Genomic DNA, 121,896 nt, shown 5'->3' on the forward strand with positions numbered 1-121,896 from the left:
AGAGGTTCAGGTCCAAATATAGTGCTGGCTCCAAAATTTCCACCACCTTCTGGGATATCTTTAACAGTCACAACTCCCAACGTATTAAGCTGCTTGAGAGAAGGATCGAGTTCTATGCTGCTCACATGGGCTAAAGGTTTTGTGCTATATATAAATGCTCCATAAAGACAGTCCTTGGGAGAGGGAATGTCATCCACAAATACAGCCTCACCTATATATATTGGTTTTGTGTCAGCACTCAGGACTGTGGTTTTACTTTCCAAAAGAACATATGATGAAAGATTGACAATGATTAAATAAGCCACAATGTCTGGAGGGAGTGATTATTCATAGTACTGCAAAGTCCATACCAGAGGCTTGGAGTTCTGCTCCAACTTTCTTGGCTGGTATGCCAACTGGGAGGTAGTCTTTATTGATTTCAATGATCTGATTTGAATATTCAAGTATGCGATCATTGCTACATGAACCCGATTTCATATTATTTGTCTTCAGGGAAGCATCGACATGCGCATTAGGTCCACAATTTGGATTTCCATTGGTGCCAGAAGGTACAGAGCCGTTAAGATGAACTGCCTTTACAGGCTTCAAGGTGTCTTTGGTTACTGGGTAAAGAAAACTAAACATAAATGCAACTGCCAAACTTGATCTATATGCAGCATGTCTTGTGCCTTCATTAGGAACAATTGTTTTCTTGAGAAGTGTACACGCTTCAAGCAGTACCGATGCAGTAATGGGTTTACCCACTAACAGTTTCTCAACATTGCTAGCCCTGGTGGCATGCTGGGTTCCATATGCACCAAAAGCCAGGCATAGCTCTCTCAATATTAAGCTGTTTGAAGTTCCATCTGGAGCAACTCGAGCCAAGAAAGCAGCATTAAGATATGCAACTGCATTGCCAAGAGGGCGTGGAGAAGCTCGGTATGTCTCAAATAGCACAGAGGTTCCTCTTGTACTTACTGCCTTATCCATGGTTCTATAATCAGATAAAGCACCAGTGGGAGTCCCATGAGGAATGTAAATGCTCAATAGCAGTGTCTTGTAATCACAAGGTGGCATCTGCAGGAATTCCTCCAAGGTGACAGTCAGCCTTTTCGATGATACCTGGATGCATACTGAAGAACCGACAGCAAGAAGGATTGTTGCGATGTCAGAGGCAAACTGGTCCCTCTGTGCCATTATCAGATTTCCACCCAAGCTCGCTGTGTTCCGGACAAACGTAGAAGCCACCTTTTCCATGTGATCAGCAATCTTACAAAAGATCACATCATTGCAGCCCCCAGCTTCTCTTAAAACCTCAATTGCTCTGGAAATCGATACAGCAGCTCCAATTTCAACACCCTTGGCTTCCTTACTAACTGAATTCAGTTCCGGGATGCATCTCAGGTCAATGTACCTATCATACACCTCTGCCTCTCTGTAAACGCCTGAAGCAGTGTTGCCCACAACCACCCTTGTTCTACTTTTGCCAAACAACTCAGAACCTACCAGATTATAGTACTCCTCCACACTCCGAGGCCGGTGCCAAGTGCTGCCACTCCCAACCAATGCCGGCGGCGTGCACCCTTCAATCCCAGAAGAAGCTCTGATCTCAGTCTTCAGGAACTCCGGGAAGACACCGATGGCCCCCTCATCGTACCGCGGCAGCTTGGAAGCATGGGCGCCCCCCTTCCTCCAGAAGGTGTTGAGGCCCAGGTCCTCCAAATCCACGTCGGCCGCGAAGCTCTTGCAGGCGTCGGCGATGGGGCGGTACCCCGTGCAGCGGCAGAGGTTGCCCGCCACCGCACTCTCCGCCTCGGCCGCCGTGAGCCTGGTGGCCCCCTCGGGCGGAGGCGGCCTCCGTCCCTCGCCCTTGGCCTCGGCGCCCGCGAGCGCGGCGGCGATGGCCATGCACACCCCGGGCGTGCAGAAGCCGCACTGCGTGGCGTGGAACCCCGCGAGGCGCTCGTGCACGGCGTGGCCGCGGCCGAGCCCCTCGGTGGTGGTGACCGCGCGGTGGTGGAGCCCGTGCACCAGCGTCAGGCAGGAGCTCGCCGCGGCGTGCGACACCGCGCCCGACGCCGCGTCGTAGGTGGAGAGCAGCACCACGCACGCGCCGCACCCGCCTGCGGAACGGGCCCGAGCTCGTCAAGCTCAAAAAATCCCTGAACAGAAATAGAAGAGGTGGTGGGGGAAGGAGGAGGAGGTGGTGGCGTGCCTTCGCCGCAGCCGAGCTTGGGGCCGGTGAAGCGGGTGCGCGTGCGGAGGAACTCGAGGAGGGTGGCGCCGGGGTCCACGTCCCCGTCGCGGAGCTCCACGCGCTCGCCGTTGACCGCGAAGACCACCGCCGCGGAGGACGGAGCGGGCGAAGCAGCAGCAGCAGCCATCGCGCTCGCGCGGCGCGGGGAGAGAGATGCGCGGCGGGGGCGTTCGTCCGCGCGTGCGGGCCGGAACCGGATTCCCATCTGGGCGGCGCCCCGCAGCTTGCTTATCTACTACTCCTACTCTACTCTACTGCCACCGCCACCTCCCTCGCTCGCTCGCAGCTTCGCAGGCGTGGTCGCTGTCGCCGCGAAATTCCAAGCGGGCGGAGGCGACCGACGCTGACGCGGAGGGCCGGCGTGTCGCGCGCGGCGCGCTCGCCGAGCGCCACGAGGGTGACGCGGCGGGGCTGCGCGAAGGCGACGGCTAAAAGCCCCTGCCGCCGACGGGAGGGGCCCGCGGGTGCATGGCGCGGGGTTAACGGGTAGTTTACGCGAGTGGCTTTCGGGGTTGGCTGATGGAGCCGGTGGTGACGGCGTCGTGGTGTGCGTGCGTGGGCTGATCGGCACGTGAGGGACGGCCGGGTGACGCGGCGGCGGCGAAGGTCCTGGACGCGGCGCGGGCCGGCCATGCTCCGGCCACGTGCCGCCGCTGCAAGCTGAAGATATTTTGACGGCCGACCGCCCCACGCGATGGGACAGCGCCACAGCGGTTCTTTGCTGGTTTTCTTCGAGCCGTGTTTAGATGTTTTGTAAAAAAAAATTTATGATAAAATTTTATTAATTTGAAGTACTAAATAAAGTCTAATTTGTGAGGGACGGCCGGGTGACGCGGCGGCGGCGAAGGTTCTGGACGCGGCACGGGCCGGCCGTGCTCCGGCCACGTGCCGCCGCTGCAAGCTGAAGATATTTTGACGGCCGACCGCCCCACGCGATGGGACAGCGCCACAGCGGTTCTTTACTGGTTTTTTTCGGGCTGTGTTTAGATGTTTTGAAAAAAAATGTGTGATGGAATCTTACTAATTTGAAGTATTAAATAAAATCTATTTATAAAATTTTTTGCACAGATGGGTTATAAATCACGAGACGAATCTAATGATGCTAATAATCCATGATTAATCAATAATTAGCGGTTTGTTACTGTAGCATCACTGTTGCAAATCGTGGATTAAGTAGGCTCATTAGATCCGTCTCGCGATTTACAGTTCATCTATGCAAAAAGTTTTGTAAATAGACTTCATTTAGTACTCCATGCAATATATATGTCGAAATATTCGATGTGACGTTTTTTTGTTTACGGAGTGGGTACTAAACAGAGCCTCAGCCATGTGCCCTGCTGGAGTGGCAGTGCTGTTTTTTTCTTGAAGGATGTGGCAGTGCTGGTTTTGCTCGAAGCTAAACAAGACATCGACCTGATTATTTGTTTTTTGTTATAATATGTTTATACAACTTTAACATTAATATTGTTGCGAGATAATTATAGACCCATGAATTATCAAACTAAGTGAGCATCAGGTTGATCTCAGTTCTTTTTTTTTGAAAGAAAATTGATCCCAATTGTCGAGTGAGGATCAAGGTTCATAGTTGAAGCAAAAGTCAATTTAGAGTATAAATAATCATTCTGTTCTTTCGGCAACTAGTAACAGTATTTTCTTCTCACATCAACCACCAGGTAGTCAACTGTACTTTTCTCTCAAGCAGATTAGCACCAGCCACTAGCCACAGCCAGCCGAAGAGTGAATATTTTTGATAATTTACGGATCTATGTGTGAATTTTAAAAAAAGTTGGACACCGGATTTCAAAATATCCAAACCCAACCGCATTGTATATAAGAGATCGGTGGGCATCCGAATTGTAAAGCACCTGGCAAAAGTTATAATATCTTAACTCTCAGTGGAAAATTTTGACAAAATGTTTCGTTACGCACCTGCTTAGTTGCTTTATCAAAGAAAATGACTTTTCCGCACCAAAAAATCCAAGAATAAGAATGTAACTAGTATATATAGCAGTACTGCTCCTATAGAATCTAACAACATGCATAATTACCATATACTGCCAGAGTTAATTTAGAGACTGTTTCCAAGTGAAGTCAAAATGTTCCGAAGGTCCTATGTCTATTTGACAAGCAGAGGGACTTACTGAAGTGCATGTTTTGTCCGAAAATGTATCAGTCCCCTTCATTGCTGCTGCCTCCGTCTTAATGAAGAAAGAAGTGAAAAAGGTTCAGACAAGAAGGGATAAACTAAAAACAACTCCCAAAGTAACATGTCCTAAGCAAGTCAAACCTAGCGATATCAGAAGTAATGGACCCTTTGTATAATTTTATTCCTCTCAGAAGTAATGGTCCCTTTCTCTGATTCTTTTATAATTATAGTATCTGATACAGAATTGGACATATGAGAATCGAAGCTTTCCATTTGCAAATTTTAACAAAACAGAAATTCAGAAGATTACGATGATCCACAATAAAAGTCAACTTCTTTACTAACTGATTCTTGTGATTCACCAATGTTGACAGAAATTCTTCAGTTACGGGTTTTACATAATTTGCAACTTACTACAGATACTCAATACCCTGCTTCTGTGACTTGGATCGACCTTCATACTCCAATTTCACTACCATGCTTGCAGTAATAATCCCAACCTTCAGCCTTATCTTCCCCATGATTTCCTGAATTTCACATTTATACAATGCTGATTGCTCACCACCTACAGATCCTCAAAACTCTGTTTCAGTGACTTTGATCGACTTGCATGCTCCAACTTCACACCCAAGCTTGCGGTAGTAATTCTGAACTTTAGCCTTATCTTCTCCATGATTTCCTGAATTTGCTCATTCTCTGGATCTTCCATAGGGTAGCTACTCAGCAGTGCAGCCATCTGCTCAAGATTCTTCTTCATGCGATCCGAGAATGCATTATGGTTGATGTGAGCTGCTGCAATCCAGACGTCTAAGCAGCTCCGGTAGAAGCCCAGTTCTCCCCCTACCTGAAAACCCATGTTCAGACCAAGCGTCCTCCCCTCTTCCTTCCCTAATACCAAGCCAGCGGCGTAGCCAATCCTGAAACCCTCTTGGTATTGTGTCTCATCTAGAAGCAATGATGGTTCAAGGAAATCATCGAATTTCGCATCCATGGTACAACCTACAATCCCCTGGGAGGATTAATTCCAAGAAGCCTGTTTCGTAAAAATGCGTGGAAGCAAACAGTGAGTTCTCAGACACAGTTCTTGCGCCGACCTATTCCCAATTCATTTCAGGAAAGAAAAAAAAAAACTACGACGCTGTTCCCATCTCATTCTCCGCACCGGAACCCCTGATCCAGGAGCAGTCACGGCGTCGCCCAAAGGCGGAACCTGAGAGCGAGAGAAGAGCGATGAGGCCCCAGGAATTCAAAGAAACCATGAGACTTACAGCTGTAGCGCCGATGAAGATCAACAAGGCAAGGGTGGCGACCGAAACCCAAGTCGCCTTTCTCCGCTTCCCCTTCTCCCTCCTCCAAGGCCCTCTCCTCTCGCTGAGCCTTCGTCCTCTTCCGGCGACAACGAAGCGACGGCGGCGGCAGTTCGTTAACCTGGGCCGTTTCCCAGTAATTGGGCTTCCGAAAACAAAGAGTGACACGGCCCAAATAAGGCTCATTTCAGCCCAACCCATTAAGACTAATCGGAACCACTAGCATTTGCCCAGGCACAGAACCACCCCAATCCAGGCAAATCCTCGCAATGGCGTCGCTGCTGCGCCTCCCCTCTCTCCTCTCGCCGTCCAAGCCCCTGCTCCGGCGCCGGCTGCCGGCGGCGAGGCTCGCGGCCGCCGCCGCGTACAGGGGCCAGGCCTCGGAGGCCGTGGGCGCGGCGGCGCCGGCGGCCGCGGAGACCCGCGGCGGGGACAGGGAGGGGCAGGTGACGCCGCGGTCCGTGGACTTCAACGCCTGGTACACGGACGTGATCGCCGCCGCCGAGCTCGCGGACTACGGGCCCGTCAGGGGCACCATGGTCATCCGCCCCTACGGATACGCCATCTGGGAGGCCATCCAGGTCAGTGCTCTTGTGCCCCTCCTTCCCCAAGCGCCATCCTGCCGTGCGTTACTCTTGTGTTTGCACGCGTTGATGCCTCTGGTCGTGTGTTGGATGCTAACATTGCTGATGGTTAAAAGAAGAAAGATTGACTACAGGTGCTGCGGCCTGTGTAGTAAAGACCGAATCGATTCGTAGCTCTACTCACTGCTGTTGATCTATATTTGTGTAGTTTGAGAAGTAAAGCGCGGTTGTAATTATAGAGTGTATGCACTGCTGGCAACTTAAATTACCCATTCATCAAAATGGCCCACTTTTAGCATCTTATTGTTACCTACTGTTTTTTGTCGAATGGTATTTGGGAATTTGATGTGAAGAACCGAGAACGTGGGCATTTTGTGCTGTTGGTGTGAAGCTTATACATTTCTGTACAGTGGGTTCTTGCAAATTGCAAACATGCATTGCAGTAAGGGGAGCTAAGCTACGCATAACTTCACAAGTTTTGACATACTATTTAGCTTGAAATTTGAAAGCTCCTCTTATTCGACAATGCTTTTCAATGTTTTTTTTGTTGTTCGTTTATTGCAGGATTATCTGAATGTGAAATTCAAAGAAACAGGGCACAGCAACATGTACTTCCCTCAGGTTCGCACACCATGGTCCATCTGTTTCTGATATTCTTCTTCTGGGCAGGACTGAGTGCTAAAGAAAATGTTTGTATTGATCAAATAGTAAAATTGCTTCTGCTGCTCTTGTTGCAATGTTAGATTATTTTTAGGATATACCACTTGTTAATGCAAAAAATTCCATCTTGCATTGCTACTAGAATCTGGAAAGGCTTGTGCATAACTGCCCAAATGAAGTTTGATAAAGTGTATTTCTGCCTTTGACGGGTGACATATACTTTACTCTTGAAGTGTCGAATGCTAATGTTAGCCGCTGTTGGATGCAAAAAATGGCAAAAATATTAATTTGAAAAGGAACAAAATGGCAAATCAAAGCTGACTTTTTACAATGTCATGATGAAATTTTGTTCTGTTGACTCTTGGCTGGAATTCAGGATAGTAATGGAAGCATGCTCCATACAATATAGCATACGCCTATGCAAATGAACTCTAGGAAAGTCAGATATATTTTCTTGTATCCAGAGGAAGTATTTACATGGGTTGGTATTTGATGCTTTAGATCCATCTTTGGTCTTTGTTTTCCTTTTAAGTTTTAAGTTTTAACTAGGTCCCTTCGTCATACATTTGCCTTGTTTCATGTTACTTTTCTTTTTATTAAGTGATAGCCTAATTCTTTATCTGCATTAGAATCCCTAGTTTCCACTTCCTTATTTATGGTTTCTTATACTTGCCCATTGTATTGTATCAGTTCATTCCGTACTCATTTATAGAGAAGGAAGCTAGTCATGTTGAAGGGTTTAGTCCGGAGCTTGCACTGGTCACCATTGGAGGAGGAAAAGAACTAGAGGAAAAGCTTGTGGTAATACTTTTCTCTAGTCTCTACTCTTATGATGTAAATTAGTATAGACTACATCTTTGTTGGAACAATGAGCTATGAATATTGATGGTGAATGGTATGCCTACTTGACTAGATTGCCTCTGTAGCTGAACTTTTGAACTTCTGTTCTTGAGGGCTTTGTAGGTAAGACCAACAAGTGAGACCATTGTAAACCACATGTTCACCAAATGGATTCAGAGCTACCGTGATCTTCCTCTCATGATTAACCAGGTAACTTTTGTTGGCAAACTTAGATTAGTAGAGTCCAATTATGATTCATGGTAGTAAATAGTTTTATTGACCTAGTGGGCTAATGTGACAAGATGGGAAATGAGGACAAAACCATTTATCCGAACTCTTGAATTTTTGTGGCAAGAAGGTCATACAGCCCATGCTACCCTTGAGGAGGCAGAGAAGGAGGTCTGTCTTCTCATTTTCCAAGTTGTCGTTGCTTATGTCATTGAATTTTCAAAGCCACATGCAATGGCAAGGGGAAAGGTTCTAATGTACTACCTCACCTGTTCCAATTTGTTTGCTCTGCAGGCAATGCAAATGATTGATGTATATACCAAATTTGCCTATGAGCAAGCTGCAATACCAGTCATTCCAGGTAGGAAATCAAGGGTAGAGACATTTGCTGGTGCTAATCGGACTTACACTATAGAAGCTATGATGGGTGACAAGAAGGCCTTACAAGCTGGGACTAGTCACAACCTCGGCCAGAACTTTTCGCGAGCTTTTGGAACACAGGTTGCTTTTTACTAACCATCTTCATGTTTTGGTACGTCATGTGCTGGTTCCATTTTATACACATATATCTGTATGTTATGGCTGCTATAATCAACTTCAAATTTCCAATTTCCAATTTCCAATTTCAGAAGGAATCATTCACAAGGATTGGATTTGGTTCATTTCAATTGTTTCTTGTTTTCCAGATGTTGCTTTAGCACTTGATGACAATTTGATTCCCCCCCCCCCCATCATCTGCAGTTTATGGATGAAAATGGTCAAATCGAACACGTCTGGCAGACCTCTTGGGCTATTAGTACCCGGTTCGTTGGTGGGATTATCATGACCCATGGTGATGATGCTGGTCTAATGCTTCCTCCAAGGATTGCACCCATTCAGGTCTCTCTCTCTTTTCTCTTCTGTTGATCATTTACTTCTATATGCACAAAACCCTTCTATCTGATTAACCTTGTCTTCCTTTCTCTGTTTCTTGTGCTACTATTAATCTTTTGAAAAAAGATTTAAGCGGTGCAATCTAAGAATGTTCTTGTTTGATTCAGGTCATAGTAGTACCTATATGGAAAAAGGGTGATGAGAAGGCTACTGTTCTGGAAGCTGTAGATTCAGTCCTAAAAATACTGAAAGAAGCAGGAATTAGAGTCAAAGTGGATGACTCAGAACTGCGGACACCAGGATGGAAGTTCAACCATTATGAGATGAAAGTAATAGCTTCTGCTTTTATAGTGGAAATGCCATTTTTTTGTGCTCATTCTGGTTATGACATATTGATATCTTTATGCTTCCATCGTGAAAATTCATAACCATATTAATTTTACGATTAATCAGCCTGTGTTGGATGGCTATGGCTGATGTACATCAAAATCTTCTTGAGACCGTTACTCTATTTTGGCAGCACATATTTGCTTCATTCATTTACGAAAAAAATGATGTATTTGCTTATGCCGATTATATTGGATTAGGCGCAATGCAATGAAATTAAGATGCAACAGTTAACTTTCTGTATGTAGTCCTATTTTGTTTATGGAATTTGCGATTTGTTATAAGTCAATCAATCTGGATGCAGTTTGTTTCTCTACACATTCATTTATGTGAACTTTTTTCTCACATTTCCTTGTATTGCTTTTCACAGGGGATTCCTATAAGAATAGAAATTGGTCCTCGTGATGTCACAAATAAGAGTGTTGTGGTTTCTAGGCGTGATGTCCCCGGAAAGCAAGGAAAGGAGTTTGGAGTTTCCATGGACCCTTCAATACTGGTGAACCATATAAAGGGGCGTCTAGAGGATATACAAGCATCCCTTTTACACAAAGCCATCACATTCCGTGATAGGTATTTGTTTTCGATTCAAGTATATCTTAAATACAGTTTTTCAATCTTATGTCCATTGTTTGTTGATTGCCATCTGCAAATCAACCTTATCCATGGGCACAAGTGTATCAGTGCCACAGTATCTTGCTGGTTTATATGTTAGAGAAGGTTCCTTTGTATAACTGCCTTTACACTCACCCATTTCAAACAATACTCCAATCTGAGCCAATGAAATTCCTTTGTGCTTTTGCAGTAACATAATTGATGTAAGCTCATATGGAGAGCTGAAGGAAGCCATTGCTGAAGGGAAGTGGGCTAGAGGCCCTTGGTCAGCTAGGTAGGTTAACATTGGTTAACCATGTCTATTATCATGTTTTTCTCAAATGCTGTCTGCATTTTCATCCTGTATAACATGCATTTGTGATTATACGTTGAGTGTTGGCAATATGATTGATCTATGGTAAACTTCAGCGATGCTGACGAACTGAAGGTGAAAGAAGAGACCAGCGCCACCATCAGGTGCTACCCGTTCGAGCAGCTGGAGGGCACCAAGAAATGCTTCATGACCGGTAACCCTGCAGAGGAAGTGGCGATTTTTGCAAAGTCATACTAGGTCATCTCTGTGTCTATCTACTCCCAGAGATTAAAACTGTCTTTTCTTCTCTCTTTTAGGATTGGATACCTTGTCTGCCTGTGTTTCTATAAGATCTGCATTAACCACGGTTCATGTCCTAGCAGTAAAATCCTTGTACTGCTGATATTTTTCTTGTAGATTCTATAAACAATAGGTCAATTATGTGCAACTATTGCAAATTGCAATCCAATCTAAGCAATGAAGTTTGTTTGCAAGTTTTTCTGTACTTGGTCCATCATTTGTTTCCAGCAAATTTCAGTGATTTCTTAATAATGTATCAATTACACTGAATCGAATTAAACGTTCCTACTGCCAACAAAGCGTTAAAAAACCAAGAAATATACATTGAAAGAAAATTGCTTTATTCTGTTCAAGCATGGAAATTAGAAGAGAAACATTAACATGTTGCTGCCAAAGTACAACTGGTACTGCATATTACCGCATTACTTCATATTACCCCATTACTTCCTATGTGATCTCTCGGCTCTCCAGAAATCAGTGGCCTCCTGTCCTGATGCCACGTCGCTCCTGCTTGCTTGCTCCTACATGATTCGTTCAGACATGGAAGGCAGCCGCCGGAAGAAGTTGATCAGCGGCGCCGGCATCCTGTCCCGGAACATCGGGTGCCGGAGGTAGTAGAACCCGGCGACCACGGCCACCATCTTGATCGGCACCATGTACAGCACCATGGCCACGAGGACGCACAGCGCGACGAACATCCCCGTGGCGCGCGGGTCGCGCCACGACACGAGCGCCTGCAGCCTCTCCGCCTGCGTCGCGACGTCGCCGACCATCTGCTGCAGCCGCGCGCCCACCATCCTGGCGCGGTCGTACCGCGCCCGCACCACCTCCGGCGGCCTCGCGCTCGGGATCGTGTCGAACTCCTCGTCCAGCTCCTCCCTGTCGGGCGCCTCCGCCATGGACGCGCGCACGCACGGGTGCGGCGCCGGCGCGCGTGGCCTGCGCCTGTACTTCCACACGCCCACGGCGGCGACGTGGAGCGTGACCGTCGGCACCACGAGGTCCGGGTGCCACGCGAGGAGGACCAGCACGGCGTGCGCCATGGCGGTCGCCGTCGGGTTGCGCCACGACCGGGTGTCCTCCACCCAGCGAGCCGCGTCGGCGACCCAGGAGAGCGCGGTGGCGGCGCGGTTCCAGTTGGCGCGCAGCTTGCGCATGCTGAACCCGCGCGGCTCCGCGGCGTCCAGCATCCACGTCGCCACCTCGCGCCGCAGCGGCGGCTCCGACCGCGCCAGGTGCACCGCTGAGATGCGCGCCGCCGCCAGCCGCAGCGCCTCGCGGTGAGCCGCCGGGACGGGCCGCAGGTGGTGCATCGCCGGCAGCGCCGGCCGGCCGTACGCGTGCAGCACGTCGAGCGTCGACGCGGACGTGGCGAAGCGGATGGCCAGCTCGACGTCGCCCATCCGCTTCGCGCCGGTGGGCAGCATCATGATGAGCGGGTACAGGCCGCGGTACACGCGGCCGCGCTCCAGAGTGGACAGCCGTATCCTCACCTTCCCCATCGGCCGCGAGCACGCGGCGGCGTCCTTCCCGCCACCGTCCGCTGGCTGCGCCGGCGGCGGGTCGTCGAACACGCCGACGGTGAGCACGGTGCAGGGGTCGTACACCGGCCACGTGTACTGCTCGTTCCAGGCCGGGTCGAAGCTGTCGGCGATGGTGCGCGTGCGCGCCCACTTGGGGCCGTACTTGGCCACGGCATACGCGTCCGTGCAGCCCTTGCCGTCGGCGGCGCGCATCGGCAGGAGGCCCTTACACCGGATGATGCCTAGCTCCACGACGCCAAGCGGTGGGTGCCAGAGCTGCCGCGCCGACGGCCGGAAGTCGCTGCACGCGTACGACGGCTCGTCGGCGACGTTGTAGCCGCCGTCGAGGCAGACGCGCACGTGCAGCCTCCCTCCGTGCATGTGCATCGCCGCCTTCTTGCCGACTCTCTTGGTGGCCTCGTCGGACGGAAGGAGGTCGAGCCATTTGGACGCCACCTTCCTGTCGTCGACGCGCCGCTCGATGGTGGCGAGCGAGATGCTGGCCGAGCCGACAGGGAAGGCCTCCTTGCCGTGGCGCACCTCGAGGGAGATGACGAGGCAGTCGTCTTCGGTGAACGGCTCGGCGGCGACGAAGAGCAGGTCCTCATTCCACGCGGGCCCTCCGTTGCGCGCCACCGGCGTGGTGCGCGTCTTGAGCGCCTGGAAGCCCAGCGTGGCGCGCACCGCGACGCCGGCGTCGCGGGGAGGCGGCGCCGTGAGCGTGTCCTGCGCCTCGATGACGGTGAGGCGGAGGAGCCAGAGCTTCGGCGAGACGTAGACCTTGGCGCGCGACGTGGCGGCGACCGCGGCGGAGGCCGCCGCCGCCGGGGAATCCGCCTTCCACGCGTCGGCGAAGGCCTCGTCGGTCTGCGTGCCCGCCCACGTGGCGACCATGAGGTCGGCGCCGCCGAGGCGGCGTCCGCCCTCGAGCCTGTACCACTGCGTCGCGAGTGGCCCGTCCGGCGGGTCCCGCGCGTGCACGTCGGCGGTGTCGAAGCAGAGGCCGCCGAGGAAGTGGCGGTCGTCGGCGACGGACACGTCGGCGTCGGGCGGGAGGTCCCAGACGGAGACCTCCAGCGTGGGCCCCGGCGAGTCGGTGTCCGGGTCGCGCACGAACGCGAAGGTCTGGTCCCACTCGAAGAAGGCGCCGCGGCGGGCCTCCCGCGTGGACGCGTGGACGCCGCCGGCGGCCACGCGGACGTGCGGGTGCGCACCGGCGGGCAGCCCCCGCGCGCGCACCACCCGGACGAACAGGTACGCCATCTTGTCCACCAGATCGTGCTTGCTCCGCTCCATCGGCTCCTCCGGTGAAGGCGGCGGCGGCTGCGGCCGCCGCACCGGCATGGATACCTGCCGCGGCATCGGTGTCGGCGTCGGCTGCGGTGGCGGGCTCAGCACCGGCTCCTCTTCCGGTGGCTTCTCCTCCGGTGCTGCCACCACCGCCTCTGCCGTCATTTCGGGTGCAGCTTCTGGTTCCGGGGTCGCGGCTGCGGGGTCGGCCTCAGGTGGCTTCTCCATGGTGGATCCGTCGCTGGATGCTGCCTCTGCCGCCGGCTCCGGCTGTGGCGCCGGAGCTGCGTCCGCCGGCTCCTCCGCCTTCGGCGGCTCATCCGCAGAAGCCTCCTTAGGCGCATCGGCCGGCGGCGGCGGCCCTTCTGCTTCCGCCACCGCGGCATCAAGTGCGGCGGCGTCAGCGGCTGGTGGCTCCGGCGGCGCGAGCTGCACGTCGACGTAGTAGACCTTGAGGCCGATCTCGCCGCGGACCCAGTTGAAGAGGCTCTTCTTCTGGAGCGGGAAGTAGATGAGCGCCTCCTCGCCCTTGCATACGAACTGGCGCGCGTCGAGGCGGACGCGGCCGAGGAAGTTGTTCCGCCGGCTGGGCCCGACGCGGACGTCGTGCAGGACGGCGACCTCGAGCGGCTCCCCCGCGACGGGGTCGGCGCCGGCGGCGGGGAAGTCGAACTCGAGCGCCTCGTTCCACGCCGGGTTGAGGTCCCTCGTCACCGTGCGCGTCTTGCGTCGCTGCCCGTCGAAGTCGGCGCGCGCGTAGGGGCTCGACGTGCCGGTCCCGTCCTTGGGCAGCAGGTCCCGCGCCTCCACCACCTCCACGATCAGCTTCCTCGCCGTCGCCGCCATCACGATCGCCCGGTGATCTACTGCTCCGGCCGGTTCAACCACGCCGCGAGGCACCTCCGAGCTTCAGCTGCATGGAGCTATCGCCAGATGATGTGTCAGTGTGTTGAGAGGTCTGTGTGGTTGAGGACTTAAAAAGTGAGGCACTCTAAATGGAGAGAATGTTTGCTGGAGAGGGGAATTCCATGGCACGCGGCATAGAAATGATTAAGAGGAATAGTTGCTGATGCTAATTCCTTGCCTAATCTTTGCGTGAAGAATGAGTTAAAGCAGCCTAGAGTGTAGGGCGCTGAGTAAAAGGTGCTTATCTTCATGTTCAAGCAGCTAGCTAGCTGACTTTTGTATTGCAAAATAATGCAATTTGTGCTACAATAAAGAGTAGTACATCTGTGTAATTATCCAATCCCTTTCAGGAAAATATATTTAGTGTGCCAAATCAACACTAGCATGCTAAATTTCACTTACTAATTCTTGTCTACTATAGTATAGGTCTATGTTTAATTTCACTGAAACTAAAAGGTCTATTTTTTGTAAAAATGCACAGACAGAGACTCCCTATTTTGAGACCCATCTCTCTTTCCATATCTCCTCTGACATCTCTCAATAAAATGGTGGATCCAAATCCAATGCATGTTTCCACTAAATTTGAAGAGTTTTCAAATTCAGGTCGAGTAGCATTCCAACCTGGATGTGGATGTTGGATGTGCACACCTACATACACCAACCATTGTTTGCTTGTTCACTTAATCACCATTGAACTCCCCATTTCCCATAACGTGTGAATTGAACACAAGTCACAACTAAAGTTCCTGTAACACATCGGGTGTTAATTACCTTTCATTTAGACTAATTATGGTCATTAAGGTCTAAATCGACGGGACAAATCACCAAGAAAATTTTCTAACAATCTTTGGCTGGCTCAGCCCGGACCGGTCCGACCGGTCGGAGCGACCGGTCAGACCGGTTGAAATGAGGCTAAGTGGCCCCACATCATTTAAACTACACTCTCTCCACTCTCACTTACTCTCACTCTTTCCCGTCGCCCCAGCTCTCTCTCTCACCCCAAACCCTAGAGACCCAAAACCCTCCCTCTACCCTTGATCCAAGGCCCAAGGGAGCTTCAATTGGGTGGTGAATCATCTATCCCGCGTGCCCCTTCTCTGAGCGGCTTGGGTTCAAGCTCTTGGTGCAAGGAAGAGCTCACCCCAAGGTAAATAAGCTAGGGTTTGGCAAGCCCCTTGTTCTAGGGGGTTTAAATCGATTTCCTCCTGTCAATCATCTTTATTTACATTTCTAAGCTAGAGCCTAGATAGGTTTGTGCAGTGGGTTCAAGTTCTTGTGGGGGAAAAACTCATTCTAGGTGTTTTAGCTTGTGTTTACTCGATCTCTTGTTCTAGATGGCTTTAAGCGATTCCCTTTGGTCAAACACATCCATTTGCATCCCAAAATTAGAGCCTAGATGGGTTTTGGAATTGGTGGGCGATTTTCGCCGCGCCAAGGATTCCAGCTTTTGGTCTGGGTTGGACCGGTCTGACCGGTCGGAGGGACCGGTCTGACCGGTAGGGGTCCGGACAGTCCAGCCATGGGTTCGGATACTCCGGGTTTGTGGTAGTCTGGACATTCCGGGTTTAGGTCCGGATTCTCCGGACTTGGGAGTCCGGATACTCCGAGAATACGTCCGGATACTCCGGATTTTTGGTCTCGAGTCGCACACATGCCAGACCGGTTTGGTATACCGGTCTGACCGGTACTAGCAGGGCTGAGAGGGTTCAATTAGGGTTAGTTGGCACAATTGGATAAAAATTAATTTGGTTGTTGATTACTTGTAATTTTTGCAAGTCATGCATGCACTCTCTCATATCATATGCATATGCATACGTGTAGCAGCCGCAGCGGAGGAGGCGATATACGAGGTGGTTGCGGAGCCATTAGAGCAGGCCCAGCCGGAGGAGAGGCGTGAGAACCAGGGCCAGGGCCCAGTGGACCCCGGTGTTGAGCAGCAGACGCAAGGCAAGCCCCGGTGCATGTCTTATTATTTTAACTTATGATTCACTATATATGTGTGTGTGTGTGTGTGTGTTTACTTATTATTTGTGCATTATATTTTAGGAGTTATTTGGAACCCTAGTTGCATGATCCTTAGGATTCCTTGAGTTTATACTAGTATGTATAGGTCGATAGCGATGTCATGCTTAATAGGTCTCGGTAGAAGATGGGTGATTTCTTGGCACTCGCGAGATACATGATATTTAGAAGTCGAGTAATTGCCGGTTACTCGCGAGATAAATATACAATTATCATTATACTTCAGTATTTGAGTTATGGAATGAAATGTGGAAGTGATGGAAACTTGAGACCGGGCGGGGAATAATGATGATATGTAGGTATGGCAGCAGGACAGGGTTCCTGGTTGTCTTAGCCCCATCTGTGTCGATTAAGGACCGGTCGTTGTCGGCAGTGCTGATCGGGGATTGAACTGTACTAACCGCATGCCGGGAGTAGGAGGTAGTCGAAACCGGTAAGCCTAGTACTGCCTCACTTCGAAAGTACAATACCCTATCTCACCTCCTGGGGTAGTCGAGTAGTCGCGGAGAAATGTGATGCATGTATTTACTTTTGGTGGTCTCACGTTGAGCTCGGCTGACCATATGATGGTGGGGCGGTCTTGTAGTTCGAGGCGGGGAGGGAAATGGTTGGTGCATGTGGTCCGACGGGACTTATGCGTGCCGTGTTGGTTAGGTCCACTTTGCAAGGTTAAATCGGATCGATTCGCCGTATCTCGCGGATATGAGGGCCTTGATCTCTTTGTCGCCTCGTAGAAAAATGAGTTAGAATATTAGTGATATATGATGGATACTACTTTGAATCATTATTGAATGCTCCAATATGGTTGCTTTAGATATGCAAACATTAGTGGATAGTCTTCCTATATAAAATATAGGACTAAAATATTGAAAATAAGGATCCATCTATACATGCATTTTTGCAAAATAAATCACCAGATAGAAAGCTTTGCATGTCTAGATATGTGGGCTAAGTATACCCAATAGTCGGGTAAGTCTTGCTGAGTATTAGTATATTCATGGTTTGTTGCCACAATCATTTCAGGCCATCCGGATGTTGACTTATGCCCCTGCTGTGTCAAGTTCATCCGCCGAGATGCAGAAGGGTGGGAAATGGTGGAGCGAGACCCCTAGGCTAGGGAGTTGTCGGGTTGCACCCTTGAGGGCTGTGTGTGCAACCCCTCTGTTTTGCGAGGACCGGTCTTACCGGTCAGTGTGACCGGTCTGACCGGTGGTGTGGATCAGGTAGTGGCAACCGGACTGACCGGTTGTAGGAACCGGTCTGACCGGTTGGGTGCAGGCTGGGTAGGGTGGAGTAAAGTTTAGGTGTGAAATTGTTCCTTTGAACATTGGCTACCCTTGTAATGTTTTGTAAAATTATTTTGTTTATGTAACCTTTATGTATATTTGGAACTCGGCTTGTAAAATAAGTGTTTCATATTGTTTTCATTCCTGTATTTTCAAGTATTATATCGTGTTTGTACCATCTGCGCCCACCTTCGCGTGGGACTACCAGTGTTGTTTCGATCGGGCCGTGGGTTGAGAAAGGATCGCCAAATTAAGTCATTAAGCTAATGCGCCCGATGTGTTCAAATGATGGCCGTTACGCTTAATTAGAGTTTTAATTTGGCGGTTCCGTCACAGCTGGTATCAGAGCCGAAACACACTAGGGGTGGTACGAGCATGACTGATTTTCAGTTAAGACAAATTAAAAATAAATTTCTAATTTAGGATAAAAGTGGTTTAGTGATGTAGGTGGGAATATACGTAGTAAGCTCTATATATATAGTTTATGTTAAAGTAAGTAGATGTCCAGTTTGGGTCGAGAGATTAACGCAGGACGTTCATGGATCATGTTCGTTATTTATTTTTATTTCATTTGAGGGCATTGCATAGGAGTTTCTGCACCATGGCATGGATCATGGCATACATTAATTTCAATTGTATGTATGGGATTGGTTTAAGGGTTGTCACCCAAGTTTTACAGTGAAGTTTAGTTTCAGGGTGGCGACCGGTCTGACCGGTTGGTCCACGTTGAGCCACACAGCACTATGCAGACCAGTCTGACCGGTCCGTTGCACCGGTCTGACCGGTTGAGCGCAGACAGAGGCCTCTCAGTTGTGTTCAAATGATTTGTTTCCTGCGATTTCTTCCATGATTCGGATATTAGTTGCGGTCATGATTATTTTTATGTAATAAAAAAAATGTAACTAATCCAATCATGGTTGAATGCAGAATGACAGCACCCCCGAACCCTCCTGATTTGGCCCAGACCATTGTGGCCATGCTCACCGAACGAGACGAGCAGACGGCACTCCTTCAGGAGATTGTGGAGCAGGGCAGAGCACAGCGGCATGAACATCACCAACATCCCGCTGTCCCTGGAAATGAGCAGTTTCTGAGCACTCAACCGCAACTGTTCCACAAAGCAGATGAGCCACTGGAAGCATATAGCTGGCTCCGGACCATTGAGTCCAAGTTCACTCTGCACCCTTACAATGATGGGGACAAGGTAGGATTTGCAGCCTAGCAGCTCAGGGGTCCCGCACGTACCTGGTGGGACAATCACGTGGCCATGTTCCCTGAAGGTACCCGGTTCACCTTTGCATAATTTAGAGAAGCATTCAAGGCGCATCACATCCCTGCAGGGGTGATCAGAAGGAAACTCACGGAGTTCTTAGCCCTGAAGCAGGGTAATAACAGTGTGATGCAGTATGCCCAGACCTTCAACACACTGTCTCAGTACGCCGGTTATCACGTGGATACTGATGAAAAGAAACAGGCGTGTTTCCGGTAGGGGCTTAGCAGCAAGCTCCAAGATCGCCTGGCCATGATCAAGTTTGACACTTTTAGTGAGCTAGTCAATGGGGCTATCATTCAGGAGGATGCCCATCTAACTCACAAGGCGGAGAAGAAGAGAAAGGCACCGGCATGGGGATCTTCTAGCAGTGCTCCTCAGAGGTTCCGTCTGGTGCAGTCGGGCCCACAACGAGCCCTTTTTCAGCACCAGCCACAGCAGCAGTGGAGCTATTGGGCACCTCAGTACACACAGGCATAGGGGACTGTCAGACCTCCTGTTCCTCAGCAGATTGAGCAGAAAGTCTAGGTGCCGCAGTAGGGGGCGCGTCCCAATTTGTATCCATGCTACAACTGTGTGCAGATCAGTCACTTTGCACGTGACTGTCAGAAGCCGCTCAAGCAAGGCCAGCAGTCAAGTCAACAGAACCAGAAGGGCATGGTAGCTCACTTTAAGCCAGGGTAGGTGCACTACACTACCCTGGAGGGTATCCCAGAGGGAGCTCCAGTGATGGCGGGTACGTTCTCAGTTAACGATCACCCGGTTACAGTATTATTTGACTCTGGGGCATCTCATACATTCATTAGTAAGGAGTGTGCCATTAGGCTGGGATTGAAAATAGAAAACATGACGAGTCCATATAATATCCATTCGCCTGGGGGACAATTGATTACCAACCAAATTGTCAGGTGAGTGCCTCTCCAGATACAAGGAAAAGGATTTATCGCGCATCTTATAGTACTCCCAACTCAAAAAGTGGATATTATACTTGGCATGAACTGGATGAAGGAACAAGGAGTTCTTTTAGACACTAATGCACATTCTGTGCACATAAAACCATCTGTTCATGATTCTATGACCTTAACTCTGAGGGACCATGTGCCCTCGACACTTACTCTGAACCAAGTTGAGGTCAAGAGCCTGACTGACATACAAGTAGTATGTGAGTACCCGGATGTATTCCCGGATGATTTACCCGGTATGCCCCAGATCGTAATGTTGAATTCGTCATTGAGTTACAACCGGGCACCGCACCGATTTCTAGAAGACCCTATCGGATGCCACCCAATGAGCTGGCGGAATTAAAGAAACAGTTGCAAGAATTGCTCGATAAAGGCTATATCCGTCCTAGCACATCGCCTTGGGGCTGTCCTGCACTCTTCGTTAAGAAGAAAGATCAAAGCCTCAGGTTGTGTGTGGACTATAGACTTTTAAATGTCGTCACCATCAAGAATAAATACCCGCATCCCCGGATTGACATCCTTTTTGATCAGTTATTCGGGGGCCCGGGTATTTTCAAAAATTGATCTCCGCTCTAGTTATTATCAGATAAATGTGACACCCTAGGTGTCTGAATAGTAGAACAGCATTATTTTCTGTTTCATGTGTGAAATTGCTTGAGTAAGGGTCTATTTTAAAAATATCAGGCCCATTTGTGTAAATATGAATTGATGTAGGGTCATTCTTATAGTTTTATTTGAATAGGATGTGTGATTATTGTTTTGGTGGAGGGTTTATTTGCAAAATTCGGTGCAATCATTACATGGCAGAAAATTTTACTTTTTAGTCTGAATTTGAGGTGAATTTGCATTGGAAAAGACAAAAGTCCATTAAATTCAAAATTATTCTTATGTTTTCAAAATATCTCTTTAACCTTTGGTCAAATCAATTTTTGCACAACACCAAAGTTGTAGATCTTGAAAAGTTGAACAACTTTCATGTTAGACATTTTTTCATTTGAGCCCTATTTTTGGAGATATTTTAGTTTTACAGTGGGACCCCTGATCTTTTTGGAATTTACAAAGAAGTCCAGCTTCTTCCTCCTCCTCCCTCCCTTCCTGCTTCCTCTGTCCATCGACGCAGCGCCGCACGCCGCTCAGGGCCTGCCCCGGCCACCTCCTGCTCTCCGTGGCACCCACGCGTCGCGCCCCAGCCCTTCACCGCTCTTTTGCCCTCGCGCTGGAGCTCTCCTCCTCGTGCCACGCACCCTCGACGCCTCCCTGCCCGACACGCCGACGCCGTGTGCCGCTCGCCGTTGTGCCTTTGCTGTCGCCCCTGCCCACCATTCCCCAGCCCAAGTACTCCTCCCCTAGACGCAGCGCAAGCCTTAGCACCCTCCCCTCACCCCTCTCACCGCTAGGAGCCGTGCCCCAGCTTCTCCCTGCGCCAGAGGCGCCGCTGCCTCCGCCATGGCCGCCGCCCCCCTAGCAGCTCGTCGTGGAGCTCCCCTCTGTGGTCCCCTTCTTCCCAAACCGAGCACACCACCACCTCCTCCGGCTGTCGCCGGTGCACTCCGACCCGAACCCACCCTTCTTTCCCCACCGGAGCGCCGCCGCCACGGCACAGGCCCGCCGCCGGCCGCCGGAGCACGCGGAGCCGCCACCACAGGCCACCCTGAGCCGCGCCGAAGCCACCCCGAGGTCGATCCCGAACTCCTCTAGCTCCTCCACCCTAGGCCCCTCGCCGCCGGCGACCGGAGTCGCCCCGTGCCGCATTTCCCCTGTTTTGAAGACCGGCCAAGGGCCTTTTTGTGAAGTTTTAATTCTTTCAGGGCTCCCAGTGCAAATACCAGGGACCCATCTGCAATATTAGTTCTGTTTTTAAATTTTTGCAGTAAACTTGGAAATTCAATTACAAATTGTAGAAAAATCCTAAAATAGCAAATAAATACTTTTTGGAATCCTTATCAAAATCTCTACAATATAGAATCATAATATTACATGTTTTAGTTAGAAATTTTTTGCTGCTAAAATAGATTTATGTTTAATAGTGCATAAAGGCTTAATTAAATCTTGATTTATGTCTAAGAGAAAGATTAGAATAATTAGCATATAATGTTTCTAGGAGTCCACACATGAGCTAAGGATGGATGGTAGCCTTACAGCACTTAGTAGAGTCTCACATAAAATTTTCATGACCAGAAACCCATTGTAACTATATGTTTCTCTAGCTCTTGTTTTAATATTGGTTTAAATTACCTATTTTAGTTCTTGATGCTATACTTAGTTTCTCTGGATGAAACTTTTCTAGTTTACTTGAAATGCTACAAGAATGGTAGGATAAAAGTTTAAAACCCTTACAACTGTTTAGCTACGGTTTTGATTTTAATCCATGTTGATAGCACAAAATCAAGATAAATAGTTCTAGTACTTGGAAAATTTTAAAAAGGTATACAAGTTAGCTTGATGTGCTCATCCCTATGAGATGCTTGAGTGATGATTGAACTAAATAGCTTTAGGTGTTTATGTTAGTATGTTGTGCCTTATAAATGCTTTGTATTTTGCACTTCCATGCATTCATACATATGCATTGTTGCATTTCATTTAGGTACGATAGATGCACCATGTGAAGGATGTGATGTTGGAGCCGAGCCAGAAGACGGTGAATGGTGGACACGTCTAGAAGATGGATAGATGGATCCAGATGTGCACGACTGAAGGAAGATGCTCGCCGAGCGAATATTCTCTAACTAACACTGACCTAGTGTTAATTCTAGGCAAGCCCCGGACATAACCCATATTTCAAATTATTACAATTTATTGTTATTACTTACTTGTGCATTTACAGTTCTTAGGATTTGAATTGAAACCCTAGATGCATGATCCTAGGAAACTATGTACTGAACACTAGACCTGAGTTCGAATAATTGCTAAGCTTATAGGACCGGTAAAAGTCGAGTGATTGCCTGTCACTCGCGAGCTCTATAGGAATTGCTTGTTTACTTTCTGCTATCAATATAAGGACGACGGACGGGGTCATGTTCGATATCATGACCTTGTGTGAGACCCCGTCTGTGTTGATGAACTTACTAAGGTCACGGTGTATGGTAGTGGTGGTTAAGTTTTTGAACGTACTAGCCACATGCCGTAAATATGGTACGCGGTAAGCCTAGTAGCCGATCGGACCGGTGAGTGGATATACCTTTCACTCTCTCTTAGAGATAGGTTTTTATTTATGTTTATGTTGCGCAACACCGCGGCTACAGGGAGGAAGATGGTGCCCTTTAGTCGGGGAGAGTGACCCTATCCACAGGTCGGAATGAAAGGTAAACAATTGTTTGGGAACGACCCGACGGTGTTTCAAATGTGTGTGTTAGGTCTGCCTGGCCAGGTTAACAAATTCGATTCGAATCGTCCGCTTCTCACGGTTTGGGACTGCTTGATCCCTTTGCCACACAGAGTAATAAGAGCAACATTATTATGATCAATCTTGATGTTTGACTAAAGTTCTACCATGGTTGGATATGATTAGTTGCTTACATAGAATGGTTAATCAACTGGAATATGGAAAGCTAAAATGTGAAGTAAGGACCTACTCTTTATTGCTTTTCAGCAAAAAGGAAACCAGAGCCTTACAAAACCCTGCATAGTCTAGCTAGGTGGGCTAAGTATACCCGTTGACGGTTAAGTCTTGCTGAGTATTAGAATACTCAGCCTTGCTGTTGAAACCTTTTTCAGGTACGCTAGTCTGTCTTGGCCCTGCTCTTTGCCTCCTGGCTGGTCCGTAGAGTGGGATCCGTCTTCGACCGGTAATGACCCCGATGAGTGATACCTTGCTTGGGCTAGCTTGGTATACTTTTGCGACGTGTTGTAGCCGTCGAGTTTTCTTTCCGCTGCTTAAACTCTGAACGTTAAACTTATGGCTTGTATAACTGTTTTACTAAGTTTGGACCTGTAATATTACTTTGAACTTGTGTAATAACTACTATGCATGTGTTGTAAAATATGTATGGTTGTAATATCTCTGGATTCGCCTTCGTGCGGGGTATGCTTGTTCGATCCGAGAACCGGTGGTTGTATCGGGACGTTACCTGACAGACCAAGAATTGTTCCGTTTGAAGTGCGTTGGTGTCGGTGTTGCCCTTATGGTGATGGCCAGCGCACTTGAGCCGGGATAATTCAGGTGGTTTTGCCACAATAAAGAATAGAGCTGAGGATATTCCCAAGACGGCCTTCTCCACCAGATACGGGCTTTATGAAAATCTGGTCATGTCCTTCGGGCTAACAAATGCCCCTGCTCATTTCATGTATCTCATGAACTCAGTGTTCATGCCTGAGCTAGATAAGTTTGTCATGATTTTTATTAACGACATTCTTATATATTCCAAGAATGATGAAGAGCATGCAGAGCATCTCCGCATTGTGCTTCAGCGCCTGCGGGAACACAAGTTGTATGCCAAATTCAGCAAATGTGATTTCTGGCTCAAGAAAGTCCAGTTCTTGGGCCACATCATCTCAGACAAGGGGATTTCTGTTGATCCTAGCAAGATTCAAGATGTCCTGAATTGGAAGGCTCCCACCTCTGCTCCCGAGGTTCGGAGTTTCCTTGGGCTAGCAGGTTACTATCGCTGGTTTGTACCAGACTTCTCAAAAATTGCTAAGCCCATGATTGAATTGCTCAAGAAAGGGGTGAGGTTTATATGGGACGACAAATGCGAGCGGGCCTTTCAGACCCTGAGAAAGCTATTTGTCGTGGTGTGGCAAATCACAGCTGGGTGGCGGAAGTCACCCGCCTAAGCCCAGAGGGTGAGTACTCGGGGGTTAGCTAGTGACTAGTTCAATCTCGCTCAAGAACACGATGAACACAACAGGATTTAGAGTGGTTCGGGCCGCCGGAGCGTAATACCCTATGTCCACTGTGTTTTGTATTGCCTTGCCTCGAGAGAGTCCGCGAGAGCTTGTGTTCTTGTGTGTACAGCAAGCGCTTCCCTTTTATATCTCAAGGGGACGCGTACATGGCTGTTGGGACTCCGACAGGTGGGCCCAACGATGTAGTACAAGATAACGCACTGTCCATAATTATGGCATCGCAGGCGAAGGAGATTTCTCTCCTGGATTCCATTGTCTGCTCCTGGAGTTCCCCGTTCAGCGTGTCCAGGCGCTGTCTTGTTGGAACGGCGCCAGGCATAGCTAGCGGCGTTGCCTGCCACGTAGCTAAACGGGCCGCGTAGCTTGCGGCGTAGGTGGCATGATGGAAAAGTGCCGTGCCGTCGTATCCAATTAATGCGGCAGACAGGCTCTGCGCGGGTGCGGCACAAGCGGCTGCACTGTGTACCTTGGTAATACGTGGTGCACAGTGAGGCCTGACAAAGGCTGTCCCGCGTGCTGAGGCGACAGAGCACGCCTCAACCATCCACATTAAATGCGGTGGGTGGGTCAGTCTTCCAGCGGAAGGCTCTCGCACGAGCCCGCGCCCGTGCCTCCGGGACACGTGGCGTCTCCGGACCCATCCCCAGGCGGGGAACGGGTCCGGGGCCATTGGCCTGGTGAGGAAAGAGCCTGACCCGTGGGGCCTGGCTACTCCGTCCTTCCTGCACAGTTACGGATAACTACGCGGGTCCTGCCTTGCCGCAATAACAATGGGTATCCCTGCTACAGGGTACCGACGGTGGCCCCCTGGCCCACCTTGGGGGAGGTACTAACCCGCAGGTGGGGCCACTACTGCGATTTGGCTCTGCATAGCTTGAAGCTTCTTACTGCTGGGGTCTTGACCGGCTTTGACCATCCATCGCGTTGTTTGCTGCCTCATCACATCGCAACGGCTTACTGACTCATGGCCCCCACGCACAGTGGTTAAGCTAGTCACGCGCGCGACGCTCGGCATTATTGCGGCCGGAGTAAATGGAACATTTACCACCGGCGGAGTTCCCGAAAAGCTCGGCCACGCCAGCGCTTAATACGCGCACGTCAGCTCAGCTTCCGCCTCGCTTCGCGCATGGGCGACGGTTCAGGTCCTGCCTTTTCACACCTTTGTTGGTTACCCGCACTCCCTGACAGATGGGCCTGGGCACCCTTGTCATGGACCTGCGGTTAACACCAGGTGCGGGCGTCGCTTGGGTTCCAGCGACGGTTCCGGGGCACACCGGTTGAGTCAGGCTTTATAATGGGGCGAACCGCATACCGTGATTACTTTCCCGCATTCGTCTTCTTCCTTCCAACCTTTGCGCCCCTTTGCTTTCGAGCTTTCCTTGCCCCTTGCTCCCCCACGCAGATTGTTCTTCACCTCCACAGAGAGATGGCATCCCTTGTTCATCCCCGCCGGTTCCAGACCGAGGAAGAGTTGAACACGGTGCGCCGCTTGCTAGGGTGGAGCCCACAGGAGACTGGCTGGGGGATCCGAGCAGGCTTGGTTCCCCTCGGCAACCTCCACGCCGGGGAATTCGTGCTATTCACCTCGCACATCTCCTATGGCGTGGGGCTGCCGATCTCTTCGTTCTTGCTGCTGCTGCTGGAAGACTTCGGCCTCCAGCTTCAGCACCTCACGCCTCACTCCCTCCTCCTCACATCCATCTTCATCCATTTGTGCGAGATGTTCGTGGGAGTACGGCCCTGCGTCATCCTCTTCCGCCATTTCTTCATACTGGTGAAGTCCGGGAGTGCGAAGGATGAGGTGGGGGCGTATTACTTCCAGACAAGGAGTGACCTGCCGATGCCTTACATTCCCGGCCTCACTGGCGGGAGGTGGGAGGAGTGGCGCAGGGATTGGGTGATCGCCACCACCGAAGCTAACGAGCGCCTCGCCCTGCCGACCGAGGGACCCGCCACCGACCGTGCATCCTGGAGGGCCAAGCCGATCCTGCAGCCGGATTTCGACTCCTTGCTGGGCAAGATCAGGTCGCTTGCGGAGAGCGGCCTCACCTCACTGCACGTGCTCGGAGATTTCTTGAAGCGCCGGAGCGCCCCCCTGAAGCAGAGGCCGCGCCCCGCTTGGAGCTTCACCGGCCTCAACGACTGCAGCAGAACCCACCGCGGAGAGGGGAGCGACCTGACCCAGGAAGCACTGGAGGTCCTGGTGCGGGCGGTGACGGGAGAAATCTTCGTCCCGGAGAACCTGATCCTTCCCCAGGGCGTCGTCCCCCTCTGCGAGGACTCTGCGAGGACGGTGGTGCTGGCTACCCTGCCAACTCTTGACGATGGTGGGCTGGCCCCACGCCAGACCGGAGGCGACCCGAACCGTGGGCTCCGGATCCCTGGCGCGTCCGGGGACCAAGCTATTCCGAGCGCCGCGGGGTCTGGCCCCACCATGAAGGGGAAGCAGGCCGTGCCCGACAGCGCCGCCACAAGCGGCCCCAGCCAGGTCCGGTGTAGTCCCGGCGCGTCTTCGGGAGATGCAGGTCGGCACAGGCTACTCAGGGGCGACGGGACCCAGTCACGGAGCCCGCCGCGAAGCGTCAGAGGACCGCTGGGGGCGCGGGCCAGGGTAGCTCCCGGGCTTCCGGCCCTCGCGGATCCTCTGGGGCGACCGCGCCGCCACCATCACCGCCGAGAGACAGTTCCCTCCGGCAGGAGCAGCAACAGCAGTGGCAGGAGCAGCAGCAGGAGCCGCAGCAGCAACAGCAGGAACAGTCCCGTGTTGCGCCTCCGTCGCCGCCACGGGGACAGCGGCAACAACAGAAGCAGTCATCGAGCCTCCATGGACGATGGGTTCCCGGCGCTTCAGGGTTAGTATTATTCTGGTCACACCCCTTATTCTCGGTGCTCTGCTTTATGCTGAAAGCTCCTTCTCTTTGTTGCCAGGGCTCCTCGCCCAAGCATCCCTTCCACCATCGCCGGCTCGTCGGCTAGTGCCCAGGCGACCGCGGCCTAGGCGGCGACAGCGGAGGCGACGGCGGGTGCAGGATCCTCGGGTGCAGCGACCTCTGCATGCCCGGTGATGCCCGATGCGGTGGTGACGGGCGCGCCATCACCAGGCTCAGCAGCGCCTAACGCTGCAGTGGCGGGTGCGCGTGTGGCGGGCGCGGCAGACGCAGCGGCGGCGGAGGCGCCGGTGCTGGGCGCTGCTGCACCCGACGCTGCGGCGGCGGAGACGCCGGTTCTGGGCGCAGCCGCACCCGACGCAGCGGCGGCGGAGGCGCCGGTGCTGGGCGCTGCCGCACCCGACGCTGCGGCGGCGGAGGCACCGGTTCTGGGCGCAGCCGCACCCGACGCAGCGGCGGCGGAGGCACCGGTGCTGGGTGCAACCACACCCGACGCGGCGGCGACGGAGGCTCCGGTGCTGGGCGCCGCCGCACCCGACGCGGCGGCGGCGGAGGCACCGGAGACAAGTGCTGCAGCGGAAGCTCCCACCTCCAGCTCCGGTCCTGTTGCAGAGGAGGAGTTGGAGGTGGTCTTTGGCAGGCAGCTCCTGCAGCTCCAACTCCCGGAGGAGGAAGCGACTCCCCTTCCCCAGGTGCTGATCCAGGTCCGGCGGTCGATAGAGGAGGCAACCTCCTCCACCGAGGCGGCCTTCCGGCGGGAGTGGGCTGCCCTGGAAAGTGAACGCCAGCGCCTCTCCGACTGGCACACCCGCCTGGAGGCGCACACGAAGGCTGAAGCCTCCCGTGCTGCGGAAGCCCGGTCGAAGCTCACGGCGGACTAAGAGGCCTACCGAGTCAACCTCTGGAAGGTGTTTGACCGGGAGTTCGCTGTGTCGAACCGGGAGAAAACCCTGGTGCAGCGGGAGGAGGCTTTTGCCCTGGAGGTTGTCGGCTTCGCGGCTCAGCGGTCCGATCTTGAGACTCTGCTCGCTGCCCAACGGTCAGAGCTTGGGACCCACAGCCAGGGTCTCGAGATCCGCAAGCAGGAGCTGGACGAGCTCTCTGGGACCCTGGCCGGATGGCAGAAGCAGCTGGAGGAGAGGGCCAACAAGCTGGCTGTTGCCGAGGCGGAGCTGGAGGAGGACCGGAAGTCCCTCTATAAGCGGGAATCCCACGCCACCAGTATAGAGAAGCAGCTTGGGATACAGCGTGACTCCCTCAAAAAGCAGAAGGAGTCGGTGAAGAAGAAGAAGGCTGAGTTCGAGGAGAGGTCCCGCGAGATGGACGTAGCCAAGGCGGCTCTGGACACCCGGGTGCAGGAGGTGGTCTAGGAGGCGGTCCGAAAGCACCAGGAGGACCAGCGCGTGGGGGCCCAGCGGATCGCTGACTGGGCGACTGAAGTGAGCCTAGCATTGGTGCCACTTGGAATGAGCCCAATCCAGGTGGCGGAGCCGCCAGCTTCGATATCTGATGCCCTCCCAGTGCTGAACTCTGCTTCGGATAGGTTCCGGCGTCTGGAGCCGGTCCTTGCTGGCCAGCTCGAAGCCGAGGGCCGTGAGCTGATCCGGATGGTGGTGGAGCACATCCTGACCTGCCTCCGGAGCCACGACCCGGCCATCTCGCTGACGCCCGTGGTCGATGGCCCTGTAGCGGAGACGGAGGCCGCCGCTCGGGATAGCGTGCGGGAGGTCGTCGACTTCGTCGCCGCCTACTTCAAGCGGGAGCCTGCAGACCCTTGAGCTGGGCATTGTATCTTTTTCCTTTTGTGTTATGTAACAAACATTGTACTAGTTGAAAATTTTGAAATAGAAGAAAACTTCAACTTAGCTGTTTGTCAGTTGCTGGTTTGCGGTATGCAGCACCCCGGCGCCCTGCCCCCTGGCGGATAGGTTCAGTTGTTTGGACCTGTCTGCCACCTGAGCCGTAGAAGATACTCTGGACCTCCTTGGGCATAGGTGCCGCATAGTTTGCAAGCCGAGCGAGCGTCTTATTCCTTTCCCTGCGTAGCAGAAAGAACTACAGAGGGAAGAATCAACTTGTTCGCATGGTAGTAACGATACTGCGACTTAGCTATTTGGTGCATGCTGGATCGATCGTTGGTGTCTGGCTCAAAGCAAACACCCCGGCCCCCTGGGAGATAGACTCAGCTGTTTTGAGTCTGTCTACCATCAAGACTGGACCTCGATCTGCATGAAAACCTTTAAAGCGGATGCCGGTACCCCATGGTAGGTAGGCTCAATGGTTTGAGGCTGGCTACCACCAGTCAGGGCTTAACCTGTGTACCACTTCAAAGGTACAGCTTAGTAGCAGGCCCGCGGGACTCATCCTGGACCGGCCCCAGGCTAGTACCAGGTCCGAGGCTCTAGATGCACAGGTCCAGGTAGCTCAGTGCTTGTTATAGAGTGGTGGAGTGTGTAGGCTTAGGGTGCGGAACCAGGCTAAGGCGCTACACAGGACTCCGGACCACTCTAGGAAACAACACGATCTTTCCGGACCTGGCTTCGATGCCCCAGACCCTTCCCAGCAGTGGGTGAGGTCATTTTGTCATACTCGATCCTTTGAGATATGGAGCTGGACATGCCGTGTAGGACTTAGGAAGCCAACTCCTGGGCTAGAACGAGGTCCAGGCCCCTAATTACCCAGCCCCGGGTACTAGGGCACTCGTTACAGGGTGGTGGAGTGTGTAGGCTTTGGGTGCGGAACCGGCTAAGCGGCTACACAGGACTTCGGACCACACCAGGAAACAAGCACCCCCTCTCCAGAGCAGGTCCTTAGGAGTCCGGACCCCTCTCCAGCAGCAAGAGGGTCCGCATTTGGACAGCAGTCCAGCAACTCAATACAGATTTTAGGTGTAGCGACAAGAGTGGAAGTCCGCGCGGAGGTTAGAAAAGTAGAAACTTCGAGAATTGAAATACGAAATTAAATTTTGACACAAAGACAGAACTGGGGTAAATTTTTCCTTTGCAACTTGACCTACATGGCTTGCGCGATGGATGCCAGAGGCCGGGTTTACGAGGGCGGACCTCTACCGCTCTGGGCCGCGCGTTAATGCTAGCCGACGGTGCGATGGTTGCCAGAGGTCGGGTTTACGGGGGCGGACCCCCAACCGCTCTGGGCCGCACGCTGATTCTATCTTATTACAAAGGAAAAGTTCATTTCCCTGCCCTGCCTAAGTGTAAAACTTACGCAGATGCTCTATATTCCATGGGTTGGGCAGCGACACTCCATCTTATGTGGCAAGGCGGACGCACCCGGGCCGGCACACCTCTGTCACCTTGAAATGCCCCTTCCAGCTGGGGGAGAGTTTGTGGAGCCCTGCTTGGTTCAGGATCCGTCTGAGGACGAGGTCGCCAGCCCGGAGCTCCCTACTGTGCACGAACCGTTGTTGATAGCGCCTGAGCGCCTGGTTGTAGCGTGCATTTCGGATTGCTGCTCGCCACCTACGCTCGTCGACGAAGTCGACATCATCACGCCGCTGCTGCTCCTGCATGGATTCATCAAAAGCCTGGACCCGTGGTGAGCCCAGGTGAATTTCTGGGGGAAGGCATGCTTTAGCCCCGTAGACCAGGAAGAATGGAGTCTCCCCGGTGGCTCGGCTGGGTGTGGTCCGATTGCCCCATAGTACGCACGGAAGCTCGTCAACCCATTTGGCACCATGCTTCTTCAAGCAGTTGCAGGTGCGGGTCTTGAGTCCCATGAGGATCTCTGCATTCGCTCTCTCAACCTGTCCATTGCTGCGGGGGTGTGCCACGGACGCAAAGCATAGCTGGATGCCGATGTCCTCGCAGTACTCTTGGAAGAGTCTGCTTTTGAATTGGGTCCCGTTGTCCGCGATGATGCGGTTTGGGATGCCAAATCTGCACACAATGGACTTGAGGAATGCGACTGCTAACTTTTTGGTGATGTTCACCACAGGGGTAACCTCCGGCCACTTTGTGAACTTGTCGATGGCGACGTAGAGGAACCGGTACCCGCCGATGGCCCGGGGGAATGGCCCCAGGATATCCACGCCCCACACGGCGAATGGCCATGAGAGCGGAATCATCTGCAGAGCTTGAGCCGGTGTGTGTATTTGCTTTGCATGGAACTGGCATGCTTTACAGGACTTTACCAACTCAGCCGCATCCTGGAGTGTTGTTGGCCAGTAGAAGCCATGCCGGAAGGCTTTGACAACAAGCGTGCGAGATGAGGAATGATTTCCACACTCGCCTCCATGGATCTCCGCGAGCAACTCGCGGCCCTCTCCCTGGGAAATGCACCGCATGAGGACCCCATTGGTGTCACGGCGGTAGAGATCCCCTTCTACCACCGCGTAGCGTTTAGCCAAACGTACTATGCACTCAGCGGACACATCATCATCAGGGAGGATATTGTCTTTCAGGTAGTCCCGGATCTCGGAGATCCATGCATCGGGAGCTTCTTGAGCAGGTGGGAGTGGCTCTATGAGGTCTCCAGGATCCTCAATAGAACTCACAACCCAGGGTGGGCACCACACGTGGAATGCCGCCGGGACAGCTAGCTTCGAGGTGCTAGCTTGATCCCCTTCACCCAGTTCGGCTGGCTGGGCAGTAGGTCTCAGCAACCGTCTTTCGAAGACGCCCTCGGGCACGGATGCCCAGGTAGATGCTCTCGCGGAGAGATCATCTGCTGCTAAGTCGAGTTCGCGGGGAACGTGTTGCAGTTCCAAGGCGTCGAAGTCCTTCTCGAGCTTCCTCACGTGGATGAGGTATGCCGCGAGCTGGGGATTATTGCAGCTGCAATCCCCTCGGACCTGCTTGACGATTAGCTGTGAGTCCCCCTTCACATGTCGTGGTGTGGCAAACCACAGCCGGGTGGCGGAAGGCACCCGCCTAAGCCCAGAGGGTGAGTACTCGGGGGTTAGCTAGTGACTAGTTCAATCTCGATCAAGAACACGATGAACACAACAGGATTTAGAGTGGTTCGGGCCGCCGGAGCGTAATACCCTACGTCCACTGTGTGTTGTATATCTTGTGCTCTCAAGAGGTTGACAACGGGATTGTTCGGAGTGAATCCGAGCTTGTGTTGTGTCTGCCCTCGCATCGCTTGGCCTGGCTTATGTTAACCTGTGTTCTAGCGGGCGTGCTCTCCCTTTTATATGTCCAAGGGGAGCACGTACACTAAGCGGGGCCCCGATAGGTGGGCCCGGTGATATATTTGATATTGTACACATCGGAGCCTTAAATGCTACAGATCCGGAGATCTTCGTCGTCGGTCTCCGTGCGTAGCTTCTGACCAGTGATGGTCTTGAGCTGTCTTGTCGGAGTAGAGTCTAGCCTCTGGAGCCGCACGTCGAGGTCATGATGAAGCGCCGAACTATTGACTCAGTCCGCTGTAGCAGCGTGCACTATTGCTCCAGTTAGTAGCTGGTCATCATGACTCGTCGCCCATGCGCGCTGCGCTGAGACACTGCTGCATGCCTCGGTAACAGATGAGCCGCCTAGGTAACTGGCGATCCACAATGTAGCTTTTCCCTTAAAGCGCCAATTTACGTACCGCAAGCGCACGGATCGTGTAGTTTTTCCCTTAGAGTATTCCCACAAGGTTTATCAATCCACGGAACAAGTGTATTACTATGCTTAACTAAGCACTAATGATGTTGGTAAAAGATCTATATTGAGTGATTGAGTGTGAAATAGATCTAATCTAACCAATCTAATCTAATCTAGACTAGTGAGCAAAGATAGATGTGTGCACAAGATATGAAGAGCATTTGTCCATAGGGTCTAGAATCACTAGAGATGTAATTGCCAAGCAACGAAGAACAGATCTAATCTACCAAAGCTGTGTTCCAAGATCTAAACCTTTCCCTCCCGCATACTATCACTACACGAGGATAATCGGTAACGAATCAATAAGAACACGATAGTTGATGTAATCTAAGTAAACCATGCAAGAGCAAAGCAAACCCAAAGCCAAGCCGCGAACTATTAGGCATCAAAGCATCATCAACAAGAATTGTGATAGATCAATCTCATAAAGGATTCGGCAATTACAACTCAAGATCTCCTTACAACCCCATGAACAAATGAGGACTTTACCCCATGAAGCTAAGCGAAGCGTAATCGATCATGGTGACGCAATCTCCGGCAAGGGATGGATCCCTTGATGTCCTCCAACTTGCAGCGGCGCTGAGGGACGATGAGGCCTCCGGTGTCGCCTTTCTCTTGTGTCTAACTCGAATGTATCTCTGGATGCTCTTTCTCTGCGATCTCTGTGATCTCCCTCTGCGGTGCTTCTCTTTGACGGCGGCTTCGGGGTATTTATAGACAGATATGGTTGGTGGTTTTGGTAAAACATAGATTAGGATTGACGCATACTTCGTGCTGAAGAAAACCGAGATCAAATGGACTCCGAAAAGGGCTAGGCCGACCGGCCCAAGGACTCCAGGCTGGCCGGCCTGGGCCTTTTCTAGCCCCTTTCGGTCCCATCTTTTGCGTGTTGAATCTTCCTTTTATTCCTCATCTTAGCCCAGTTGTAACCATGCGTCAAAACATCTCCGAAAATGTCCAATTTCCTGTCAAAATACAACATGCTCCCAAATCCAGGACAAAATCGAAAATGGTCAAGTTCGGGTGCCAAGTGGCGGGTTAGTACATGAATCATCCCGAAGAATTTACCAAAACAACTCCTAATCATATAGTAAAATGGGTACTTAAGGAGCGCCAACATTCCCCCCATGCTTAGCTTTTACTCGTCCTCGAGCAAATCAAATCATCAAATCCTTCCATGGGTTGCTCGAGAGTTCTCAAACTGCAAAATTTACTTATGCAAACAAGTCTAACAATATTTCTTCAAACAAAGGTCAGAGGAGCAGCAAGGATAATCATATCATGGGCGTTCCAAAACTCATCCAATATTACTCCACAACTCTTACCTTTAGCCGGCAACTCGAATATCGACAACACTTGCTTTTCTTGCCATCCTTGGAGGTTTTCCTTTCTTTTTTTTATTTAAGAAACAAAATACCCTGCAACAAAGGTTAGACCAAAATTTTTTGCACAAGTCCTTTCATGTCTCTCAATATAAGTGGCTATCCTATTTTTATTTGCAAGCTCTCATCTCCCGAAAGTCTCTCAAGTATAAAGTGGGGCTATAGGTGAGGCTTAGCAAAGTATATACATATATTGTCAAATTAAGAAAACCTTCTAATGATTGCTTACCTTCCGAGCCAATGATCATGAGAGTTTCTCCATAATGTAAAGGGTTCAAGGGTAAGAAGATTTAGAATGGTGGACATGTGCAAAGGTATAAAAAAAGATTGACTTCAAGGCACAAGCATCGTCCTCGTTGTCGGATTGCACATGGTTGGAATTGAGGATATTGTTCTCAAACAACAAGGTGATATCTCTTTGCACTTCTCTAACCATAGAATCCCTTCATTTATTTTTTTCTCTTCTCATACATTTTTTCTTTTCTCTTTCTTCTTCTCTTTTTGTTCCGAACCTTTTCATAGGACACTTTCTATAAAATATAGATAGGCAAATCTCCGAAGTGTCTCCCTGAATTTTTGGAGCCCGAACCGAGACCAGAGAGGTCTAGGCCGGCCGGCTCAAGAGGTGTAGGCCGGCTGGCCTGGGGCTTTCCCAGGTCGGATTCGGTCCGTCTTTCCAGTACTCCTTCCTTTCTTCATCCCAAAGTTATGTTTTATACAAATCATGCGCAGAAACAGAACATATCCTCACAATTGGGTTGTGGTCAAGGAAGACGATAATAAACAAGAAAATCTCGGGTTTGGTTTTTGGAATCCGGTAGATCTCATGAGTTATTCCAATGAGGAATTCTCATTACCAAATATTGACGTGGCTAGCAATTCAGAGATGAAAAATATGGACATGATCATTGCTCGAAATTAAAACTCCCAAGAGAAAGAAATCCTAACTCAACTCAATGCACATCCCATGCTTATGGTGGAACGAATATAGCTTTTGGATGATAGGATTTTTACTCTCAACTTGCCAAGAACTTGATCAACCTTATGTTTGTAGGGGTTTTATTATTTTTATGAAATTAAAGTCCTCCAAATCATGCCTTACTCGCAAGCGTAATCAAAACCAAGCGCTAGATCAAAGCTCAAGTGTGGGTATTAACATGGACGAATAATTTACTAAGCTCCACAAATACGAAATAAATTTCATGACAACGCTCGTGAACAATTGTTTTAAAGAAAATAAAGTAAAACTGAATGCATAAATAAAATTGCACGATCCAACAAAAACAAAGACTCTTTTTATTTTGTTTTCATGACTCAACACTAATTTAAGACTCACTCTCACACAAGCGAAAAATAAAGCACACAATGCTAGACTATGACTCTCACACATGCGAAAAATAAAAGCACACTCACACGACGAACTTTCGAGTAAACAAAGACTAACAAAATTGAATCTACGAGTCGTCACACCTTCCCCCCATGCTTAGATTATGCGGCGTCCTCATCGCAATGATATAAAAGACGGGTGTGACGCTCGTCGGTGTTCTCAATGGCACCTCGGGCAATTGCATCTTGGATGTCCTCCTCCTTGCTTTTGTAGATCTCCGACCATCTCGAATAACTTCCTTATGTTGCGGACAAGGAAGTTGTAGTCTTTTTCGGCCATGCTCTCGATGTCGTCCATCCTTCGATCCATTGCCACGATTCGATCGTGACACCTATCGACGGTGGCGCGGAGATCCGCGATTTCATCTTCGGGTTCGTCGTCGTCCTTCTTCTTCTTGCCGCTATCACCTCCGGAGGGGTTGTCTTCCTCTTTTCTCTCCTCTTCGGCCCACCCCGGCCAATCATCATCGTAATCACAACCGGTGGCTCCAAATGAACTAGGGCTCATGATGCTCTCCCAATCGCTGTCTCCAGCATAATCCTTCCGCTTCGGGGTGTGCTCGATGTAGTTCTTTCTTTTGACTCTGAGGAGGCGCAAGGAACGCCTAGGTGCAGGTGGCTTTTTGTCTTGTCGCTTCTCACCTTCGTCTTCATCGCTGCTGATGACGACGATCACCCTTTGGGCTTGAGCTAGCTTCTCGTTGCACCATTGAAGGCCCTTCCCTCCGACGCTCATCCTTGCCTGAGTATTGAATTTCTTCGGAGGGGCTTTCGCTTCACATCGATTTGCTTCGACAAGGAGGGGCTGCGTACCGGTTGCCGAGATGGGGCTAGGCGCCCTTGGCGTGGGGGTGTCAGGCGTCCAACCCCTCTCCTCGATCTCCATTGCTGCAATCATGGCTCTTGCGCTCGCTGGACCGGCCATTGTCGAAGTCTCTCATGAGGTGGTGGTGTAGATTGAAAAGTATGAGAGAATAGATCTACCCCACCCCTCTATTTATATCCCGAAAAGACTTGGACGAGAAGTCCAAAATCTCTTCGGTTTTGGCATGCGAAATCTATAAGGCATAGGTTTGAAATTTCCTTATCTCGCACCTACCAAAAATTGAGACCGATTCGAACACGAGGAGGCTTAGGCCGGCCGGCCTAGGGGTGTTGGGCCGGCCGGCCCAGGGGGTTTTTCGGCCCCCTGGACTCCAACTTTTTCCGAGGTGCATACCAATAAATTAGAAGCCTATGTTTTACTCAAAGTTCATCCAGAATAGAAATAAAACAATGAAAATAAAATCTAAAAGAGAATATTTACAAACTTACCTTGCTTAACGTCGTTAGGCTTGACGTTCCGGTTCCTCCTCCATTGTGTATATGTCGATGTAATGAAGGGGCACGACGTCGGGCTCCAAGAATACCTTTAGTCGCTGTCCGTTCACCACATTTTGGTCGCCTTTCGCATCCATGATTGTCACCGTTCCCGTGGGTGAAACCGAGTGTACGACGTATGGTCCATCCCATTTGTTTTGTAATTTTCCTTTGCCAAAAAGTTTGAATCTTGAATTGTAGAGTAGGACCTTGTCTCCTTCTTTGAATTCCTTGTTTTGTAATCGCTTGTCGTACCACCTCTTCATCCTTTCTTTGTAAATTGATGCACTATTGTACGCTTTCAATCTTAACTCCTCCAATTCGCTTATTTGGATTCTCCTTTTAATTCCAGCGGCTTCCGCATCAAAGTTCATTTCCTTCATTGCCCAATACGCCTTATGTTCTAGCTCAACCGGCAAGTGGCATGTTTTTCCATAAACAAATTGATAAGGAGTCATACCAATCGGGGTTTTGTGTGCCATACGATATGCCCATAGTGCATCATCTAGTCTCTTCGACCAATCTTTTCCTCCTTTTACCACGGTCTTCTTTAAAATGTCCTTCAACTGCTTGTTCGAAGTTTTTGCTTGTCCGTTTGTTTGAGGATGATAAGCCGTGGACACTCTATGTTCAATTCCCAATTTCTTCAAGCATTTACCAAAATCTTTGCCCGTGAAGTGTGTTCCTCCATTGCTTATCAAGATTCTCGGGACGCCATATCGAGGGAAGATTACCGATTTAATCATGTGTGTGGACTCCTCTGTTGATGCCTTCTGACATGGCATAGCTTCAACCCACTTTGAAACATAGTCCACCATCACCAATATATGCTCAAATCCATGTGAGTTCACGAATGGTCCCATGAAATCGATTCCCCAGACATCAAATAGATCTATTTGCAAATTGTAGTTCAATGGCATGGCATTCCTTTGTGAGATATTCCCCGTCCTTTGGCATTCCGGATAAGTCGAAACAAATCTTTTCGCGTCTTCATGCATCTCGGGCCAATAGAATCCACTAGCCCATACCTTAGCTTGAGTTCTAAAGTGCCCATAATGTCCTCCATATCCCGACGAGTGACACTTCCTTAGAACTTCTTCACGTTCCTCCCTTGGTATGCATCTTCTTAGGACTCCATCTTCTCCATATCTATATAAGTATGGTGGATCCCAATAGTATTTTCTTCTTTCCGCGATCACTCTTTTCTTTGCATTCTTGTCCAAGTGATCTAAGGGCATCCCTTTTATTGCTCTTATTATTTCATTCATCCAACTATCTTTGTCGAGAATTCTATATAGGTGATCATCTCTCATTTGATCCTCGATCGGTTCTTTTCCATCATCTCCATGGTTCATCCTTGATAGGTGGTCGACCACAACATTTTCTGCCCCTTTCTTGTCCCTTATCTCCACATCGAATTCTTGTAGCAATAGGATCCATCGAATCAAGCGTGGTTTAGCATCTTTCTTGGACAAGAGATACTTGATTGCTGCATGGTCGGTATAAACTATCACATATGAATTTACTATGTATGATCTGAATTTTTCGAAGGCGAATACCACGGCAAGCAATTCTTTCTCCGTTGTTGCATAATTAACTTGGGCTTCATTGAGAGTCTTGCTTGCGTAGTAGATAGCACTTACCTTTCCCTCTTTCCTTTGTCCAAGAACGGCTCCTACGGCGTAATCGCTTGCATCACACATGATTTCAAAAGGTAGATTCCAATCCGGAGGTTGCATGATAGGAGCACTTATGAGGGATTGCTTGAGTGTTCGAAATGCGTGAACACAATCACTATCGAAGATGTACTCCACATCTTTTTGGAGAAGTTGTGTCAATGGCTTGGTGATTTTCGAAAAATCCTTTATGAACCCGGCATGATCGAGGAAGCTCCTCAAAGACTTGATGTCCGTAGGTAGTGGCAACTTCTCCACGGTTTCTATTTTTGCTCTGTCCACCTCTATCCCTCTCTCGGAGATAACATGACCGAGAACAATTTCTTCTTTCACCATGAAATGACACTTCTCCCAATTAAGCACAAGATCAACCTCTCCACATCTTTTAAGAACTTTCTCCAAATTTCCCAAGAAATTATCAATGCTAGTACCATGCACAGAGAAATCATCCATGAATACCTCCATAATCTCTTCTATGAAATCTGAAAATATAGCCATCATGCACCTTTGAAAAGAAGCGGGCGCATTGCACAATCCAAAAGGCATCCTCCGATATGCAAAGGTTCCATACGGGCAAGTAAATGTGGTCTTATGTTGATCATCCAGGATGAATAAGGTATTTGGAAGAATCCCGAGTATCCATCAAGGTAACAAAAGTGCGAATGCTTTGCCAACCTTTTCTAGCATCTCGTCAATGAATGGTAGTGGAAAATGATCCTTCCTCGTTGCCTTATTCAATTTTCTATAATCGATGCACATCCTCCATCCCGTGATGGTTCTTTGTGGTATCAATTGCTCCTTATCATTTTTCACAACCGTGAGTCCTCCTTTCTTCGGAACGCAATGCACGGGGCTTACCCATTCACTATGTGGCACGGGGTTATATTATTCCGGCATTCAACAATTTGATAACCTCCTTCTTCACCACATCACGCATAGCATGGCTCAACCTTCTTTGATGCTCTACGACCGGCTTGTATTGCTCCTCGAGTTGTATACGATGTGTGCAAAAAGCGGGGCTAATACATTTCAAGTCGTTAATCGAGTAGCCGATCACCTTTTTGTGCTTCTTTAATAAATTCAGCAACTTCTCCGTCTCTTCCGGGCTCAATTCGTCGCTAATAATCACCGGAAAAGTCTTGCCATCTCCCAAAAATTCATATTTCAATCCCTTAGGGAGTGGCTTCATCTCAACATCGGGCGCACCATCCTCTTCTTGATCTAACTCTCCAATGTCTTCAAATTTTTCTTCCTCCAAATTCCCGTGTCGCGGCTTCAACTCTTCCATTGTTTCCACTAGTTCTCCGTTTTGATCATCTTGAGCGTCTTCATTCTCCAAAGCGCGTTGGAGAGGATCCCTGAAAGAATCAATGGAACGAACGCTCTCTACCTCTTCGTTATCAAGAGGTAGAGGTGAAGCAAAAGACGGTTTTGAATGAAATTCGAATGAGCGCTTCTCTCCATCTAGATCAAAAGTGACAATCCCTTTTCCAACATCTAGAACAGCATTTACTAGTTTGAGAAAGGGTTTTCCAAGGATTATGCCTTCATGCTCATCATCACTAGCATTAATCACAAAAAACTCGGTAGGAATTTTTTTACCCGCTATGGAAACATTTAGATTTCTAAGCACTCCTAGCGGTTTGATTAATCTACCATCTCCCATGATCAATTTAATGATTGTGGCATCTAGGTTTGATGTTTCGTTAAAAAGCTCAACATAAACCTTGGAACTCATCACACTAACATGGGCGCCAACGTCACATAAAACATTGCAACATTTTATTCCTTCTATTATGCAATCAACACGAGGTGTGGGTGATGGGTTACCTTCGCCTTGATCGCTTCCAATCGCATATACTTGGGCTATGTGCACGTAGGGTGATGATTCCGAGTTCACTCCTAGGGTCCTTTTGATCTCCAGCACCTCGTTTAAGTCAATCTCTTCCTCTTTTTCTTCAAAAAGTTTCCGAATAATATCACCGGCCGATTCCTTGCCAAATGTATATCCCGTGTGATTATCCGGCGGGAAGTCTTCCGCTATCACCTTCCCCATTCCTCGCTGATTTGGATGTGGTCTTGCTTTGTCGAACAATCTTCCGAAGTCAATTGGTATCCAATCCATTTGCTCGAATTCCCTTAGCGATTTGGCGGTGCCCATGGTTCTTCCTTTCTCTTCCGGGTCGTCTTTCGTTGCACTCCGGATCGATGCTTCTTCATCGTGGTTTATCTCTATGACTTTCCCATGCTTCGGTTGTTCTTCCTTCACTTTCGATGCCTCTTTTCTGAAAATTCCAGCAAGCACCCGCACTTGAGATTCTTCTTCGGAGCTTGCCGAACATCGTTTTTCCCATTCTCTTCACATGGCCGCACTCTTGCTGATTTTTTGTAGGAGTTGGGCGGCTTCCGTGAGTGTTTTCTCCATGAGATCTCCTCCTGCACACATTTGAACAAATTGCATGCACTCGGGGGTTAGGGAAAAGTAAAAGGTATGCAAGAGTACTTCACCGGAAAATTCCGAGCTTCGGTCCTTGTTCAATCATTCCATTGAATCTATCCCATGCTTGATCTATCCCTTCTTCTTCTCCTTGCGCGAAGTTGATCACTTGCTTCCGAATATGTTGAACCTTGCTTAACGGAAAGAACTGCTCGCAAAATTTCTTCATCAAGTCATCCCAATTTCCTTTTACCTCGAAGGATGCAAGTGCAAACCATCTTCTCGCTTCTTCCGCAAGTGAGTATGGGAAAAGATTCCATCTAAACCAAGCTAGCGGAACTCCGTCTTGTTGTACCGTGTTGCATAGCATTGTGAACCACTTGATATGTCTATATGGGTTGTCCGTCTCATCTCCTCTAAAGGGGTTTGCCGCCGCCATCTTGATGAATTGAGGCTTGATCTCGTACTCGGTGGCTCGCAACACCAAATCTGATTTTTGCATGTCGAAGTCCTCCGATCGCGGGCTTGCATAATCCCTTAGTGATTTTTCTCCTTCCTCCATGTGTTGAATGAGATGGCCCATCTAGACAATCAAAACAAAAACAAAAACAAAAATTTTCTATGGAAAAGGTTAGGTGTTAGTAACCAACAAAATTAATACAAAGTTAAACGTAGCAAAATCGCTTGTTCCCCGGCAACGGCGCCAGAAAAGCTTGTTGACGCTTCTTAAAGCGCCAATTTACGTACCGCAAGCGCACGGATCGTGTAGTTTTTCCCTTAGAGTATTCCCACAAGGTTTATCAATCCACGGAACAAGTGTATTACTATGCTTAACTAAGCACTAATGATGTTGGTAAAAGATCTATATTGAGTGATTGAGTGTGAAATAGATCTAATCTAACCAATCTAATCTAATCTAGACTAGTGAGCAAAGATAGATGTGTGCACAAGATATGAAGAGCATTTGTCCATAGGGTCTAGGATCACTAGAGATGTAATCGCCAAGGAACGAAGAACGGATCTAATCTACCAAAGGTGTGTTCCAAGATCTAAACCTTTCCCTCCCGCATACTGTCACTACACGAGGATAATCGGTAACGAATCAACAAGAACACGATAGTTGATGTAATCTAAGTAAACCATGCAAGAGCAAAGCAAACCCAAAGCCAAGCCACGAACTATTAGGCATCAAAGCATCATCAACAAGAATTGTGATAGATCAATCTCATAAAGGATTCGGCAATTACAACTCAAGATCTCCTTACAACCCCATGAACAAACGAGGACTTTACCCCATGAAGCTAAGCGAAGCGTAATCGATCATGGTGACGCAATCTCCGGCAAGGGATGGATCCCTTGATGTCCTCCAACTTGCAGCGGCGCCGAGGGACGATGAGGCCTCCGGTGTCGCCTTTCTCTTGTGTCTAACTCGAATGTATCTCTGGATGCTCTTTCTCTGCGATCTCTGCGATCTCCCTCTGCGGTGCTTCTCTTTGACGTCGGCTTTGGGGTATTTATAGACAGATATGGTCGGTGGTTTTGGTAAAACATAGATTAGGGTTGACGCATACTTCGTGCTGAAGAAAACCGAGATCAAATGGACTCCAAAAAGGGCTAGGCCGGCCGGCCCAAGGACTCCAGGCCGGCCGGCCTGGGCCTTTTCTGGCCCCTTTCGGTCCCATATTTTGCATGTTGAATCATCCTTTTATTCCTCATCTTAGCCCAGTTGTAACCATGCGTCAAAACATCTCCGAAAATGTCCAATTTCCTGTCAAAATACAACATGCTCCAAAATCCAGGACAAAATCGAAAATGGTCAAGTTCGGGTGCCAAGTGGCGGGTTAGTACATGAATCATCCCGAAGAATTTACCAAAATGACTCCTAATCATATAGTAAAATGGGTACTTAAGGAGCGCCAACAAGGGGTCTCGAGCTAAGTCATTAACTAGCCAACTCAATTAGGACCATAATCACCGCACAAGAGTAAGAAGCCACGTGGGGGTTAGCGCAAACAGAATGCGTAGATTGAAATTGGAATGTCACATCCTTAGAGGCGAACTGAGAATAAACTTTTCCTTTATAACTAGATGTACATGAGATGTGCGATGTAAGCCAGAACACGGGTTTATGAGGCCGGAGCTGTCCGGACCTCGGGGCCCCCAGTCTAAGGTACTACGATACTCGCCCTAGGGAGGTAGAGCATGCAGGCTTAGGGTACGGAACCAGGCTAAGTGGCTACACGGCTCCGGACCTGTTGTCGGTCGAAACCCACCGGCGAGTAGCGAGAGGCAACACGAAGAGCTGGGAGGTTGCCGGGGTGCTGGCAGGCACCGCTCCCTCGTCGATGGCCCGCAATTCCAGCAATGCGCCGCGGCTTGTGAAGATGCAGGGCGTGCCACCTGACCTATACCCGATCAGGAAGGTGCGGATGTGCTTGCGATGATTGATCTGCACACATAAACATGTGGAAACATAAGTCCGAGCCATGGTCGGCTCCCCGGGACGACTCTTGCATCAGCTTTAAAGAGCCGATCGAGTCCCAGTGTCAGATGGGATCTATTTGCATCCGGATATTGATGATTAAAGTGAATAACTGTAAAGCCGCTTCAATTAAATCTAATTGATCTAATCCACAACTGTAAAGGCTTCACTGCTAGATCGGAACATCCTACACGTGACTGGGCCTAATAAACGTAACAGATAACTAAACCATAACCAAAACAGAGGCCTAAGAACTAGCAAGAGCCGATTCCCGGATCAATTCCCTGTTGAGACTAAAGCAAAGCATCTAACACGCCACCGGATCGTCCAACCCGTTTGCAAGGCCTAACCTAGCAGATATTATGCCAACTCTTAAGAACAAGAGCAAACCGTAACAGATCAGATCTACTAAACATGAAAGAAGCAGGGTGTCGTCTCTGTGCAACTAATCCTATATGACAAGAACTAGCATAAGATTGAAACGTGACTGCACAGAGACAACATGATATTCGTAGATGATAAACAACAAGGCACGATAGATCTACTAAAAGCCATGCTACGAACATCAAGATAACTAGCATTACTCGCCATCAAAAATGCTTCAGTACGAGTAATACCAAGGTAAAAGCAAGAATAACGCTGCCCTGATCGCGAGAAGCGATCAGGGCAGCATGGCGCTTACTTGGATGAAACCCTAGGATTAGGGGTGGCGATGCGCCGAGATTGTTGTTTGCGAGACGTGATGACGCTCTTCTTTCATGAATAACATAGGGTACATATTTATAGTCCGGAGACTTGGGAAACAATCTAAACTAATCTTGTCCCGATCGGACTCTATCTCTAATCTTAAACTAGATCTAAGATACATGGCCCATGTGGCCCAGATGCTCACGCAAGAGCCGATTTACAAGTCTTCTTCAATCTTCTGCTTTAAGCCCATCTTGCTTTTGACCCTTAAATTAATCTTGTTAATTTATGGCGATAACAGGACCTCCCCAGAGGGTGAGTACGCTTCCCTGAACCTGGTTCGCAGAGGTCCGGACCCCTCCACGGGGGAGGCTCACCGGACTGGACCACACGGAAGTACTACATAGTTACAGAGGAAAAGGTTTTATTCCCTGCTGGGTCTCTAAGGGTAGGACTTACAGAGATGTAGAGTCGGGGGTGCGACCGGAGTCGGCTTTCCGCCGGAGAGAGCCACCAGAGTCGGCTTAGTGCGACCGGAGTGGGCTTTCCGCCGAAGCGGGCTTGGTGCGACCGGAGTCGGCTTTCCGCCGGAGCGGGCATGGTGCGATCGGAGTCGACTTGAGCGACCGTGGCGAGCGGTCTCCACCGGAGCGGGCCATCGGAGTGGACTTGGGCGACCGTGGCGAGCGGTCTCCGCCGGAGCGGGGTTCCTCACATGAGTGAGGTATGCTGCGAGCTGGGATTTGTCGCTCCGCCGCTCGCAGCTTGTGAGGGGGCCCTTGACGGGCGCCCTGACTCTCCCCGACGTGCAGCGCGCGCCGCTGCCGACGGTGGCTGCTCCACGGGCACGGTTGCCCCTGGCGCAGGAAGGCGAGAGGCGCGTGGCGCGGATGACGCCATACCCTCCGTCATCTCCACGTCGTCGTCGTCGTGGTGGGAGTGCTCAACCATCCGAACCATGGAGATGAGCGATAAATGAACTAAAACTAGCTAAAGTGCCCCTACCTGGCGCGCCAAATGTCGTGGTGTGGCAAACCACAGCCGGGTGGCGGAAGGCACCCGCCTAAGCCCAGAGGGTGAGTACTCGGGGGTTAGCTAGTGACTAGTTCAATCTCGCTCAAGAACATGATGAACACAGCAGGATTTAGAGTGGTTCGGGCCGCCGGAGCGTAATACCCTACGTCCACTGTGTGTTGTATTGCCTTGCCTCGAGAGAGTCCGCGAGAGCTTGTGTTCTTATGTGTACAGCGAGCGCCTCCCTTTTATATCTCAAGGGGACACGTACATGGCCGTCGGGACCCCGACAGGTGGGCCCAACGAAGTAGTACAAGATAATGCACTGTCCATAATTATGGCATCGCAGGCGAAGGAGATCTCTCTCCTGGATTCCATTGTCTGCTCCTGGAGTTCCCCGTTCAGCGTGTCCAGGCGCTGTCTTGTCGGAACGGCGCCAGGCATAGCTAGCGGCGTTGCCTCCCATGTAGCTGAACGGGCCGCGTAGCTTGCGGCGTAGGCGGCATGATGGAAAAGTGCCGTGCCGTCATATCCAATTAATGCGGCAGACGGGCTCTACGCGGCTGCGGCACAGGCGGCTGCACTGTGTACCTTGGTAATACGCGGTGCACAGTGAGGCCTGACAAAGGCTGTCCCGCGTGCTGAGGCGACAGAGCACGCCACAACCATCCGCATTAAATGCGGTGGGTGGGTGAGTCTTCCAGCGGAAGGCTCGCGCACTAGCCCGCGCCTGTGCCTCCGGGACACGTGGCGGCTTCGGACCCCCACGCGGTAAGGGAGGTCCGGATGGACGCTGGAGGTCCCGGACCCCTATGGGGGTCCGAGGCCTCGGCTGTCAGCTCGGAGCTTCCCTTCCTTAGGGACACGTGGCGTCTCCGGACCCATCCCCAGGCAGGGAACGGGTCCGGGGCCGTTGGCCTGGTGAGGAAAGAGCCTGACCCATGGGGCCTGGCTACTCCGTCCTTCCTGCGCAATTACGGATAACTACGCGGGTCCAGCCTAGCCGCAGTAAGAGTGGGTATCCCTGCTACAGGGTACCGACACTATTGATGTCGGCCCCTGTTTTGGCCCAGCCAGATATTACTCGGCCCTTTGACGTTTATTGTGATGCATCAGGCACCGGACTCGGCTGTGTTCTTATGCAAGATCAGTGGGTGATTGCTTATGCCTCCAGAGCTCTTAGATGACATGAAGAGAATTATGCCACCCACGACTTGGAACTAGCAGCTGCGGTGCTTGCATTAAAGATCTAGCGCCATTATCTTCTGGGCAATCCAGTACATATATACTCCGACCACAAGAGCCTCAAGTATATCTTTACTCAGAATGAGCTGAACTTGCGCCAGAGACGGTGGTTGGAATTGACTAAGGACTATGATCTGGAGATTCATTATCACCCGGGCAAGGCTAATGTTGTAGCTGATGCCTTAAGTCGCAAAGCCAGTTGCAGTTGCATCTCAGCCACAATGGTGTGTGCAATTTTATGTTAGAAAATGGAGAAATTAAATCTAGCTATTGTACCTGAAGGCACATTTGCCAATATCACCCTCACACCTACGCTACGAGATCAGATTGTTGAGGCACAGAAAAATAATGCAGGCATGGAGAAGATCAGACAAAGGCTTATGGAAAATGACCCTAGGGCTGCATGTTTTCACCAGGACAGTGAGGGTGTTTTGTGGTTTGATAATCGCCTGGTCATACCTAAAGATTTAGAGCTACGGAAGCGAATTCTTGATGAAGCTCATCTCTCGAGGTATTCAATCCACCCAGGCAGCAATAAAATATACCAAGATTTGAAGCAGCACTTCTAGTGGACAAGGATGAAGTGGGAAATCGCTAGATATGTGTCAGAGTGCGACACTTTTCAGAGGGTTAAAGCGAGCCATTTGAGATCAACCGGCCTTTTACAACCCTTGAGTATTCCATCCTGGAAGTGGGAGGATATTAGTATGGATTTTATTGTCGGCTTATCCAAAACTTCCAAGGGTTATGATTCAATATGGGTTATTGTGGATCGTCTCACCAAGTCGGCACATTTTCTGCCGGTAAAGACAACACATTCGGCAAAACAATATGCCCAATTGTATATGGACCGTATTGTGAGTCTCCACGGGGTTCCAAAGACAATCATTTCGGACCAGGGTACTCAATTCTTTGTCTGGTTCTGGGAACACTTTCACGCCGCTCTTGGTACACAACTGATCCGCAGTTCAGCCTATCATCCTAAGACAGATGGCCAGACCGAGAGAATAAATCAGATTCTGAAGGATATGCTCAGAGCGTGTGCGCTCACCTATAGCTAGAAATGGGATGAATGTCTACCCTTAGCCGAGTTTGCTTATAACAATAGTTATCAGGAGAGCATCAGAATGGCTCCTTTTGAGGCATTATAGGGGCGAAGGTGTAGGACCCCATTGAACTGGTCAGAAGCCGGAGAAAGGAACTTTTTCGGACCCAATATTGTTTGCGAAGCTGAAGAACAAGTCCGGGTTATTCAGGAAAATTTAAAGATTGCGAGATCCCGACAAAAGAGTTACTCGGATAAGAAATGTCGATCTGTCCTGTTTCAGGCGGGAGATTATGTTTACCTGCGGGTCTCTCCAATGAAAGGGGTTCAACGATTCGGCGTAAAAGGAAAACTTGCACCTCGCTACGTTGGGCCTTTTCTTATCATTGAGCAATGTGGGCCGATAGCGTATCGCCTGGAACTTCCTGCCCAATTATCTGCGGTTCATAATATATTTCATGTCTCTCAGCTCCGGAAATGTCTCCGTGTTCCAGAAAAGGTGGTTGACATAGAGAAATTGCAACTGGAGCCCGATCTTGTCTATCCAGAGCATCCAGTAAAAATTGTCGATCACAAGACCCGGGTCACTCGAAATCAAACCAGCAACCTCTATAAGGTGCAATGGAATAATGACTCCGAGCGAGAACATACCTGGGAAACAGAGGAATTTGTCCAATCTAAATACTCTGATTTGCTACAGATCTATCGAGGTATATAATTTCCGCCTTCTTTTTAATTTAGCACTCGCATCCTAAATCTCGGGACGAGATTTCTTTTAGGGGAAAGGGTTGTAACACCTCGGGTGTTAATTACCTTTCATTTAGGCTAATTATGGTCATTAAGGTCTAAATCGACGGGACAAATCACCAGGAAAAACTCATTCTAGGTGTTTTAGCTTGTGTTTACTCAATCACTTGTTCTAGATGGCTTTAAGCGATTCCCTTTGGTCAAACACATCCATTTGCATCCCAGAATTAGAGCCTAGATGGGTTTTGGAATTGGTGGGCGATTTTCGCCGCGCCAAGGATTCCAGCTTTTGGTCTGGGTTGGACCGATCTGACCAGTCGGAGGGACCGATCTGACCGGTAGGGGTCCGACAGTCCGGCCATGGGTTCGGATACTCCGGGTTTGTGGTAGTCTGGACATTCTGGGTTTAGGTCCGGATTCTCCGGACTTGGGAGTCCGGATACTCCGAGAATACGTCCGGATACTCCGGATTTTTGGTCTCGAGTCGCACACAGGCTAGACCGATCTGACCGGTTTGGTATACCGGTCTGACCGGTGCTAGCAGGGCTGAGAGGGTCCAATTAGGGTTAGTTGGCACAATTGGATAGAAATTAATTTGGTTGTTGATTACTTGTAATTTTTGCAAGTCATGCATGCACTCTCTCATATCATATGCATATGCATACGTGTAGCAGCCGCAGCGGAGGAGGCGATATACGAGGTGGTTGCGGAGCCATTAGAGCAGGCCCAGCAGGAGGAGAGGCGTGAGAACCAGGGCCAGGGCCCAGTGGACCCCGGTGTTGAGCAGCAGACGCAAGGCAAGCCCCGGTGCATGTCTTATTATTTTAACTTATGATTCACTGTGTGTGTGTGTGTGTGTGTGTTTACTTATTATTTGTGCATTATATTTTAGGAGTTATTTGGAACCCTAGTAGCATGATCCTTAGGATTCCTTGAGTTTATACTAGTATGTATAGGTCGATAGCGATGCCATGCTTGATAGGTCTCGGTAGAAGACGGGTGATTTCTTGTCACTCGCGAGATACATGTGTTGTCGGTCGAAACCCACCGGCGAGCAGCGACAGGCAACACGAAGAGCCGGGAGGTCGCCGGGGCGCTGGCAGGCACTGCTCCCTCGTCGACGGCCCGCAATTCCAGCAACGTGCCGCAGCTTGTGAAGATGCAGGGCGTGCCACCTGACCTATACCCGATCAGGAAGGTGCGGACGTGCTTGCGATGATTGACCTGCACACACAAACACGTGGAAACATAAGTCCGAGCCGTGGTCGGCTCCCCGGGACGACTCTTGCATCGGCTTTAAAGAGTCGATCGAGTCCCGGTGTCAGATGGGATCTGTTTGCATCCGGATATTGATGATTAAAGCGAATAACTGTAAAGCTGCTTTAATTAAATCTAATTGATCTAATCCACAACTGTAAAGGCTTCACTGCTAGATCGGAACATCCTACACGTGACTGGGCCTAATAAACGTAACAGATAACTAAACCATAACCAAAACAGAGGCCTAAGAACTAGCAAGAGCCGATTCCCGGATCAATTCCCTGTTGAGACTAAAACAAAGCATCTAACACGCCACCGGATCGTCCAACCCGTTTGCAAGGCCTAACCTAGCAGATATTATGCCAACTCTTAAGAACAAGAGCAAACCGTAACAGATCAGATCTACTAAACATGAAAGAAGCAGGGTGTCGTCTCTGTGCAACTAATCCTATATGACAAGAACTAGCATAAGATTGAAATGTGACTGCACAGAGACAACATGATATTTGTAGATGATAAACAACAAGGCACGATAGATCTACTAAAAGCCATGCTACGAACATCAAGATAACTAGCATTACTCGCCATAAAAAATGCTTCAGTACGAGTAATACCAAGGTAAAAGCAAGAACAATGCTGCCCTGATTGCGGGAAGCGATCAGGGCAGCATGGCGCTTACTTGGATGAAACCCTAGGATTAGGGGTGGCGATGCGCCGAGATTGTTGTTTGCGAGACGTGATGACGCTCTCCCTTCATGAATAACATAGGGTACATATTTATAGTCCGGAGACTTGGGAAACAATCTAAACTAATCTTGTCCCGATCGGACTCTATCTCTAACCTTAAACTAAATCTAAGATACATGGCCCATGTGGCCCAGATGCTCACGCAGGAGCCGATTTACAAGTCTTCTTCAATCTTCTGCTTTAAGCCCATCTTGCTTTCGGCCCATAAATTAATCATGTTAATTTATGGCGATAACACATGCCCCCCTGGTTTTGGCAATGATAGTTCCAAAACCAATCCGTCGCTTCATCTTCCCGTTGATGCTCATTAAACACACTGCAACCACCAAGGAAGATGCAATGTCTCTGCAACTGGCTTCTCGTAGTACATGAAAACTGCCGATCCATCTTCCATCTTTTCACTATTTAATCTCGCCCCGAATCGGCTCTTCTTCACAGTGAACTCCTTCTTCCTCCCAAAGCCAGTAGCACAAAAAAAACCCAAATCCTTCACCAGCCATGGCCATCTCTTCTTCCTCCGACTCCAACTCCTTCGGAGACTCTCCCTCCTCCTCTTCTCCTTCTTCTTCCCCACTCCCTGCTTCTTCCATCGACTCCATTCCGGAGAGTCGGGAGTCGACGCCGGAGTGGGACCCAACTGCAGCACATGAAGCGCTAGCTCCTCTGCACTGGGACGCAGAGGAGTTCGACTTCGGGGTCGTCTCCGAGGAGGACGAGCCCATGACTGAAGCAGAAGACCTCCGGCTCTTGTTCCAGGAGGAGTCGGAGAACAGCGAAGAGGAAGACCCTTCTTCAGACGGAGTCGATTCCTCCGAAGAGATCGGCTCTTCTTCCAGTGACGACACGGCGGCAGGAGGAAACCCCCACCAGTTCCTCAAAGCCCCCACGGAGGGAAGCGAAGAGGGAAGCAGCAGCGGCGGCAGGCGAAGCAGCAGCAGTGCCGAGGACGATAGCAGCAGCAGCGGCGACGACGGCGATGACGATGACGACGACAACGACGGCGGAGACGCACCGTCGCGAAGCCTGAAGCGTCGTAGGAATTCAGACACCTACGACTGGTAGATGTAGGCAGCATTGTAGGGGTAGAATCACAAAGTCGAAGGATTATTTCCTTTGTAAAATCGGCTTTCCTTGTAATGATTTCGTATCAATGAAATCAATTTCCTTTAATTCCGTGTGTCTTCGTTTACCTCCCAAAAAGCCGATGGCAACGCATCAGGCTTCTATAAATATCCAAGAGCCGACGGAATTGAAACTAAAAGCAACCCGCACAAGTGTAGAGTATTACTTCCACCTTGAACCGAACTCTTGAATCCGGGCATAATTCGAAAACCAAGCTCCACAAATTCGAGCAAGAACTCTCCAAGCAGCCGGAACTCGAATCAGAGCCTACAGCAATCAAACCCTAAGTCAACGGATCTGTACCATGGTAGATTCTGGAGCTCAGACGACAAGTTCTGCAATCGATGATACGGCAATCTGCGGCCTGAAGGTAATATTCAGCCTAATCCTTTAGTTTTCTTCAGCTTACTAAGCTTCTGAAACTGAAACTCTAAAACATGACACCATACACATACTTCTGAATTTCTGAACTTCAGGTGTCAGACATCCTTCTGCCGCATCCTTCTAACCCAAAATCTTTCTGTCTTGGCCCACGAACCCATGAAAACCCCATAGACTTGATCTCTTGTGAAGCAAATAGGATCCCTTTTGTGAGTCAAAACATCGATCTGAACGTCTGGGCCGACTGCTTAAGAGCCTGGCCTAACCCACCTGAGAGCTGAATTACATGGTACAGCAGAGTAGCAAAAGCTCATATGCCCTTATGGCAAGATTTGAACATAGCCGATGCACTTAGCTTATCATTATCACCTCTTGACAAAGATGAAAACCTTCTGAAAACCATCGGATATTTTTGGTCTGATGCCCTGAACTGTTTTCTCTTTGGTCATGGACCCATGACTCCCACTCTGCTGGATATCACCATGATCACTGGCCTAGACATTAGTTCTCCTAATCCTGCTGCTCACAAAATGGCAGAAGTCCCCTTCAAACTGTCTTCCAAGGTTAACTGCACAAACTGGGGCACTTACATGAGTCAGCATATGAAAACAAAAGGTCCAGTGACTGAGAAGGAACACACACCCTTCTTAAATCTTTGGCTAGAACACTTCATCTTCTGTGGTCCTTCTTTAGCTCCAACTAAGAATTATATTCCCTTGGCCTATCACCTGGCCCATGGCAATCGCACCGGCCTAGGTAAACTTTTCCTTGGAGAAACCTACAGATATCTCCATTTGATGACATCTAACTTGTTTAACTAAAAGAAACTAAGAACTCGAGGCCCTTGGTGGTTTATTCAGTTGTGGGCACAACTATACTTTCAGCACCATATCCCAAACTTCCAAGGCCTGAACAAAAACTCTTTTCCTGATGAAAGTGGCAAACCAATCAGATGTACCAGCTATGGCCAAGCTTTATTTAGTCTTCCTGGCAGCAAGCTAAATTCAGCAGATGCAGCAAATTGGTTCAGAATCTTCTACAAAGGACTAGTTAATCCACTCTATTTCCCATTTACTGAATCTGAATCCTTTGAGAACCCAACTGCCTTCAGATTAGATAACTTTGCCGATGACGACAGCACTCGGCATTTATACTCTTCAATGATCCGACCTGGCTTCCTCCATGTTGGCATCAGCACCTCTAATAAAATTATCAAGCCAGGTTATGAATCTTACCAACCAGCCATAGCAGCTCGGCAATTTGGCCTAGGACAGGTCCCTCTCTACTTCCATATTCACCACTTGGTGGAGAGCAGAGCCGATCTGCCTGACGGTCCCACCAGTTCAAGATGCTACAGCATGTTTGATGACCTCCACATCCCAATACCAGCCGATCTGTCCTTCACCTCTTCATCAATCGGCTTTGATACTTGGTGGAACATATGGAAAACTCATGTCTTCAGAAAAGCTCTAGGTCCTCGACTGCAGCAAATCGATCCTGAATACGTAATCCCCGAAGAAGAGGTATTAAATTTATGCATTTCGCTCTTTCCAGATCATCCATCCTTCCATTTGTCTAATTCTAACTCACTCTGTTTGCAGCAACAAGATGGTCCAGGACCTATGACCAGCAACGGAGAGCCATTCCACTTTCTTCCAACTGCTCCTAATGTACTCTTCTGCAAAGGATCACCAACAATGAAGAAAGTGATAATGACTGTTCAGCCAGACTTACTTCAGTCGGCTTCCAAACGAAGACAAACTTCTGCAAGCATTGCCCCCCGAGTCTTGACCAAGAAAAGGAAGATGGTCGCAAGGCGAGTGATCAAGAAACCAGCACCAGCTTCTCCGAGTCCATCAGAGTCCAACACCAACCAGGTAACTCATCTTTCTAAAACTTCTTCTTCATTTCATATATATGTACTCTGGTTGACTATAATTCTATTCCCAGGTTGCAGCTGAAGACATCTCCAATGCAGAAAGCCCAGTACAACATGAGATAACTGCAACTCTGACAGAGGCAAACGAGGAACAAGCCGATACGGTTGATGGTCTTGACATCAACACCAGCTCTAACAGGACGATCGCTCTTGAACCGCCCAACACTTCCTCTTCAGAACAGGTAACTTTCACGAGAACCAATCCTGATTCAGCCGATAGCTTTATAAATGCATCTTGCCCTAACTCCAGATATGTCCATAGGGCTTTGACATTTCAGGTTTGCTTTCCTTTGACCCGGCATCAATGGGTCTAACTGTCCCAAGAGCAGAGACATCATCTTTGCAGCAATCGGCTAACTTGGCACATCAGCTTCAACTCATCAAGGATCTACTATCTGCTCCGATCACTGCTCTGGTTGATGATTCCAGCAAGATAAAGAACATCTTCGAGCAAATAGAAACCCAACTCCCGGAGCCGTTGCAAATCAAGCTCTGGCCAGCCAGCAACCTTCCATTCTTTCGGATAGAAGTGAATAAAGCACAACAACGGATGGAAGCACGTCGCTCTCAAGCTCCTCTGAAAGCTGACATTACCCAAAAGTGCAAGGCCCTTAACCAGAAGAAGACAACTCTAGATATCAAAGCTGACGTGTCTGCCAACATGAACCGACTCGACCTCCTGAAGAAACAACTAGCGGAACTCAAAGAAAAAGTCCGCACCACCAAGGAACTCATCCAGGCCGAAGAAGCTTCCATTGCAAACTCCAAACAAGAAACCCAGGAAATAGCCGAGCAGATACAAGCAGAGTTTGCAGAGATAAGCACCTTGAGTCGGCAGATAGTAACAGGCGATGACAAGGATGACGAAGCAATCATAGCATGAGCAGACGCCGTCCGCACAGAAGCCATCCATGTCATAGAAGAATTCCTGAACCAGTAGATAGGCTCAAGATACAATTAGTACTGCCTGTTAACCTAAAACTTGTAACTGTTTTAAAAACATCTTAAGTCGATGGTTAGACATCGGCTGTCTTGCTTCTCACATGTATTTTTACTAGCCAACTCAGCGTGTTGGCTTCTCATTCATATTTATTATTATTTTTTTACCGGCCAACTCAACGTGTTGGCCCCCCCTTTTTTTTTACCGGCCAACTCAACGTGTTGGCCTATCTCTCTTTTTATTTTATTTTTACTGGCCAACTCAACGTGTTGGCCTATCTCTCTTTTTATTTTATTTTTACTGGCCAACTCAACGTGTTGGCCAATTACACTGCAGCCAGAAGGATCTCATCAGCTTTTGTCACTCGCTCTCTCACATGCTCGGGAAATACTTCTTGAGGTGTTGGCCATTGACAGCGACAGGAAACTTGACACCGTCCAATTCCTCGAGCATGTATGCATTCCCAGGCAAAACCTGATCAACCTTGTACGGCCCGTGCCAAGTTGGAGACCATCTACCAAACTTTTTATCTTTAGTTCCCAATGGCAATACTGCCTCCCAAACCAAGTCTCCCACCTAGAAATTCTTAGGCTTGACCCTCTTGTTGTATGCACGAGCAACTTTAGCCTTATTTTCTTTGATCTTCTCTAGCGACCAAAGCCTTAGCTCTGTCAGGTCCTCCACGTTGTCATTCATCAAGGCTGCATACTGTTCAGTTGTCAGATCATTCTGGAACTCGACACGCCTTGATCCGGCCGTGATCTCCCATGGTAACACAGCATCTTGGCCGTAGACTAGATGGTACGGTGATGTCTTGGTGGACCCATGACATGAAATACGATATGCCCACAAAGCTTCTGATAACACCTCATGCCAGCGCCTAGGATATTCATCGATCTTTCTCTTTATGAGCTTGATGAGGCTCTGGTTGGATGCTTCAGCCTATCCATTAGCTTGGGCATAATATGGGGATGACCTGATCAGCTTAATTCCCATGTCATCGGCAAACTTCCTGAATTCCTCTGATATAAAGACTGATCCTCCATCGGTCGTAATGGTCTGAGGAATTCCAAATCTGTGAATGATATGCTCTTTGACAAAGCCGATCACATCTTTCGACGCTACTGACCTCATGGGCACTGCTTCTACCCATTTTGTGAAATAATCTGTAGCAGCTAGAACCCATTGGTGTCCCTTGCTAGACGACGGGTTGATCTGACCAATCATGTCCATGGCCCAACCTCTGAATGGCCATGGCTTGATGATAGGATTCATTACTGATGCTGGCACTATCTGAATTTTTCCAAACCTCTGACATGCCTGACACCCTTTGTAATATTTGAAACAATCTTCAAGCATAGTGGGCCAGTAATAACCCGATCGCCTAATCAGCCACTTCATCTTATGAGCCGATTGATGAGTACCGCAAGCTCCTTCATGAACCTCATGCAAGAGCCGATTTGACTCTGAAGGTCCCAGATATTTAAGTAGTAGTCCTTCCAAGGTCCTATAGAACATGTCATCCCCTATCAGAACATACTTCATGGCCTTGAGTCTTATCCTTCTGGGTGCCCCCCGAGCCGAATCCTTCAAGTAATTGAAGATATCAGCTCTCCAGTCTCCGGGTTCTAGAAACTGAACCTCCACGTTAACTCCATCGGCTGTTTCCCTGTACCCGAAAGCCATCTGTGCCAGATCATTGGCTTCATTGTTCAGAGTTCTGCATATCCAGTGGAAATTGACGTACCTAAATTGTGACATCAACTCATGGCACTGCATCCATATCAGAAATAGAGCCTCGCTCTCACATCTATATTCTTCCGTGAGCTGAGAAATCACCAGCTTTGAATCTCCAAAAATTTCCACCGCTTCTGCACCAGCTTCAAGGAGCAGTTCCATCCCTTTGCGAACGGCTTCATATTCCACCAAATTATTGGTGCATGGGGCAGTCATCCTGATGGAAAAAGAGTAAGTCGTCCCTCGAGGTGACACCAACAGAATTCCCACACCGCATCCATCATCACAAGCCGATCCGTCGAAAAACATAGCCCAAGCACGAATAAATAGTGCAGCAATATCCGTGCTGATCCTGTCTGCAACAAGATCCGCCAGTTCCTGTCCTTTAACTGCTTTTGTAGGCTGATACCGAATATCGAACTCTGACAATGCAAACATCCATTTCCCAAGCCGGCCTTTCAGGACAGGAGCCGACAGCATATGCTTTATGACATCCAATTTGCATATGACAATTGTTACTGCCGAGAGAAAAATATGACGAAGCTTTGTACATGTAAAGAATAAGCAAAGGCAAAGCTTCTCAATTTCAGGGTACCTGGTCTCGGCGTCTAACATGCGTCTGCTGAGATAGAAAACCACCCTCTCCTGGCAGTCGTGCTTCTGGACTAACACCGAAGCAATGGAAGCGTCACCCACGGATAGGTACACGTAGAACGGCCTATCTTGCTGAGGAGGAACCAACACTGGAGGCTTGGACAAATATTCTTTAATTTCATCGAAAGCTTGCTGCTGTTCTGCCCCCCAGCGAAACTCATCATCGGATTTGATCTTTACTAAACCCATGAACGGTTCAATACGCCCAGACAGATTAGAAATAAATTGTCTGACAAAGTTAATTTTACCGATGAGCTTCTGCAACTCTTTCTTCGTAGTTGGTGGCTTCATCGTCTTCACAGCTTCTTGACTTTTCAGGCCGATCTCGATTCCCCGTTCATGCGCCAAGAATCCCAGAAATTGACCGGCCGATACTCCAAAGGCGCACTTCTTTGGGTTCATTTTAAGCCCAAACCTTCGAGTCCATTCCAAAACTTGGCGCAGATCTTCTAGATGCCCCCCAGCTGATTTGGACTTGACCACAACATCATCAATATAAATCTCTACCAATTTGCCGATGAGATCATGAAAAATATAATTCATGGCACGTTGGTACGTTGCACCGGCATTTTTCAGTCCAAAGGTCATAACCAAATATTCGAACAAGCTGACTGCGCCTGGTACTCTGAACGCAGTCTTGTTCACGTCTTCTGGGGCCATGAAGATCTGGTTGTAACCAGCATTACCGTCCATAAAACTCATCATCTTGTGGCTGGCAGTTGCGTTGATCAATGTCTCTGCAACAGGCATCGGGTACTCGTCCTTTGGCGTCGCTCTGTTGAGATCTCTAAAATCGACGCAAACACGCCATCGGCCATCCTTCTTTTGCACCGGTACCACACTGGAGATCCATTCTGCATACCGGCATGGCCTAATGAACCCAGCATCCAACATCTTCTCCACCTATTTCTTGACTTCTTCTAGGACTTCGGCCTTCATCTGACGTGCTCGTTGCTGAAACGGCCGAAACCCTTTCTTAAGCGGGAACCGATGCTCGACGATGCTTCTATCTAGACTGGGCATCTCGGTGTAGTCCCATGCAAAACAGTCCCGGTACAATTTTAGTAGTGCAATCATCTCCTCTCGCAAGGCCGGATCCAACTTCTTGCTGATAAATGTCGGCCGTGGCTTATCCCCAGGACCGATGTCAACCTCTTCCAAATCATCAGCTGACGTGAACCCGTATCCGAGTTTGCTGTCATCTGAAAAACCAGCTGCGAACGCAAACGAGTCTTCGTTATCCACAAGATCAGCGGCAAACACAGGGAGATGACAGGAGAAATTATTTGGCCAACCGCACGGGCTAGCCGCCTCTATAATTCCATTATCATTCGAAACCAAATAGTCGATAAGTGACCAACTGCCAGAGCACGCCATCGTGTGTACATGATGTAACAATTCCGAACCCACACAGGATTTTTCTATTTTTTGTGGCCGATCGCTGGGACCGGCCTCTCTATTTCTATTACATCCCATAGCATGCCAGAATGTGTCTACTCTGTGAGGCCAGTGGATAAGACCAGCCTCAGTCCGTTTTTTATCGCCTCGATCCGATCACAGTCTTCCAGGGCGATCCCTGAGATCGGCTCCTGCCCTTCCGCATCCCAGGCGTTCATGTCTGCGAGCGAGACCTCGCTGGAATCGTCTACAGGGACCACTTCTACTTCATCGCCATCCCATTGGACCAGATGCTGATGTATTGTGGAAGGGATACAGCAGTTGGCATGAATCCAGTCCCTCCCAAGAAGTACCGTGTATGTGCTCTTGCTGTTGACGATGAAGAACGAAGTTGGCACAGTCTTGCGACCCACTGTCAGCTCCACATTAAGGACCCCCATTGCCTCTGATGGTTGTCCATTGAAGTCATTGAGCATCACATTGGTCTTGATCAGATCTGCAGAAGAACGACCCAATCGGCGCAGCACAGAATATGGCATCAGGTTGACTGCGGCACCAGTGTCGACCAACATCCTGTTCATATGCTTGCCATTGATGAAGCCCTTGAGATACAATCCCTTTAGGTGCTTGTAGCTTTTATCCTTGGGCTTCTCAAAGATGATCGGCTGTGGGCCCAGATCCAGCTGTGCGATAGCCGATTCTCCCACCGGGCGTGCCAGAATGTGTTGTCGGTCGAAACCCACCGGCGAGCAGCGACAGGCAACACGAAGAGCCGGGAGGTCGCCGGGGCGCTGGCAGGCACTGCTCCCTCGTCGACGGCCCGCAATTCCAGCAATGTGCCGCGGCTTGTGAAGACGCAGGGCGTGCCACCTGACCTATACCCGATCAGGAAGGTGCGGACGTGCTTGCGATGATTGACCTGCACACACAAATACGTGGAAACATAAGTCCGAGTCGTGGTCGGCTCCCCGGGACGACTCTTGCATCGGCTTTAAAGAGCCGATCGAGTCCCGGTGTCAGATGGGATCTGTTTGCATCCGGATAATGATGATTAAAGCGAATAACTGTAAAGCTGCTTCAATTAAATCTAATTGATCTAATCCACAACTGTAAAAAGGCTTCACTGCTAGATCGGAACATCCTACACGTGACTGGGCCTAATAAACGTAACAGATAACTAAACCATAACCAAAACAGAGGCCTAAGAACTAGCAAAAGCCGATTCCCGGATCAATTCCCTGTTGAGACTAAAGCAAAGCATCTAACACGCCACCGGATCGTCCAACCCGTTTGCAAGGCCTAACATAGCAGATATTACGCCAACTCTTAAGAACAAGAGCAAACCGTAACAGATCAGATCTACTAAACATGAAAGAAGCAGGGTGTCGTCTCTGTGCAACTAATCCTATATGACAAGAACTAGCATAAGATTGAAACGTGACTGCACAGAGACAACATGATATTCGTAGATGATAAACAACAAGGCACGATAGATCTACTAAAAGCCATGCTACGAACATCAAGATAACTAGCATTACTCGCCATCAAAAACGCTTCAGTACGAGTAATACCAAGGTAAAAGCAAGAACAACGCTGCCCTGATCGCGAGAAGCGATCAGGGCAGCATGGCGCTTACTTGGATGAAACCCTAGGATTAGGGGTGGCGATGCGCCGAGATTGTTGTTTGCGAGACGTGATGACGCTCTCCCTTCATGAATAATATAGGGTACATATTTATAGTCCGGAGACTTGGGAAACAATCTAAACTAATCTGGTCCCGATCGGACTCTATCTCTAATCTTAAACTAAATCTAAGATACATGGCCCATGTGGCCCAGATGCTTACGCAGGAGCCGATTTACAAGTCTTCTTCAATCTTCTGCTTTAAACCCATCTTGCTTTCGGCACATAAATTAATCCTGTTACTCGCGTAAATTAATCCCATAAATTTATGCCGATTTACATGATATTTAGAAGTCGAGTAATTGCCGGTTACTCACGAGATAAATATACAATTATCGTTATACTTCAGTATTTAAGTTATGGAATGAAATGTGGAAGTGATGGAAATTTGAGACCGGGCGGGAAATAATGATGATATGTAGGTATGGCAGCAGGATAGGTTTCCTGGTTGTCTTAGCCCCGTCTGTGTCGATTAAGGACCGGTCATTGTCGTCAGTGCTGATCGGGGATTGAACTGTACTAACCGCATGCCGGGAGTAGGAGTTAGTCGAAACCGGTAAGCCTAGTACTGCCTCACTTCGAAAGTACAGGACCCCATCTCACCTCCTGGGGTAGTCGAGTAGTCGCGGAGAAATGGGATGCATGTATTTACTTTTGATGGTCTCACGTTGAGCTCGGCTGACCATATGATGGTGGGGCGGTCCTGCAGTTCGAGGCGGGGAGGGGAATGGTTGGTGCGTGTGGTCCGACGGGGCTTATGCGTGCCGTGTTAGTTAGGTCCACCTTGCAAGGTTAAATCGGATCGATTCACCGTGTCTCGCGGATATGAGGGCCTTGATCTCTTTGTCGCCTCGTAGAAAAATGAGTTAGAATATTAGTGATATATGATGGATACTACTTTGAATCATTATTGAATGCCCCAACATGGTTGCTTTAGATATGCAAACATTAGTGGATAGTCTTCCTATATAAAATATGCGGCTAAAATATTGAAAATAAGGATCCATCTATAGATGCATTTCTGCAAAATAAACCACCAGCCAGAAAGCTTTGCATGTCTAGATATGTGGGCTAAGTATACTCAATAGTCGGATAAGTCTTGCTGAGTATTAGTATATTCAGGGTTTGTTGCCACAATCATTTCAGGCCATCCGGATGTTGACTTCTGCCCCTGCTGTGTCAAGTTCATCCGCCGAGATGCAGAGGGGTGGGAAGTGGTGGAGCAAGACCCCTAGGATAGGGAGTTGTCGGGTTGCACCCTTGAGGGCTGTGTGTGCAACCCCTCTGTTTTGCGAGGACCGGTCTGACCGGTTGGGTGCAAGCAAGGTAGGGTGGAGTAAAGTTTAGGTGTAGAAATTGTTACTTTGAACATTGGCTACCCTTTAATGTTTTGTAAAATTATTTCGTTTATGTAACCTTTATGTATATTTGGAACTCGGCTTGTAAAATAAGTGTTTCATATTGTTTTCATTCCTGTATTTTTAAGTATTATGTCGTGCTTGCACCATCTGCGTCCACCTTCGCGTGGGACTACCGGTGTTGTTTCGATCGGGCCGCGGGTTGAGAAAGGATCGCCAAATTAAGTCATTAAGCTAATGTGCCCGATGTGTTCAAATAACGGCCATTACGCTTAATTAGAGTTTTAATTTAGTGGTTCAGTCACAGTTCCTATGTCTAGATCAACCCCAAGTTAAAAACAACAACATCCCCCACACGGGATCTGGAATCTGCCAAGCAAAATACTTTGCCCACCTTTTGTCCATGGACACACCTTAAAGCTGCTTGAGATGAAGATGAGGATCGACATGGAGGAGATGGACAGCTCGATCCATCAAGATTCCATGTCTCCCCTCTTTGCGCATGTACGAGTGTGAAACGATCAGGAGCTACGTAGAACACCATTGATCGCATGCCTTTTGGTTGGGCTGTTCTTGTTCAGCCGTAGGATTAGAAATGGCACAAAGCCGTGAGTCACAAAAGCGAAAAAGGGGGGCGGCGAAAGGCGGAGCACATCCCCACCGACCATTCCCTGTCCTTGTCCCCATCCCGCCGCCCATTGGAGATGCACACCGGCTCCGCACGTGACGCGCACATGACCCGCGATTCAGTTGTTCATCAGCCGCGTAAAATGTTGCCCAAAATCGACAAACACATAAATTCAAATATGAAGAAATAGGAACCCGTTTCCTTGTACAAGTTGATAAGATTTTCTCTGCGACCCTTGTACCCGTTTCCCTTGCAGAAATAGAAACATGAAACATACAAAAATTCAGGTTGATTGTGCATGTAGCTTGGACATCATTATTGTTGTTGGCGAAGGGATGATGATGATGATCATGATCATACTGCCATGTTCCAAAGGATGACAGGATGGCCGGCTCAAAAGCATGAGCTGCAAAGGTTCTAGCAGGATCCGGCGCAGATAGCGGCAAAGAGAAACAGTTTCGCGACATAGGTTGTGTTTATAGTTTGCGAAAAGTTTTGATTTTGGTACCGTAGCACATTTTATTGTTATTTAACAATTAATGTCCAACCATGGACTAATTAGACTTAAAAGATTCATCTCGTCCTAATTAGTTACACTGTGTAATTTGTTTTTTTTCAACTGCATTTAATGCTCCGTACATGTGTCCGAACATTCGATGTGACGGGTACTATATAAAATTTTTTGGAACTAAACCGGGCGATACTAAAAAATTGAAGGTAATAAGTTGTATTCTGACCCCATAGATGATAGATATATCACTAGCATGCAACAAGAGTATGCATGGGAGCACATGATCTTTGATCCTCATGTCTAGATGTTCACACTTTTACGGCAAAAGCAACAGTAGTGGCACATCCATGGCATAGGCATTTTGACTACTGAACAGATTAAAGTTACAGTATGTGTAAACATCTAAAGAACTGTGACAAACTGACAATGCAACAGCTGCCATTTACACTTCCGGTAGTGTGCAGTTGATGAGCGCAGAAGTGGATGAGCGCCTCCCTCGGCCTTGCGCACCGAGCTGGGGCGCGTCGAGGCGGACGCGACGACGACCGAGGAAGCTGTTCGGCCGCCTGGGCCCGCCCGACGCGGGTGCCGTGCTCGCGCAGCACGGCGACCTCGAGTACCCCGCCGGCGACGGGGCTTCGGACGGCATGGCCAACTCAAGCGCCTCGGGCCTCGGCGAGCGTCGTCGTGCGGTGCTGCCCGGCGAAGTTTCCGGCGATCCTTTTGCGTGTGAAACGAGCTGGCGCTACGTAGGACGGACGCCTTTAAAGTCTGAATGCCTTTATTTCAAAAAAAAAAAGTTGAATGCCTTTCGGGCTCTTCTTGTTGGGTGGACAAAAGCGGAAATCTGAGAAAGGGAGCACACGACCTTTGATCCTCAGGCCTGGCTCTTTTGACTATTGAACCAAGCTACAGAACGCGCTATCTTCTAAGGATACAAGAAAACAAGAAGCAGAGTAAAAGGCTTTAGTAATCTTCTATAAATTTTCCCCCAGCCTTCTGTTCCAAAGAAATGGAGAAAGGAAACATTTCGACGAAGTAGTGAGAACTACATAGCTACTGTCAAACCTAGCAATTCAGATTTGAGACAGGGCCACAAGGAGCTTGCACTCGCACCACATCCAGTTGAGAAATATAACAGATTCTAAATCAGCCAGTCAAGCACCAAACTATACATCGCACCAATCAGTCAAATAGGGAAGCATTGGGGGGCAGCGCCGAAGTGAGACTCTGAAATTAAATGTCAAATGCCTGAGTGCGGACGCACCACAGTTTGAGCTCTGATTGCAACAACCAAAGAGATTTTGGTGGAAAAAAGACATTGGCTGAAGTTAACCAAGCCGGGTGATCTCACATGACCTATACAATCATCTGTTATAGCTGAATGAGATCACTTCAGCGAAAACGAAAGCAAAGGTTGCTTTGGCCTTTTATTCAGCTAAAGGAACCTATGGTGAATGAAACTGACTGTACATTCCAATGTACAATGAACCGGTAAAATGAGAGGTGAGCCTAAAAGGGATCAGTAGCTCTTCGGTGAGGCCCTGGCCATCACTGGGCCTGCGGCTTGACGATCCTCACGCTGCTGTAGAAGCGCTTGAAGTCCTTCATCGCCTGTTCCTCAATCTGGATTGAGCGGATGGAGGACGGGGCATCAGCTTCTGGCTTGAACCAGCGGTTGGGTACGTTGTCCTTTGCGCCACCAACATCTGGTGATCCTCCCTGGGATGGTATAGCGAAGCCTGATGTCCGTGTTTTCGGGCTGTGGGAGATGCTATGGTGACGCTTCTCCTAATCAAAAATCAATTGCTTGTTAGTATTTTCATCAAGGGAGAAAATTTATTCACTCCTGGGTGAAAAACACTACCTGCTGCATCTGTATGTCCCTGAGCGAAGGCCGTGACACATTGGGCGAGGTAGCGGAAGACGACCAAGGTGGTGTGCTCTTGTCACCTTCAGAAGAAGGTACTGAACGAGCAGGCGTGACAGCTATTGGGTTTGAACGTGCGTCTGGGATGAATGAAGAAAGGCGCACACGCCCAGCACTGTCAGGTGAGTTCTCAAAGCAGTCTTTTGCTTTGGCCATGACGGGCTCATTTGTTTTTCTCTGCTCGCTTTGGATATCACGAAGGGAAGCTGGTCCCTTTGTTATCTTTGCACCACCCCAGGCAGGTCCTTCATGCTTTGGTGTGACGGGCACAACAGGGGCAGGGAGGCTTGGTTTTGGGGTGTCATCAAGAGCACCACTCAGAAATAACGACAAGCCACCTTTCCTATTCTTCTTCTTTGACGAAGTTGGTTGGGCAGGTTTCTTCTCTAAGGAAGAAGCAATGCCTTTAGTGTCGCTCAAAGCGGCTTCCTCTGTGTGTTTGATTGGATCAGCACCACATGCCTCCTGCTTCAATGCAGATACAATTTTGTCAGCAACTATGCTTTCTGAACAAAGTTAGGGGGGATGGGGGGGATCTAATTAGCAGAATAGGAGAATAGCAACTCAAAAGTATTGGGGTTGAATGCAGATTGTAATGTAATCAAAGCTAAGAGCTACGATGAGATACAATCCTACATTGAATTAAAACAAAGGAACAAGATTCCATACAGGGACCAAATACTTGGCCTTCCATAGAAGCAAAGCGCAGAACAGGTGCCAAAAGAATAAAGTAAGGCACAACCTATCAGCTTTAGGTCTTATTACTTGTAAGACCATACAAAAAAAAGATCTCAAGAAAAGTAAGGATGCAAAATAATTATCAAACAAGAGACTAAACTAATCTTTATATTGCCAATAGCTATATACACTAGAAACGTGGGTGCGGCGTTGCCGCACCTGTCTTGATGAGTTAGCCAGTGTATCTTGTGGTTATATTGGGCCTATGTATATTTGTATTTAGGCCCATGGCTCATAATATGTTGTGGGTGTACAGTATGACGAGTAGTCTGTACATCGCATCAACCTTTATGAATTGAATTTGAAAGATAAAGACAGATATGAAGTAATGGTAGAAAAACAATGAATCCTGACCAGTGGACATCATAAGAGAATGATCTTATAGCCTTAGTCCTTTTTCCTTCAGAAGTCTGGGGATGCTGTAGTTGCAATCAGAACTTCAGAAGTGCTAACAAAGGCTTCGAAGACTCACCTTCCTAAGGTGGACTAACATTTCAATGTTTGAGGGACGGAGAATGCAGAACAAAATGACCAAATGCGGCTATGTGTAGAGCTTTGTATACCAAATGGCGTTATCATTAGTTCCAAAAATAAAGAGGGCAACCAAAAAAATAGTGTTGTAGGTCAATTGTCGTAGGAGTATAGTGGGTACAAATGGAAGTGAATTGGATCTGATGAAACAACTACTCTATAGAAGCATTGAACTGTTAGCTAGATACAGAGAGAGTTGAGAGTCCAAAATCATGTGCAATTAAGCTGAGGCAGATTCATTTCTTCCCTTTTGAACCGTCATAATTCTTTTGCCTACAATCAAGAAAGATTCCAAGAGACTGAATAATAACCAATAATAACAAGCACATTAAAAGCATGAGGTCATTTTCATTATTGCCATTTTAGTTATTTGGAAAACCGGCATGTTGCAAATATTTTGTAAATTTAGTTTTATGCATTTCCTGATTAATCAGGGTAGACTACCATTTATTTGATCAAGTATCTGTTTTTCTCTTTTCTGATAGGGGGCTGGCTCAGACTACCAGCTAGCACCGAGTCCCCCACCATGTCAAAGTTATGCCAATTACTTTCCATAAAACCTCCTGAAAGTTGGTGAAAGCAGCAGATCCATCTAAGAATGTGGATTGAGAGTTCATGGTGAAAATATTAAAGACTACCAGTAATTTAGTGCACATATAAATGTATCTTTCATATGATGTGGTATGCCATGTGTATGAGATCAAGTATCAGGCGAAGCTATTGAATAATTTTCTTATAGTGCCCTGTGTGCCCGTGGACATCAAGAGATGGTGCTCAAGAGCACGGTAAAACAAGGGGATGTAATATAATAGCATGTCACTGTAATCAACAACCAATGTCATATATGAAGTGCAGATCTTTTGTTTCAGAATCTTTTGTACACCAATTTTAATGTCGAACCTAGCTACTCTTTTTTTCAAATATGTATTAAAATGAGGCTAAGATACTGTTTAGTGTTTACCATAGGTGGGTATTGTAAAATTATGACACGATTACCTTATTTTGTATCAAAACTAATATATAGAAGGAGCACAAAGGAAACAATTTGAAAACAAAGTACATCAGAAGTAGAGCATGTATGTGCGTAGAGGATGAAAGGTATTGCATGGAACCAGTAGTGGTCAGGAAAGTCATGGAAGGTGCGGTAAAAATCATCACCAAGTCCACATGGCAAGACTGCCGATTTCGGCTCAAAGCACAAAAAATAGAAATTTCAGCATCAAGCTTCGCAGTACCTTTATCTCCTTGTTGAATCTTGCTGCTGCTGTGCACACAGAAGGTAACAAAACCAAGCAATGACTTTTAGTCTTGGAAGGAAAATGCAGGGCCTTCTGATAATACAAGTGAACTGTGTTCAAGATTCACAATGTGCTTACTGCCATCCAGTGAAAGGTGGGAGGGCTGCAAATGCAGAAACAGAAAGATGTATTCTAATGCTATTCTTTTATCACGACAAGTAGTTGGCAATGGAATCAGTTATGGAAGCACTGTATCTTTATAAGATCCTTTTCTGTGCTTACCAAAGATGTTCTCCAGCCGACCATGTCTCGGATAAGCTCAAGAAACCAAAAAACAGGAATAGATGCAGAAATAGTTTAGGGGAGATGAACATTATTGGATAGCATGCTCCAGATCAAGTTTAACGAATCATTTGGCAAGGAAGGATACAGTTATATCAAACATTAGCATACATAATGCGATTTTTAAAATCTGCTAATGCTAATCTGTTGGAAATGAAAAGAAATCAATTTTCAATAAGAGCAACTTATCATCTAAATGGATTGTGTTATTCACTTGCATGAAATTTTATCCTCAGTCAGATACCATTTGAGTGAGGAAGAGTTGAGCACCAGTGCGCCCAACAACTAAAGGAGCGAAAAGTGCATTGAGATTTTTTTGGAATTGATAGCTCTTGAAGAAATGGAAGCTAGTAACAAGGAAAAACATGAATTACAGAGGGATTGGAAAAACAGTAAGAAACTGCCCCAAAGTTTATTCTTTCTTCACTTGCCTGGACATCAGCTTCCTTGTGTTCTCTATTTGCAGAGTAGTGCAGGCTTATTATATAGTAGCACGCACACTTTATCCTTATGCATTGATCTATAGAGTTCAATTCTCAAGGCTATGTACTCAATTAAATCAAGCGCAATTTCCATCCAATAAAAGTGACCCATATTAAATCCACAATGAGAGCTAAGAGGATGTGGTGCTCGTAAGCCTCTCAACTCGGAGGCAGCGGCAGAGGGAGCCAGCCTGTCGAGGCAAGCTATTGTGCCGAGCGCAGCAACGACATCGGCGACTATCGTGGCCGGACCTAGGAGAATAAAGCGATACTGATCACATGGATGCAGCAATTAATATAGAAATTAATTAGATATTAACTCTAAAAAGTCGGATTCATTGAAGCATATCTCCATGGACTTTCTGGTGGTTTGGATCCACATGATCGTCTTCATTTGCATCATTATTTTGAGCTAGTTTTCTCGTTACACATGGTACTGCAACATAATTTGTTCGATAAGCGCTCTTGAATCAAAGGATGTGCATAAATTGGCAATTAAGAAGAGAAAAATACAATCCCCAAAGAAAATAGGGTGCTTCCAAAATAATTCTACTGTGAAATATTACTAAATAAAGTAGAAGGTAACAAGAGCCCATAGCTGAGACACAAGAGAGTGATAAAAATTGGAGAAGATAAACCATGGCAAGGCTATTTATCTCCACTGCAGGCAATAAAATGTATGTCACTGCAAAGTTTAATTTTTGTTACACAAAATAATTTAAATATGCTTCTAGCCAATTATATGGAACTGTTTATGAGGTATCTAACATAGTCCACATATTTCCTGCGACAGCCATGCAAAGTAACTTTTGCTGTATATATAAGTGCTTATTATTGTTCTTAAGTTATTTATTCTTGATGGGATTAAAAAGCTTAGGATTTTTGTTTAATTGATAAATTTGCCTTTCCTGCAATCACGACATAGTCCACAGAGAACGCTGCCTTTCCTGCAATGACAATTAGTCTGTACCACCTATGCGGTAGAAAAACAAAGACACAACCTACAGCATCGCAGCTAGAGATCTTCATCGGGATCGTGACTAATCAAGCTACAGAGCTAGCAATCTCTGAATTGCAAATCATGGCTCAATCAAAACAGAATGTGATGAAATACGCACCTTTGATGTTGGGAACCAGCAAGAAATTGGCATTGTCTGCAGCTACGGAGCCGTGTGCAATGTTCACCATAATCACGGTGTAATGGCGTCCGGAGAGAGATCGAGAGAGAGAGAGAGAGAGAGGAATAGGGGCGTGTGGATATCCTTCTTTACAGAGCCAAGCCAGCGCACGCCTTCACGCACAGCGCTTGCTGCTTCGTATGTCACCACGACCGCGCTCACATCTCTAATGCCGCGCGGATCCACGACGGCGCTGCAGCAGTGCCTCTGCAGCTCTGCTACTTCTCCTTCTCACCAGCGCTGCAACGGGCAGAGAGGCCGGCGGCCACGAGACAAGTGAACAGCAGTGCCGTCATCGGTGCCGCCCATTGCACATGGCGTTGATTCCATTGGCTCAAAAGTGGGGGCGAATCAGCTGTATCCAGAGAGAATTAAGCCTCGAGGAGGACACCGCCGCGAAGGGTCGAGAAGAAGGGCCCGGTGGCCGGCCGGAGCCCCGCTGGCGGCCACCGCCGCCGAAGAGGCAAGCTCCGCCGCCCAGACGCCCGAGCGTGGAACGCCATTGTCCTCGCACAGCCACCTGCCCCCGCTCTCGCCGCTCCGCCACCGTTGGGGCCGGCAAGTGCCGCAAACGCGGCCCCCGTCCACAACGCGGTGGCGCGAGGCTAAGACCGACGCATGGGACGGTTCTGGGCTCCGACGGAGTAGTGCGCTCGGTCTGGCGACGCGCTACGCGGCGGCGGGGGGGGGGGCGCGGAGCGGCCGGTCACTGCTAGAGGCGAGCGGTGGGTCGGGCTAGATGCGGAGGGGCGGCGCGGTAGCGGAGAGCCGGAGGGTTCGCGAGGATTCCGAGCGCGGGTGGACGGCTAACGGGCGGGGACCTGGATATGATCTGCAATCGAACGGTCGTCATCGCGAGCTGGGCAAATCCGACGGCTCGTGGGCTAACGGGCGACGTGGACCCGCTGCCCGCCCGCGGAATGGACCCAGCTTTCGATATTAGAAGATAGCTCAGGTTTGATATTAATAAGCATATCTCCACGAAGAGAATGAAAGCAAGAAACCATACAATAAGAATGCCAACGCGACATAATCTAACCTTTTCTGCAGAGACATTGGTTGGTAGGACTTCTTTGATGTCCTTAATAGGGATTTGTTGCCCAGATTCACTTTTCGCAGAGGGAGTATTGGACTGCGGTGCCTGCTTGTTTTTTCTCTTCTGTTTCTTTGAAAACTCAGGTTTTCTGTTTGTTCTACCTTCTGCTGGACAAACCGAGGAAGCTCGAGAGTATGCCTCTGAGGGAACACCAAGTTCAGCGAGTTCATTTTCAAGGACAGCTCTAGACTCAAGCTTCGCTTGCTGCTGATTGTCTAGTTGATGACCAGCCAGTTGTTTAGCCTCAAGAATCTCAATTTGTTGCAGCTTCTTGCGAAGTGCCCTGATCTGCTTAGAGACAGCTTGTTCAGCAGTGCAATCTTTCTGAAGGAAGTTCTCCTGATTTGACATTCCAGATGGCCTTGTTGCAGACTTCCCACATTTACGGGGCTTAAGGAATTTTCTTGCTTCATCTTCCTCTACATCACTGTCAATGACAGCCGGATAGGTAGCTGTCACTGTGGGAAGCCGGCGCTGACTCCAGGACTCTGAGGATTTCTCATCCAACAATTTCTCTAAGTTTGCAAGAATTTCAGGAGATGCGTTCATAACTGAAGGAGCTCCGACTGTGAAAATGTAATCAAGGTTGCGAATAGCTATGTCCTGCAGGATATTGTACAATTGAGTATTAGGAATATTTGAACAAGGAATAGTTACACTGACAAAAGATAACTTTTAAAATATAGAAACAGAATGATTAGTTTTTTTATTTAATTAGTAAATTGATTCTCCTACTATGGAACATTTCAGAATGGAAAATGTGCAAGTTTTATCTTGATATCGATCTTTTCTAGTTTATTAATTTTTTCTAATAATTAATTAAGAGTAAGAGGATTCGCCAGGTCATTGATATGGATAATATCCAAATACCAAATACGCTCACTGTGTGATCCATTGAAAGAAAAGTGCTAAGCTGCAGAAAGACCAGTGCACTATTCCATACCTCGCAATGCTTCTTGAGCTCCTTGGCTTCTAAGGAATCAGCAACTTCAAGAAGTTGTATTGCGTTTTTGGGCTCCAATAAATACTCAACCGCGACCTTCTCACAGAGGCTTTTCAAGCTAGGTACGCCTTTGCTCATTTCACCACTGCTTCCAGATAAACCATTGTCGGGCTGGACATCATTAAACAGGATGTCTTCATCCAATTCTTCCATCCCACTGTTCCATTCCGACATGGATTTTGTGGCTTGGATCTTAGGTTTGGGTGGATACTCAGGATGGTATACACTAGAGAGCACAAGCATATGTGTTTCACCAACACAAATTGACGTTGCTCGCTTAACACCGTGCACCCGAGTGAAAAGTGGTGTTTCATCCTTACGCTTCTTTGCATCCCACATGAAAACATCACCAGTTGATGTAGCCACAGCAGTCCAGTACTTTCCAGCCGAGATGCTCACAATATTCCTCCCACACATTGAAAATATCTGCACAGAGACATGTTATGTAAATATTAACAGATTACTCTTGTACCAATTAATATCTTAGCAGGCAAGAAACCACACCTGTTGGCATTTTAGATCAGGATCTGATGAAACCCAGTAGAAAAGAGCGCCATCAGCTGTTAAAGCAGTACTGTGCATTGTTCCAGCAGCGACTGAAATCACTTGAAGTCGTTCCATAAGGTGGAACTTCAGATTTGTATTTCCACCCTTCTTAAGGCATCTAGCTACTACAACACGCCGTGGGGTGACGAGGCGATGACCCCAAGTGAACACCTGAAAAGAGAATGACAAAGCGGATCTATTAAATTTTGTAAAATTAGAACAATGTGTAGAAATCAAGCTTCAATGGGTACCAACTTACCTCTCCATCAACCCCTAACACTATTGTATGATACTTCGCTGCAGATACACCTCTAAATACTCTCCCTTTCAAGTATTCCACCATTCTTGGAATACAATTAGATGCTGAGTTTGAAGTGCCATATCCTAGCTGGCCCTCCTTATTGCAACCCCAGGTGAATACTTCACCAGTATCAGCAACTGCAGCAGAGTGCTTGTTTGCAGCAGCTACAGCAATTATCCTTTGTTTGAGGGAACTAACACGCCGTGGAGTTGATTGGGTATCAACAGAAGGGTAGCCAAGCTGGCCCTCTGCATCATTCAGAGCAATTTGTTACAGGCCATAAGGGGCAAATAATATTAGTAAGGACAAAAAGGACATGAAATGGGTGCCTAAGGTTCATGTGGCCTCAAATGCATTTAAAATGCATGATACGTACCTCTATTTGATCCCCAGGTAAACAACTCCCCCGCCTCTGTAGAAATCACAGTATGATGTTTGGCTGCAGCCACAACATTCACTCGCTTACGGCCTAGTCCTACTGTCACTTGGCGAGGGGTAATCACAGCAGTTGTCTGACCACTGTAACCGAAGGGCAGTTGTCATAACTTACTCAACGCTGAGGAAATTTTAACACAGGAAAAGAGGCATCACTGCTCAACTACTGCCAGCTTAACTTTAGCAGCTTTAGTCTTCATTAATAGCTAATCTACAGCTGACTAGTAAAAGTAAAATGAGGACATCATTTTCCCATTTGTTAAGATACACCTCATTTATAATGTTATGTGGTTGCTCACCTGTGAATATCCGGATGACCAAGACGACCACCTCGACCAAATCCCCATGTGTATAGTTCACCATCAGAACTAACTGCTACACTATGGAACTTTGATGCAGCAACTGTTTTGATATATGATCCATGCAAGGTATCTACTTTGCATGGTAGTTTTTGAATGTGGGCATTGCCAGTACCCAGCTGATAATTTGTTCCACTTCCCCAACTGAAGACTTCCGTTGCAACTAAAATGAGAAAAAAAAGTACGAAAGATTTCATGAAGCAAGCCCTAAACACGTATTGCCAGGAGGGCGTCAGTATCAAAGCAGTAGATAGAATAGGAGACAACCATTTCCTGGAACAGAAGAAAGCTACCTGCATCAGGAGAATCTCCATTGGCCTGTGATACTGGACAGGATATAAGGTCAACAGGTGTGCGGCCCTTGGTGTCCTCCAAAGTGAGAGAAGCACCAAATTGCAAAAGAACACCAGCAATACACAGGTGACCAAAATGAAGTGCCCTATGCAGGCTACTCCAGCCAGACTCTCCATCCTGCAACAGTGAAATTTAAGTGAGAAATTACATATATACAGGTCAATATGCAAATCAAGCACCAATAAACAGAAAATAAATTTAGCAAATTGACAATTAAAATGAGTTTATTTATAAGACCTTAAGTACAAAGCAAATCACATTTTAGACCTTATTTTCTGTTTGTAGCAGTTTGATACAAGTGAGGCCGTTACTGGGGTCATAAAAGAAAATAATTTTCAATGCGAAGGTAGACACAAGAAGCTCGCTACAAGGTATAGTGCATACCCTTGCATCTGGATCAGCCCCAGCATCTAGGAGCCTCTTCACGATAGGTAGATGATTTCTCCATGTTGCAAGGTGGAGGGCACTAAGGCCAAATGCATTTCTACCGTCAATATTCCCACCACTTTTTTTCAACAAGGCCAAAGCGGATTCTACTTCGGCTATTGACCCTTGTTTGGAAACAAGGCAAAGATCCCTAAGAGAACTTCCAGGAGAAGGTTTACGAACACCTGATTGCTTTGATGTTCCTGGAGGAGATATCGAGGTCTCCATGAAATTTCAGGAACAAACAATATCTACAGAGTTATTGGAGAGAATCAATATAGACTACTCCATCAAAATAACAATAGAAATCACAGATGTTCATTTAAAATGTGATAGTACCTGAAAAAGCAGGCCAACACTGAACTTCTTGGCACAAAATCTTTCGCGTCAGCAACACTATATGGACTGTACTACTAATGTTACAGCTGATGTTGTTCTTAAGAGAAGTACAATTCTGTTGTAGTTACAATTTTCTCTCTGCAGGGAGATATGCTTGAGTTGACATCAACTCCACTATCTAAGACTGTTTCGATATCCTAACAAACTATCCAAATATCCTAAAACGGGATGATGCTAGAGCTTCATTTTGAGTAAATGTAAATTAGAGAGCCAGGAGGCTACGAGGCCATTGCAATGTCAAGAGTTGATGCTAAGTAAAGAAATATTATATAGTATACATCAACCTGCAAAATGAGTAAAATGGATGCAAATGAGCAAAACGAGATAATGTGAAAAAATACAATATAGTTAAAATAATGAATGCTCTAAGTTCTATGACTGATAAACTGAAAGAAGAACTGGCTCATCAAGAAATGCAAAAATGATGAATCATACAAAATATAAATTGATATCTCCAACTGAGAGTGCACATAAAATTTCAGAATCAATTTGCACATGGAAAAGTTTAAGTGAATGATATTGCTAATTATCAAGCATAAACACAACCTTTCTGACAAGAAGTCCAGCTTAAATAAAAGCCTTTGCCTTCAAGCCCCGGAATTCTTAGGCAATTTTATATTTTTAATCAAAAGTTGACCTACCACAACAAACTTTTAAATATGCAACCACTTTGATAGAGAAATAGAACTTTCCATTGACACCGACATCTGCTCATGCACATGTTCTTATTTTGGGGAAATGGAATCATATCTAAAGCTAATGGAAGATGCCACAATAAAATGCCCACAACCAAAACTAACCAAGTGCTACATACACATTTACATTGACAATCTAACATCACTAGTAACATTTCTTAGTCTACATCATCAAACATGCCAGCAAATAGCATCGGTGAGAAAAGAAAGGAAGAAATCTAAACATAAATGGAAGATGTCTGTGAATGCCCCCCGACCAAAATTGACCGAATGGTACATACACATTTACATGCAAGACATAATAACATTAACACAAGGAAAGAAGTCTGAAGAAATACTTAAAATAGCAACCAGTTATTTTATTTTAACAACAAAATAGCAACCATTTATTGATATCAATTCAGAATTCAACCACCAATTCCCCAAATACAACAATTATCACACACTGCACAACCTTGCCAAGACTAACTGAACAAATCCGCACAAATTTCCAAAAAAAAATAACCAGTCCTAATATTCCCAGCGCGCCGCAAAACAAACCCGCAATAAACCGGACGGGCGGAAGCATATCAACCCATCCACCCGAACAAAGATTTGATTTTGACCGCACACAGCAACAGAGAAGATCCCCAAAACAACAGGAGCAATCCGTTGAGCTCGGGTAGGGCTTCCTTACCAGCGAAAAGAATCCAGATGGCTGGATCTGAAGAGCCTGCAAAGGTTGGGGAAGGAACGAATGGCGGCCTCTGGATTGGACCTCCCCTGCACAGGCTCCTCAAGAACACATCGGTGGCTCTTCGCCCCGGCTCTCTTTGTGCGTATGTCTCTCTCTCTCTCTCTCTCTCTCTCTCTCTACCTATCTCTCCTCGGGAGGGAGGGCAACCTGCGTTTATCAGGGGAGGGAGAGGACGGCTACGGGATCTCCGAGCCGGGAATATGCCACCGAGGAACTGCTTCCAAACTCCACCAGACCGCCAAGGCGCCAACGCCTCTCTCTCTCTCTCTCTCTCTCTCTCTCTCTCCCTCTGTTTTCCCTCGTGTGTCTCTCTAGGGTGGGGAGTATTTTGAGGGAGCGAGAGAAGAAAAATACTATGATATACGTGAACGCAACTGAAAAATAAAATGGAGAAATTGAGATTATACACGATACGGGATCGCAAAATAAGAGGTGGAGTGGGGGAAATGAGTTTGTTTGTTGGATTTTCTTGAAGACTAGATTTGTTGAATTTTAGCTAGGCCATCTTTTTTCTTTTGCGCCATGGTCCCTCGGTTTGTTGACATTCTGTCCGATGGCCTCGAAGGATGCCCACAAGCAAAAGATGGTTGCCCGGGCGCTAGGCTAGGCACGCAAACTAGTCGTCGGTTGGCATTCGAGACGTTTTCCAATTAACATGTTTGAATGTGTTATTGTACCTTATCTTGGGCTACCTTGTATCACCTCTTCTTAATGTGACTTTATATTTTTCTACATAATAATTTTTTTTGAGGTGATACATAATAAAATACAATCAACTCCCCTCGCAATCCGCGCTTTTTCCTGAAGGTTGTAGCGGATAGCACTGACCAATGAAATGTAGCTAATATTTCCATTAATGTTGTGCTAAACTACAATATTTGGGTTAACATATTTAAACAAATATTTGTATTACGATAACCGCTTGATAATTATATCAGTTATAAGACTATTTTTTTATCCAAAACAGCAAACCAAAAATGGACATTTAGGGGATATTATATCCAACTAAAAGAAAGACGGTTTTTTTTTGGGGGGGTTGGGGGGGGGGGGTTGGAAAATGTGAGGAAGAAATGTGGGGGAGAAGTTTTCTCTTCTCAAGACGTGAGGTGCAACAAAAGGCTAGGAAATCTCCAAGAATGGACCATAGCATGAACTGGTTGAAGGGCGGTGGCTTGCACGGCTGCTTCTTTTTGTTCGTTACCGTTTTTATTCTGAGGGGCATATCCATCCGGTATGCAGGCAGGCAGGACACCAGACGTCCAGACCAGAGGCGGCGGCCAGTGCCACGCGGCGTCCTCCGAATGGCCCTGCACCAGTTTTATAAAAACACACTCTTATTCTAAAGTTTGTCACGCACTATGCCCTGGAGCTTTTTCTGCAAAGAGTCCCATGTATTGTGTTCCTTGGACGAAAGAGAAAATTGGAGGAGGAATGGGCACGCTTCGTGCGCTGTCCCCTCATATGCATTTCGTGTTCTGATTTTATTTTTTTTTGCGTTTCATTTCAAGCGAGAGTATCAAAATTTGTGGTTTTATATCAAAATTTGTGGTTTTATTTTGGATCCACGGCATTGTTAGCTAGAACATTTTAATATGAGCAAGAAGAGGGCAGCATTTCATCTGTGGAATAAATTTGCCGCTCCGGAATAAGGTTCTCTAACCCCTTTTATGTTTTACCATGCCTCGTTCCACCCTATGAAAGGGGCGAATGAAGATGAGATGGGATCTTCTTCTTCTTCCTCCGGTAAACATTTTGTTAATTCTCGCTTATAGAATTAAATTTGTCTTGATGGTTACTTTCTCTTAATGAAATATGGCGAGAGCCATCCTAACCCTCTGGTCGAGTTTTAGGGATTCAATTTGTCTTGGCGGTGAGCTATAAGGTGATAGATTGTATAGCTTCAACAAAGTACCGGTGGCTCTTGTCAATGGTTAAAGAAGAATTGGCTCCGATTTGTTTGTTTCAATAGGGAATGACTGATGTGGAATGACTGCTTTTGCTAGTACCTTGATTCGATTTTGCTCGTCCATACATAACTCTCAATATTAATCTCGATAATAAAAAATGGCATGTATATTATCTAAATAAATCCAATCCTCATAAGTTTACAAAGTTCGAAGATATCTACTACTACGATTATAAAGAAACTTGTGATGAAAGTTAAAAACTTTAATATCCAAAGATGATACTTATTGTTCATATACTACTTCCCACATGTGCATCATAAATCTGAATCTGCAATCCGGCAGGCCAGGATGTACAGGCTGGACATGCATGGATCGGGGAATCATCAGCATCTACTCAAGAAGAACATGTTGCGGTGGTTACTGTGCTTTCGAAATGTGTTAACTATGATCTTAATTAATAACCAAGTGTGCCTGATCTAGAGTTAGCCCTAGTCCCTAGAACAGGCTATAGGCATATGCCTACTAGTCTCAGTGTAGCAGATCCGCTTAAATTAAACCGACTTAAGTGTACTAACCATCATCTTAATGAATAATCAGGTTATCACGCACTTAAAACAGTGTAATCTGGCAGTCCGTCGGGTAATTCCCGATTAAACTACTGTACTCTAGGATCACTTTTGCACTAGAAGGCTCGCACGAAGACGAGCACAGGTGATACAAGTATACAAAGATACTCAGATTAATTTACAACACGGTTTTACATAAAAGTTTGAGTACAAACTACAGAGTTCAAACACACAGCGGAAGTTTAAAACAGAGTTCGAAATATAATATGGTAACTACGAACGACGAAACAAGGTGAGCTCCACATAACTTGCAGACCTATTCAAGCCATCCAAAAATTACCAGCATGACAAGCTACTGATAACTCAGGCAATAAAAATTTACCAACATTTATTGGTGAGTGAAAATATTTATTTTTGCCCTAGCAATATAAACTGAACAACAATAGATCTACAAACATGCACATAAGCTATGCACTTGAAAATTTTTCAGTGAAATACACATGCAAAGAGAAGGCTACCACAAAATTTTCAAGATTTTTAGACACAATGAACAACAGATACCAAATAAACTAGCTTAAATGCAAACCAAAATTTTAGCAGGGGAAAAATTGACATTTCATATGCATGAATATTTTTCCTCTGAAGATCTTGATTTAAGCAACCTAAAAAAATTTATTTTGCATTTTTAGCATTTTTCTACATTTTCCTACAAATTATCAAAATTTTCAGCCATTTACACAAAATAAATAAAACCCTAAACCCTAAACCAGGGGCTGACAGCTGGGCCCCACATGTCAGGGAACCCAGCCCGGCCCCTACTTGCCTGCTCGCTCGCGCGCGCCATGGCCATGGCCATGGGCGGACACGGCAGCGGCGGCGCTCACCGCCGGCGGGGTCCGGCCCGCGGCCAGGGCGGGCCGGCGGAGCGGGGGCGCGCGCTGGGCGGCCCGCGGCGGCGCAAGGCGGGGGCGCACGGCGGCGCGCGGTGTTCTCGCCGGCGCGGCGCAGGACGACGGAGAGGTGGGGCAGGCTCGCGGCCAGGGCGGCGAGGCGGCCCCAAGGCGCGAGGCGGGGGCGCGCGGGCTTGCGTAGGGCGGCCCCGCGGCGTGCGCGCGGTGGCGGCATGGCCGCCGCGGCGGCGCAGCTGCGCTCCGGCGAGGGCGGTGCTAGAAAGGAAGGGAAAAGGGCCGGGAAGCAAGAGTTGGTCGCGGGGAAGCTCACCACGGGCTTGATTTGGGCGGAAAGAGGCCGGAGACTGGAGATCGACGTGAGGGGCGGAGCTCCGGCGAAGACGTCAATGGCGGCCGATCATGGCGGGCTCGATTCGGCCGCAAGACGGCTCAATCGAGCTCATGGAAGTGCGGCGTGTGTGCGGGGCGAGGCTAGGGAGGTCGGGACGTGAGCAATCGAAGCGGGGCGGCGGGGTTTGGCCGGAGGGCACCGGCGACGGCTCTGCTCGAGCTCAGCTCGACCCGAGCGCAAGGAAGAAGAAGGGGAGGAGGAAGAGGAACGGGGCCGAGGTTCGCCGCGACGGCCAACACGTGGCGTCGCCGGCGATCGGTCGCGATATAGGTGTCGGGCGACACAGTGGAGCATAGTAGATGAACAGTGAAGAGTTTGACAAATTTTGATTCGTGTTTGACCGTCCGAATCTCAAAATTTGATATAGGAACTTGAAATTTGGCCAAAATAGAAGTTGTAGAGGAAGAGAAGATTTACAACTTTTGTTTTGGGCGAAAGTTGATTTGAAGCTTGGATTAGGGAGAAAAACGAGATTGAACTCGGCTAAACCGAAGTTTAATATGCAAACTCGATTAGCGCTAATGACACGCTTAAGCCATGATTAGCGATTAAACACGTGATTAGCACCTTGATTAACACAGGGGTGTTACACTCGGTGAACAGGTGAAGTAAGCCGATCGAAAGTTTTGGCTTCAAGTCATGGCATGGCATGACAGCGTCAGAATCCAGGGTGCACATGGCCTCGCTCTACATGCATGGGCCAGTTGCTTGTTTGGTCTACTACTTCGTGTGTATCAGTGTATATACAAAAGAAATACAAGGATATCGTTGCACCTACACACGATTGGTATGGTACTAAGGGAAGAACAGCACATACATATAAACACCTATCACTATATAGAAGTTCGAACTAGCAATTAATCACAATATCCTTCATAAAGGCATCGATTTTTGTAGTGATTGATATTATATTGTGTAAGAGAAATTATTAATAATGATCCAAGTTTGCACTGTATAATCTTTTTGAATCCTAATGTGCTCTATACGAAGAAATAACAATATGAACACAAGATGCGGATCCAGGTCACTGTCAAACAAATTATTTCGTGTTTGACAATTTGGTTCTATTTTTCATGTTTGCAAACTTGGTTCTATATTATATTGTGTGGTATTATATTTTGAATCCGTAATCTCTAAAGCCGGAAATAACAAACACGAAAAATAGAACCAAATTGTCAAACAAATGAACACAAGATGCGGATCCAGGTTACTGTCAAACAAATTGAACACGCATGATGGAACAAGCTAGTCAGAAACGCGTGCATGGAAGATATACGTAATGTGACTTTTTTTTAGCAGTATACGTAATGTGACGTTCGGTAGTACGTACACTAGTATAGTGGTACTTGTCGTAAACGTATTGGTGAAGCATCGTTAACCTTAGGGGAACTATTGCAATGCTGCGATCTCCAAGAACTTTTCTTGCTACCAATGCAAGGAATTTAATTTGAAGCAGCTTATTTTATTCTTATTTTGAAAACAATGTGAAGCAACCTAATTATTAGAAAAAAGAATAGTCATTGGATATATAGTAGAGGACTAGCAAAACAGATATATTTTTTGTCTTTGATTTAAATTTCATATGGCGGAGACTTTGTTTTCTCCAAACAAGGACTTCACTAAGTCCAAGCTTTTTCGTCCTTACCTGCCCGGCCTGGCCCCAATATGGGTCGCATCTCCTACCAAAAAAGTATGAGAAAGATACACACCGGTCATCTGCAAACCGCTGGCAAATACATACAAGATCGGATTCCTCTAGGGTTCTCCTTTTTTTATCCACCACTGAAGTAGCCGATTTCTTGTTATTCTCTTCTTCTTTTCATTTGATTATGTTGCCACAAGAAACACAAGAGAATTAACTATTACATAAATAAATGTGTGACACTACTCGGCTACTCCTATACCTTATAAAAGGCAAAATTAGATCCATAGCATCAAAAGAACCAACATTTGGATATATCATTAAAAGGTTCACCCATAGAAAACCAACCCTCTTATACAAACTTTGGAAACACCAACGGAGGCCATAGGATCCTCATCCGAGGGCACTGGACAGAGGTAGGGACATTTTGCATTTTGGCGCCCGCCTCTCCCCCACCCTGGCCTACGAGTTTTGCAAAACGCCCCCTCCCTCTGAAACCCCACCGTCCGTTCCGTCTGGGCCAACCGCACCGTCCAGAGCGCACGCGTTCCGTCTCCCTCAGGCGCCGCCGCCCTAGGGCTTCCCTGCCCTCCCACAGCGCCGCCGCCCTCCATCTCGTCCACCTCCGCCGCCCTCCACCTCCTCCAGCAGCACCACGGCCCTCGTCACAAGGCCATGGAGGCCGGCCTCGAACTCCAACAGCGTCGCCGCCCAACAGCCATGAAGCCGGTGGCCGCCCGCAACGCCATGGAGTTGGGCACTGCCCGACCGCAAATCGGCGCCGCCCGCCTGCGAGTTGGCCCTTCCCGTGCTCGATTTGGTGCTAAATGCTCTGCCACTGATTGTTTGCTCTGCCGCTATGGTTGCTTGTTGTATGCAGTGATCATCAGTGCAGGTTCCGTCTAGATGTTGAGTTCCAATGAACTGGGAAATTTGATTCGTTGATTGTATTGCCTTGATTCGAATAAGCTTGAGAATCAATTCTTTGTGTGATCCTTGTACCTGTTTTTTCAATATATATGTTTTGATCTGCATATTTGCAGTCCAGAAATCCTTGTACTTGTACCTGTTTATTGGTTGCAGGTTGTAACCCAAAATTGACACACAAGATTGATCTTTGTGTGATTTGCAGTCCATATATCAATATTCTTGTAGTTGCAGGTGATCATGTGTTGTAAACCAAAATAGACATGGATCTGATGTCGAATTTATTTGGAATATCTGAACCTGCACAGGAATATAGACAGGAACCTCTTGCACATCACATAGAATTGCTAGCATCATGAATCTCTTGCGGATCACAGAATGCTAGCATTGCAAGAAGACTGAACAATCGCCCACACTACTTGTAAATTAGGCCAGCGCAAAATCAAACAGCCATAACTTAGATTCAAACCACAAAACTTAATTTAGATAAAAGTCGACCAGTACTCAAGAATCTGGTCTGGACACCAAAATGTTTCCATTTCTGAAACATGCAATGATCCTGTACAGAATCTGAACCTGTATCAAACTGTCACCACAAGCAAGAATCTGGTTTCCACTTGAGTCAATGTCATTACCAAATGACTGAACACAATTCCATTACATATTTTCATATGACATAGTACAATTCAATGTAATTAATTTCAAATGACAGAACGCAATTCAATCTCATCAATTATTTTTTGTACAAATGGTGGACTGAATGTACAAACAACTGGTCAATCATTTTAGTACACAATTCAATTTCATCAATTCTTCCCTCCTGAATTGCTGGGCAGCAAACCAATTGTGCAAGGATCCTGAATCCTCTCAGGTATAGCACAGCTGCTGTTATCCAAATTCATATCAACAACACAAAAAATAGAATCGATGTAGGAGATGTGAGTCACAGAGTATCTTCCTGTGTTGATCTGAACTATGGCTTGCCCTGAACTATAGACTTGCAATCACTACAAACTAGCTTGCATGCTTGAACTCCACATCCAGGGGATCCCCACGTTGACAGGATACACTGCAAATCGAAACTCCACATCCGGCGCGGCGAAAAGGGCGACGGAGGCTCGGCGAAGGGGCGGAGGCGTAGGGATGGGTCGGCGGTCGCCGCGGTTCGGCGAAGGGGCGGCGGCTCGGCCAACAAATCGGCGGCGCGGGGATGGGTCGGCGGCGGCTCGGCGAAGGGGCAGCCTCTCGTCGGCGAGGGGGCCGCGGCGACCCGTGCGACGTATGCGGCGGCACTACTGAAGGCTGTGGAGGGCGGCGGCGCCTTGACAGAAGGAACCATCAGCGCTCGTGACGGTGCTATTGGCCCAGTTCAGTGCGGGGGGGTCTCGGAGGGAGGGGCAAATTGCAAAACTTGCAGGCCATGGTGGAGGAGAGGCGGGCGCCTAATTGCAAAATGTCCTCACCTCTGTCTAGTGCCCTTGGATGAGGATCATGTGGCCTCAGTTGGAGTTTCTAAAGTTTGCACAAAAGAGTTGGTTTCCATAGGATACGGTGCCTAGATATTTACCATCAAAAGAAGCCACATTAGGGCAAGCACAATGCTTAGACGGCTGCCGTCTGTATGTGTCTAGAATACCGCACGCAGACGACAAAACAGACAACCTGTACAATGGTGTGTCTATGTGGATGTCTACAAACTATTTAATACATGCCTAGACTCATGAAACATGGTGATCAAACATGTGGAGTGGATCTTTGTGTATTGTTTTGTGGCACACATGAAAGAATCATTTGTGCATGCAAATAAATCACTTGTGCCCGTAAGAATCTAGTATATTTATATCACCAAAAAGAATACATGATAGTATTTGAATATAGTTCAATTGCACCACGAGAACTAATTTTCCTTATTTTCTTTGCGCTGCCATATGTGCTCCACTAAATCTTCCCTGAGTTTAACATGTGTTGAGCGAGCTCGAATAGCAGAATTTCTCCTTAGTACATCGGCGAATACGGGATTAGGTGCAGCAGAAGTACCGACTTCTGGTGGTAGCGCAATCGATGCATTTGGATTTTCATTCAAATCCAAAGGAACTCTAACCAATTCCTTCTCATCTTCTACTATCATGTTGTGAAGAATTACACAAGCTTGCATTATGTTGACAACATCATCCCGTTTCCACAAACGTGCTGGCCGTTGAACAATATTAAAACGTGATTGCAGGACGCCAAATGCACACTCAACATCCTTCCTTACTGATTCTTGTTCCTTTGCATATAATTTATCTTTCTGTGTTTGAGGTCCTGGTATAGTCTTCACGAAGACCGCCCACTCTGGATATATTCTATCAGCGAGGTAGTACCCAGTATCATATTGCTTCCCGTTAACAGTGAAATGGACCCGTGGAGCTATCCCTTTCAGAACATCGATGAACAGGGGTGACCTATTCAACACATTGATGTCGTTGTTAGAACCCGCTGTTCCAAAAAAGAAATGCCAAATACGAAGATTTCGCGATGCTACTGCTTCAAGGATCATAGTAGGGACACCTTTGTCACCTCGTGTAAACATGCCTCTCCAAGCAGTCGGGCAATTCTTCCATGCCCAATGCATACAATCGATACTTCCAATCATCCCTGGAAAACCATGGAACTCATTCTCTTCCAATATCTTTTCAAGCTCTTCTGTTGTGGGAGGACGCAAGTAATCTAGACCAAAACATTCAATCACCCCTTCAGCGAATTTACCCAAACACTCCAAAGTCGTGCTCGTGCCAATTTTGATAACCTCATCAAGAGAGTCAGCAGGGGTACCATATGCTAGCATTCTTATGGCCGCCGTACACTTCTGTAGCTGTGACAAACCATATCTACCTGTTGCATCCACTCTTTGCTTGAAATACGGTGACGACAAACTATATCTACCTGTTGCATCCACTCTTTGCTTGAAATACGGTGACCAATCGCCGAGAGCAGCTACAATTCGAAGGAAGAGTGGCTTTGTCATTCTAAACCTTTGACGGAACTGCATGTCGGTGTATATGGGATTCTCACAGAAGTAGTTTGCTACAATATCATCATGACCAGCCTCTCTATTTCGTGGTATGACTGTCCTCGTCCCACCGCGGCGGCGACTACGACTACGACCAGAAGCATTTGCAGCATTCCTTGCTTTGATGTTGTCACTAATTTAGTCTGACATCGCTCAGACCATACACATGTTCACACATGGAGGCAACAAAATAAAAATAAAATACATGTACACACAGGTAGATGAAGGACAGCTAATTGACTCTAAGCTCTGAACTAATCATCAAACTGGTTGACGAAGTACAGCTCCTCTGGTTCTATGATGCAGCCCACTCCATGACAAAGTTGGGGAAGGTGTTGGCTGTCATACAGAAAAAGCCAATTAGCAAATAGTGTCTTCTTCATATTAAGTAGAAACTAAAAATGAAACTCACCTTAGTACATATCAGGAAATATTGACTTCTTCAAGTACTTGAGTGTTGCAACATGATCATCCTTTTCCTCAGCGTTCATTAGCCCAACATCTTTTGCAAGTAGACAGTTATATGTCTCCATCATTTTTGCTTTAACCTCCAGAGTCTTGGCTTCCTTCTCAGCAAGTTTGGCCTCTTTGTGCTCCTTTGCTGCTAGATGGGCAATCTTTGATGACTCCAACCTCTCTGTTGATAATTCCTGCTGTACTTCTAGTACCTTTAGTCTGTTTGCTTGAGCTTCTTTGAGAATTGTAACATCTGCATCTTCTGTTGAGGAAGACATGGAGTGCACCTTTACTTCATGTGCTGCCTTCTTTGCTGCTTTTGTACCCATCGGTCTAGGTTTTACAGTGACATCAAAAGGGTCTGCTTCTTCCCTATCCTCTTCAGCCACGTGGTCTGATCCCTTCCTTTTGCGTGCATTTCGGAGGTTATCATTGTAGGTTACCCATTTTGGCTCATTTCTAACAGCATACCAAACATTCATCAACACAAAATGTCCTAGCTTGAGTTCTTCGTTGTCAGACACGTACCACTTGTGGGCTTCATCAATCCACATCTGATCATTCCACCCGCTTGTATTCAATCTACGAGCTTTCAGCCAGGCACAATGAAACAGGTCGGTCCACCTGTTAACCTTGTGCCATCTATCTTTTACTTGTTTCAAGTTCCTCCGCCTATGACTCGGTGTTGTAACATTGTATGTCCTAGCAACATCACCCCAATACTGCTCATTCCTTTTATGATTACCGCTGACAGAGTCCACCGAGTTCTTCAACCAAGCGTTCATCTACCATTAACGACACACACATATCAATTATTTAAGTAACCCTGTCTGTAAACAAACTTGTGACCAAATTACTTACCACTCTTAAATCTTCGTCTTGTGTCCAAAGAATCCGCTTATCAATCCTACCACTTTGTTCCTTGTCCATATTCTGGTTCCCTCTAGCTGGTGGAGTGGGTGCTAGTTCTTCAACCGGTGGGGCACCGTGAGAGGTTCTCCCAACAAGGTGAGAATTCTCAGACTGGTTTTCGAACATTTTCATGAAGCCGCCTGGTGGAACTGGATCATTGTCCCTGCATGACAGATCCATTAAGACAAAATACCACAGGTTGAGTTGGTTTGAGTTGTTTTCACTGACAACTAGCATGGTATTGAGTTGGTTATCACTGACAACACCTTACTGGTTACATGAAAACACCTCACTTAAAAAAACACACAAGTATCCTATTGTATACATGGCATGATATGACTTGGTTTACACTGACTAGATAATAAAATTTGTGATGTTTTTCTTGCCATAAACTTTTCTTTGATGGGGCTGCCATGATGGTGTAATCCAATGAATTATGTGACTCATTTTCATATAATAACACATGCCACATGCAACTTCAAATAGAAAAAATGTTCAGGCAAATCAAAATCATTTAACTTCAACCAATGAATTCAATGGTGTAATCCAATGAATTCTGTGACTCAACCATCCACTGTTCTAATTAGTTTTTTAGAGAAAACTGTTCTAATTAGTTGACAGTAATTTTAATGTACCCATAATTTAACACTGCAATTTGGAGGCTAAACGAAATTTCTCACAACAAAGTACTGAGAAACCTTACCAATCTCTTGGATCGGCATGAATCCCTGGTTGAGTCCGTGATGGATGGCTAGCCATGGTTGACGACATCAAGGTTGGGCTGCTGGAGAAGTTCATGCCGCCGTTGTACCTTGAGGCGGCCGGGAAGAAGAAACCTCCTGTTGATCTTGGGTCGGCGGCAAAGCTTTGCACAGGAGTGGATCCAGTGCCACCACCGAGGCTTGGGGAGGCGTCATTGCTTTGCACAGGAGTGGATCTAGTGCCAGCAGCGAGGCTTGGGGCGGCGCCAAAGCTTCGCCCAGGGGTCGATCTTGGGCCGACAGAGAGGATTGGGGCGGCGAACCTTTGCTCTTCAGGCGGATCCTCCACCAACCGCTGCTACGCCAGTGTTGCATCGTTCCTCCCCCGCGCTGTTGTCTTCGCGGCCTTCCCGCCCTGCGCCGCCGCCGTCGTCGCAAGCCCGAGCTTCAGAGCCCGCGCCCGCGCAGCAATGGCCTTCCGCTCGCGCGCCGCGGTAGCAGCTGAAGCCGCCGAGTCCTTCCCCGACGCCATTGCTCCCCTTGATTTTGCCGTAGTTGGAGGTTGGGGCTTGTGGGTGGGGATTTGACGAAGGGGGCAGATGGATATAGGGGGAAAAAGAGCGTGCGCAGATGAGTTTTGCCGCCAGAATCACGAGCGTCTGGGCCAAAATCTTGCGCGAGAGCAAAGGATCGATCCCGCCGTCGCCACCGCCCCGTACAACGCCCGGCGAGCCATCTACAAGCGCTCGGAGGCACGAGCCCGTGCCGTCGTCTGGCGAGGTGACGGCATCGCCCGGTTCGGCATTAACTGTGCTTTGGTAATCGGATTAGACCGCTAATAGACGATGTAATTATTGCCATTGTACATGCCCTTATAGCTATCTATTACCTCCGTCGGTTTGCCGTCGCCTCCTCCGTCAACCCAGGGGGCGCCCCTTGTTTCTTGCCGCATCTCCTCCCTCTCCGGCGAGCAGGAGCCCGGCCCTCCCTCTCTCCCTCCCCTCTCTCTCCCCCTGCGACGGCGGCGAGGTGAGGCGGGGCACGGCAAGGGGCCGACCGCTTCCCATCGCGCCAGGCGGGAGCGGATCCGGGCGGGCGCAGGGCTACCGCGCGGAGGCCTGGACTGGCCGGCGGCGAAGGAGCTGGAGCCGCAGCGCGCGAGGCTGGCGGCGGAGGGGCTGAGCCGCGCTGGCAGCGGGGACGGCGGCGAGGCCGCCGGGGCGCACGGAGGCGTGCGAAGGTGCGGGACCGGCGGGCGCACGCATGAGCAGGCGCAGCTCACTACTCCCGGCTCCCGGCTCGGCACAGGACCCGACCTCCCGGCGGCGGCAGCCTTGGCCGGCGGCGCACTGACCCGGCTGCGAGGAGGCGGCGCGTGGGACCTCAAGCGCAGACTCGAGGCGTGGGTCTCCGAGCTCCTGTCTCGATGAGCGGCATGCGGAGGCCGCGGCATGACGACGGCAAACTGACGGTGCTAACAGGGGCGGCGGCGCGGGGAGAGCAGGGGCCAGCGCTGGCAAGAAAAGAAACAAGGGGCGCCACCTGGGTCTGACGGAGGAGGCGACGGCAAACTGACGGAGGTAACAGAAATGGTAGATAGCTATAACGTGGCTTCTTTTGATGGTAAATATTTATAGGTGAACCTTTTAATGGTATATATCTAAATGTTGGTTTTTTCGATGCTAGGGATCCAATTTTGCCCTAATAAAATGTGCAATCGAACTTCTGTAACCTTGACCATTAACTTAACAAAAATCATTTGATTGTGTATATGATTTTGTTATGGATAATATCGTAACGTAGTAACTTTTTTCCATTGTCATTTCCATGTAACATGGTTGTCCGAATTTTCATATTGGATACTTTATTAGTGGCCCCAATATCATACAGATCCATATTATCAAAGTTCGTCCGTTCATAAATGGCGTAGATTACATATTGATTTTTTCCATGCATCATGTTAATAAATGGACTTTTCGAGAAGGTTAAGGTCGCTTTCAAGAAAGAATGGTACGGGGTCCCCTTGATTTTGCTCAGAAACGTAACCCTCAGATGGAACAGCATCCATTTTTTTTTATCGAAGATGGAACAGCATTGGTGGAGCAACCAATCAGCTTTTGATGTCTCAGCACTCAGCTGCTATCGTCGGCATATACCTGAGAGGCTGGAGAAATCCGACTATAGCCCCTATGGCTGTCTTCGACAAAGACAACGCGAATTAAACAGCACAAGTTGCACAAAGAAAAAAAACAGAAGAATTCAAAAAGAAAAAAGATATTGTGCACGATCCAGGGCCACAAAAACGATCACCTCTTGATCCCCACGCATGGAATAGATTTTATTTGTTTGAGGGCAAGAGCGATCAGTCTATCCACAAAAGTTCAGGTAGGAGAGTAGCTTTTGTTCGGTGCCAAAGAACAAAAGGGACTATTCTTGTGTCATCCACCGACTCCAAGCATATATCCACGAACAGGACAGCAACTGAAACACGGATATTCCTCTGGGAGCTGGCCACTTTGAGCCATACAGCCAGAGCCTCAGTCGCAGATCACAAGTGAACATGAGTTCTAAGAATCATATATGCTCGAAGTAAACAAAAACACTACGAATTGAACGAGACATAAATGAAAAGAAAAATAACTGAAGATCCAACGATCTTTTCATTGCCAAGTGTACAAATTTCTCAAGCATCTACAAAAAGCTGCCTGTCCTGTTTAGAGCAACAAGAGCGTCTAACAAGCAACACAACACCAATAGCTAAGATCTGAGCCAACTCTGCGAGCCTCACGAACCAGCACCAAATGAACCAAAAAAGTAACTCCGTTCCTGTTGGGTCCTCTTGAATACAACCTGCAAAAGAGTTGCAACATGAAGATTAGCACCACAAACAGACAGTGAGACAGGATCACAGGAATAGCGAAATCCAAGCATCCTAAATTTGAATGCAAGAATTGTGCAGGTTAGGCGGTTCAGCAGGTCAGGACAAAGATCCTTAAGATATCATTATTGTCGTTGGTGAATATAAAAATTAGTCTGCACTTGTTTAAAATATTCAAACGAGCACCAACCCATTCTGACAGCAAGAAATTAATGATCCAACAAAGTGATGATTATTAGAGATTTCTACTATCATTGAAAACAGTTTTGCTTTGAGGGTGACAATGCCAGGCGAGACTGTTACCTCTACTGTCTGATTGATGTCTGTTATCTAAACAATTTAACATGGACAAACAAAAATGGTGACAACTGACAACAAAATTCTAGAACTCAAAGACCTTCACTAGCCAAGGGAAGTATTACCTCGGATTAGTTTGTGATGTCCATTATCTACATCTTGATGTTGAAGTAGTCGGAATCAAAATGGTGCAGCCTTACATATCCATCTTCACCACCACTCGAAAAGCTAATAAGATCAAAGAAACAACATCCATAGAATAAGGATTCAGCAAAGAATTAGAATAAGCAACAACAGAAGTAGAAAGCCAAAAACACTTCTACTCGACAAAACATGACCTCCGAACAAAAGAAAAGGTAAAGCATGTTTACATTGGGTGTTAGATAGATTCCAATGGTAGCTCTCATAAATACTATTTTGTCAACAGTTGAAATCAGAATAGCGTATATAACCAGATAGACTGCTGAAAATCAGTGAGCTAACCATCAGATGCATACAATTCTAAAAAAATATAAAAGGTGTGATTCACTAGTAAAGCACATTGGGACAGTATATAGCTCTCATGGTCTTTGACTTTTCATCAACTGAGGTCAGCATAGCGTATATGGCCAATGTAATTGGCTGCAATCACTGAGCTACATATAAAGATATGTAAACTAAACAAACAAAATTCAACCATATAGAAAGAAAAATAGCTTCAGAACTCAATGATAACCAAATGTCATTGACAGATGAAGATATACTAAAGAAAGGGTGGGCTAAAGAAGCAAATGTGTCAACTGCTACATAACCACACAATTGAGCTTTGTATGAACCAAATATATCTTTTTCAGAGAGATTTTATGTGCAAAAAATATATGAAATCTATAAAAAAAAACATGTCAATACAAATATGCTCTCATAAAGCTTATAGCATCCTCATGTGGATCAGAATAGCGTATATTACCATGTGTTAACATGGTTGAATCATTGAGCATATCACTTAGCCATATAAAATGGACATTGGCCAAATGTAAATATTAAGAGCATTGATTAGAAAGACAGACAGGTCAAACAAAAAATATTACCTCCGCCCATCAGGGTTAAATGCCAAAGCATTAATTGGTCCAAAATGTCCTTTGACACCACCAATTTCCTCTTGCAAAATCTAAAATGACATGAGCACAGAAGTTATCAAAAGGTAAGAAAAGAGGATTGATCTCTCAACATTTTAACTAGAAAGGAACTTACCTTATGATAGAATTTAGCCTCAAATTTACCAGCTCGGCGGTCTGTCATAGTCACATTCATTGCATCCTGCCCGCCTCCTAGAACCACCTAAAAAACCAAAACGAGCATCTATGTAACCATAAAATAGAATAAAGATTGTGGAAAGGATGCATTTTTCGATGTGCTAGAGTAAAAATGATAGTAAACACCAAAAAATGCAATTCTGAGAATAATGATGGAATCTGCGGAATCACATCAATTGATATAATATTTTATTTCCTGGATACGCAGAAATGCATTAAATCAGCACAAAGCTTTGCACTACAAGTTACAAAACTAGAGTTATGTCCAATCAGTCTGAAACGTATTTATATCAATTGTGTAAAAGTGGAGCACAAGAGAACTCAGGAATTCAGATCATACAACTCCAAGGATAACAGATTCAACAGAAAGCTCATCGCAGACATTTTGTACATTTAGCATGCAACATCAAAAGGGTGTGTATTACGCCATAACAATAGTGAATTCCAGATCTACACGCATTTTAAGAAAGTCTGTTAGAGGAACATACAGTATCATGAGTTGGAGAGATGTCAACAGCATTAACAGGTCGCTCTGTGACATATGTCTTGATCAGGGTTAGCGTTCTTGCATCCCATAGCTGGGCAGGGAACACAACATGTCAGGGAATTTTTTTAAAAAAAAAACACACAAAATATGCATATGCTTATGATACATGTACTCACCTTAGCAGATTTATCCAAGGAACCTGTAATGAAATGAGACCAATCTGAGGATTTTGACAGTGATGTAATCGTCTTCTGATGTCCAGATTCCTTATCCGACTCTTTCAGCAGTTTTCCGGTCTACATACGATTGAAAGAACATCCCATGAGTGATGAGACAAACTAGACCATGGTAATTAAGAATATTGGACAGAGAAAAATGACAGCAAAAGAGAACAGAGTGTAAAACACTCTTTCATCCTTGCAGGTAGAAATAGTACACAATATAAATTACCATGACTTCATTAAATGTAGTAGAATTAACACTGGAACAAGTAATAAACAATAAAAGATGTCCCAAAGTCATACAGATACTAGTACCATTTGCTATCTAAGTTCACTAAGCAGTAGCAGTAAAAAACATAAGTTGGCATTCTAATGACATACAAAACTAACCATTAGACAATGGCAATTGTGACTGGGCAAAAATGAACCATTGCAAGGGTAGTAAACGTACTAGAACACCGCCAAGAGATGCTCATACCAACAAGAATCGGCATAATCCTAGACACATGTATATCCTATTTGCAGTGTCCAATTAAATTTGCAGGCATGCTAATAACCTCTGAGTCCCAGATGCGAATGGTAGCATCCTCGCCAGCAGTGATGATTGTCCTGTTGAGCGGGCCCCAAACCGCCCTGTTGATCCTCCCCTTGATGCCGGTGATTACGAGCGCGGATTCATCCGTCTCTGCATCCACCAACACAAACGCCTCACTTTAAAATCCGATCATGTACATATGATCTCAGGGCAGCGCATCCAAACATCAGCTGAAGCATAAAGCGTTTTAAACAAGCACTCACGGTCGTCAAGGTCCTCGGCGATGTGCTTGACCTGGACGGTGGGGACGTGGTCCATGAAGTTGTCGGTGGTGACGACCGCGAGCGCGTCCCCGATGGCGAACTCGACGGACCTGGTGGGCGCGTCGAAGCGGAAGCTGAAGAGCTCCCGCCCCGTGCTGACCTCCCAGAGCTTGGCGGTCTGGTCGGCGGAGCCCGTGATGAGGCGCGCTGAGTCGCGGGAGACGTCGCAGGACCAGACGGCGCCGTTGTGGCCGCGGTAGGTGCCGAGGCGGTCACCGTTGTCGGCGTACCAGACCGTGGGGGTGTGGTCCTTGGCGCAGGAGAAAAGGAGGTCGCCATCGCGGTTGTAGCGCAGGAACGTGAGCGGGCGCTCGTGCCCCTTCATCAGGATCGGCCTCATCGTGGCTCCGCGGGGGTGGCGGCGGTGGCGCTGCTGCCGGTGGTGGTCGCCGCCGCCGGGTGTGGGGGAGGGTGGTGGATGGGGAAGGGTTTGATTTGGGACGCGTCGGCGGCGGAGACGAGAAAACCCTAGAACTCGAGGGCTGTGGGGTGTTATAGGCCGCGATGTGTAGAGAGAATTCCCACCCAGTACTGGCTGCGCCCACACTCGTCGTCCCCATTCTATCCCGGCCCGGTACGAGCTGCTGCTGTCCTGGCCCAGCGTCGGATGCACGCTTGAGGGGGCCGGGCCGGGCCGCAAGATTTCGTTGGGTTTTTGTTTGGTGGAAAAAGCCCATTTAACCTCGTATATAATCGTGGTTTTTTAAGGATTTTTTAGACTGTGATTCCTATATATCTTCCGAAAAAAAGTTTTTTATCCATCTTCCGCTTTAAGATGCGTATATATGTTTAAGTCAATGGTCTGGATGTGAGATTTAATCACTTAATGCTATCTGGAGTTTTAGGCAGGCGCGGCCGCGGGAGGGGGACCACGAGTGCTAGCATGTGCTGGGACCTAGCAGGATGTGGACAGGCTCGTGGGAGATTTGATTTCCAAACTTCAAACTAAATTTTCTCTCTAACGATGCATTCAATTTGGATTCCGTTTGAACGATCATCTCGTTTGGAATTTTTCTAACAATTTGAGATCCCATATAACTATATTATTTGTTTTTTTAGTTTCAACATTCGAGATATATTAGCTCAACATTTCAGATATACTATTTCAACATAACTATATAAAATGTTGAACCAGATTTGGAGTTTTGTTGAATCTTTTATTTTCAAATGTTGAAATAATATATACTAGTTCAACATTTATTCATTTCCTATTGTTGAAAAAGGGTATTTAAAAAACTACCATGTTTAAGTACGGGCCAAAGCAAGGAAAAAACATAATAATAAAGATGCTACGTGTCCATGGCACAGGTGGCAGGGCACTTCACGTGGTTCTGTCTGTGTGTTGCTAACCAATTGGGTGTGTCTGTCTGTGTCTGTGTGTGTTGCTAACCAATTGGGTGGGCCACGGGCTGAAGAAAAATAAAAAAAAAACTATGAAGACTGCTTATGGGCCGTAAACTGATACATATGTTGGGCCGTTGATGGATCAAAGATAAGTAGACTAACTATCTTAACTATCTTCTACAAGATGGATAGGAAGCCCCTTTTTAGACTGTGGTTGGTTGAGTCCGATTTACCTTGTCATTAAAATCATTTGTTTTTTTCGCAAATGATATGGTTTGGTATTATTCTGATTGGAAAAACAAAAAAATCATTTGTTTTTCCAATCAGAAGAACACTTTTGCGTGGCACATGGCGTCACGGCACCAATCAAATATTCGATATGCGCCAGACTAACAAGGCAGCTAAACGCGAGAATCACTGCGTTCGGGAGGCTGGAGCTGAAATGGTGTGAGAGAAAAATATCGTTGGGCTGGAGCTGGAGCTGGCTGCCGAACGCAGTGAATACCAACGATGATCTATGTCAGCATGCGCACCTGTCCACTGTTGATACCGAAGCAGAAACGGTCCACCCATCGGCACCACTGACCAGATGGCCAATGCAGCCATGGTCATGACGAGCCAGCTGCTGCCCAATACGTTGTCCCGTCCCGTGGCCGTGGGCACCACCAGCCGCTATAAAACAGCAGCCTCTCCAATTTGGCTCTTAACAAGAGCCGAGCTCCGAGTCTCTCCAAGCCTCCACGTGTCCATTCGCCAACAATGGCGTCCCGGCTAGTGCTGCTCTTGGCCGCCGCGGCCGTCGCCGTCGCCTTCCTCCCGGCGCCGGCCTCCGCCGTGGCGTGGATGGTCGGGGACGACGGCGGCTGGAGGGCCAAGTTCAACCAGACCGGCTGGGCCGACGGCAAGACGTTCAGAGTCGGCGACACCCTGAGTACGTGCGCGATGCCCGGCACATCCGTCCGATCTCGCGACGAGAAATAATTAATCACGCGCGTGCCCCTCATCTTTAATTGATTCTTGGCAGCGTTCATGTACCCCAAGGACAACCACACGGTGATCCAGGTCGGCAAGGACGACTTCGCGGCGTGAAACGTGCAGACCAACAAGAAGCTCGGGGCCTGGTACTCCGGCAACGACGTCGTCCCCCTCGACAAGCCCGGCAAGATGTGGTTCTTCTGCAGCGTCCCCGGCCACTGCGCCAACGGCATGAAGCTGGTCGTCGACGTCGTGGGCGACGACGGCATGCCGGCGCCGGAGCCAGGCTGTGGTGGTTCTAGTGACGTCTGTTAACGTACCACTGCAGTTTCTGAACCCCCATTTCCTGCTGCGCTTCAGCGCATCGAATTGAAGTGCCAAATTTCGAAGACCACGGTGATGCAATTCTTCGTAAAGCATTTGCGTAGGTTCAGCAAAATAAAAGGCTGTGTGTTTGAAGGACTTCTACTGAAACCAATCTCAATAACAATAACTATCCAGCATAAACCTATTTCTTCAATTTTTCTGTCAAAAATTGCCATGTTTCCCTTTGCTACCAGTTTACCATAAAATAAAATAATATGTTATGTTTGTTTTGGCATCACTTTGCAGAATGTAAAATAATATTGTTGAACACACTTCACACTAGAATAACCGAAGAACCAAAGTATCTATATCTATTACTAAAGTGAGTAAGATTTCCATCCAAATTTTTAGTTTGGCCCGTCTTGGGTTATTGACAGGTGGGGTCCTCTCCCAAATGTGTTTGTTCCTCCATGACTTATTTGAATCGAAGTGTGATTCAACAATAGGGAAAAAACAGACAGCTCGTCAATTTCTCCTTTTCCTATCTGCACACGAACATGGACCAAGCTGTGATTGAATTCGACGCAGGCACATAGCTCGCGTCGCCACAACCAAATCATCAGCAACCTGCTCATTCGATCGCTCTGCCACCACCGGTCTCCTCGGCCGGCTGCTCGCGCGCGCCGATGCATGCTGTCCACCATGGCCTGCTACTTGCATCGCTGCGCACCTCCACGGCCTCCTGCTTGCGCGGCTGCCTGCCTGCGCCAGTGACCCAACGTTCGGTGGGGGTGCGGGAAATGGTTACAGTATTATTAGGATGAGTTTAGTTTGCGAAAAAGTTAGGTTTTGATTCTGTAGCATATTTTATTATTACTTGACAAATAATATTTAATCATGAACTAATTTTTACCTACTTATAAAGAGCGGACTGTTTCTGTTATATTGACTTTTGTCCGTCATCTGTTGACGACAAGAGGGCCCTATACAAGCGTCCGAATCGCCGCCGCCATCCACCACGCGTCGGCCCCTGGCGCCCTCCCTGCTCGCCGCCGCGCACGTCGGCCGCTCGCGCACAGCTGCCGTCCCCGCTGCTGCGCGCCAGCCCCTTGCGCCCTCCCTGCTCGCGCACGACCGCCGCTCCCGCCGCCGCGCAGACCTCCACTGCCACCCGCGATCGGGGCCCTGTGCGCCTCCGCCCGGAGGTCGGGGAGGAGGGGCGCGGCCGCCGGCGTCGGGGGAAGGAGGGCGCGGCTGCCGGCGTCGGGAGGAGGGCCGCGACCGCCGGCGTCGGGGAGGAGGGCAAGGCCGCGACCGCCGGCGTCGGGGAGGAAGGCCGGAGAAGGGGTGCGCCGGTGATGGAGGCCAGCGCCTGGGCGCCGCTGTCGCTTGGGGAGAGAGGAGTAATAATATACTAGAATTATTTCCTTGGTTCGTTTTGAGCTTTGTGCTGTATTTTTTCACTTCATGGGCTGGATCGATCTCTCCTTCGTTCATGGCCTGTTTCTTTTTTTTTCCTACAAATTAACACACGGGCACATATATATATATTCGATACTTATACCAACTTTGTCCGTAGCAACGCACAGGCTAGTAGATGAAAAAAGCACATAAATTTGTCTGGGCTAATAAAGGATTTATGTGGCCCAAATCGTTGTCAGGTGGCACTAAATCATTGCTAAGTTAAGAGGAGGATAAATAGTGTGTGGATTTTGTTAGTTAAGGGGTTGGTTTGCACCAATTGGAATATTAAGGATGAAAGTCACACTTTTGCAATACTTAATATAAAAGCATATTTTTTTGAGAATAAAATGGCCATATGAAAAGTCAAGATAAAACCTTCAAATAGATTAGAGCATCTCCAGCAGATTTGCTATAATGGATATCTATCCCTAAAAACTGCCAGGATACCTAAAATCTATCAAAAAACAGCTTCAGCAAATTTGGTATATGGATACCTATCCCTAAATTTTTTACCAAATTATCTAAATTTCTCTCTCCTTGACCCAAATATACCAAACCAAACTCTGGATTGCTAAAACTGGAGGTGCGTGGCGGGAGAGGCCAACCGCTCCTGGCTGGAGCTTTCACACCGCCTCCGGGCGCCCGCCGCCTCCCCGCGGGGCCGCCGGCGCGGCGCAAGCCACTGGCTGCCGTTCCCAGATCGAGGCGCCTCGCGGCGGAGGAGCGGCATGGCTGAGGAGCACGTGTGGCGTGGTGTGGCGGAGGAGTGGCAGTGTGGCGGAGGAGCGGCGGCGAGTGGAGGTGTCGGAGAGGATGCGGCGCGCCCGGCGTTGCCCTCCGCCCGCCGCCTCGCGTCGCCGCCCCGAGATGCCGGCGCGGCGCCGGGGCACTGCGCCGCCGCTACCCCGTGGATCCACTCCCTGGCGCCTCCCTTCCGGCCACAGATCTGGCGCGGACGCTGAGGAGGTGGAGGAGGAGGAAGGGCCTAGGAGGGGAGGAGGAGGCGGCGCCCACCCGCCGTCCTTGTGGACCTCCACCACTGCATCGTCCTCGCCCTCCGCCAGCAAGCTGGCATGCGCCGCCGAGCGCGGCGACGTGGTCGCCCACAGTGACGAGCACCGGATCGACGCGCACAAGCGCGGCGCCCCCATGGCGACGCATGCGGCGATCACCGGGTCGGTGCGCACAGGAGGAGGTGGAGGAGGGGTCGGGGAGGGAGAGATGGAGGCAGCCGGCGTGTAGAGGGAGGAAGAAGAGGGGATTTTTTAATGTGTAGGGGACATTTTGCATAAATACCCTTAGTGAAACATATAATTTTTTATAATTTTTCCATGTCTTGGACATTTTACGAAAACTCCCTGCAGCAGCCCAATATTTTGACATAGCTTTATAGGTATCTAGTTATACCAAATCTGCTAGAGGGGAGCACAAAATCATAACCTAAATTTTCTATATCCTGTAACTAAAAACAAATTTAGATATCCAGTTTTACCAAATCTGCTAGAGGGAGAGCTAAAAAAACGTGGTCACCACCTGTTTCTCCACCCTCAAGTATTCAAATGTTCCAAAAATTAGCACATCGCCACAAAGAAATTATTCTGCAAAACATTTTCCTAAACAGTTTCGGCTTCCCAAAAAGGTGCTTAACCATTGAAGCCAAAGCTAGAATTTTTAGGATGGGCCAGATCTCCACCAAACAGACCCTTAAGTTTTAACGCGAATTCACTGCTTAGGGTGATCAGTTGTGTTCAAATTCACTGTGAATTTCGAGGAAGCGTTGTATTGGTTTAAGAAAATAATAATCCAATTGCTGGACGAAACGCGATTTGACTAAGTACCTTGCAACATAACTTCAAATAACCAATCATGCCCTGTGTATTCCAACTGCGCTACACTGATTTATGAACAAGACCAAAACAACTTCCTATTCTGTGCGTAAGAAATAGCAGACTCCAATACAACGTCCAATAAACCTAGAAAACTTAAGCTATACATTCTCATAACGATATTATTTGCAAAAGTCCTCCACATGCTCCGGCAAGAACCACCAGAGGAGAGGCTTCATTCATCACATAACTAATTCCAGCCCAGAAAAATTAAACTTGTACATCTTTTTTTCTTTTTGATAAGGAACTTCTACATACTGGAGATAGGATGCCGGTGTATGGTTGTGCACTCGAAAATAACAGTTTCTAAGATGCACATAAGGATAACATAGCTGCCTCGTCTAGTGTCCTCAATGCCGATTATATACTACTAGGTCCAATTGTCTCAGTACTTTCACATTTGCTGACTCCTGATTTGACAACTCGCTGCGGTAGGCAAGAACTGGCAAGATTCTCAGCTCACAAGCATATTTGAATCAGTCGCTGGTTCTGCAAAAATATTCAGTGAAAAATGATTAGTCCGCAAATATCAACTGACAAGTCCTATGGCATTCTAAAGAACCGAAAGCAGCCGGGGTTCTAAGGAACTGAAAGCAGCCAAAACACGGCTCTCAGGGGACTACGATTCAGTGAAACATCTATACAAATTATGTCAAAAGCTCCACTTGGATCAATAACTGAAAATGCAGTAGTATTCAGTATTCCAATGTTGCACTAAAAAATATAAGGCTACAGACTATATATGGGTACCATTCCAGCCCATACAAATCATTAAAGCTCGACGATCAAAAAAGTATATCCAAGAAAAGCATCCACAGTTGATTTATAATGATAAGTCAGTGTCCCACCTTTGTCTTTTAGAATTAGGCTCATCAATTTGGTCGCGGTTATGTTGATGGGAACTCGTAGAATCACTTGGGCCATCCCTTGCTCTGTTTGCACTCCCAGATGCAGCCTGAACCCAGTGCCATTGTTAGAGACCAATTACGAGATTAAATGTTTTACCAAATATAATATGCACAAGCAGAAGCAGCACTTGCCTGTGAACGTGTGCTGCTACTGTCCAGTGGGGCACTTTGATTCTGTGTTTCAACTTGGGAGATAAATGGCATAATTTGTCTGACCATGCTAGCAAAGTGTAGTGCCTCCTCACTGGCTCCTGACACGTGTGTTGTTGCATGATTTCTACCATCTTCCTGCTCAGTGGAAGCCATCGGTGCTTGCTGATTCGAGCTATTTCCTCGAACATTTTCTCCGGGGAGCATTGATCCAAGAATGTCCATTATGTGAGAGAGAGTGACCAGGCCATTCTGCTGCCCAGGTGAGGTCTCAGAGCCATTTCCCACATTGACATCGATTGGAGATCCCAAATTACCTGTAAAAGAAATCAGGTGATGTCTTTTTTCAGGGTGATCTTTTTTCGGGATGAGGATCACCCCATTTCCATTTCAACAGAGAAAACAGAAATTCAAGTAAGTCTGAGACTGAATGAAGCCACAGAGCCAAAACAAGAGCCCCGTGCATCCTAAACCCCTCTAACCTGATTCAAGCTAGATAGGTTAGCCAAACGTGGCAATCAGTTGATGATATAGAAAAGCATAGTACAACAAATCATTTTATTTCTTTTGCTGGACCAGCAAGTGAACCAAATATATCAACCACCTGAATGAAGCAATAGTACAACAATACCATAACATTCATTGTTAAAGGCAAAAACAAAGTACGGCCAAGAAAAGGTAATGCATATTCATGTAGAGCATGGGTGCAATCAGATTGAGTACTTGGATGTTAGTTTTCAAAGTATCAAAAATTAATTTATGAGTATGTATGTATATATATGTAATGTTTAAGTACCAATCAACAAATTTAGTATACGAGTTATTTGAATTTTAAAAGGAAAAAAAGAATATCGTGAAGATTATAGCATTGCCTCAGCGCATCACTTGATGACTCGGATAATATTATATCAGATGGGCACCTATCCTGAGTCCCAATTGGGGCTTAATTGTATCTGAATTCTCTCCTGTCAGCTGTTCGTCGAGTTTGTAATTCTGTAGCGAACTTAACTGCCTTAGGAGGAAACTCAAGTACTAACCAACACATTTAGTATACAAGTTATTTGAATTTTAGAAGAAAAAATGGAACATAATAAAGACTGGCACTGCCTCCGTGCACCGCTTGAATACTCGGATAATTTTAAATCAGATGGATAGCTATCCTAAGTCCAAAACGGGCCCTAGTTGTATCTGGTTTCTTTCCTGTTTAACTGTTTCTCACATTTATAATTCTGTAGCGGACTCCTTAACTGACTTAGGAGAAAGCTCAATGTTACATGATCCCATGCTATGGCTGGGTCACGCGCTAGATTGTCTATGCAATAGCTGCCAGTAATTTGACTCAAGTCATCAGTTAAGCGAAGTTTCTTTCAAAAGAAAATCGAAAACATAGCTTAATCTGATTACTGGTACCTAAATAAGTCACTGCCAGATCAGATTCAATATCAGCTCAACCAGAGCCAGTCCAACCATATTGTGCCCCCTAGTTGGTTTATCGAAGACATGCAACACATTAAAACAAGGTAGAAAAAGATGGAAGTGAGGAAAATGTACCTGCTTGATGAGCTTGAGTTGACTGAGGAATAGATTGTTGATTAGGATGGGTGTTACTACGAGCAGGTTCATTTGGAGATTGACCATTTCGTTCATCACTACCACTAGTGTTTGCTCTTTGTCGAACTCTGGTGATAAGTGGATAGATAAAACCAAAACCTCCACTAGAAGACCCTGATGGAGCACGGCTGATGCCAGCAGGCATGGCAACCACTGTTCTAAGCGGCAATAGTCTAACTCCAGACTCCACAGAAAAAGGAGTGCCACCTGCAAGCCCTGCAGATGCTTCACCAATATTTCCATGTGAAGCATCTCCTGTCCTATTCCCATGTTGCTGTGCTTGTGCACCAACTGGCTCGCTTGGGTTAGTACTGGCTACAGGCACAGACCCACCTAACAATAAAAAGTAATGTGTTTAACAACTGTCATAACCAAAGTAATGTGCACTCAAGAAAAACCAGATACTAAGATACATCAAGTTTAGTATAGCTGTTAATTGTGCAATCTACAAAGCAATTTCAACAGACACACCCAACTTATCCTTTATTTAGGGGGAAACACACCAAAATTTCCTGGTTTATAAAGCATGCAGAGAAGATCTCAGACTGAAATCCTCCATGATCCACTATCAAGTTTTCAACCATGCGCTACAGATTGTAACGTATAAATTATCTAATGCCAGACCCACTCTTCTTTTACTTATTTATTTGGGGGAATTTCATCCAAACCACCACCTAAGGGGCGCTTTTAATCCATACCACCAAGCCAGCCAATGGCATGGGATTTGGTCCTCATTGACACAGGCTGGCGGTATAGATGAAAAGTACACCTCAAATGCTACAGATGAAAAATATTCTATTTATTTAATATTCTAGACATTGAATCCAAAATTCACGACCCTGATGGACCCTAGTCATAAAGAAAGGCAGTTCAGCCATATGAAAGAGGTCAGCATACTTAAAGTTAGACGTGATGTGACTAATTTATATGTAAAATCAGTTAAAGAAATGTGATGCCTGCTGCAAGATGATGTCATAACAAGAGGAAAATTTAAGGAACAGACGATGATAACATTACTCACCTGAACGGGCATGGATATCAACATCTCTTGGATGTAGAACAGAACCTTGCGAACTAAGACTAGAAAATAATGTACCCATTTGGACAGACCTTCCTGGAAAAAATGGAACAGGCTGAACAAAATAAGTTAGCACACAGGAAAACATGACAAGGTGGTTATCAGTGAATGTTAGATTTAAATGTTTAGTAACTCACTTGAACCATAAGAGGATTAGGTCCTGAAGGAGATATATAAAGAGCTGGTCCAGAGTTTACAACCGCTTCTGACTGCAAGAAGGTAAAATAAATCAATACAAAATTATAAACAATTTCCAAGAGAAAATAAGTTCAGCATAGTTGTCACAGAAAACCTACAGATACAGGATTTATACGAAGCAGCATTGTGGTGCGGCCAAGTTCCAGAAGCAAAGAACCAAGGTTATGAAGGAGAGATCCCGAGCGAAATGCACTACTTTGAAGGTCCCTTCGTGTTGCAGGATCAGTTACATTCTGAAGACCTCCCAATTGAGCTGAGAGTTGCTGGATTGATGTATCAAGAATATTAATTGAAAATGACAAAAGTTTATAAGCAGATAATTAAATAGATGCAACAAAATTCAAATAAAAAATACATGACCCATGCATTTTAATCTTTTTTTGGAAAAGATCACAAATAATCCATTCATATTGAAGTGCTACTGTATACATGTTAAAGAAGGAGTTAACACATTTGGATCCCGCATTTAATTTCCTAACTTAACAGATAGCTAGCCAACATAAAAGCACTGTTATAGTTCAGTCATGATCAACACTGTCAGGAATCACCCCCTCTCTTGAGTGTACACACACACACACAAGCAGAAAACAACAAAATAAGCTTTCGGTCAATGCGGCCACTCAAGCCATCGTCGTTCTCTCACATATATATAGTGGATACAAGGCTGCACACCTTCCCATGATATCCTCTGAAGTAATGCAGTTGATGCCATATGATCAGCTTAAATCTAGCTAGCACAAATAGGAGCCAACCGACACTAGCTGGACCAGGACACACTCTAGTAACAAGATTAATGCTAACAAACACTGCAAGTTTCCTTGATACTTAAAGCTGACCAAATAGTTAACGAGAACCATTTAAAAAGAATAAATGGGGACATCAAGTGTATATGCTTCCATTTTTAATCGACCATGATACCATGTATTATTTCAATACTTCAAGGTACATAAAAGTGCGTATTAACAAAGGTTACAGCTGAGGGTCCACAAACATTCACCATCACCAAAATAGCAAGAATTGAGAATTTTATATGTTTACTATCAGACATAGATGAGGTTTATTATCGGTACAGATGAAGTAATGCACTATCCCTCAACCTCAACTTGATAGCAATAAACAGAATACATTAAACTATGCATCAAATAGCTTAATTAAGATTAGTTAACTGGTGCCAGCAAGAGTTTGAAAGATGTTACTTACAGATAGCATTGCACCAGCCTGTTCAACAACGATTTGCCTAGTAGACTGCATAGTTTCAGCTAGCAACGATGCAGTATGAAGCCCAAGTGTAGAAGCTGATTCAGGCTGGCATTCCTGATTTTGTGTACCACCAACCCTAGTACTTCCTGCAGTTCTGTTTTCCACATTACCCTCTGCTTGTCCTGTAGAAAAAGAGAAATGGACGTGAATCTTAAGTAGACCACATAATGGATGTAGCTTATACAAGAACAAAGTCAGACCATCATGATTAAAGCCTTCCCTCCTAAATGAGTCCCTCATAAATTCAATGTACTGTGACATAGTTGTCAAGGCATCAGGGATGACCTACCACCAAAGGAATAAATGGGTTAAATATATCCTGATATTTTGGAATAAAGGTGAGTATGTGACACCGATCAAACAAATATTTACATTTGGTTGTGATGACCCATGTGCTGGCTCAGACGGGAAAAGCAGAGGAGCTTGTTGGTTTTGGTCAAGTTCAACCCTTACAGTATTTGGGATGGAAGATTGTGTAGGCTCTGAAGGTCTGGTGTCAGAAGATGCTGGTACACCCTAGTGTCAGAGAAGTTATTTTCAAAAAGTTACTTACAGTCTAAATAATCTAAATTAATTTAAAGATCAATGGTTTACCGAAGATTGTGCGCTGATTGTTCCAAGGACGCTTTGGAGAATCTATCAGAGGATGACAAATTTGAACAAAATTAAGCCACATGTCAAACTTATAGCTTCTTCAGCTAAAGAAGGGTAGGATAGAATGTCTCAGTGCCCATAGGAATTTAGTATCACCTGGGCAACAAAAGCTGGGAGTTCACTGCTCGCAGGATCCACATTAACAGCCTCAAGTACAACACTTCTTGCCATAGTGGGACCACGACGACGGCCAGAATTTGATTGGTTAGCTGTAAAATTGTAAAAATTTACAGTGCATAGAAGTTAGAATCCAAAACGGAACATGGAATAGTTCTAAGATGCAATGTGGAAATGTAAAGCTAATATGCCCATAATGTTAGAAATAACTCAGTCCAGACATGTTGCAGGCTATAGGATTATCTGGAACGAGCCCAACAAAGATCGGATCAACAGAGACAAGTCCTTCAAATAGCAAATAATATAGTTTAGCTAGAAGAGTGTGGCTGAGAGTGTATTAATTGCTACATTTCACAAGCTGAAATATTAAGTCAATGGCACAAACTAAAACATAATGCATACAGAAGATCTAAAGCACAAAAGATGAAATTAGCTTACGTTACAGATAACATTCCAAGGTAATACTACTACATCAACTTAATGGGCATGTACTGGGGCTTAGAAGTGCAAATTTTACATCTTGGAGAAGTAAATAAATACGAATGAGTAGAACAGCTAACCTATAATAAAAAAAATTCAAAGCAGTACTTTACAAGATCACATTTGTTAAATTGTGTGTACCTAGAAGATAACAGATCCAATACTAATACTTCGAGTATTTTGCAGTACTGGGAGTAGTGAAACTAATAGTTGAACACAAAAACTAAAATGTGTTGTGGCAAAAGCTGCCACCACACGCTAAATTGCTCCAATGGAAGGGGATGCTACGTTAATCTTTGTGGGACACCAAAACACTAGGACTGATTATCATGACAGCCTCAACATTTGTCAAAGGATGTAAGCCACCAAAATGCTGTTATAGCATGCAATGTTCTTAAGGCGTTGAGGCGAGGTGTGGCGCCCTACCTCCTCTGGACGCCTAGGCGACGCCTAGGCGAGGCGAGGCGACGCCATACACCAACGTAAAAGCAGAATATTAGCAGTATAATTAGCAGTATAAAGGGGAAAAGAAATGAGAAAAGAAGAAAGAAAAGAGAAAAGGCCCAGGAAGAATGTAAGGCCCAGCCCACCAAATCACTACCAGCCCATAAACTACTCATCTCCTCCCGTCAGCCCACCCGCTCCCCCCCCTACCCTATCTCGTCGTGCGCCGCCACTCCCTTCGCGGCCACCCCAGACGGAGCACCAGCGCCGCCAGTCCTCCCTGCCGCGGCCACCCCTAGATGGAGCACCAGCGCCGCCGCTCCTCCTCCCTGCCGCGGCCACCCCCAGATGGAGCACCAGTGCCCCCGCTCCTCCCTGCCGCGGCCACCCCCAGATGGAGCTATGGCGCCGCCGCTCCTCCTCCCTGCCGGACGGCGCGGAGGCGGTGCTGCCCAGGCGCAGCACTGTCGGAGACGGCAGGTACAACATCATCTTGCTATCGCTGATCGATTTTCGTCCTCTTTCTCCCTTCTCCCTCCCTCCATCCCTTCCTGACATGAATTAGGCAAGGCGTCCAGGACGCCTTGGAGCCTTGGAGCGCCTCATCGCCTAGGCGACGACTAGGCAACGCCTTAAGAACTATGATAGCATGTGAACAGAACATAGAGACAGCGAAAAGCCTGATGACGTCAACATAATTCAACAGGTTGACCGTAAAATAGGAACAATACCTCCACAAATGTCGAACATCTTGAAAGATTCAAGGCTTCGAATTTAAAAATGTAATTTATTCAATTTAGAAATTTTAGCTGGTTAGCAGAAGTCCACAAAAAATTACAATTCTTATAAATTTACAAACCTTCAGTTGCTGCATTTCCTGATGGAGCTGACTGTCCTGGTTGTCTAACAACAAGATGCAATGTATGACCATCTTCAACATCTAAAATTATCATTAGGGAAAAGCAACATATTGGATAAATGACATGATTAAACTCCTCGTAGTAACTAAAAATTGATCTTATGCTCAATAAACAGGACTCACAGCAGAAATTAGGGACATAAAACAGATGCGAGTTATCCATATTGTTTATCAATGCACTCAGCAAAATTTTCCCTTTTGACTAATAATTCTTCACTGTTTCTACACCTTTATTGACAGTAAATCTACGAATGTTTAACCAGCAAAAATACTATAACATTACATTTGGATTGGAGGGAATTTTTGAAACTAAATTGACTGAATGAAAGAAAACTGGACATCGAAAAAATAAACAGTTTTTCCTGCAAAGTGGTAACAAATTAAACCCCGACACAGGCAATTTTCGGAAGTATGACAGTATTTAATGTGTTTGACGTCATTTAGCAATCAAATACATAGGACATTCTCTGTAGATGGAGTAAACAAATCTCAAAGGGCAAATATTAAAAAAAATAGAATGAAGAATGGAAAGGTTAAGTACAAAAGGATACGATAAGCAGACAAGAGTTCATCATCCTTTAAGACTCTCCCACGGCAAATCAAGCGTTGCTGTTCAGACAATATTCCTGTTACAGTAGCAATTTTTTCCTTCAACAGAGGAACCGGCACCTGTAAATGGGACAGTGGATTAGCATATGGCATGCATTAAAAAACATAAACAAAGGGTGCAGGAGTTAATGTAAAAAACTCATCATCATTGTAGCAACTATTTTAATTTCCATTTCATTTGTTGTGTTTTTCACTGAGGTTCATAGATAGCTCTACTGCACGCAGTCGCACAAATGGCCATGTGCACGAACATATCCAGGACCAGCAGAAAAAACTATCAGAGCTATAAATGCTTCAAACAACCACGATCTATCTACTTAGCCGGAGAAAAAACAACTAGCTACAAGATGAAAATAGAATTTTTCAAAACAGTTTCGGATTTAAAGGCAAATACCTTGATTAAAAGTTACTAAGAAGTTTTTGTGTTAATTTAAGACATTTTGAAAATCTAAATCAAAGGCCAATAGCCTACCATATCCAAATGAGCAAGACATTTAATAATCTTAGATGCACATTTTAATATTTCTAAAATTTACTGGTTGGACTTAAAATGCACTTCGAAATGTTTGGACACAATAGACCAAATGTCATGAAAATGATTAAACATAGGATATTACGGATATTATTAAAGTTATACATGGAAAATTGACCAAGTTATCCATTTATGTGTAATTCAGAAACACTATGATTGTGAACAAATTTTGCATGGAGAAAGCCCTACCTTCTCACCAAAAGTATGCAACCACAAATAACAGTGCAAATAAAATAACACACATGACATTATGTAAAGTATTTGTACGAACAAACAGTTTATGAGATATGTGTTATCAACATACACATTTATTCACACGCAAGTTGTATGTCTGAGAATCCAAGGTCTTGATTTTGATCTCAATTGTAGTCTCAGAATCTTCAGGGCAATGTTGCATTTGTACATCTGAAGTACTCCCCATGGACTCCTGTACCAAAGCAATTTAGATCCATAACAAGCAAGTTCATATAATTTGTACCAAATAAAATTAATTCAAACAGAAGCAAACTGGGAACTCAATGGCATTGAGAATCCATAGTACGACTTTGTAGCCTAACCATCCATGGTATTTTGCATCTATGATAATGCAAGTAACAAAAAGCATATGTTTATTCAACCAAATTCACATAGATTGTTATAGGAATATGGAGAACTAGTAGCAAAACAAATCACAAGCATGCTCGATGGTATGATATAGTCCACCACAGGTGATGGAGTAACTCGACTTTATTTATGTAATTAACACTAGAATGCGGAACCTGAGACGGCTTTCTCACAGGGAGATCTAGATCTTAATAAAACTCCTCCGTGGGAGCTAAATCTTAATAAAACTCCTCTGCAGAAGCTGGATGAAGTGGAGACAGCAGAGGAGAATAAAAAGGATGATTGGTAAGCACTAAACACCAAAGCAGATGTAGAAAGTAACAGGGCAAATAAAGAGGAGGTAATCAACTAGAGACGTATGAAATACAAGCATCAAACAATTATACCACAGCCAACTTCTAAAATACTAAATATACCCCCCCCCCAAAAAAAAAGAGAAGGATGGAAATAATATACCCATATGAAACATAAGTGGAAGCGGCTTATTTAGACTATGTGATTTATCAGTTCTATAAGTGTGTACCACAGCAGAGGAATTTACGAACACAAATATGGCATTTCTTTGACCTTGTTTTGTAGGAAATTGACTTCAAATTCATGAGACCAGCTAGCATGCACCATGCAGAATGGGATGCATATGTCTTATGAAACTGCTGTAAAATCTTGATGCATGTTATTTAGACTATGTGATTTATCAGTTCGGTAAAATGAATGTTCCAGTGCTAAGAGCCATTAAGAGCCACTCCCAACAGAAAGGCCACCTCAATAGCCAAAATGTAAATACAATGCCATGCCCACTTGCCTGCAAAGATACGCTGGTACCCAATACAGGAACATCCACATCACCATAAACATTTCTAATCCCTACAATTAGCAGACTTCCTCCACAGCATGAGCATAGATAGATACCCTAGGACACCACCCAATCGCCAGCCCCCACAAACAAGACAAACCCAAACGCAAGACCAGCACAGTCAAGATTTTACAGCAGCTGCATATGACATAGGCATCCCACCCTGCAAGCCTGCGGTGGATCCAGGATTTAAGGCCGATGATGTCATAGTGACCTTTCACGTGCGATCATGAGTATTAAACAAAAAACAAATATGTCACCATGCCATGCTCAACAACAAATCACAAATACAAAACCATTGCACATGAAAGCAGTCAGGGAAGGTCCCTAACCACTTCCGTTTTCGTCTTTTTGTTTGGGAACGGGAAAGAAATCGGGAATGCTCGGTCGGAAAAGCAAAATCGGATATACAGTTCGGCGGAAACATGTCGATATCAGTTGGGAACAGAGAACAAAAATCAGGAACATATAATCATAACCTCCAACAAAAAAAAGGGCGTACCCAGTGCCGTAGGCTTCCCGCACTGTGCGGGGTCTGGGGAAGGGTTGTTTTTAAGCCCCAAGCCTTACCCACACAAATGTGTAGAGGCTGGGGCTCGAACCCGGGACCTTCCGGTTACAGACGGTAGGCTCTACCGCTGCACCAGGCCCGCTCTTCTAATCATAACCTCCAACACTCAACTAAAAATAATGAATGCAAATGACAGTTCAATGAAAATCCAGATGCAAATGATATATGAAAGTCACTCCCAACCCTTCCTATTACCTCTCAAAAGCCAATGTATGAGTTTTTATAGTATTGTATAGTCCCAGCAACAACAACAACAACAACATAGCCTTTTGTCCCAAGCGAGTTGGGGCAGCCAAAAAAGGAAAAAGGAATATAAGAAAGCACATGTTTTAGCTATGGCCTCCTCCGATCGGTTGTTGGCGTGAAGGGGCTGCCCTTTACTATCGCACAGACCAGACCGGTGGCACATGTGGCCCATTCTAAAATTCATCAAGGCAGACAGCGCCGCAGCAGCAGCTAGTGGCTATCAGCGCCACATTTTATCCCACCTCGCGCAGCTAGGTGAGATGGGAGGGGCCGGCGGTCAACATTAAAAGCCAGGCTCTAAGACAGGTAAGTCAAAGCCAAGGTGCCTTCCTGTGTTTGGGTGGCCAAGGAAAAACAGGAAGCAAACAAACAAAACTGGAAATTTCCGTGTCAAAACAGGAACCGAAGAAACGGTCAGGAAAAGCTGAAAACCGATTCCGTTTCTGCTCCTGCGTCTTGGTCACCGAATTCTGATCTGTTTCGGATTTTCCTGACTAAAATGGGAATCGAACAGGAAAAGCAGGAATCAGTGCCAGTCAGGACGGGAATTTTGCTGTCCTGCCTTCACCCCTAAATCCATGTGCTCATGCAACACCTACCGCAATGTTTGACAACGTCTTGCAACACCTTTTGCATTGTACTCCTACTACATGGCTTAATCATAATTTTTTTGGAGCCTTCGGTTTACTAACAAAAATCTTTGGAGACTAGGGTTTACTGACCAAACTATAACATGGCTTAAATTCAAATCACAACAAAATGGCTACTCTTTCACATCTAGTGTGAAGAAATTGACAAAAGAAACAAAACAAATACGCAGTTCTAGGGTTTGTTTACCTTGGGCAAAGGAACCCGAGATCCGGCAGCCGAGGAGAAGGAAGGAAACGGGGACGAGAAGCAGCCGACTAGAGACGAGGGCGCTCGGCGGTGGCGCTGGGCTCCACTCCGATGCGTGCAGGAGGGCCCGGGGCTCCCCTCGGACGAGATAGGAGGGCGCAGGCCTCCCCACCGATGCGTGCAGGAGGGAGGTGAGGGCGCCTGCTTTCCTACACGGGGTAGAGGGAGGCCGTCCGCCGCCGCTGCCTCGCCGGCGATCGGACAGATGCGCCGCCGCCCGCCAAGGGAGAGGAGGGGAAGAGAGATGAGCGAGTCGGGGTGACTAGGGAGGAGAGGAAACCCGCGCGTGACGCGCGCGTGTGGGGATGGCGCCGTCCCGTATTTCCTGTCGATTTTTGCGGACCGTCCCGTCCCCGATCCACTGCAACAAACTACTCCGTACTCCTGGATTTCGTAAAAAAAATCTACTCAGTCTTTCATTCTATTCAATTCAGAAAATCGTTGTTCCAAAACCGTCAAGATGAGAATGGGCCAAGTCGACCCAACTCAAAAAAGCATGGATAATAGGCCACTGGCCACTAGGTCGGCCTCAAATGAGAAACAGCTCATTTAGAGTTGAAACCTGTTGACCTAATGGATGGATGGATAGAGTCGACCGTGGCATGACACTTCCTCCATGCGGCCTCACTGTAGCTATATACTATTTAGTGAAATCTAACTCGACTCGTCCCTAATATCGAGTTCAGTTCAGAATAAATTAGGGTTTTCATCTGGCATGATGTCTTTGATTAGGTCTGTTCTTAGAGCTTCTCCAACAGTCTTCCTTTCTCCAATAAATTGTTAATATTGGAAAAATGATATGCTTTAGCAATTTCTCACTACCTCTCCTTTTATTCAATAATTATTAGATTGTCCCAATATTTTACCTCACTAATATTCATGGGGAACCCTGAAGAATGCTGAACCCCCTCCCGCGCCCCGGCCGTCAGGTTTAAGTCCCGCATTCCTTGCGTTATTAACCATTTATTATCAGACCTACTATCCCTGCAATATTTAGTACAGGATATGAATTAGTTTCAGTCTTTTGCATGCTTTCCTCCACTTTCTATTAAATTTAGGGGGGTGGGGGGGTTCCCAATTCCATGCCACGAGTTCGATCTGCACGGATGATTTTATAAGTTCGATCTGCACGGATGATTTTATAAGTAGTATACTAGTATTTATGTGGCCGAGGAGGAGTTGAGCATGGAAAAGTTCAAGCTGGACGTCCATGCCGCGCAAGGCTGCCGCGGCTCCCCGGCTACGTCCCCATGATGTGCATGCATGTGGCCAGATATAACAGATCCGCCGAATTAAAACGATTAATTAAGCGTAACCGCCATCATTTAAATTCTTCACACGTATTAGTTTAATTAAGTGTAACTTGACAGGCTGTTTCCAACCCACAGGCCGATCGAAACACACCAGAAGTCTCGTACGAAGGCGAGCGCAGAAGGTACTAGCATGACAAAATCTTACAAAAATAGTAAATAATATGAAGACTTTTACAAAACAGCTTTAAATTTAAAATTTCCAAAGAGAAGATAGCAGCAGAAGAGAATCTAACTTACAAAGCATTTTTATAAGAGAATAAACAAAACAAACTAAATAAGTCGAGAACTACCGAGATGTGAAGACAAAGCGCCACATCGAGCCCACCGATGTGAAACACAGTTAGCTCCTATACCTGAAATAGGGTAAACAACAAACTCTTAGCAACTAATACTCAGCATAAGACTAGTGGGTATACTTAGCCCACATATCTAGACATGCAAGACTTTTGGCTAGTGGCTTATTTTGTAGGAAACAGCGACTAAAGTAATTCCTTAATTTCCATATTTTAGCTCCAGGTTCTATATAAATTAACTCTAATCTAATATTGGCGTGAATCAACTATATTAAACATAGTGGTGCAATCAATAATAGTTCAATGTTTTCATCATCATAGATATATAGATATACTCATTATCACATCATAATACTACGATGCGACGCAGTGATCAAGGTGCTCATATTCGAGAGCGACTGACGGCGAATCGATCCGATTTAACCTTGCAAGGTGGACCTAACCAACACGACACGTAAAAGCCCCGTCGGACCCCACGCACCAACATTTCCCCTCTCCGCCTCGAACTACAGAACCGCCCCACTTGTATATAGTCAGCCGAGCCCTAAGAGAGACCACCAAAATTAAAATCATGCATTCCAATTCTCCGCGGCCACTCGACTCGCCCTAAGGGGTGGGTAGAAGTTCTGTACTTTCGAAACAATGCAGTACTCGGCTTACCGGTTTCGACTACCTCCTACTCCCGGCATGCGGTTAGTACAATTCAAACATGATCAGCAGGGCCAACAACAGTACGGTCCTTAACCGACTCAGACGGGCTAAGACACCCAGAAGCCCTGTCCTACTGTCATGCCTATATATCATCATCAATTCCCGTCCGGTCTCAAATTTCCATACATTCTATATCCACTTCCACAGCTCATGTATTGGAATATAATATATCTCATATCTCACGAGTAACCGGAAATTACTCGACTTCTAAATATCCTATATCTCGCGAGTGCAATAAGTCACTCGACTTCTATCGAGAATTATTAAGCTTAGCATTTCTATCGTCCTATACATGCTAGTATAACTCAGTGAAACCTAGGGATCATGCAACTAGGGTTCCAATCAACTCCTGAAACGTAATGCACAAGTAATAAATACAGATATAGGTGTCATAATTTCAAATAATAAGATGTGTACCGGGGCTTGCCAGAGGGTAACACTAAGTTAGTGATAATATTAACAAGGCCTTGGGCCCTTCCGACCATTGGGCCGGGTCTTCACGAATCCCCTCTCAATCCTGCTTCACCGATCCTGAGCTTTACGATCCATCTATAGTCGACGTTCTCACCACATATTCTATACGAATGCATATGAAATGCAAATTAATGTACATGCATATAAATAATGCGGATATAATTTCACAAACACTAAGTAACTATCTACCGAGTATAAACGCTACAATTCTCATATAATTATGACTGTCAGCCCTACTACTACCGGTCATACCGGTATACCAAACCGGTCAGACCGGTCTGATCTGTGTGCGACTCGAGACCAAAAATCCAGAGTATCCGGACTCCCAAACCCGGAATATTCGGACATAAACTCGGAGTAGCTAAATCACTACAAATCCGGAGTATCCGGACAAATTGCCGGAGTCTCCGGACTCATACCGGTCAGACTGGTCCAAGCACCGGTCAGACCGGCTGGCCAAAAATAAACCCTAGCTAAGTCATATAACACTGGTTTAGCTCTCTAATTTAATTTAACCTGATTATTCTTAATTGTAAACTATTCTTTAATTTCCAAATAAACCAACACATGAAGAATTCACTAACACCTCAACTATGTTTTCTAGGTCGGAAACTTGTATAGTGGACTACACATGCCTAAACTAAACCACCGCCTCGGTTTCATAATTTTTGGACTAACAGATTTGCCGAAACTAATTAAATGAGTCTAAACACCACTTAAACTCTACTATGGGAAAAAATGACATTTCGCAAGAACAAATATTTTTTCCTTGTAGATACAGACATAACCAATCTAACAAAACCAACTTTGTATTTTTATCATTTTTCCTTGATTTATTAGGCAACCTGCAAGTTTTCGCTGAAATAATAAAAATAAAAAACCAACCACCGGAGACACCGGGTTTTACCCCAGATTCTCCGGATACAATGTCCGGAGTTTCCGGATAATTGTCCGGAGTTTTCGGGATCCCTAGTCCGGAGAATCCGAACATATATCCAGAGTTTCCGGGTATACCTAAACAGTAGCCAACCTCGCGTACCCATGGTGAATGGCGGCGCGCGCGGTGCACGGAGCGGCGGAGAAAGGGCCGGGAAAGGGGTGGAGAAGGTGGAGGAGCTCACCAGGAAACCATTCCCATGGTCGATTTGGGTGGAGGAGGACCGGAGAAGCGGATCGACGCGAAGAGGCGGGCTCGGGCGGCGCTCCCATGGCGGTCGGCGGTAGGGCCGTCGATTCCCGCCGGGGAAGGCTCGAGCAAGGCTCGTGGAGGTGCGGAACACGGTTGGGGAGGCTCTCGCAGAAGGAAATGGACGAACGGCGGCCGAAGATGGCCGGGGCGGTGAGAGCAGGGGCTCAGCTCGAGCTCGGACTGAAGGGAGGAGCGAGAGCTGAATGAGAGAGATGAGGACGGGAGCAGGCAGCTCGGGATAAGATAAGGACGTGGGCGGTCCGGAGTATCCGGGCACATTCCCGGAGTATCCGGAGTGTTACAATCCTACCCCTTAAAGAAATCTCGTCCCGAGATTTAAAGAGAAAGCAAAGGGCCGATGATTTACTTCTAAAAACTGTATAGAACCAACAAATGTTAGCCATCGTGTGCACTTGCTTAAACGCAGTTCCGGATATCCAAAGAAAACCAAGGGAACACTTGGAGGAAGAAAAACTCAAAGGGGGAATCAACTCCAAGTTGCTTATACAAGATCGACAGAAAGCCTAACATCGATTGAATCGAATTCTTTTTGGTTGACATGAATCGTTGAAGTATCAAGGAAAAGTTTTTGTCCAAGAATATTCTTGCTCAATAATATTTATTATATTTATTAATTGGGTTGCATGATGCACGATGCATATGTTCTAATGCATGTTAGTGGCCTAAAATTCTTAGAAACTCAAAGTTTAACTACCCATTCACGCTGTTATTTGCACATGGCCTACCCCCTTAAAAACAGACTCGCATTACAAGGGTTGCAGGAAAAGACAGTCCTAGAAGGTCCTATCCACACGTACATAAGCACCAACGCATACCCAGCGGCTCAACGTATGGCTGCAGTCCACACGAGGCCCTAGGTCTCGTCGCGGCGCTATAGTCCGAGGGACAATCACCACTACGTAGGAAATCATAGAGAGCAACCCAACAACACAAATAATCAGAAAAAGATTTACAAATTATGAACACAACACGAGTTCTGTTATTAGTTAGTCGGTCAATCAGGATTTCCATGTCAGTCCCATACCTAAACAATATATGATTATAAAATACCATAATATTGCAATTCTATTCATGTACGATGACTATAATGTATGTGCTCAAGTTCTTGATTTATGTATATTTTATTTGAGCAAGAATACAAGCAGAGCTATTTAAGATATAGAAATCAAGGCGATTAGAAATTACCTAATATCAATGTTAGAAGAACACTAGGATGTTTCTAGTCACCGAGAATGGTTAGGATGGTTGATTTTCGAACATTTCGATGAAAAAAAACTTAGAGACAAAGATATACGATCTCGGCTTATCATTGACCAATAGCGGAAGGTTTAAATAGAATAAAATGGTCATAGAACCACTTATGTTAGGGAAGGTTTCATCTAAGAATAATATCTTTATCACAATTCTTGGGGAAAATGTCGATAGTAGTGGAAACAAAGTTAAAGTAAAGAGAAGGTCTACAACTGCACTATAGGCATCAAAATCTAACATGACCGGTCAGGCCACCCACCAAACCGACCAGACCGATTACCACCGGTCAGACCGGTACTACAACCGGTCAGACCGGTTAAACCGAATCATACCGACAGATTTGCACACTCTGCACAGCACCCAAGTGTGCAACCCCGGTATCTATCCGCACAGAGGCGTGTGAATGTGGTTAGCAGGGACAGAAGTCGACATGTGAGATATGCATGGTGTGAAGAAATTCATACGGAAATACCAATAAACATTAATAAGCACTAATCATACATGTTATTTTGCTGGAAGTGCTTATTAAACAATATGGATAATATAATATATGCACGACCTATACGTCCTTATTTTGACTCTCAAGATAACAAGATCAACCAGAAGGTTTCATCCGCGGAAACGAAGAACACTAATCACTACTATATTCGTATTTCACATTTCAACTATTTAATTAAATAGATACGTTTTGTTCAAACACTACGCACTGATTTTCAGGTTTTCATAATCATGTATGGTCCGGAAATACTGAAATGAGATGTGCCGGGCGTGGAGGAATTTATACAAAACTTACTAATAACAACCGAAGCAAAACAATGTGATCAATATGATGAAATGCTAATAAACATTCAAAGCAAAAACAGTACGTATGATATGATGTATGTATGACTATACTATACGTCCTCACAAAGGAAAAATTTTGTCACTCAAACTATGGCAATATACGGAGGTTCTTGCGGTGGCACAGTACGTACTCTCACTATATACACTAGCAGTCTACTATGAACTTTTCATACGTAAGCGGGGTTAGTGTACCTGCAGAAGAATCACAATACATATATACACAACTAATAAACGGTTAGAAGTAAGTTTATACTATACACATTGCCACCTAAAATAACCTATACTATATAGGGGTTATGATCTAATCTCTTCTAACCCCTTAAGCGCAAGGAGACGTATTTTTGTCAAAAATCATTTTTAGTTTTGAAAACACCAAAATAATAATGTTGTTACCCCTCCTGGTGCATTTCAGCTCTGATACCAGCTGTGACAGACTCGCCGAGTTAAAACGCTTGACATGCTGTTTCCAACCCACAGGCCGATCGAAACACATCAAGCGTATTAGGTCAATTAAGTGTAACTTGACAGGCTGTTTCCAACCCACAGGCCGATCGAAACACACCAGAAGTCTCGCACGAAGGCGAGCGCAGAAGGTACCAGCATGACAAAATCTTACAAAAATAGTAAATAATATTAAGACTTTTACAAAATAGTTTTAAATTTAAAATTTCCAAAAGAGAAGATAGCAGCAGAAGAGAATCTAACTTACAGAGCATTTTTATAAGAGAATAAACAAAACAAACTAAATAAGTCGAGAACTACCGAGATGTGAAGACAAGACGCCACATCGAGCCCATCAATATGAAACCCAGTTAGCTCCTATACCTGAAATAGGATAAACAACAAACTCTGAGAAACTAATACACAGTAAGATTAACCCGACCAGTGGGTATACTTAGCCCACATATCTAGATATGCAAGACTTTTGACTGGTGGCTTATTTTGAAGAAAATAGCGACTAAAGTAATTCCTTAATTTTCATATTTTAGCTCCAGGTTCTATATAAATTAACTCTAATATAATATTTGCACGAATCAACTATATCAAACATGGTGGTGCAATCAATAATAATTGAATGTTTTCATCATCATAGATATATAAATATACTCATTATCCCATCATAATACTACGATGCGACGCAGTGATCAAGGTGCTCATATCCGAGAGCGACTGACGGCGAATCGATCCGATTTAACCTTGCAAGGTGGACCTAACTAACACGGCACGCAAAAGCCCCGTCGGACCCAACGCACTAACATTTCCCCTCCCCGCCTCGAACTACAGAACCGCCCCACCAGCATATAGTCAGCCGAGCCTTACGAGAGACCACCAAAAGTAAACTCATGCATCCCAATTCTCCGCGGGCACTCGACTCACCCTAAGGGGTGGGGTAGAAGTTCTGTACTTTCGAAACAAGGCAGAACTCGGCTTACCGGTTTCGACTACCTCCTACTCCCGGCATGCGGTTAGTACAATTCAAACATGATCAGCAGAGCCAACAACGGTACGGTCCTTAACCGACTCAGACGGGGCTAAGACACACAGGAACTCTATCCTGCTCTCATGCCTATATATCATCATCAATTCCCGTTCGGTCTCAAATTTTCATACATTCTATATCCACTTCCACAGCTCATGTATTGGAATATAATATATATCATATCTCACGAGTAACTGGAAATTACTCGACTTCTAAATATCCTATATCTCGCGAGTGCAAGAAGTCACTCGACTTCTATCGAGAACTATTAAGCTTAGTATTTCTATCGTCCTATACATGCTAGTATAACTCAGGGAAACCTAGTGATCATGCAACTAGGGTTCCAATCAACTCCTGAAACGTAATGCACAAGTAATAAATATATATATGTGTCATAATTTCAAATAATAGGATGTGTACCGGGGTTTGCCTGAGGGTAACACTAAGTTAGTGTTAATATTAACAAGGCCTTGGGCCCTTCCGACCATTGGGCCGGGTCTTCACGAATCCCCTCTCAATCCTGCTTCACTGATCCTGAGCTTCAGGATCCATCTATAGTCGACGTTCTCACCACGTATTCTATACAAATGCATATGAAATGCCAATTAATGTACATGCATATAAATAATGCGGATATCATTTCACAAACACGAAGCAACTATCGACCGAGTATAAACGCTACGATTCTCATATAATTACGTCTGTCAGCCCTACTACTACCGGTCAGACCGGTATACCAAACCGGTCAGACCGGTCTGGCCTGTGTGCGACTCGAGACCAAAAATCCAGAGTATCCGGATGTATTCTCGGAGTATCCGGACTCCCAAGCCCGGAATATTCGGACATAAACTCGGAGTAGCTAAACCACTACAAACCCGGAGTATCCGGACAAATGGCCGGAGTCTCCGGACCCATACCGGTCAGACTGGTCCTGTAACACCCTAGGTGTCTGCACAGTAATTAAAAAGGTGTCTGCACAGTATTTGTGTATGTTTTATATGCATCATGTACTTGAATTGCTTAAAAAGGATCTTTTTGTAATTATAAAAGGTTATATGTGTAATTATAATTTTATGCAAGGTCCTTTCTATTGTTATGTTGAATAGGTTGTGTAATTATAGCTTTTGTGGAGGGTGTTTTTGTAAAATTCAGTGCATTTATTACATGGCAGCAAATTTTTGCTTTTAAGTTTAAATTTAAAGTGAAATTGCATTGAAAAAGACAAAATTCCTGGAATTCAAAATCCCTCTTATGTTTTAAAAATTTGCTCTTGAATCTTTGATCAAATAAATTTTTGCACAGCATCAATGTTGTAGATCTTGAAAAATTGAACAACTTTCATGTTGGACACTTTTTCATTTGAGCCCTAGATTAATAGTTATCCTTGTTTTACAGATATGTCCTTGAAATTTTTGGAAATAGCGTTTAGGTCCCTGTCTTCTTCCCCAGCCTGCCTGCTCTGCTTCCCGCGCCGCCGAACCGCGCCGCGCCGCCCGCCGCCTCCCCGGCCAACTCCAACTTCGCCTTTGCTTCGCGCTGGCACCCACGCGTCGCCCCGGAGCCGACCCACCGCCCTCCTTGCTCGCGATGGTGCTCCCCTACCGTGCCACGCACCCTCGCCGCTTCCAGAGCCGCCCAGGCGGCCGCCACCGCGACGCCGCCGTGGAGAGCTCGCTGCAGAGCCCCGGCCCTCGATTCCTCGCGCGCAGCCGCACTACAAGTACCCCAGAAAGCTTCTCCACTCGCCTTTTCGCTTACTCCCCACTCCCACACTCCAGAACACGCCGCCGCTCCGCCCCGAACGCCGGCGAGCCCAGGCCGCCGTCGAAACCCCTCCTCCGCCCTTCCCCTCCCTCAATCGACCCCACCAGTAGCTTTGCCTTGACCTCGCGTAGCTCTCAGGCCTAATCCCGCCCTCAGACCTCCACCGGAGCCCCCTCGCCGTCGTAGCCGAGCTCCGCCGCTGCTCTGGCCGCCGCGGACAGCCCGCTACGGGCTAACCCTACCCCGATTTCGGGCACCTTCTGGTGCGCCTGGAGCCGCTCTACCTCCCTAGCCCCATCTCCCCCTCTACGCCTCATCGGAGCGCCGCCTCCGCCATCTCCGACCACCACCACCCGCCGGAGCACGCGGACCCACCGCCATAGGCCACCCTGAGCCATCCCGAAGCCACCTGGAGGTGCGTCGTGGTCCCCTCTAGCTCCCTGGCCCCCTTCCCCTCGCCGCCGGCGACACACGCCGCCGGGATCCGGCGCTCCCTTCCCTGTTCCCCTTCCCAAACCGGCCCAGGGACCTCAGGTTGAAAGAAAGAAAACCCCAGGGGGTTATTTGAATAGGCCTAGACTCAGATGAATAGTGCTATAGGGGCTTCTTTGCTATGATTTTCAGTGAACTTTGAAATTCATTATCAATTCGTAGAAAATTCGTAAAATAGCAAATCTTGATGTTTTGGAATCCTCTTGAAGAGCTCTATGCAGTAGAACCATAATATGTTAGGCTTTAGTTGCAAGTTTTTGCTGTAGATTTTGATTTGTGTTACTAGTGCATAAATATTAGTTGTTTTCATCTTTTTTTAACTACTGTATAATGACATGTCTTGCAGTGAAACTTTTATGTTAGTTTACTCATGTAACACTAATTTTTCTATAAAAATTTCATGATCAGTTCTTTGGTGTAGCTATTTATTTGATTTAATCTTTGTTTAATAGACTTTATTTGTGGTAAATAGTTTCTGTTCTTAATAAATCATGAATTTATTTCTGCATGTTATTTTTGAGTAGCTTCGCTTGTCCAGGAAGTTTGAGCCTCAGTTCATGACAAGAACAGGAGCTAAAATTGAATCTTGCTAAACTGATGTCTGTTTTGTTTATTTTCTCAGAAATAACTCTGTGTAGATAAAATCATGAAAAATTCACATTAGCTAGTTATTTTCTGTGTCAACCTCCTGTTAAATTTTGAGCTTCTTTTTTGCTCTAGTTTTTCCTGTATAATTCAAGCTTGTGCTAGGTGTTGTCTGAATGAATGAATTGTTGTGATTAAATGACT

The 121,896-nt window shown here is 46.8% G+C and overlaps 6 protein-coding genes, 1 long non-coding RNA gene, 3 other non-coding genes and 2 pseudogenes across 19 annotated transcripts in view; 2 read left to right on the plus strand and 10 right to left on the minus strand.

Moving 5' to 3' along the window:
- LOC120662663 overlaps nt 1-2,612 on the minus strand; it is a 15,470-nt pseudogene extending 12,858 nt beyond the window's left edge. The window contains exons 1-3 of the transcript XR_005670231.1: nt 2,195-2,612; nt 351-2,102; nt 1-211 (exon numbers count right to left, since the gene is read on the minus strand). The exon at nt 1-211 is cut by the window's left edge and continues 49 nt beyond it. The product of XR_005670231.1 is annotated as an indole-3-acetaldehyde oxidase-like (transcript). The remainder of the gene's footprint in view (nt 212-350; nt 2,103-2,194) is intronic.
- Nucleotides 2,613-4,633: 2,021 nt separating this feature from the next.
- On the minus strand, nt 4,634-5,793 carry LOC120662714. The gene is made up of 2 exons (XR_005670232.1): nt 5,651-5,793; nt 4,634-5,415 (listed from the first exon to the last, which is right to left on the minus strand). It is a non-coding gene; the product is annotated as an uncharacterized LOC120662714 (long non-coding RNA).
- Nucleotides 5,794-5,943: 150 nt separating this feature from the next.
- On the plus strand, nt 5,944-10,670 carry LOC120662684 (proline--tRNA ligase, chloroplastic/mitochondrial-like). Of its 2 annotated transcripts, XM_039941781.1 has the most exons (12): nt 5,944-6,270; nt 6,838-6,894; nt 7,624-7,734; nt 7,897-7,983; nt 8,059-8,172; nt 8,296-8,502; nt 8,743-8,880; nt 9,042-9,203; nt 9,632-9,831; nt 10,064-10,147; nt 10,282-10,379; nt 10,483-10,670. In XM_039941781.1, exons 1-12 carry the CDS (start codon nt 5,959-5,961, stop codon nt 10,566-10,568), a joined length of 1,656 nt encoding a protein of 551 aa, XP_039797715.1. In that variant the 5' UTR covers nt 5,944-5,958; the 3' UTR covers nt 10,569-10,670. The 2 variants fall into 2 exon arrangements, with proteins under 2 accessions (XP_039797715.1, XP_039797723.1); XM_039941789.1 differs by having other exon boundaries at nt 5,959-6,270; nt 10,282-10,670.
- A 113-nt stretch (nt 10,671-10,783) lies between these two features.
- LOC120662673 (FT-interacting protein 7-like) lies at nt 10,784-14,438 on the minus strand. Its single transcript, XM_039941773.1, has one exon. The coding sequence runs from the start codon at nt 14,122-14,124 to the stop codon at nt 10,987-10,989; it is 3,138 nt and encodes a 1,045-aa protein (XP_039797707.1). The 5' UTR covers nt 14,125-14,438; the 3' UTR covers nt 10,784-10,986.
- A 49,650-nt stretch (nt 14,439-64,088) lies between these two features.
- LOC120662721 lies at nt 64,089-75,989 on the minus strand. Of its 3 annotated transcripts, none has more exons than XM_039941815.1 (12): nt 75,614-75,989; nt 74,183-74,526; nt 73,802-74,094; nt 73,357-73,534; nt 73,004-73,226; nt 72,646-72,788; nt 72,228-72,517; nt 71,927-72,139; nt 71,363-71,848; nt 70,363-71,022; nt 64,752-65,279; nt 64,089-64,675 (listed from the first exon to the last, which is right to left on the minus strand). In XM_039941815.1, exons 3-12 carry the CDS (start codon nt 74,069-74,071, stop codon nt 64,436-64,438), a joined length of 3,231 nt encoding a protein of 1,076 aa, XP_039797749.1. In that variant the 5' UTR covers nt 74,072-74,094; nt 74,183-74,526; nt 75,614-75,989; the 3' UTR covers nt 64,089-64,435. The 3 variants fall into 3 exon arrangements, with proteins under 3 accessions (XP_039797749.1, XP_039797744.1, XP_039797754.1); XM_039941810.1 differs by having other exon boundaries at nt 64,752-65,282; XM_039941820.1 differs by lacking the exons at nt 64,089-64,675; nt 64,752-65,279 and adding an exon at nt 65,315-65,682 and having other exon boundaries at nt 70,271-71,022; nt 75,614-75,966.
- Nucleotides 75,990-82,648: 6,659 nt separating this feature from the next.
- LOC120662741 (glutathione S-transferase T3-like) lies at nt 82,649-88,662 on the minus strand. Of its 6 annotated transcripts, none has more exons than XM_039941854.1 (5): nt 87,141-88,662; nt 86,387-86,600; nt 85,482-86,310; nt 84,943-85,408; nt 82,649-84,891 (listed from the first exon to the last, which is right to left on the minus strand). In XM_039941854.1, the coding sequence occupies exons 4-5, from the start codon at nt 85,046-85,048 to the stop codon at nt 83,915-83,917; spliced, it is 1,083 nt and encodes a 360-aa protein (XP_039797788.1). In that variant the 5' UTR covers nt 85,049-85,408; nt 85,482-86,310; nt 86,387-86,600; nt 87,141-88,662; the 3' UTR covers nt 82,649-83,914. The 6 variants fall into 6 exon arrangements, with proteins under 6 accessions (XP_039797788.1, XP_039797771.1, XP_039797778.1 ...); XM_039941825.1 differs by having other exon boundaries at nt 84,869-85,408; nt 87,141-87,946; nt 88,028-88,659; XM_039941837.1 differs by having other exon boundaries at nt 82,649-85,408; nt 88,028-88,662.
- Nucleotides 88,663-89,759: 1,097 nt separating this feature from the next.
- Nucleotides 89,760-93,626, minus strand: LOC120662781 (eukaryotic translation initiation factor 3 subunit I-like). The gene is made up of 8 exons (XM_039941861.1): nt 93,112-93,626; nt 92,871-92,998; nt 92,269-92,388; nt 92,094-92,183; nt 91,544-91,630; nt 91,381-91,460; nt 90,439-90,541; nt 89,760-89,988 (listed from the first exon to the last, which is right to left on the minus strand). The coding sequence occupies exons 1-7, from the start codon at nt 93,509-93,511 to the stop codon at nt 90,466-90,468; spliced, it is 981 nt and encodes a 326-aa protein (XP_039797795.1). The 5' UTR covers nt 93,512-93,626; the 3' UTR covers nt 89,760-89,988; nt 90,439-90,465.
- LOC120696346 lies at nt 90,712-90,793 on the minus strand. Its single transcript, XR_005684122.1, has one exon. It is a non-coding gene; the product is annotated as a small nucleolar RNA U54 (small nucleolar RNA).
- Nucleotides 90,869-90,950, minus strand: LOC120696345. Its single transcript, XR_005684121.1, has one exon. It is a non-coding gene; the product is annotated as a small nucleolar RNA U54 (small nucleolar RNA).
- LOC120696347 lies at nt 91,207-91,289 on the minus strand. The gene has a single exon (XR_005684123.1). It is a non-coding gene; the product is annotated as a small nucleolar RNA U54 (small nucleolar RNA).
- Nucleotides 93,627-95,274: 1,648 nt separating the features above from the next.
- On the plus strand, nt 95,275-95,805 carry LOC120694982 (annotated as a pseudogene).
- Nucleotides 95,806-99,117: 3,312 nt separating this feature from the next.
- On the minus strand, nt 99,118-111,592 carry LOC120662789 (ubiquitin-like domain-containing protein CIP73). The gene is made up of 16 exons (XM_039941866.1): nt 111,217-111,592; nt 108,411-108,533; nt 107,517-107,634; nt 106,906-106,986; nt 105,102-105,214; nt 104,946-104,987; nt 104,724-104,867; nt 104,552-104,636; nt 104,292-104,473; nt 103,190-103,354; nt 103,031-103,102; nt 102,837-102,948; nt 101,756-102,148; nt 100,187-100,521; nt 99,995-100,101; nt 99,118-99,635 (listed from the first exon to the last, which is right to left on the minus strand). The coding sequence occupies exons 2-16, from the start codon at nt 108,525-108,527 to the stop codon at nt 99,623-99,625; spliced, it is 2,079 nt and encodes a 692-aa protein (XP_039797800.1). The 5' UTR covers nt 108,528-108,533; nt 111,217-111,592; the 3' UTR covers nt 99,118-99,622.
- Nucleotides 111,593-121,896: the final 10,304 nt, after the last annotated feature.

This window comes from Panicum virgatum, chromosome 2K (assembly GCF_016808335.1).
Source record: "Panicum virgatum strain AP13 chromosome 2K, P.virgatum_v5, whole genome shotgun sequence".
Lineage (NCBI taxonomy): Eukaryota > Viridiplantae > Streptophyta > Magnoliopsida > Poales > Poaceae > Panicum > Panicum virgatum.

What these genes read in the sequence shown, in the direction of transcription:
- LOC120662684 (XM_039941781.1), top strand. Translation starts at nt 5,959, where the DNA reads ATGGCGTCGCTGCTGCGCCTCCCCTCTCTCCTCTCGCCGTCCAAGCCC. An exon ending in TTCCTCTCATGATTAACCAG is followed by an intron (nt 7,984 to 8,058) that starts GTAACTTTTGTT and finishes TTATTGACCTAG; the next exon opens with TGGGCTAATGTGACAAGATG. An exon ending in CAAGAAATGCTTCATGACCG is followed by an intron (nt 10,380 to 10,482) that starts GTAACCCTGCAG and finishes TCTCTCTTTTAG; the next exon opens with GATTGGATACCTTGTCTGCC.
- LOC120662673 (XM_039941773.1), bottom strand. Translation starts at nt 14,124, where the DNA reads ATGGCGGCGACGGCGAGGAAGCTGATCGTGGAGGTGGTGGAGGCGCGG.
- LOC120662721 (XM_039941810.1), bottom strand. Translation starts at nt 74,071, where the DNA reads ATGGAGACCTCGATATCTCCTCCAGGAACATCAAAGCAATCAGGTGTT. An exon ending in GGGCTGATCCAGATGCAAGG is followed by an intron (nt 73,535 to 73,801) that starts GTATGCACTATA and finishes TCACTGTTGCAG; the next exon opens with GATGGAGAGTCTGGCTGGAG. An exon ending in CCAATGTCTCTGCAGAAAAG is followed by an intron (nt 65,283 to 70,362) that starts GTTAGATTATGT and finishes TCTGCATTGAAG; the next exon opens with CAGGAGGCATGTGGTGCTGA.
- LOC120662741 (XM_039941825.1), bottom strand. Translation starts at nt 87,235, where the DNA reads ATGAACTTCTCCAGCAGCCCAACCTTGATGTCGTCAACCATGGCTAGC. An exon ending in CATGCCGATCCAAGAGATTG is followed by an intron (nt 86,601 to 87,140) that starts GTAAGGTTTCTC and finishes TCTGTCATGCAG; the next exon opens with GGACAATGATCCAGTTCCAC. An exon ending in AAGACGAAGATTTAAGAGTG is followed by an intron (nt 86,311 to 86,386) that starts GTAAGTAATTTG and finishes CGTTAATGGTAG; the next exon opens with ATGAACGCTTGGTTGAAGAA.
- LOC120662781 (XM_039941861.1), bottom strand. Translation starts at nt 93,511, where the DNA reads ATGAGGCCGATCCTGATGAAGGGGCACGAGCGCCCGCTCACGTTCCTG. An exon ending in TCTCTCCAACTCATGATACT is followed by an intron (nt 91,631 to 92,093) that starts GTATGTTCCTCT and finishes TTGGTTTTTTAG; the next exon opens with GTGGTTCTAGGAGGCGGGCA. An exon ending in TTTAACCCTGATGGGCGGAG is followed by an intron (nt 90,542 to 91,380) that starts GTAATATTTTTT and finishes TGATCTTATTAG; the next exon opens with CTTTTCGAGTGGTGGTGAAG.
- LOC120662789 (XM_039941866.1), bottom strand. Translation starts at nt 108,527, where the DNA reads ATGGGGAGTACTTCAGATGTACAAATGCAACATTGCCCTGAAGATTCT. An exon ending in CAATCAGCGCACAATCTTCG is followed by an intron (nt 104,868 to 104,945) that starts GTAAACCATTGA and finishes CTCTGACACTAG; the next exon opens with GGTGTACCAGCATCTTCTGA. An exon ending in AGGCTGGTGCAATGCTATCT is followed by an intron (nt 103,355 to 104,291) that starts GTAAGTAACATC and finishes ACATCAATCCAG; the next exon opens with CAACTCTCAGCTCAATTGGG.